This window comes from Trachypithecus francoisi, unplaced genomic scaffold (assembly GCF_009764315.1).
Source record: "Trachypithecus francoisi isolate TF-2019V2 unplaced genomic scaffold, Tfra_2.0 Lachesis_group3, whole genome shotgun sequence".
NCBI lineage: Eukaryota > Metazoa > Chordata > Mammalia > Primates > Cercopithecidae > Trachypithecus > Trachypithecus francoisi.
This window is the reverse complement of record NW_022681468.1, coordinates 66,892,444-67,036,622: the sequence shown is the minus strand read 5'-3', so window position 1 is coordinate 67,036,622 and position 144,179 is coordinate 66,892,444.

Genomic DNA, 144,179 nt, shown 5'->3' with positions numbered 1-144,179 from the left:
ACATAGGTCTTCACCCTCTAAGGCCATCAATACCCCATTTGCAACACATAAACTGTGTCTTTCTCCAAACATACATTTCCCAGTAAGAAGTAATTCTTTAGGTAACTGTTATTTGATAAGGTCATCTTTATTTCAGAGTTTGCTACAATTAAAAATGATGATGCGATGACAACCTCAAATCGGGCATTAGATGCAGATTTAGTTTACTGAATAGAAAGAATGCCTAATCTGGAGGATTCACACCGATTGCCAAGGAAATGTCACTTAAAGCCTTCCATTTTAAGACTATGTACAGTACCTGGTAATTGCTTGTATTAATTTGCATTTCAATCAGTATTGAAAAAATCTCACTAGGCAGTGGCCTTTAGCTAAATCGTCTTATTCTGTTAAAGCTAATATTAATGGATAAAATGTTTAACTTATCACAAACTTGCCAAATGCTAGTATTTAGAAAAGGGAAAGAAGGAGAGATGGAGAGAAGGAGAGAAGGAAGAAAGGGAAGGAAGGAAAGAAGGAAGGAAGGAAGGAAGGAAGGAAGGAAGGAAGGATACCACTAAGCAAAAAGCAAAATCACAAATAAGAAAATCAAAGGCTTCAGAGTCAGTCTCTACACATCAACACATCAGAAATGAAGGCCTCAAGGAAGGTTTTTATACACCTGAGATGCCAGAAATGGTCTTTTCTGAGGAGACTGAGGCACCAGCCCAAGAGAGAAGTGTTTTTCATTGTCTTTCTTTCTTTTAAAACTCATTTACTACTCAGATTAAAGAATAGTGTTGTCCAACCATAATACAAACATACATATCTGGGACAAGGATACAAGAGTCTAAGTCAGACAATCCCTGTCTTAGTCTTGATTGTCATCTATCACTCACTCCAAGTACTCACTTAGTGCCTTATATATCAGAGACTGGCAGTCATTAAAACTCAATTTGTCAAAGCTCCAGCTCTTTTCCCTTGACAGGAAGAGTATCTAATGCAGCTGTGGGAAGTGGTGGGAAAATGGACCAGGTAGTGTTGGTGAAAACACAGGCCAAGACTTAGTATGTCTATTCCTCTTTAGCACAGTACTAGATGATATAAAAGATATTTAGGCTTCCAGTTTGGGGTCCAATATGTAAAATGCTTGCAAATTATCATTTCCATCCTTATGACAAGAAAATGATGGGGAAAAAAAAACAAAACAGAAATTCAGTGACTTTTGTTGGACCCATTGGATAACTGAGGTCACAGGAGATCTAGGCAGATCCAGAGAATTGCAAGTGAGATCTGCTCACCTGGACCAGAAGCCACTGGGGCCATAAACTGGTAGGAAAACTTAAATGGTAATTTTGATGTATTTCTAGAGGATGAGTGTGGACGAGCTTGAGAGTAAGAATATCCTGGGGACTGCAAATCTTAAAAGGTTCTGTCATGGGTTTTATCTCTAGGAATGCTACCAGGTTCTCATGGTCAAGAGCCAAGAAAGATCACCTTTTGGCTATAGCAAGGGGAAGGTAAGAGTAACCATTGCAAAATATGCCTACATGTTCTATATAACAAAGACCTACTCTCCAGAGGAAAAGACTTTGCCAAAGCCTTATCTCACCTAGAATAAGGGCATTTTCTCCCACTACAGCCCCCTCTAGCATTTATCTCACTTAAGGGGGTGGGTAGTGGGTGAGCTAAGAAACCCTTGAGAAGGTCACAGTCCAGAGATAACTGCCCACTAAAAGACTGAGATTTAATGATAAGATAATGGCAAACTTCCTCTCCCCCATAATTTACCACCACAATGATAGGGCTCCAGTAAAGCAGAGGATTTGGCTGAAAGAGCTGCAAGAATCAGACTCTTTTTATGGGGTAATTTTTAGAAAAAACAAAAGACAACAGGGGAGACAAAAACAAGGATGCTAGAAAAGTTGAAGCCTCTGGTACCTACAGCTACAACAAATATTAACACAGTTCAATTACTAGCCAAATTGGCAAAAAACTCGTACTAAAAGTTCATTTCCCTTAGTTCCTATTACCCAATATATCATGGTCAAATTTCAACAACCACATTACAAGGTGTGCTAAAACACATACACACAAAAACATGGTGTGAAGAAACAAAGCAAACATCAGAATCAGATTCAAATGTGAAACAAATGTTGGTATTAACAGGCCAGAAATTTTAAATAATTATGATTAATATGTTTAGATATCTAATAGTAAAAGTAGACAACATGCAAGAACAGGAGGGTTATATAAGCAGAGAGATGAAAATATTAAGACAAATAAAAAGGAAACACTAGGAATTGAAAACACTGGAACAAAAGTTAAAGAATGCCTTTTAATCGACTCATCAGCAAAGTGGACATGGCTGAAACAATCAGTGAGATTAACGACACATCAATAGAAACTTCCAAAACTGCAAAGAGAAAGGAGAATTTAAAAAGAAAATAGAACACAACACTCAAGAACTATTGGATAGTTTTAAAAGGTATAACTTACACATAATTGAAACACCAGAAGGAAAAGAAGGAGAAAACAGAGCAGGAGAAATATTTGGAGTAATAATGGCTGAGAACTGTCCAAAATCAATGACACCAAACCACAGGTCCAGGAAGAGAACACCAAGCAGGGAACACCAAGCAGAATACCAAGAAATATATTATTTGGTATATTAGACATAAACTGTTGAAAACCAAGCACCCAGGGAAAATCGTGAAAGAAGCCATAGGGGTAAAAGAAAAGTACCTTACCTATGGAGGAAGAAGGGTGGACTTCTCAGTGGACACAATGCAAGCTAAGAGAGTGGCATGAAATATTGAAGGCTGAAAGGAAAAATTCCACTAATCTAGAACTTTGCATCCAGCAAAGATATCCTCCATAAGTGAGGGTGAAATAACAACCAAGAAGAATGAGCATAAGGTATTGTTCCTGCTATTGTAGTGGCTTTTAGCTCCACTCACCCTCAAAAGACAAAACCAAGGGACTATAATCTGGTTCCAGTAAGCTGATCATCCTTACTGGAAACATGAGGAAGAGGGAGTGACAGAGATCTGGACTGCATTAGGACAGACAGTCCCTAAAATTGAAATGTCAAAATAATGGGATTGTTGGTGGAGTACGGGGTTAATGCAAGGATAGGCACAAAGTGTGCTGAATAGTGAGTTGTCAATATGCAACTGGTTGCTTTTATTGCTAAACCTCATATCTTTTGTGACCTCATGGTGTTTCTCCCTAAAATAGCCAACCACATGCTAAGCACCAATTGTACCTAACCCCTCTCTCCTCAAGGAATGTAAAATCTATAGACATTCAGAGAAATACATGAATAATAGTAAAATATCATATAGCAGTAGAAACAAAAGCTAAATTGTGAGCTACAGGCAAAAATCTTTCAGTCAAGTCTAATCAAGAAATATTTATTGAGCTTGTTATGGACTTAATGTTGTGTTTCCCAAAAATTCATATGTTGAAGTGCTAACCCCCAATGTGATGATATTTGGAGATGAGAATTATGATTAGAGTGATATAAAGTCATAAGGGTGGGTTCTAATATGAGATCAATGTCCTCATAATAAGAGGAAGAAAAAGATCCCTATCTCTTCCCCCTGAGCACTTGCACTGAGGAAAAGCCTTTTGTGAACAGGTGATAAAGCAGCTTTCTTCAAGTCAAGGAAAGAGGCCTCCTCAGGAACCAAATGGTCCGACAGCTTCATCTTGGACTTCCCAGCCTTAAGAACTGTGAGAAAATAAATTTATGTTAAACCACCCAGTTTGTGCTATTTTATTATGGCAGCTGAAACAGACTAAGACAGAGCTTTCACTCTGTGTCAGACACTCTTGTAATCTCCAGAAATTTGCACTTAAGGAATGGAAACAAAAATATGATAAAGATATAAGAAAGTTTTATATATATACTTGTGCAAGTTGTGCATAGAATTAGAATTGAATAATGTGATTGATGATAGATAATAGACAAATAGATAGACAGATAAGGTTTCCAGGGAAGATCTGTCCTGATAGAAAATATATAAGTTGAGATCTAAATAACAAGAATGAACCAGCTGTGAAAAGATCAGAGATAACATTCCAAAAAAGGAACAATTAGGAAAAGTGCGAAGTAGGCAATTGGGTATATAAGCCTGAATTTTAGGGCAAAGGCCAGGAATGAATGGGTCAATTTGTGTGGCTTATTGATTGTATTTAAAGCCACAGGCTTGGCAAGATTACTTATGAAAAGGATGTAGGCAGGGCACAGGACTGAACCCTTGGACATTTCAAACATTCACAGTTAGGCAGCAGAGGCACCAGCAAAGATGTATGAGAAGGAATAGCTAATGAGACAGGAGGAAAACCCATTTCAATTCTACTCAATAGAAGACTAAAGAAAACATGTTTGCAAAATAACAAAATGGTTAGTGCTCCTGAGAGATGAGGAAGATAAGACCATAGAAGGAGCTCTTGAATTTGGCAATTTGAAGGTCATAAGGGATCTTGACTAGCCTCTGTGGTGTGATGAGGGTAAGAGCCTGAATGGTCTGTTATGGAAGCAAGTGAGGTGAGGAGCAGAGATAGTGACTCAAGAAGTTTTGTCATGAAAAGGAATAGAGGGATGGGCAGTCTCTGAGGGGCATCTAGAGTAGACACAAAACCCCATTTAGGTTTAGGAAACCTAATGGAAATGGTAGTGCCTAAGCCACATCAGGTGAGAAGAACTGTGTGAGGAAAGACAAGACCCAGTTCAATACACCTGGGCTCTCTCCTGCTCCGCCTCCATTGCCTTGGGCTGATGCTTCTTTTCTCTGAGGATCTGCGTGGTTCTACTTATGGAAGAATAAGATGCAGGCCATCACATTTGTTTCTTTATGGAGATAATGACATCCCTCTCCTAAACACTAAGACATCTAGACAAGTGCAATGTAAAATTAGTACTAACAACCAAAGTTCCATTTGATTAAGAAATTACTCAGTACTCACATCAATAAATGGCTCCATCATCTAGTTCCAATTCAATTTGGGGAAATTAAAGGAAATGTGAGATTCCATGAGCAGCAGATTAAGAATCTAGAAGATGCTTCATTCACTCTTCAGTAGAAGCTTCTTTCCTTAGCCAAAGAAACAGCACAGGCCTGCATCTCCAGTGTAATGCCTTGACCAAACACGGAAATAGCAATGATAGGGAATCAGTGCCTACCATGTCTTGAGGTCTCAGACTCAGCAGAAAGTCTATTATGCCTCTATAGGCTGTGTCTCTCATAAAATCTGTATTGGTCAAGGTTCTCCAGGGAAACAGAACCAATAGGATGTAGGCAGAGAGGATGTGTGATTTATTTTAAATAATTGTCGTATAAAATTGTGGTGTCACATGTTCTCACTCATAGGTGGGAATTGAACAGTGAGATCACTTGGACACAGGAAGGGGAATATCACACACTGAGGCCTATTGTGGGGAGTGGGGGAGGGATAGCATTAGGAGATACACCTAATGTAAATGATGAGTTAATGGGTACAGCACACCAATATCGCACATGTATACATATGTAACAAACCTACATGTTGTGCACATGTACCCTAAAACTTAAAGTATGATAATAAAAAAAAATTGTGGTGTCTGGCAAGTTCAAAATCTGCATGACAGACCAGTAGGCTGGACACGCAGGGATGAGTCAATGTTGCAATTCAAGGCTTGAAGGCAATATGCTGGCAGAATTTCCTCTTCCACAGTCTCAGGTCCTTTTTCTTTCTTTTTTTTTTTGATTAAGGTCTTCAAATGATTGGGTGAGGCCTAGTTACATTATGAAAGGTAATCTGCTTTTCTCAAAGTCCATTGATATAAATGTCAATCTCATCTTTTAAAAAAAAAAAAGGCTTTATGGAAACATCTAGAAGAATGTTTGACCAACCATCTGTTTTCCATGCCTAGCCAAGTTGACACAAAAAATTATTAACCATCACAAGTCTACCCCTCGTCAACATGGCACCCTTACATATCTTCTTAAACCATACTAATCTCCAAACAAAGATAATAGCAAGGTAATACCTCCACATGACACGATAAAATTATCCCACGTTTTCCAGAAAGGCACTATCCCTATCTGCAGAGGAGTCTGCGAAGTCCTTGGGTGACATGCTCATTCTGCTAACAGATTCCAGTTCTCAGAATAGTGCCCAGGGAAGATCTTCACTATAAAGAACAATAATGAAATCATGGCTTCCCATGGAATGTCAATTTTATGGCTGCTATTTTAAGAGGTCCTTTAATTACTTGTTTTCTGGGGCAGTAGGTTTGCCACATAAAACCATTTTCTTTTATCTGTTGAATGTTCAGACTTAGCTCTAACTTCTGACTCTGATACAAATACTACATATGTGACAGAAAAAAAGAAAACTTCATGAATTAAATTCAGAATGTCTCTTGCATTTCCTTTCTCTCACCATGTGATTTTTTAGCCCTTTGGGAGAAGGGACAGAAATTTGCATAGAACAGAGTAGTTTGTGCAAATAGCATGAACAGTAAGTATAGACAACTGATTTGAGGCTTAAGGAAAAGCTAAACAGTAAATTGTTACAAATAAATTTTCTACCTTAAAGACTGTGGTTTAACTGATAAATTTAAGAGCCAGATTCTTGGAAGGAACTTACCAATGGAAAAGGTATAGTGTTAGTAACATTGTAAATTATTGACTTCAATCTTTCCTTCTGCACTGGTTCACAAATGCTTTGCTATATAGGATTTTTAATGATATCCAGATCTCCTGCCTGGTAAACATAAGATTGAATCTTGCTTTACAAAGAGTATTTAGATATGCTCTATCCTTGCAGATAATATGTGCTGATCATATTTGTGGAATGAATATAAGAAATAAAGAAATTAAAAATGTCCCTAAGGAGAACATCACACACCAGGGCCTGGTGGGGGGTGGGGGCTTAGGGGAGGGATAGCATTAGGAGAAATACCTAATGTAGATGATGGGTTGATGGGTGCAGCAAACCACCATGGCACGTGTATACCTATGTAACGAACCTGCAAATTCTGCACATGTATCCCATAACTTAAAGTATAACAACAACAACAAAATAGATTAAAAAAAAAAGGTTTCCCTAAACTCTTGTTATTAACAAACAAATCTTATACCAACAGTAAAGCTAGAGACTAGAAGAGAAACTAAAAGCTGCTTAATCTCAAATCTGGGGTAACATAAGTAAAGTGCATTCAAGTCGAAGCCTGGAGGAGAGATGACCTGAAGCTTGGTAAGTTCTTCAAACCTGTAGCAGCAATAATATCATCTCATGCTTTCATCTTGTGCCTGTCCAGTGGGTACAATGAACTGTAATGGTGAAATACTCCTGAGATGGCAGCCTTCAGAAGAGACTTTGACACATAAAGCTCGTTGATTCTGATGCTTCTTTGTAAGTGTTCTTTAGTAAATGTCTGTACTGGGACGAAGAGTGTCCCCTCAAAAATCACATCCACCCAGAAGCTCATAATGTGACCTTTGGAAATAGTGTCTTTGTATATGTAACTAGTTATGTTATAGTAAAGTCATACTGAATTAGGGTAGACCCTAAATCCAATGACTGATGTCTCTTTAAGAAGACTATGTAAAGACACAGAGAGGAAACCATATGAAGACCAAGGCAGAAACTGGATCGATGTATCACAAGCTAAGGAATGCCAAGGATTGCCATCAACCACCAGAGGCTAGAAGAAGCAGAGGAGGATTCTTTCCTAGGGCGTAGGAAAGTAAGGGAGGGAGTAAGGCTCTACTGAATCTTCTTTTCAAACTTTCACCCTCGAGAACTGTGAAAGAATAAATTGCTGTCTTTTTAAACCATTCAGTTTGCAGTAACTTTTTATTTATTTATTTATTTATTTATTTATGTTGAGACAGAGTCTCACTCTGTAGCCCAAGTTGGAGTGAAGTGGTGTGATCTCAGCTCACTGCAAACTCCGCCTCTTGGGTTCAAGCAATTCTCATGCCTCAGCCTCCCAAGTAGCTGGGATTACAGGCATACACTACTACACCTGGCTAAATTTTATATTTTTAGTAGAGACGGGGTTTTGTCATGTTGGCCAGGCTGGTCTTAAACTCCTGACCTCAAGTAATCCACCCACCTCGGCCTCCCAAAGTACTGGGATTACAGGCATGAGCCACCATGCCTGGCCCCAGTTCATAGTAATTTGTTACAGCAGCCATAAGAAACTAATACTGTGTTTTTAAGTTAATAATAATTTGCAACTGAAATCTATAGTCTCATGGCTTAAAAAATTATTTATTGGGTTTTTAAGTTACAACAGCAATACAGATTTAATCTAACAAATTAAAATGTAGAAATTGATAAAGCCAAAAGTAAAAGCCATACCTTTATAACACAGATTTTACCCTGAATATTTATATTTTTGACTTTTTCTATGAATATAAACACTTTTTTTTTTTTTTTTTTTTTTACAAAACTAGAATCATCCTGTGCATAATGTTTTTCATCTTGTTTTTCATTCACTATGTTAAAAAAATACATGGACACCTTTTTATGTCAATATATAGAAATCAATATCCTCCTTTCAATAGGCTGTATAATATTCCATCATAGCCACCATCTCATAATTCACAACATTTTATAAAATGCATATTTATTATCTGCTATGTGCTAGGAATAGAGCTTTTTTTTTTTCAAGGAGGAAGAGAGATAAATAAGTAAAAAGGAAGTTATATGGCAGAGTGAAAAATGCTTCAGTGGCCACCAGTACAGGGAACTATGGGGAGGGTAGGCAGGATATGCCAAGCACAGGAAACAGATTATGCAAATGACCCAAAATAAGAATAATTAGGGTCAAACAAGCAGAATCTCATCATTCTCACAAGTGATTGCAAATAAAAGTAATTCACATGAGAACTCTGGATGCTAAAACCAGATCAATTTTCCCAGATTTAAATAGACTCATTTTCAAGAAGGGTATGTAAAATTATTTAATGATCAATTGGCTCAACACAACGCACTATGTGGCAGGAGTACTTTATCAGTTTAAACAAGTTTGACTTGCTCTACTAGTGCTTTACAAGATGCATACTTCATTATGTTATGGGTCCTGGCCATTGGCACATGGACTCTAATGAATCATAGTTTAGATTTTGAGGATGCTTTTTCAAGGATGCAGCACTGAGATGGGGCTCCTAACAGGTATTACCCCAGCAAATGAGGCCAAAGAGCACAGCTAAAGTGATCTTAACCATGTTGAAGAATTCTGAAGGTAAAATTCCAAGCTCAATCTAAATAAGCCCCATAGAAGGATGATTTATTACCAAAGGACAGAGGAAAATGATTAGCCTTAATGAAGCGCTTTGTAGTTTATGCAAATTGGATCTGATTCACCACTGATATTGGGCTTAAAATTCCTAATAACTTCTAGCTAATCAACTTAATCACAGAAATGCCTAATGGGCTTTTTGTCTGAGGCCTTGATGTACTGTCTGGCTTTATTATGAGGTGATGGGGTGGGAGGGTACATGCCAACCATTTGCAATGGAGTGGGATAGTCTAGACGCCAAGTCGCTTCCCTTTGGGAATACGTGAAACCTTCTCTCCACCTTGTCTTTCTCAGTTCCAGTTATTAGGAGGAGAAACAGGTCTAAGTTCCCACCTCCAATAATGAAAAAGGGCCCAATTATAGCAGAAAAAATTAAGACAGATACCCCCAAATCAGTTCATCTAAAAGTTTTTGATAATCAAGTTATTAAGGAAAATGTTCAATTGTTCATTGTGTGAACAATGAACTTTAGAATAGACCTGATGGATTAGAGGTTTAGGCTGGCATAGCTGCAGTGCAATAAGGAAATGAAAGAGATGAACACAGAAAATCATTTTCAGATAATTTAATTGACTTTTTTTTTAAGTCTGAAATAAATATGTAATGGAAGTTGTACTGTGTTATTAAGGATAAATTATCATTGAATTATTCTCTAATAGCTGATGCCTCAGGAACTATTTGGCAAATTCTTGTACCACGGGTGCATGCACGAGTCCTGGCTGAATGCTATCCGCTCACCCACATGGCTATCTCTCTGAGAGTGTCTGTGGTAATGGAGCCTGACTAAGACCAATATTTTATCCGGTTACAAAGCAGTTTATCAGCTGCCGGCATGGAGAAACTTCCTCAGCTAGTTAAGCCTTGCCTTATAATCATAATTTCTCATTCCTAGTCCTAGAACATTTTCCACTCAGCAGATCTTACTTCCTGGCTTTATTGCTGAATCAGCCAATAATAACTAATTTTATGCCTTCTTTGAATCCTGCCAATCTGGCTTATTTGGGGAGAGAGAAAGTAGGAGAGTCAATCAAAGTAGTCACATTTCACAGTCTCTCTGACAGCTTTTCAGAAAGAACTCATCTAAATTGCATACCATTCACTCACTCTGATGGATGTTTACTCAGAGGGTGCAGCAGCCAGTGGAGGGGCTCTGTTAAGCACATGCCAAGGGCCTCCCACACCACACAGATAATCCTGGCCTTAGCTGTTTCTCCACCTGGATGTCTCAGGCCTCGGTCTTTTGAATTCCAAGAACTAATAACATTTTCAAAGAATGTTGGTAGCCAATCCATATTTACCAGATTTTAGCAAATCTAGTTAGCAAACTGTCATCATTTCAGGAAAAGAACATTTTTAAACAACAACAACAACAACAAAAATAAAACCAGGAAGTTATTAACTAAGAACTTTTTTTTAAAATCTTAGCATAAAAGGAACATTATAAAAAATTCATTGCATTGTCCTTCTTTTTCCATTTTTCTTCAAATTTGTGAAAACTTTCTTGCAGAAATGTGCCCTAGAAGGCATAAACAATTGTTTTCCTCTTTATTTGAGGAAGATGAATAAGGAGAGAAGTGCAACAAATGAGAGTGTGTGTGGCTTTCCCAGCAAATGTACCCAGGCATAATTTGAGGCCTTTTTTATGCTCTATGACCACGAATCCCCTCCACAACTATTACCTCAGGAACCCTCCTGAACCTCCTAGAATCTCACATTGGACACCATCTTTTTAATATGTAACATATGCATGCTATTCAAAATTAAAAGTAAATTTTGAAGAAAAAAATACCCTACTTATGAGCCAATGTAATAGAAGAAAAAAAAATTACATTTTTTCTATTTCAATAAATGTACACTCTATAATAAAATACCAGTATTATCTCACAACATAAAGTTTTTTCTAAGGAAGCTTTATTTTTCTAGTGCTGATGCTCATCACAGACAACTCTGTCATCACAAAACCACCTGATGTGTGTCCTGTACTAGGCACTATGGGATTGGGGAAGCTTATTAGTCAGGGTTCTCTAGAGGGACAGAACAATAAGTTGGTGCAAAAGTAATTGCTGTTTTTGCCATTAAAAGTAATGGCACAATAAAAGGATAGACATATATATGAAGGGTAGTTTATTAAGGAGTAGTGACTCACACAATCACAAGGTGAAGTCCCACAATAGGCCTTCTGCAAGCTGAGGAGCAAGGAAGCCAGTCCAAGTCCCAAAACCTCAAAAGTAGGGAAGCTGACAGTGCAGCCTTCAGTCTGTGGCCAAAGGCCCAAGAGCCCCTGGCAAACCACTGGTGTAAGCCCAAGAGTCCCAAAGCTGAAGAACTTGTAGTCCAACGTTCGAAGGCAGGAAACATCCAGCACAGGAGGAAGATGAGGAATGAAAGATTCAGCAAGTCAAGTCCTTTCACGTTCTTCAGCCTGCTTTTATCCTAGCTGCACTGGCAACTGATTAGACTGTGCCCACCCAGACTGAGGATAGCTCTGCCTCCCCCAGTCCACTGACTCAAATGTTAATCTCCTTTGGCACCACCCTCACAGACACATACCCAGGAACAATACTTTGCATCCTTCAATCCAATCGAGTTGACAATCAATATTAACCATCACAGGAAGTAAACAAGGAGACATGAGCCCTCTGTGTTAGTCCTATGGATAAGTTACTACACCTCTCTGAGACTCTCTTGTAGTGTGGAGATATGAATCTTTTTCAGCTCAGAGCATTATTGCAAAGACCAGCTTTAGCATGTAGAAATACCTTGTAAACTATAAAATTATCTGCATGTATGAGATATCATAGTTATTGATTTTAATAGAAAGTGATAAAAAAGTAATCATTTTTCAAAAATAAAGTCCAGAGTAATAATGGCAATGATGATAATGATGATGATGGCAGCAAAATGTAAAAATAAGAAAAACATTTCTTTAGGGCTTTCTTTGTGCCAAGGCATTTGCACTAAGCACTTCATGTCATTTTTCATGTAATCCCCACAACAATCCCGTGAAGCAGACACTACTATTATCACAGTTTAACAAATAACAAAAATGAATTGTAGAGAAATTGATAGACTTGCCTACTTCGCACAGTAAGCATAAGGCAGAGTTGCGATTCAAGCCCTGGTTCTATCTGATTCACACACCTTGCAAGTGAAGCTTAGCAAAAAAAAATCAGAAAGCCACCAAAAAGACTTTCTTGTTTGTTTAAGCTAAGCTTAGAGCAAAGAGAAAAAATAAGTAGAGCTTGGCCTAAATCTTAAAAAGATATAACACTTAACTGATGACAGAAATAAAATAGAAATATTCAACTATTTTGCTTCCCTTTATAGCATCACAAAGAATAATTGTCACACGGGAAAGAATAGACTAAATACAGTTAAAGGAAAATCAAACACTGAAGTAGAATTTTGATATTGGAAGGAGCCTCAAAAAATCATACAGTTTTATGTTGTTTTTTTTTTATGACAGATAAGGAACCAATATTTTAGGTGCCTTGCTCAAAGTCATAAGTAAGTCCTTGAAAATATTTGGACAGAAGTCTGGCATCCTGATTCCTGGCTTAATGCTCTTTCCACCTATTATGTTTGAGAGATAATAATGAAGCTCAAGTTCCTGGGTTCCAATGAGTCAAATTACACAGGATAGGGAATATCTGACAGTAATTTCTGAAATCACAGAAAATGAGAAATAAAGTGGAAGATAAGAGTTATCCTTACATTGCACAGCAAATGGAATAAGTATTATTAATTTGATTGGAGGTACTGCTTACCTGGTTTGCTTACTCTGCACCAGAATTTCTCTTATGCATCAAGGACAGTTCACAATTTATCTAGCTGTATATCAATAACTGGAGAGTTCCCTTTAAATTTTAGATGCTATAAAAGTTAATGGAACATGGGTAGACTTTTACTAAAAAATAAGAATTGTATGCATCTCATCACATATACACTAGCTATATTACCTGCCATGATTAAAGAATCATAACCACTTTTAAATAAAGTTTAATACAAATAATTAAAAACTAATGTTGGCATTTCAGTAATTTCCTGTAATTGTAATAATTAATGTAGGGTTTAAATATTTCTCAATTTTGTAATAAAGTTTTTTGGTTATTACATTTGTCATTCTATGTCCACAGTGCAAATGCATAAACCCATGTTACTTTATCCTGGACTCACTATATGGAGCTGCCCCTGTAAAAGGTCATTCAGTGTTACTGTCTGCCTTTTTGACTTCCTGATTTTCAGAGTAAAATAAATTTTCTTTAGGACCTGCAAATATTAGGTTGGTACAAAAGTAATTGTGGTTTTTCCCATTTCTTTAATGGCAAAAGCAATTACTTTTGTACCAACCTAATATTTTAAAGAAAAGAGGTTCAGTAGGATTGATATTCTCCAAAGCCAAGCTATTACCAAAACTCATTGAAAGGTAAAGGGCTAGAATGTTGAGTTTTTTTAATTGTCTGAGTTCAAGCTGTTACATCCTTAATAATGATTTATTTGATCTGTTATTGTCTCAATGTAATTTTACCATTAAAAGTATATACATTTAGGTCTAGCTTTACATTTTGAACCTCATTGATAGGGGAAAATGTCCAGAAACAGAACCACATAATCAATAGAGGGCTCACTGTTTGTTTTATTTGTCAATAACTTTAGTGGATGCAGTGTGTCTGTCTCAAGTGGCAGCAAAACATCCCTTTAGATAGACTGTATTATACCTGTCTGTGAAAAAGAAAATAATAATGTCTCTTCTCCTTGTTAGTTACAGCCTCTGAAACCCCTCAACTCTCTATATCTTCCACCCTGCCCCTGCCAATTTTTCCAAAAGTTAATTCTGGCACACCGTTCAGTCTCTCATTTAAGTCAAACAATTGCAATTTTTTTAATGTTTATTGTATGGTTTTCCTTCATATTTGGCAAAAACTCATCCAGCTTTTTTTTTTTTTTTTTTTCTTTTTGTTGAGACAGAGTCTCACTCTGTCACCCAGGCTGGAGTGCAGTGATACAATCTTGGTTCACTGCAACCTTTGCCTCCTGGGTTCAAGCAATTCTCCTGCCTCAGCCTCCCGAGTAGCTAGGATTACAGGCACATGTACCACACCCAGCTAATGTTTTTGTATTTTTAGTTGAACAGGGTTTCACCATGTTGGCCAGGCTGCTCTTGAGCTCCTGGCCTCAAGTGATCCTCCCTCCTCGTCCTCGCAAAGTGCTGGGATTACAGAGGTGAGCCACCATCCCCGGCCGCTCTTTTGGTATTATGTGGAGACAACAAACAAGTAGTGATAACTTTAGGAATCTGACTTTTCTGGACTCATCTGGATTCTTTTTTATTGAACACATTCTAGAGATTTTCTTCCATGTGTCCTATGCTGCTCTTTTTAAAGCCATCTGTCCTGGGATATTACTTTTTTAGTTTAGCGTAACTATTGATTTTCAGAGAAACTTAGCGATTTCAGTTTATAAACTTGTCTAAGTCACTGTTTTACCAACTAATTTCTATCAACTGATTTCAGAATATTTCTGCAACATAAGGAAAACCCTTTAATGTGAAACATGTTTTGGATCTAGGAAATCTCTGCTCATAGGAGGGAAATAATTGAAAATACCTAAACCATACATTCTGCTTGTTCTGTGTTTCTTTTTTGTGTTTTTAAAAATTTATAAGGTATATGTGCAATTTTGTTATATGCATATAACAAAACTGTATAGTGGCCAAGTCAGAGCTTCTAGGGTATCCAAAATAATGTATACTACACCTGCATTTAGATTCAGCAAAATCAATTCATAGGTATAAGAGGAAGTCCCTTTGTCATAATTTACATTAAAAAATCAGGCTGTTTTACTTGACTAAAAGCTCAATATCAGTCAATAAGTTACGCTTCCTATTAAAAAATTTACTTTGTATGTGTATCCAGACCAAGGAAAACAGCACTGCACTTTTCAGTGGTCACACCATCTCTAGTGGGTTGAGTTATATTCTGACACTTCATTTTAGGACAGACCTTGGCCATTTGGAATGTGTTCAGAGAAGCATGGTAAGACAATAAAGAAATTTCACTATAGGTGTGATGGTTACATAAAGTATATCATGTGTGGTTGCATTAATCTGTTTTCATACTACTATAAAGAACTGCCCAAGACTGAGTAATTTATAAAGAAAGAGGTTTATTTGACTCACAGTTCCTCATGGTTGGGGAGGCCTCAGGAAACTTAAATTACGGCCAAGGCAAAGGGGAAGCAAGGCACCTTCTTCACAAGGTGGCAGGAAGGAGAAGGGCCGAGTGAAGGAGGAAGAGGACTTTATAAAACCATCAGATCTTGTGAGAACTCACCACTATCACAAGAACAGCATGGGGCAAACGAACCCCATGATTCAGTTACCTCCACCTGGTCTCTTCCTTGACACGTGGGGATTCTGGGATTACGATTCAAGATGAGATTTGTGTGGGAACACAAAGCCTAACTGCATCAGTGGTGACCAAGTGTTTTGGGATGGGTAAATAGGAAAGCTAGCTATCATAAACAGAATTTAAGTATTTGTTGACTGCAAGGTAGTCTTATGAAAGAGAGGTTATCATGCATTGTTCCAAAGACAAACAAGGATCAATAAGCCAAATTTACAGAAAGCAAACTTTCAGCATAATATCCAGAGAAGAAATTTCTCATCAGTACACTTATCTAAAAATTAAATGGATTATAAGTAAAGGGTAAAATAATTCTATATACATTAGATACACACACTGGAATATATATTAGTTAAATGAGCTGTTGTGTAGGATTTGCTTTAAAATAATACAGCAAAGAAAATTTGCATGGGAGTTCACAAATACAACAATAGCAAAACATTGATACCTGCTTAAGTTAGATGGTGAGTACTCAAGATTCCATATACAATACTGTCTATGTTTGTATGCACCTGAAAGCTTTACTTTTTAAACAAAAAGAATACTTTGCTTCTGGGGGTAGTGAGGTCCCTGCTTTAGATATATTCACACAAAGACTGGATGTCCACCTGAAAAGAATATTATTGCATAGTATACACAATGTTGGATCTTTCTACGATTCTGACTCTGGAAAGCAAGTTAGAAAAGCAATGTAAAGTAATTCAGAGGAGATGACCTTTACCCAGCCTTTCATTCCTGACAGCATTTTGCTGCCTGCTCCTCATGTCTCCTGCTTGCCACCCTCTTTTGCTTTGCGGATCACCTGTCACTTCCCTGGTGATTTGGCTGCTTTCAAGGTCAATTATTGCACAACAGAAACTTACATAGTAATCCCTGTAGCTAAGAAACTAAAGCTGTCAAACAGCCTTCAACTGACAACTCTCTCAAACTGGAAACATTCACACATAAAAAATAGATCATTCTTTGAACACAGAATCAAAATATTTCACTTTCCTTAAACATACTTTATGAAATCTACCACCAGTTAATCATGAGATGTCTCAAATGGAGTACAAGTACTATCAAATGTGAATACTTGAGAGAATTTTCCTGAGGAAGCTGGGTTGAGTACCACGTTAGCCCATCTGTGAGTGACAATCTGAATGTATAAATAGATGAAAGTGATGGTGATTCACCAGGCCAGGCATCACGGCTCATGTTTGTAATCCCAGCAGTTTGGGGGGTCAAGTTGGGGGATCACTTGAGGCCAGGAGTTCAAGACCAGCCTGGCCAACATGGCAAAACCTCGTCTCTACTAAAAATACAAAAATTAGCTGGGTGTGGTGGCACACATATGTAGTCCCAGCTACTCAGGAGGCTGAGGCACAAGAATGGTTTGAACCCGGGAGGCAGAGGTGCAGCGAGCTGAGATTGTGCCACTGCACTCCAGCCTAGGCACTCACCAGATATTTCAGTTTATTAGGCACATGGTAATATTGTACTTCCTGGTCCTCATGTGGTTGGGTATGGTCACATAATTCTGGCTAATGGATTGTGAGTAAAGCATTTAATTGACAAGGCAAAACCCTCTCTCTAGATGTCTCTTTTCCTCCTGGACTGGCCATTAGGCGTATTGAAAGGGCAAGTGTTCTATCTGTATAGGACCCTGTATGACAACAATAAGCAAAGCCCCTTTTAGAATCCATGATGGATGAGTAGCTAGAGTGAAAAATAAGCATTCATTGTCTTAAAACACTGACATTTTGTAGGAGGCACTTGTCACTACGTGTGGTAGGCAGAGTTTCCAAATGGACTCCAGGACCCCTTTTCTGGAGCATAGGCAAGACCTGGGAACATGGTGGGATAGCAGTCCCATGATATGGCAAAAGAAATTTTGCAGATATGATTAAGATTCTTTATCAGCTGGCTTTGAGTTAAACAAAGGGCAGATTGTCCTAGGTGGGCTTGACCTAATCAAGCGAGCCCTTAAAAGAGACACCAAGCAGAAGCTGACACTCCTGCTGGCCTAAAAGGAGCAAGAAGTCACATGATTAATTATCTGTGGAGAAGAGCAGCTTCTAGGAGCTCAGAGCGGTCCCCCACTGACAACTATCAAGAAAACAGGGACCTCAGTCATAAAGCTGCAAGGCAATAATCTCTTCTAACAACCAGTGAGCTTGGAAGAAAATCTGAAGCCTTAGATGAAATTGCAGGTCATGCTGACACCTTGCTTTTCAGCTTGATGAAACCCTGAGCAGAGGACTCAGTAACCTATACCCAGAATTCTGACCCACAGAAATGGAGAGATAATAAATTTGTTTTGTGTTAAGCTGCTAAGTTTGTGGCAATCTGTCGTCACAATAGAAAACTATTACCACAGTATAACCAACTCTATCCTAACTGACAAAATGGGCAAATTAATTATGATGTTATGATTATTACAATTCTAGAAATTCTCTGGGAGGCAGAAAACTCAGATTAATGAATAACACATCTGTACACTGGAATACCAGATAGCTATTAAAACAAATGAGGCATTCACAAAACTAAAAATAGAATTCCCATATGATCCAGCAATCCCACCTCTGAGTATGTATCCAAAGGAACTGAAATCTGTGTCTCAAAGAAATATCTACACTCTCAGGTTTACTGCAGCACTATTCCCAATAACCAAGATATAGAATCAACCTGAGTGTCTGTCAACAGAAGAAGGAATAAAGAAAATGTGGTTTAATACTGGTACACACACACACACACACACACACACACTAGAATATTATTCATCTTTAAAAAAAGAAAATCCTGCCATTTGCAACAATATGGATGATCCAGAGGACGTTATGTTGTGCTGAGTGAAATAAGCCAGACACAAAAAGACAACTACTTAGACATTTCCACTTACATATGGAATCTAAAGTTGAACTCTTTAGAATCAGCTAAATCTGGGGTAGTGGCTGGGATGAGGAAGGAAATGGGGGAATTTTGGTCTGAGGACACAAAATTTCTTAAGTTTCATACCTTATAAGATAATTAAGTTCTGGAGATCTAATGTACAGCATGGTAACTATATGTAATAATAATGTATCTTATACTTGAAATTTGCTAAAAAAGTAGATCTTAGGTGTTTTCACCAAACATACAAAAAATGTTAACTATATGACATGATAGATATGTTAATTAGCTTAATTGTGGTAATTACTTCACAATGTGTACATATATCAAAACATCAATTGTACACCTTAAATATATATAATTTTTATTTATAAATTATACCTCAAAAAATTGAAGGAAAGTAAAGTAAAATGAATGAGGTAGATATGTATATGCTATTATTAAACAATCTTCAATATACTTGCTCAATGAAAAAGTACAGATCATGTATACACGATCCTATTTACATTTTAATGGATATATAAATATGCTTACATATCCACAGACAACTTCTGGAACAATAAATAACTATTAACAATAAGCCAGGCACAGTGGCTCACACCTGTAGTGCCAGCTACTCAGGAGGCTGAGGTGGGAGGATTGCTCGAGACCAGGAGTTAGTTCAAGGCTGCAGTGAGCTATGGATCAGGCCACTGCACTCCAGCTTGAGTGACAGAGGGAGATTTTTGTCTCCAAAAAAAAAAAAAAAAAAAGGCTATATTAAGAAAGAGAGACTGGAAGTCAAGGTTAAAAAAAATAATAATAACTTTTTTGGCTGGGTGCAGTGGCTCACGCCTATAATCCCAGCATTTTGAGAGGCCAAGATGGGCAGATCACCTGAGGTCAGGAGTTCAAGACAGCCTGACCAACACGGAGAAACCCCATCTATACTAAAAACACAAAGCTAGCCAGGCGTGGTGGCGCATGCCTGTAATCCTATCTACTCAGGAGGCTGAAACAGGAGAATCGCTTGAACCTGGGAGGCAGAGGTTGCAGTGAGCCGAGATCGCTCCACTGCATTCCAGCCTAGGCAATAAGAGCAAAATTTCTACAAAAAAAAAGAAAAAAAAAATCCAAAAAAAAATCTTTTTATTGTATAAACTTTTGTATTGCTTGAATTTTTATCATGTGCACATATTGCTTTTTTAATTAAAAATGGATAGAAATGAAAAACAAAATAATTAACCTACATTTATTGAATATACATCAAATGCAAATCACTTTACTAGGTAAACATTTACACAGAAAATCATGGAATAGCTGCTTGTTTGGTAATTCATTGGATGAGGCAAGTTTGAAAAAACTGATAACAAAACAAAGAATTATAACTTCTGCATTAAACTGAAAAAAAAATGGTCTGGAATTAATGAAGCCTCATGAGGGTTTCATAAGAAAGAGTATACAGCTATTGCAAGTATGGGAAAAGTTAGGCTTTGAAGATGAGCACCAGCTCTGACTTTGTAGAGTCAATGTCACCATATAAAGTGCTTTGTCCTCCTTCTAACCAAGCCTGGAGAGGGTGAGGTCGGTGTTTAGGGAGACAAACTGGGTTTGTAGCAGCTGTTGCCAGTGCCTTGAGCCCCAACTCTTTGACCCACCTCTGATTTTAATGGTCTCTGTGCCAGACAGTTCCATGTACCCACAAAGACATCATCACCCACAAAACCTTTGCTTTTCTGCCTAGGAGTCTTTGTCACATCTGTGGGAAATAAGCCCTTGGAAATGCTTGGAAGTTAACATCTCCAAGGGCAACTCTCATTCAACGGCGATCGGAGCCAGTGGATAAATACTCTAGCCTCTCTCATGCTTAAGAGAGAAAATTCCAGGAGGCATTTGTGAGTTGATCCCCCATTGCCTACAGTAGTAGAGAACTTTCATAATGCAGTCTTTATTAGCCTTTCCTTCTCCCTTACCTCACTCTCCTCCTTCCCTTCCTCCTACTTCCTGAGGTCACTTCCTAAATAAATTATATCCACTCAGATCCTTATTTCCAGCTCTGGTTTTGTGGGTACCCAAACCAAGACAGTGTTTGTTAAAGGAAAAAAAAAAAAAAAGCAAGCAGTTTTATACTGTTGAATATGCAAAACAATAGAGAATTGCTTTTTGCAGCACGATTTCTAGGGGCAGCCTAAATTAATCCTAAATCTCTAATAAATGTGCTCATGGTGCCTCTCCAGAAGAAAGGATTCTATAGTGTAATGGATGGCATTCAATCACAGAGAAAGCCCATTTTGTTAAATGAGGCCTGTTCTAAGAAGGCTAACCTGGAGTTGCTAATGGCAGGAGACATTTCAAATACTCACTAAAATCTCCTTAGTTTCATTTTACCTCGTTATGCTTCATTATGCCCCAAGTAACACAGCAAATAATTCCCTTTGGCCCTTGCTCTTTATTGCCTTCCAAATATGGAACAAAATGCTTAGCATTTTCTTCTTCACTGTCTAGTCAAACTTACTCATCACTCCTCCTAATCTCATCTCATTCAGCCATTCTAATTACCCTTCTGTGAATTCCTCCTGGCTGTCTACATGTACCAAGACTTCCGAGCAGAGCCTCATCCGAGAAGCAGGGTATCTAAGACATGCTTTGTAGAGGCTACAATTTGAATAATAGGAACAAAGAAGAAATAATTCCTTTGTCCACCTTCAAAACTGTTGATACATTGCAAGAGCTAGTAATTTGTAAACCATTGAATCTCATAGAGGAAACCTAGGATTCTCAGATTCCTCTCCATCAGGGCAACTATTTACAGCAGACTTTCTTCAGATATACTTGTTCACTTTGTGCTACTCCCTTTGATGTAGGTATAATTAAGCTGATTGCAGCCCCAGTTGGCCACTATGTTCAAAGAAAAACGCCAGTAGCAATTCAAAATGATTGCTCTAGCCTTGCACTTTTCTCTATTCCTCGGTACCTTGAGGATGGTTGTATGGCCCCAAGGCACTTGCTTTAATATTAGGGAAGGTTTTATTCTTTTGTAAATCTCCATCAGCCCCTTCCTCTCTCTTCATAATGGCTTTGTCTAGGACCCAGTCAGTTTCTTTTGACAGTCATCTTTCTTTCCTGAAGTTGCTTAGGATGCAGAAAAGCCTGCCTGCCATCATTCCCCACATCTGTTCCTGTAACTACATTCTCTTCCACATGTGCTTCTTCTCTGAGGCAGTTGAGTTTCTGAAGCTCAGTGAGCTGAGGTGGATTCTAAATTATGTCCAGACCTATGAGTCAACTAAATAAAGGGAATGTAAGGGGAAAAAAGTAAATATTCGATTCTTCTTAGTAATTTTTAACTTCAGAGAAATAAAAGAACACATTGTGATAAGTTTGACATCCCTAGATGAAAAAAGGACATAAGATATATGTTTTCTGAGTATGTGTGATCAGGCTAGTGCTTCATGTTAAATATTTCAATCTATATTTGGAAATTTTATGACACTCACTGTGATAAATTCTGAGAGCTCATTTGGGGCCAATCTGCACAGCACATGCAAAGGGGTAAGAAATAGAAGTAATATTTGTGAAGTTGCTTCTCCACACCAGATACATGTCAGACATGTTAACTCATTTGATCCTCACAATAATCTCCTCCCTGTAGATGACCAACCTAAGTATAAGTGACCTGCTCAACTTACTAATTACAACAACAGGCGAAAGAAAGTCTACCCACTTTCCACTTCATCACACCACTTCTTGGTAACTGTTCTTTGTGGTCACAACCATTATCACAATCAGCATATGTAATCCAGATAGAAGTAGCTACTTCTTCCTAGTTTGTCAATAATTGGAATATGGATTGTTGAATAAGCAAAAAATAAAAAATAACCAGACCTTAAATACTTACCTTCTTTAGAGGAAGGATGGGATCTCATCTTTTGTTTCTTGTTAACTTCCCTGTCATTTTGGGAAACATTTTTCACAAATTCTACTAGAAAGTTGTGGCAGACACTATTCACTGGTTGGTGACTTCAACTGTGACTTTCAATCCATTATCCCTAACTGTTGTCATGAGTGGGCACAAAAATCCCTTGTGGCCAAGATACATGCCAAAGTTGGCTAACAGATTTCTGAGAAAGCTTTTGCTTTTCTGCTACAAATGCCACACATTTCCTTCCTTTTCCTTCTTACCTTAAATATGGGTATAATGGCTGGCATCAAAGCAGCTATCTTCCACTCTGAGAGAGAGACCAAGAAAATCAGAGACATGGACCCTGACACTGTTCCTGAGCCTACGGTAGGAATAATAAACCCTTTTTTCTTTAAGCCACTATAGTTGGCTTTTTGTTATTTATAGCTAAATACATCACTCACGGATACAAGCGCAAAATGTTTTACAGTACAAGTTTGATTCCTTCAAATGAGATAATGTGTTAGCAATAGGTGTCTGCCTGAAAAATAATCTAGATTAGTGCTGTCCAATAGGGTTTCTGTGATTTTGGAAATGCTCTGTCTCTGCACTGTCTGATACAGTGACCACACATGACCACTGAGCACTTGAAATATGGCTAGTGCAGCTGAGAAACTAGATTCCTATTCTATTTAATTTTAATTAATTCAACTTTAAATTTAAATAGCCATATGTAGCTAATGGCTGTCATATTGGACAGCACAATCTAGGCTTTGGGGGTTTTTTTGTGTCATGACACATATGTCATATCTGTGTTTGGAATGAGACTAAAAACTTGCACAGATCTACTTGAGGCAAATGAATTATCTTTTATTCAACCAGAACACAGAAAACATATACAGCAACTACCCAATAATCCCAGTACTTACAAAAAGTAGCCAAATATTTTAGTAGTTTTTAGACTTCTTTATGCCAGAGACAAATCAGCTAAAAGGTTTCTTGTGATCCTGAACTAAAAGATGGTTAAATCATATTTCTTTTGGATGAAGGAAAATAGTGAATTCTGGGATAAAACAGCATATTGCCTCATTTTACCAAAAGGTCCTCTCTGAAGTATTGACACGGCAATAATTACTCTTGAGATACATCAATAAGATAAGTTCATTACGTTTCATCCAAGTCATCAGCTCTACAAGGACAGTCCTGGACAAGGCCTACTTTCAGCAAAGAGTGTTTTCTGATTGTCCCAAACCACTTAATTAGCAATGCGTCATTCCATATTTAATACTCTTTCTCCCAATTATACCCACTCCCCACTTTGGTGGTCTATTCTGTAACTTTATTCCCTCATTCCCAGAGAATGTTTTAAGGGAGACTTTTTAAAATCAGTATGTTATAGGCTGAATTGTGTACCCCCAAAATTCCTGTGTTGAAGCCCTAAGCACTGGTACCTCAAAATGTATTTGGAGATAGAGTCTCTAAGGAAGTAATTAAGGCCAAAGGAGGTCATATGGGCAGGCCTTAATCCACTATGACTGGTCTCCTTATAAGAAGAGATTAGGACACAAACAACACACAGACTAGAGGGTGGACCATGTGAGGATACAGTGAGAAGTCAGCTTTCTGCAAGCCAAAGAGAGAGTCTTCAGAAGAAACCAAACCTGCCAACACCTTAGTCTTAGATTTCTAGCCTCCAGAGCTGTAAGGAAATAAATTTCTGTTGTTTAAGCCACCCATTCTATGGTATGGCAGCCCTAGAAAACGAATACACAATATCTACCAACTTTCTCTTGAGGCCTAAAAAGAGGCTCTATTTTGGGAAAATCTAGAGAAAGTTAGATAAGAAAGGAGTACAGTAGCAAGTTCATAGGAGAAATGTGTTTGGTAGTTGGGGTTCTGAGGTCTGCACAATCCAAATGTACAAATTTACCTCCTTGGTTAGTGAGTTTGCATATAGTTGCAGAGGTGTAAGTAGAGAGGGGATGGTGGAAGGGAATTAATCACTTAGAAAACTCAAGCACTTAGGTAGTTGAACAGCAATTACTTCATAAAATGTTGGGTCTGAAAGAGGCACTAGGAATTATTTGGTTCAACATTCTCTTTGTATAATGTTCAAAGTGAGACTCTGAAATAGCAAATAGCAACTTGTCTAAAATCAGCCAGTCAGTGGTAAAACTAAGACTGGGACCAGGTCTCTCAGCCAGTGTTCTATTCTTTACTCCATCCTATTTTGAGGAAACTACATATTCTGTTTTTCTTATTTTTTATTAGAAATACATTGCAAAATGTTTATAAATCATAAATTCTATTCAAAAACTTAGCTCCGTGTCTCAGTTCTCAGTTTTAAATCCACCATATATCATGTTACGTCCTCAGGCAATCTCTTACCCTGCTGGAGACTCATTTTGTTCATCTATAAAATAACAGTGATAACGACTGCCCTTTCTATTCTATTGTCTCCATAATCAAAAAAAGACAATCCATGAAAATGTGCTTTGAATATCACAATGCTTTAACACTTTAAGGTAATAGTATTATAGTTTATTGTAGCTGAAGGTAAAAGTCCATTTTTTTATTACCCATGATAACTTTACTCTTGAACCAAGTTCACTATATGGAGAGAAATTTACAAAAAAAGAAAAAAAAAAAAAACCTTCTTTTAAATCAAACTGAATATCAGAACTAGTCATCTCGTGGAAAATATCCATGAACTTCTGAAGAGGTTTAGATGGAATGGTTCACTGCATCTGTGTTTATGTTGCTAGCATAAGGTTACTGCCTCTGGCAAAAGAAATCAAAATCTGTAGCTCTTTACCCCCTTTGATTACAAGACAACAGATAAAAGTTTTTCTGTCATCTGTCTTTTGGGGCTTCAAATAAACACATATTGTAAATTCAAGCAAAACCCCGAGAAGGCACTTACAAAGTCTAAGAAATCGCCTCCTGGACCCAGTGAAGCCTCAGTAAACCTGTTCTTTCTCACTGAGGAATCTGCCACAGGAGTAAAATGATTTTGGTTCTTCACTAATTTGTAGAAGAATTTTAGTGGAATGTATACCCGGCAATTAACAGATAAGTCACATGGATGTGCTCTATAGAGCATCCATCTGCTGTATTAATATTTTACTACTACATTTATTCATAGATATACATTATGCCCTTTACTTATTAAAATCACTAAGAACAGTGAAACCTTTTTGTTAGTCACAAATAGTAGAAATCAGGATAGCAGTAACAGTATTTTAACAGCTTCGGCTTCCAGTTTATTGGTGCATTTTGTTTAACTTCATGATTTTTTTAAAAAATCACAATTAACACATAGTGTGAATTCACACACATAAATAGTATAGACTATATGAGTTTGAATTACAATATCATGATAGTCAAATGCTTCCCGAGTATATTTTACTGGGCAGGGTCCTTTTCTAGCTAATGGGGTGCTAAACTCATAGGGTAGGGTCTAACACATAAATCTCAAAAAGCAAGAATTTATTTATTTATTAAACTAATCCATTGGTTGAAAGAATATTAGTAGGAAATTATCTTTTTGAAATTGATGTTCTACTGATATCTGAAAATTTATGTTCTTTCTTGTAAATAAATTAGACAGAAAGCAGCAACAATTAACTGTGTCAGTTATTAAGTTATTGTCTCAGTTTCAAACCCATCCTTCTAAATTCTGTTTTGTTATCCTGGGCTGGGACTCTGCAAACCACATTTCTGCATTGCAGGTTGAATGAACATTAGGCTCTTCTAATTATGAGCACTAGAGAAAGAATGCAAGTCTAGGGGAGGAGAAAGAGACCTGTTGGCTTGTGGTTCCTGTGAGCATCACCCCCACCATGCTTCTTCAACCCAGCAGTGGGAGTTCCTTCCTATAGCAGCAGCTGAATCACCTGGAAGTTTTTCCAACACTTACAGAACCAGTCTCATTATTTCTTCCCCCCTCCAGAGAGATCAGCACCATCCAGAGAATGCTCCCTCTTCAGAGATCTGGATCCCAGGCCCACAGAGAATCTCCCTGAATTCAGATCCCAACACCACCAAAGAGCAAAATCTCCTCCTCTGAATTTCTATATTTTGTCCATTCCAAAATCTTCCCTTTGCTTAGGCAGATTTAGGGGTAGTCCCTGTTCCTCAAGCTTTATTATGCCCTCAGAGTCACCCAGAGAGGTTATGAGTTGCAAATCCTTGGACCCCACTCTAACAGATTCTGATTTAGTGTGTCTTGGGCAGGGCTTGATTTTTACTCCCTATCAAGTTCCCAAACAATGTGGAGACTGCTGGTCTTGGATTTGGTTTGAATCATGTGTTTAGACTTGAGTGTAGTAGTACTGAGTTCCCAGGCAAGAGGAAATAGGATGTAAATCATCCATGGCATGCATTTAATCAGGGGATCACTTCTGGATGGTTGTGATGAAGTTCCTTGAAGCCCCAGGTGGCTGCTGCACTTGACCATCATAGCAATAGAGATAACTGTAAGGAACAGTAGTGTGGGGTGAATTCTTCTGAGTGCACTAACTTGCTCAAGGAAAATTAGAATCTTAACTCTGTATACTCATTTCAAGTCATGACAGAGAACTAAAAGGCTTCTGTGGCGGTCCTAAAGGAATCTCACTCCTTCTAGCCATAAGACCAATACCACTATAAGGCAAATGTTAAGTGCAATTTTGTGATTTGAAGGATTCATGGCCACTAGAAGTGTCCTTAAAAGTTATGATGCTGGAGGAATGAGGACATCTAGTTGGACTAGGATGAATCTGAGAATTTTGAATACCCATCACTCTGAGTCTCTTTTGTCAGTGGAAGAAGATGACTTTCCTATGTCGATGGAGAGTAGCCTTCCTTTGCTTAAAAACAATGTAATAGTCTCACCTAGGTGAGTTTGCCAAGGCAGGATGTCCATTATTCCCATAATCCTTTATTGCCACTATACCCATAACTACAGTTAGATATCTACAAATATATTACCTTACATTTCAAAATAAATTTTGCAGATGTGAATAAGTTAAAGATACTGAGATTCGGAGATTATCCTGGATTATCTAAATGGGCTCAATGTAATCACAAGAATCCTTATAAGAGGGAGGTAGGAGGGTCAGAGTCACAGAGACAGAGAAGGAGATGTGATGATGGAATCAGAAGTCAGGGTGAAAGGCTGAAAGAGAGGGAGAGAAAGAGACTTGAAGACACTATTCTATTGGCTTCGAAGGTGGAGGAAAAAGGCCACCAGTTCACGAATGCAAGTAGCCTAGAAAAGCTGGAAAAAACCAAGAAAGTATGTTTCCCTCTGAGGCTTCCAGAAAAACCATACTCCTGTCAACATCTTTGACTTTAGGACTTCTGACCTCTAAAACTAAGAGAATCGATTTGTATTGTTTTAAGGCACTAAATTTGTGGTAATTTGTTACAGCAGTAATAGAAAAGGAATATACTAGTTCATTACATTGATGATATTATGCTGAATGGGTCCTATGAGAAAAAAGTAACAAGTATACTACATACCTTAATGAAACATATGTGAATCAAAGGTTGGGAGATAAATCCCATAAAAGTTCAGGACCCATCACCTGGGTAAAGTTTCACCTAATCCTAAATCCTGAGGGATACCAGCTACCTCCATAGTAATTGTTGTACTTATTTGTTATCTATTGGGTATAGAACAATATATTCTATGATTTTGAACTGTTTTGAAGTAATTTCCTTTCTATAGTCTCCTTAATAAAAAAATGTATTTACCCTCTTGTTAAACACAAGTTGACATTTTATTGTCAGCAGAATTTTATTATTAAGATTATCAGGTTTGAACACAGATTCAAGATGTCTTTAAATTTTGAGCTTGGAAACTGCTACCCAAAACATCAATTAATTGGGGTTTTTATAATGCTATAGTTTATTTAAAACATAAATTAACTTTGGGAGGCCAAGGTGGGCGGATCACGAGGTCAGGAGATCAAGACCATCCTGGCTAACACGGTGAAACCCCGTCTCTTCTAAAAATACAAAAAATTAGCCAGCCGTGGTGGCAGGCACCTGTAGTCCCAGCTACTCGGGAGGCTGAGGCAGGAGAATGGTGTGAACCCAGGAGGTGGAGCTTGCAGTGAGCTGAGATCGTACCACAGCACTCCAGCCTGGGTGACAGAGCGAGACTCCCTCTCAAAAAAAAAAAAAAAAAAAAACATAATTAATACTGTAGACATTATTTCTATAGATGTTATATTGTTGACATATTTTCAAACTAAGAAATAAAAGACATGGACATAATGATGGCAACAATAGAAACTGGTATAAACTAGAAACTATTTCTATAAACTGCTTATTTTGCCATGGGCATCTGCTTCTTATGTTTCTTGAGCTAAACTTTTAACCACTGTAATATACATTTTATAAAGAAAGAAAGTACAAATAGTGAGAAATACTGACTCAAACTCAGGACTGTAGGTCTAGATCCAGCTGGACTATATGATTTCTAAGCTCCTTCAGCTCTAAAATTCTATGGCAATGTAAAAGCTTTACTAGTCCAGGATAAAAACAGTTAAGCAGAACAATATTCTTCCAGCCCTACTCCCGATGCTGTATGTAGGTTAACTTCTTTCTCAAAATTAAAATCACTGGCTCTTTTATGACAACTTGATCTACATATCTGACTCATTTTCTTGTACAGGAAGAAATGGGAAGAAACACAAAGAACTTAGTTCTGAGTCCATATGGCCCCATCTGTATGCAAATCACCAAACAGAATGCAAAACACTTAACAACAATAATGGCAGAGTTATTAAAGCAAGTAATTTCCTTTTCCTGACATCATTTTCATAAACCTTGTCAAAACACCCTCTTGCAAGTTACTTAAGGTCTAAGAGGCTTTAACAAAGAAAGAGCTTCCTATGTTAATACAAATCCCTTCAAATTTTGAGCCTAGAAGACCTCAGCAGGAGAATCTCTGGGTGGAAATTATGACCATACAAGTGATCTTTACTCACTTCTGAAACTTCACCACCTCCTGAGAACTTTCTCACTATTGTATCTACAACAATTACCATGCCAAGAACCCAAGGATGCTTCACTCCCCTTCTTAAATTCTAGCCCACATTTCGATTCAAACAAAATTTCTTTTGTATTTTTTGGGACACAATAAATGCTATTTTGGGGTTTTTGTTTTGTTTTGTTTTTTGAGACAGAGTCTAGCTCTGTCGCCCAGGCTGGAGTGCAGTGGCATGATCTCGGCTCACTGCAACCTCCACCTCCTGGATTCAAGCAATTCTCCTGCTTCAGTCTCCTGAGTAGCTGGGTGGCACCTGCCACCACGCCCGGCTAACTTTTGTATTTTTAGTAGAGATGTGGCTTCACTCTGTTGGCCAGGCTGGTCTCTAACTTCTGACCTCAAGTAATCTGCCTGCCTCAGCCTCCCAAAGTGCTGGGATTGCAGGCGTGAGCCACCGTGCCCAGCCCTAACCGCTAGCTTGAAAAGAACTTTTTGTAACAATTAAAAGAATTTAAAAAGAAAAAAAAAAGGCACTGTCTACTTTACCAAGTGTACATTTTCTCTTCCAAAAAAGCTAATTCATTCATGTAGTCATCCTGTGCCTCCTATTCTATTCTATACCTGTTTGAAGCACAAAATTACACTTTTAACTCAATTTCAGCTCTTCTCTCTATTCCCCTCTTTGTCACCTTTCCTCCTAAATCACAGTGTAGGGTAGAAGTGTTAGCCACCTAGAATTTGTGAGGGAATAAGTGATTAACACATATAATATGCAGTGCAATCTTCATATTCTACTAAGAGCTCATCACCATGAATGAAGAAACAGGCACTTAAGTTTCTTCTCCTATTTTTTCCCAAGATGGCAAATGTATTAGGTCATTCTCACATTGCTATAAAGAAATACTTGACATCTTCTCCAGCATCCGTTGTTTCCTGACTTTTAAATGATTGCCATTCTAACTGGCGTGAGATGGTGTCTCATTGTGGTTTTGATTTGCATTTCTTTGATGACCAGTTATGATGAGCATTTTTTCATGTGTCTGTTGGCTGCATAGATGTCTTCTTTTGAGAAGTGTCTGTTCATATCCTTTGCCCACTTTTTGATGGGTTGTTTTTTCCTGTAAATGTATTTGAGTTCTTTGTTGATTCTGGATGTGCAGAAATAGAAACACTTTTACACTGTTGATGGGAGTGTAAATTAGTTCAACCATTGTGGAAGACAGTGTGGTAAACTCTCAAGGATCTAGAACTAGAAATACCATTTGACCCAGCAATCCCATACTGAGTATATACCCAAAGGATTATAAATCATGCTAGTATAAAGACACATGCACACATACGTTTATTGCAGCACTATTCACAATAGCAAAGACTTGCAACCAACCCAAATGTCCATCAGTGACAGACTGGATTAAGAAAATGTGGCACATATACACCATGGAATACTATGCAGCCGTAAAAAAGGATGTCCTTTGCAGGGACATGGATGAAGCTGGAAACCATCATTCTCAGCAAACTATCACAAGGACAGAAAACCAAACACCGCATGTTCTCACTCACAGGTAGGAATTGAACAATGAGATCACTTGGACACAGGGCGGGGAACATCACACACCGGGGCCTGCCAGGGTGTGGGGAGCTGGGGGAGAGATAGCATCAGGAGAAATACCTAATGTAAATGATGAGTTGATGGGTGCAGCAAACCAACATGGCACATGTGTACCTATATATCGAACCTGCACGTTGTGCACATGTACCCTAGGACTTAAAGTATAAAAAATAGAAATACTTGAGACTAGGTAGTTTATAAAGAAAAGAGGTTTAACTGGCTCACAGTTCTGCAGGCTGTACAGAAAATATGATGGTGGCATCTGCTCGGCTTCTGGGGAGGCCTCAGGAAACTTACAATCATGGTAGAAGGCAAAAGGAGAACAGGCATATCACATGACCAGAACAGGAGCAAGAAAGTGAAGAAGAGGTGATACACACTTTTAAATGATCAGACCTCACAAGAACTCACTATTGTGAGTACAGTACTATCAAGGATAGAGTTGGGCCATTCATGAGAAATCCACCCCCATGATCCAATCAGCTCCCAACAGGTCCTACCTCCAACACTGAAGATTAGATTTCACTATGAGATTTGGGCAGGGACACACATCCAAACTATATCATTCTACCCCTAGCCCCACCCAAATCTCATGTCTTTCTCACATTGCAACATACAATCCTGCCTTCCCAACAGTCTTCCAAAGTCTTAACTCATTACAGCATTAACTCAAAAGTCCAAAGTCTCATCTGAGACAAGGCAAGTCCCTTCCACCTATAAGCCTGTGAAAACAAAAACAAGTTAGTTACTCCTAAGATACAATGGGATTATAGGCATTGGGTAAATACTTCCATTTTTACAATTAAAAATAAAAAAAAAAAATCAACCAAAAGTAAAAAGCTACAGGCCCCATGAAAGTTTAAAACCTAGCAGGGCAATCATTAAAACTTAAAGCTCCAAGATTATCTTTTTGACTCAAGGTCCCAAATCCAGGCACATTGATGCAAGGGAGTGGGCTCCCAAGGCCTTGAGTGGCTCCACACCTGTGGTTTTGCAGGGTTCAGCCCTCAAGGCTACTCTCATGGGATGGTCTTGTGTACCTGTGGCTTTTCCAGGCACAGAGTACAAGCTGTCAGTGGATCTACTATTCTGAGGTCTGGAGGATGGTGGCTATTTTCTCACAGCTCCACTAGGCATTGCAGCATTGCCCCAGTGGGGACTCTGTGTGGGGTTCCAACTCCACATATCCCCATCCACACTGCCCTAGTAGAGGTTCTCCATGAGGACTCCACCCCTGCAGCAGGCTTCTGCCTGGACACCCAAGCTTTTCCATACATTCTCTAAAGTGGAGGCTCCCAAGCCTCAACTCTTGCATTCCATGCACTTAAAGGCTGAACACCACATTGCAAGCTGCCAAGGCTTACAGCTTGCATCCTCTGAAGCAGCAGCTTGAGCTGTACCTTGACCTGCTTGAGCCACAGTTGAAGCTGGAATGGCCAGGATACAGTGAGCAATGTCTGAGGCTGTGTAGGGCAGTGGGACCCTGGACCTGGCTCACATAACCGTTCTGTCCTCCTAGGCCTCTGGGTCTGTGATGGGAGGGGCTGCCTCTTAGAACTCTGAAATTCCTTTGGGGCCTTTTCCCCATTGTCTTGGGTATCAGCACTTGCCTTCTTTTTAGTTATGCAGATTTCTCTAGCAAGTGGTTTAGAAACAGCAAGGGCTGGTTTTCAGCAGTCCACTTGAATTCTTCTACTAAAAATAAGCTTTTTTCCTACCACATGGCCAGGCTGCAAACTTCCCAACCTTTAAATATAAATTTCAACTTTAAGTCATTTCTTCCTCTTGCACCTGAGGTAGGATGTTAAAGCAGGCACACCACTTGCTGAACACTTTCCTTCTAAGACATAACATGTGTGAACTTTGCTCCAGTTCTTAATAAGTTCCTCATTTCCATAAGAGACTCCAGAAGCCTGAACTTTATTGTCCATATGACTATCAGCATATCACTATCAGCATTTTGGTCACAACTATTTAACCAGTCTCTAGGAAGTTTCAAACCTTTTCCATCATCATGTCTTCCGAGGTCTCCAAACTCTTCCAACTGCTGCCCATCCCCCAGTTCCAAAGTCGCTTTCACATTTTCGGGTATTTATAGCAATGTCCCACTCCTCAATACCAATTTTCTATATTAGGTCATTTTTGCATTGCTACAAAGAAATACCTGAGACTGGGTAATTTCTAAAGAAAAGAGGTTTAATTAGCTCACACTTCTGCAGGCTGTACAGGAAACATGATGCTGACATCTATGTGGCTTCTGGGGATGCCTCAGGAAATTTACAATCATGGTTGAAGGCAAAGGAGGAGCAGACATGTCACATGGCCAGAGCAGGAGCAAAAGAGTGAGGGGGAAATGCTACACACTTTTAAACAACCAGATCTCATGAGAATTCACCATCACAAGGACAGTGTCACAAGGGGTGGTGCTAAACCATTCATGAGAAATTTATCCCCATCATCCAATCACCTCCCACCAGGCCCCACTTTCAACACTGGGGACTACATTTCAATATAAGATTTGAGGAGGAATACACATTCAAACTATATTAGCCAACTAAAGTTTATTCCAGCATGCATCATCCACTTAGAAGAAGCAAATAGTGTGTAGAGATTCACATTTTGAACTTTTATCCAAGAAGGAACATGGGAGTTCAATGGAAAAGCCTAAGAAAATGTCAGGTCCTGAGAAAGAGAAGGTCAGTGGTCAGACTGTATGGCCAGGTCTGGCTGAAAACCATGAGTGAATCTCCAGTACAAGAAAGGGTGAGTGAGTGTCTTTGAAGTCCACTTCCCCACTTGGGAATCATGCAATCCAGCCTATAGGAGAGCACCTTGATTCTTCCAAACCCTGGATCTAACTTGAGAAGAGGCCAGGAACAATAGGAGGAGTGGCTCAAGGAAGTATCCTACACACACTCCAAGACCTGGGCACCTATAGAAGGATGTCATTCTTGATCCTATTTTAGAGCAAACTGTCTGCAATCCTGGGAGCTAAAAGCAGTGGCAGCCATTGGCATCAGAGAGACATAGGCTATAGATTGGAGATCTGGGACTAGAGAAGAAAAGGGTCTCCTGCAGCCAGACCTGAGACACAAAAGTGGTGTGAGCTCCAGCTGCTGGTGTAGGAATTGGGCATCCCCCCATCACAGTGTTAGAGCAGAGAGAGAGTTGCTGGGGATGCATGGTTTTGACCCAGGCAGCAAGGTTTACAGCTTGGGACAGTTTTGTGGACTGGAAGCAAACTGCAGCAATAAACTAACTGTCCTGACTGGCTGCCACAGTCAAAACAAGGGAATGAACTCTGCCAGTTATGGGAGTCAGAGGAAAGCAGTACCCACTCCTGCTTGCTAGGCTGTGGTGCTAGGACTGCCCCTCCTTCCCCATGCTAACAGCTTGGTACAGCAGCAGTTGCTCTGCTCCTTGCCCAGGCATTTCTCTAGCAGTCTGAGGAGTGCTCGCTATCTCTGTCAGGGCCAGCATTTATGCCTGCCACTGGGGGACCCAAGTGCAGACTTGACCAGCCTGGCTCTTCCTAGCTTCACCCCCCACTCCAAGACAGAACATGGAGAAAGACCACTGAGCATTTCATGGCCCATCCATCAAGAAAGACCACTGAGCATTTCATGGCCCATTCCATCACCAGGGACACCTGAACACTTCTACAGGTTAACAGAGGTCAGACATAAATCCTACTGCTACCATCACAGCTGACTCTTACCTGCAAGTGTCATCTACTGATCTGTAGGTCAGCCTGCACAGTCTATTAAAACATCTGCTGACACAGTATGCAGTGCTTGGGAAAAAGATAAGCTTCTTGTGGCCTCTGCTACCACCATCACCCAGGCCAGGAGATCATGAGCTCTCTTATTTGCTTGGTACACCATACTATAACCAGCACTTGAGAAAGCCACCACACTAAAGCTATGTAGAACCAAGAAAATCATACAGGATCTTTGCCACTGAATGCAACAAGAAGCAAAGCCAATGGCCCTGCTCAAAATACATCATAGTCCCATCCTCAAGAAAAAAGGTCCTTCCCCAGTGAAAGTAAATTTAAAATAAGAAGCAGCAACAGTTTTTCCAGATGCACAGAAATCTAAATAAAGATACACAAAGCATGGCATGTATTATGACAGCCACAAAGGAACAAAGTAATTCTCTAGCAATGAATCCTAACCAAAAAGAAATCCTCAAAATGCCATATAAGGAATTCAGAATATTGATTTTAGGGCAGGGTGTAGTGGCTCACACCTGTAATCCTAGCATTTTGGGAGGCCAAGGCAGGAGGATGAGGCCAAAAGTTCAAGACCAGGCACAGTAACAGAGAGAGACCGTGTCTTTACAAAAAGAAAAAAAATTAATTAGCCAGTCATGATGGTGCATGATGGTAGGCCTAGCTCCTCAGGAGGCTGAAGTGGGAATATTGCTTGAGCCCAGGTATTTCATATTGCAGTGAGCTATAATCATGCCAATGCACTCTAGCCTTGGCAACAGAGTGAGACTCTGTCTCCAAAAACCAATACAGAGAAACTTTTTTAAAAAATGAATTCAGACCTCGTGATCTGCCCGTCTCGGCCTGCCAAAGTGCTGGAATTACAGGCTTGAGCCACCCCGTCTCTACTAAAAATACAAAAACTAGCCGGGCGAGGTGGTGGGCGCCTGTAGTCCCAGCTACTGGGGAGGCTGAGGCAGGAGAATGGCGTAAACCCGGGAGGCGGAGCTTGCAGTGAGCTGAGATCCGGCCACTGCACTCCAGTCCGGGCGACAGAGCGAGACTCCGCCTCAAAAAAAAAAAAAAAAAAAAAAAAAAAAAAAATGAATTCAGAATATGAATGAGAAATTTACAAAGGAGATAGATATCTTTCCATGTAAAGACAGAACATATAAAAATGAAAAATCAATTGAAGGAATTACAAAATGTATTGAAAGCTTCAACAAAAGATTAGACCAAGCAAAAGAAAAAAATCTTATAACTTGGAAATAGGTCATTTGAGTTAATCCTGTCAGACAAAAATAAAGAAAATATAATTTTAAAAGAATAAACAAGGCTTTCAAGATGTATAGGAATACATAAAGGGACCAACTTTAGTAACCTAAACAGTATTCCTGAGGAGGAGGAAAAAGAAAAAAGTTCAGAAAACATATTTAAAAAAATAATCGGCTGGGTACAGTGGCTCATGCCTGTAATCCCAGCACTTTGGAAGGCTGAGACGGGTGAATCACGAGGTCAAGAAATCAAAACCATCCTGGCTAACACGGTGAAATCTCATCTCTTCTAAAAATACAAAAAAGTAGCCGGGTGTAGTGGCGGGTGCCTATAGTCCCAGCTACTCAGGAGGCTGAAGGAGGAGAATGGCATGAACCCAGGAGGCGGAGTTTGCAGTGAGCCGAGATGGCACCACTGCACTCCAGCCTAAGCAACAGAGCAAGACTCCATCTCAAAAAAAAAAAAAAAAAAAAAAAAAAAAAAGAATAAAAGAAAATAATCAACAAAAACTTTCCTAGCCTAGGAAGAAATTTAGATATTCAAATAGAGGAGGCTCAGCAATCCCCAGAAAATAATTGACTTCACCATGCCATATGGTCCTTAGACTATCTAAAGACAATATGAATGAAATCATTCTAAAGTCAGTAGGAGAAAAGCATTCAGCTGCCTATAAAGGAAACCCCAACAGAAGACTTCTCAGCAGAAACTTCATAAGTCAGAAAAGAATGGGGTGGGATTTTCAAAGTGCTGAAAAAAACAAACAACAACAAAAATACCTGTAAATCAAGAATTTTATGTTCATCTAGATTAAGCTTTACAAATGAAGGATAAATAAAATCTTTCCCAGACAAGCAAACATTGAGATAATTCATCACCAGTAGTCCAGTCCTATAAGAAATGCTCAAAGGAGTCCTAAACATGGAAAAGAAAGGTTGACATTTGCTATAATAAAAACACACAAAAATATAAAGCTCACAGGTCATGCAAAACAATCATACAAAGGAGGAAGACAGAGGAATCAACTGGCAACATGAAAAAATTTTACCAAGCCACAAAGAGAAACAGAGAAAGAATTTATAAAACAATTAGATCACAAGAATATAACAGCAAAATAACCTCACATATCAATATTAAATTTGAATGTAAATGGATTACATGCTCCATTTAAAAGATATATATTGACAGAATGAATTTTAAAAACATAAGCCAATGACATGCCACTTACAAGAAACTCACCTTATCTCTACAGAGACATTTAGACTAAAAATAAAAAGACATTCTATGCAAACAGAAACCACAAGCAAGCAGCAGAGGTATACTTATGTCAGATAAAACAGATTTTAGGTCACAAACAGTAAAAAAAAAATGATAAAGAAGGTTATTATATACTGATAAATGGATCAATTCAACAAGTAGATATAATAATACTAAATATATATGCACCCAACAACTGGAGCACCCAGATTCATAAAACAAATATTACTAGACCTAATGAAAGTTATAGCTAGCAATACAATAATAGTAAGGAACATCAACACCCCACTCACTGCACTAGACACATTACTGAGACAGAAAATCAACAAAGAAACACTGGACTTAAGTTGGACTTTTGACCAAATAGACCTGATAGTAACTTACAGAACATGCTACCCAACAACTGCAGAATATACATTATTTTCATCAGCCCATAGAATATTCTCCAAGATAGAGAATACCTTAGGCCACAAAATAAGTCTCAAGAAATTTCTAAATATCGAAATCATATCAAGTCTCAAGAAATATCTAAATATTGAAATCATATTCTAAATATCGAATCATATCAGTCTATAGTGGAATAGAAATATCAATACCAACAGGAACTCCAGAAACTATACACATATATAGAAACAAACCAGTATGCTCTTAAATAATCATTAGGTCAATAAATACATTAAGATGAAAATTTAAAAATTTTTTGAAATAAATGAAAACAGAAACACAATATACCAAAACCTTTGAGATGCAGCAGAAGTAATGCTAAGGGCAAGTTTATAGTGTTAAATGTCTACATAAAAAAATAGAAGGTAGAATCTTCATTCTGAAGGCTACAGTGTATACACATTATATAAATTTGTATGCCTTTTATTCTATTAAATAATCTGCCTCATGTCAGTGATTTTCAGTGAACCTTCAGAAGACCAAAAGGAACACTCTCTGTTGGCTCCCACAGTTATGGCACAGCAAGCAGGGTACCTCCAGAGCCATTCTGATCTTCCAAAGGCCACCGTGAAGAGATCCCAGGAGCTTAACAAGCCAGCAAAAGTTAAGAACTTATAAATCAGGCTCCCAGACTTTCTCTGTGAAATCTGGTTGAATGGATGGTAAAAAACAAAACAAAACAAAAAACACTGTTTTGTCTCAAGGTTTTGATTAATGGGAAAAAAGGATTTTTGTGACCAGTTTTGGGGTGCAGTGACTCTAGTGTGTTTTTGGTACTTTGTGGCATAAATATTCATATTGTTTGATTCTTTTCACCTGAGACATAGCCTTTTTGTTGCTGTTTTCCTTTGTCTTTCTGTGGTGTTCTGCATAAAGAGGGGTACCGCAGGGTATCACCCAGTCCTGGAGTTCCTATAAGCCACTGTTTGAGCTAGCCCTGTAGACTATTCAGTTTTGGTATTCTGACTACACCAGTGTCTGTTAACACAAACATTACTGTGGATCCCTAAAATAAAAAGCAGGCAGAGGTCTCCTCTCATCATATTTTATGTCCTTGAGAGCTTGACTTGTGACTAAGTGTGGATATTCTTTTTCTTTGTCTCTGCCATCCAGAGGGCACAACATTTCTGGTAAAATCATGCAGCTAGTCTGAAAAGATTGGGAGTCCAAAACATGCTTGTCATTCTGAACATGTCAAGCTCTTAGGAGAGTTATATTCTATAAAGACCCATCCTAATAGGTCTAATATTCTATAAAGACCTATCCTAATAGGACTTTTGTTTTCTTTGGCTATCTTAAATCTATCTCTAAGGGTGAATTTTGGGGACATCATGGGGTCTGCCTCCTCTATGCCCCTCCAAAAACACCTTTTGCTTATGTGGTGAAAACTTATTCTAAATCTGAAAAATTACCACCTGTGCTTTCTATGAAGAGGCTTATCAGATTGAGTCACTATTGGAAGTAAGTACATTGAAAATTCTAATTACAATGGCTAAATGATAGATCCTTTGAGTTAGAATAAAATTCCTAAATTTATTTTAAAAAATATTTTGGACAGCTCTTATTCCAAACAATTGATGGGAGGATCAAATTAAAAGAAGGACACATATTAGTGCTATAGCTGGTCTTAAAATTCTCTTGACTAAATTAAAGAGCAAAAATCTGACCTAAAATGGTTATCCTCAAACTGTCCCCTTTAGATTCCATGCAGGATTAAGAAGGGAGACTGCTCCATTTTGTAGTCTGGTAGTTAAAATTTCTACTGTGGCATGGATTCCCTTTCTAAACAGGAATAAACCCCTTTTGGTTTGCTATTTGTTGGACTTTTGAAATATCAGCTGCTTGTCCCTGCTAAAATATGGTAATAAGAGACTAGAAGGGATTTTTTAAGAGCTCTTTTGTTAGAAGCCAGCTTAATTAAAAGCTGATATCTATGCGCTATATATATATATATACACACACACACACACATATATATATATAAAGGCCTCTCTGCTTTTTCTCTTTGGATACTATTTTTGAATTTTTTTAGTAAAATAAATTTTTCCAAAAATCAGCACACTTTCTTGGGACTTCTGTTCACTTTCTTCTTAAATAATGTTATCCTATTTACTTTTACTCCTGTTTTTTCCTCCTTCCATGTAAAAAGATCCTGATATCCAATAACTCAGATCTCTTAAGGGACTTGGGAAAAAAAGGTATCTGTCACCGTTTTTGGAAGCAGGGAATGTTTCTTTCGCTTTCCTGTGGAGTTTCAAGAGTTGTGGGCAGATTCTTCTCAGGCCTAAAGCTGTGCTCTGATTAGCATTGTTACCTAATCTTTTCAGCTTCCAGGATTACCAAAAATTACTTTGCACTATGAGAAAATTTGACTTTGGTATGTGTAATAGTTAGGTAGGAGGTACAGTTTTAGAGGGACTGAGGTCAATTGTTTACAGCAAATCATTATTACTACAGGTGACTAGTCATTTCTTTACATGTTTGAATGAGAAAAGTATGGTTCGCAGCAACTAGAGACAATGGAAATGCTCACCACTGAAGGATAAAATTCTCATGAGAGATGGGCTGATCAAAGAGTGGGCTGATTGATGTCAGACTGCCCATCAGCCTTAGCAGAACATCTTTGTAGTGAAGTGCACTGTGAAAGCACTGCACAACCAGTCCCCCTGGTATTTCTTTCTTTTGGGAGAACCAGGTTTCAGTGTGAGCTCCACCCTGAGCTCAGTGGTCCATTTGAAAAGAGACTAGATTAAAAGCTAACTATCTAACCCACAGCAGTGTTTGTCTTAACAGACACTGGTGTAGTCAGAACTTGGTCTCCTTGTAAAATTCTGTAGTAGAATCTTATGATTTTATGTTACCTTGGCATCTATTTTAATCTTCCTGTAACACACCCAAACTTCAAAAAAGCTTAAATTTTCTCTTTCTTCTTCAAGATGCAAATTCACTACCCATTTTCTCTAATAACTCAGTTAAAGCTTCTCCAGATTAACCTTTTCTATTTACAAAGGCATAGTTTAAATCCAACTGTACTTTTAAACTAGTGAGTTTTATTTGTCTTGTGGCTAAAATTCTTCAAAACATTAAAGTCTTTGTGTGTACATGTATATGTTATATGTCATGTATATATGCACACATATGTCTATCCATGTGTTTATATATTATCTACACATTGTACCAAATTAACTTAAAAATAAATGAGTATTCACTGAGGACAAAACTCTGACCTTTTTTCTCTCTTGACCAAATTCCTACCTAAGGGACCTGGGGAATCATGCCCTACAAACCATAAAATTTCATCAGAAGAATTTTATTTAACCCTACATAATGTAGCTTACTTTCCAATTTCACTCTGGTATAACATTACATGACAGAAAAAAAAAGGAAATTAAAATATTTTACCCTTAAAATATGTTTCTTTGCTATATCTTGAAATGGCCCTGGTTTTGTGAGGGAAAATTTGCACCTGTAAAAACTCTGTATTTGCCAGGCACAGTGGCTCATGCCTGTAATCCCAGCACATTGGGAGGCCGAGGCAGGTGGATCACATGAGGTCAGGAGTTCAAGACCAGCCTGGCCAACATGGCGAAACCCCGTCTCTACTAAAAAATACAAAAATCAGCTGGGCGTAATGGCAGGCGCCAATAATCCCAGCTACTAGGGAGGCTGAGGCAGGAGAATTGATTGAATTTGGGAGGCAGAGGTTTCAGTGGGCTGAGATCGCACTACTGCAATCCACCCTGGGCAACAGAGTGAGATACCATCTCAAAAAAAAAAAAAAAAAAGAATCTGTACTAACATAACTAGAGATTTCCTATTCCAGTCCCTCCCAATCCTGAATATGTTAACAGAGAGTGTAGCACATTATAACGGTCTGAATAAAAATCAATTGCCATCTATTGTCTCTAAAATGATGGCCACATAATAGACTTCATGTACATAATAAAAACCTTGGTTTCTATAACCCATTATCTTAACCTAGACAATCCTTTCTGTTGATTCCAGGTTTTTAGATAACTTAATTCTTTCAACCAATTTCCAACTGTAAAATCTTTGAATAAAGCTATGACCTGTAAGCTGCTGCTTCAAGTTGTCCTACCTTTCCATACTGAACCAGCATATATCTCATATGCATTGATTGATGTCTTATGTCTTCCTAAAACATATAAAACCAAGCTGTAACCCAACTATCTTAGGTACATGTTCTCAGGACGTTTTGAGACTGTGCCTCAGGCCATGGGCACTTAAATATGGCTCAGAATAAATCTCTCCAAAAATTTTACAGAGTTTGGCTTCTTCATCCACATTGTAAATTAAATAACTAGCCCCAATACTTTTCAAGTTCATGAGACTTTAATAATCTTGGTAAATAAAACTAGTTTCAAAATTCTCTCTAGTAATTTAAAATATTAAGATCATGTTATGTTAAACTAAGTAATCCTAGGTTTTTCTCTGAAAATTAGGCATTATTAAGAGTTATAATAGTTGTATATATAATTAAAACTACTAAATATAAGAGAATCAATTGATATACAATATATATAAGTAATATGTGTTTTTTGTCAAAAAGCAAAATTATAAAAAGTATTGGAATATGTGTTTGGTGAAAAGGAAACTCACCGCTCCTATTCAACATAGTACTAGAAGTCCTAGCCAGAGCAATCAAGCAAGAGAAAGAAACGTAAGGCATCCAAATAGGAAAAGAGGAAAAATTATCTTTGTTTGCTGATGACATGGTCATACACTTAAAAAACCCTAAAGATTCCTTCAAAAGACTTCTAGACCTGAAAAATGACTTCAGTAAAGTTTCAGGATACAAAATTAATGCACAAAAATTAGTTGCATTTCTAAACAATGCTCAAACTGAGAACCAAATCAAGAATTCAATCCCATTTATAATTGCCACACACACAAAATATCTAGCAGTAAATTTAACCAAGGCAGTGAAAGACCTCTAAAAGGAGCACTATAAAACACCAGTGAAAGAAATTATAGATGATACAAACAAATTTAAAAAATCCCATTCTCCTGGATTGGAAGAATTAATATCATTCAAATAACTATACTGCCCAAAACAAGCTACATATTCAATGTAATTCTTATCAAATTACCAATAATAGTTTTCAAAGAATTAGAAAAAACAATTCTAAAATTCATATGGAACCAAAAAAAAAAAAAAAAGCCTGAATAGCCAAAGAAATCTAAAACAAAGAAGAAAAAAGCTGGAAGTGTCACAGTATCAAACTTCAAACTATACCATACAGTTATAGTAGCCAAAGCAGCAATATACTGGTACAGAAATAGACCCATAAACCAATGGAACAGAATAGAGGACCCAGAAATACAGCCACACACCTACAACCAACTGATCTTCAACAAAGTCAACAAAAATAAACAATGAGGAAAGGATATCCTATTCAATAAATGGTGCTAGGAAAACTAGCTAGCCATATGCAGAAAAATGGAATTGGACCTACCTCTCACCATATATAAAAATTAACTCAAGATGGATTAAAGACTCAATCCATGCATGACCTCAAACTATAAAAATCCTAGAAGAAAACCTACGAAAATCTCTTCTGGACATTGGCCTAGGCAAAGAATTTATGACTAAGACCTCAAAAGCAAATGCAACAAAAACAAAAATAGACAAATGGGACTTAATTAAACTAAAGAGTTTCTACACAACAAAAGAAATGATTAATGGAGTAAACAGACAACCTATGCAATGGGAGAAAATATTTGCAAACTATGCATCTGACAAAGGACTAATATCCAGAATCTATAAACACTTAAATAAATCAACAAGATAAAAACAAATAATCCCATTAAAAAGTGAGCAAAGGACATGAACAGACACTTTTCAAAAGAAGGCATATAAGCAGCCAAGGAACATTTTTAAAAATGCTAAATATCACTATCAACAGAGAGATGCAAATTAAAACTATAATGAGATACCATCTTCCACCAGTCAGAACGGCTTCCTGCTTTCTGGGTCCTCCCTGTTACACTGCACAGATGTAGCCAAAGGTGCCAGTTTCTCTCAAATTTGGACTAAAACACTCATCATAGTTACAAATCTTTCCTCCAATTTGGTGCTGGGAATGACATACACCATCAATCTCTCCTCTTCTTTCTAGGACTTGCCAAAGATTAAAAAAAAAAAAAAAAAAACTTTTAACTGTAAATTACTCTTAGTGTTGATACATTCTGAAACTGTCTGTGTGCATCAGGAAAGAAGGAAAGCTCAGTTGCTTCTAAGAAAAAAAAAAAAAATGTGGGTTTTTCATGCTCGGGGCCTTACTCCTAAAAATCAAATTGGAAAACACCATATCAAAAGGCACATTCAAAGACAGGAACAATCTGTGAAAGGAAAAATAGCTACTAGAAGCAAGTAAACAATTCTATGCTTTGGATCTTTGAAAACAAGATAAAAGCACTTTTCAAAGCAACAAAATCTGAGGAACTCAGAAATGATGAAAGTCAGTTATGATTCTGATTTGTCAACACTCTTCTTATAAGAGGAAGCTGGAGTTAATTTTTTAAATATTGCCTTTGCCCATTATATAAGAAGAAGGGTTTGAGTTTTTTCTTCCATAATATACCTATAGAAGCTATATTGCAAGCAAGAACCCATTGCCTATAAAGACCAAAATCCTTGGTACAGTGTACAAAGCTCTTCGTGATCTGGCCATTGCCCAGCTTTCTGGCCATATCTACCTCCATGACCCCATATGCATCTTTTGCTCCAGCTATATTGAATATTAGCAGTTTTTCACATTTTCCATATTCAGGTCTCTGCACATGTTTCTTGCTGTTTTTGGAATGCTCACCTCTCCCACTCCACTGTCTAGCTAACATCATTTTTCCTCCAAAACTCACTGTAAGTGTCATCTACTAGAAATCTTCCCTGAATCCTATAGGATGAAGCAAGTCCACCTCTCTTCTTAATGTTTTCTCTACTGTCTATGTTAATGCATACACTCAGTGAACTTAAAGCCAGAAAGTCACCTAATGGCACAGTGATTTTAATCTGTTATACCTGAATGTACTGAATAGGCTGAATTTACACAAGGATTTTTTTAAAACTAACTACAGTAGGTGTTTGGCAAATATGAATATCCAAGAATGGTTTTATAAAGAACATATAACACCAAGAACATTAAAAATTAATTATTATATATTTTAAATTATACTAAGGTTTATATTCTTCCATATGTCTTTGAAGCAATTCATTTTATTTATTTATAATCATTGACTTATAAGTGCACAGCAACTTCATACCCTTGAAAACACTATTTTCTACTTTAAACTTTTATAGCTTACAGAAAATATAACCCAACATTTAAATGCACCTAGTAGTGAATCAAATTTATTAAAGCAATCATAATCTTATATATGCTTGTATACTGTACTTCCTTAAATAAGGCATCTCTTGAACAATCAATTACATGTGGATAGATATAATCACAAAAAGCTGCTGGAATGGTGGGAATTCATTAAAATGAACAAAATTCCTCTCTGAAATGTGTTTTAAGCAGGGGTTTAGAAGATAGAGGGAATATGCTTTTCTTATGGACAGGAGTGATAAACACTGCAAAATAGTGTATCAGTATGATTATTTGCAAGTAAACATTGGTGAATTGCATATGGCAGTGAATTCTGCTTTGCTGAAGAAATATCAATTTTGTTTTTAAATATCTAGAAATATAAATAATTTCTACTATATCATTTCCATTACATAGTAGAAATTATAAACCAGTAGGCAGTAGGAGAGGAATACAAATTTAGGATTGGAGGGAATAGAATGTGAGCTTGGAGTAGAAGTTGGGGATGAGACAGAGATCCTAGGTGACAATTGAAGAAGGTTTGGGAATCCGAGTAAAACTCTATTTGATTGAATTAAGCAATTGGAAGTCACCTCAGCTTCTAAGAAAAAAAATGATACTATCAAAAGAAAGATAATTATTAAAACTATGAGAAGCATGAAGGATAAGGAGGTAGGTTGGCAAGAGATCCTTTGGGGACAAAGTTTTAATGGAGGCGGAGGGGAAGAAGAAAGAGAAGATCTGTGAAATATTTCCACAAGAAATATTCCATGGAATAATCTTTGATTATTCCAGGAGACTCATGATATTCAGGAGGCTCAGAATTCTTATGACCAGCAACAATAAAAATAGGTTAAAGGTTCAGAGAGGACCCAAGATGTAGTGCAGATTCAATGTTGAAACATGTCGATCTTTCTTAGAATATAATATAAATTTATTTTAGATCAAATAAAATCCCAAAGGAAATTCGGAAAGAGGGTGTGGGGGAGCAGAGTTGATAGGACAAAGTGGTTCTAATGGTCAGCTGGAATAATAAATTGACAAAAAATTATCAACAACACAACTTTAAGGAATAATGAGAGGAAAGTTTCTTTTCTAACTATTAGAGGTTTTTATAATGTTAAAACAATAAGTTAAAAAAGTAGCGTGATATCTGTTACAAGAATTGGTATATATAATTATATAAAAGAATAGAAAGCCTAGAAGAATCCACTGTATATGTAAAAATACAGTGTTCTATTAAGTGGCATTTCAAATAAATAGAGCGAAATAAAGTATTCAGTAACTAGGGCTAGAATAATTGGTTAACTATTTTAAAATAAAAAGATTTCTCCCTCATATCATATGCCAAAATAAATATGTTAGATTAAAAGGCTAAATGTAAAACACACACACGCACACGAACAAAAGAAAATATAGGTAAAATTATTTTTGTTTTAAAAAGAGAGACAATAAAACTGACAAACTTCTAGCTAGACTGACCAAAAAGATAGGATTCAAATTACAAAAATTAGAACAGAAAGAGGGAACATTATTACCAACCTATAAAAATAGAAAGGATTATAAAGGATTGTATGAACAATTGCATGCCAATAAATTAGATTAAATGCTCAGTTTTCTAGAAAGACACAAATTAAACTGACTCAAGAAAAAAATAGACAATCAGAATAGACCTATAATAAATAAAAAGATGGAATTCATAATCAAATTGTCACCTACAAATAAAAACCCAGACCCAGATTGCTTTACTGATGAATTCTAAGAAGCATTTAAAGAAGAATAAATACAAATTCTCACAAACTCTCCCACCCAAAAATAAAAAAGGGAGACTACTTCCTAACACATTCTATAAGGCCAGTCATCCTGATGTCAAAGCCAGACAAACACATCACAAGACAGGAAAACTACAGACTAATATTTTTGTGAATATGAATTCAAGAATTCTTAATAAAACACTAGAAAACTGAATCAAGGAAAATAGAAAAAGAATTATATGTCAAAACCAAGTAGAACTTATCCCAAGTATGCAAAGTTACTTTAACACCCCAAAATCAATTCATGTAATACCTCCTCCTATCAACAGAACAAAAATTTAAAAGTGATATGGTCATCTAATAGAAGTAGAAAAAGCATTTGATAAAATCCAACACTCTTCTAATGATAGAAACATTTAACAAGCTATAAATAGAAGGAAACTTCTGCAACCTGATAAAGGGTATATTAGAAAAATCCAAAATTAACATGATACTTAAAGGCTGATTGCATTCCCCTTAAGATTAAGAACAAAATAAGGATGCTCGTTCTCACTACTTCTATTTAACATTATGCTAGGGGTTCCAGACATGGCAATTAGGCAAGAAAAAGAAATAGATGTTATCCAGGTTGGAAAGGAAGAAGTAAAACTGTCTGTATTCATAGGTGATTTAATCTGGCATGTAGAAAATCCTAAGGCATCTACAAAAAAAAAAAAAAAAGAAAGATAAAAACTGTGTGTTAGAACTAATGAGTTCAGCAAGGTGGCAAGATATAAGATCAATATGCAAAAATCAATCATATTTCTATATACTTGGAATGAGTAACCTAACAATTAAGAAAATAACACCATGACACAAAAAGAATAAAATTCTTAGAAATAAATTTAACAAAAGAAGTGCCAAATTTATACTATGAAATCTCCAAAATACTGTTGAAAGAAATTAATGAAGATCTAAGTTAATAGAAAATCATCTCATGTTCATAAATCAGAAATTTAATACTTTTAAGATGGCAGTGCTCCCCAAATTGATCTACAGATTCAATGAATCCCTATTAAATTGATTCAACTGACTTCTTTGTAGAAATTGACAAGTTGATTCTAATATTCATATGGAATTTTAAGGGATCCAAAATAGCCAGAACAATCTTGGAAAAGAAAAACAAAGTAGGAGGACTCACATTTCCCAATTTCAAAACTTAGTAAAAAGCTACAATAATCATAAATAAGAGTGTGGTACTGACATAAGGATAGACATATAGATCAATTGAATCAAATTCAAAGTCCAAAAATAAACTCAAGTGTCTATGGTCAATCGATTTTCCGCTAGGGTGCCATGATCATTCAACGGGGAAAAAATGGTCTTTTAAACTAATGGTGCTGGGACAAATGGACAGATATCTACATGCAAAAGAATGAAGCTGAATCCTCATCTCACACCTCTTACACCAATTAACTAAAAATGCATCAAAGAAACAAAATGTAAGACTTAAAACTATAAAACATTTTTAATCGTTTTATTATTTTTAAGAACTTTGATTAGTTTACATTAAGTACAATGTTTGCATTAAGCTTTTTGGAAAATATTCTTTTTTGGTTTTTAAATTTTTTATTTTTTATTTCAATAGGTTTTGGGGGAACAGGTGGTGTTTGGCTACATGAATAAGTTCCTTAGTGGTGGTTTCTGAGATTTGGGTGCACCCATCACCCAGGCAGTGTTCGCTGTACCCAATGTGTAGTCTTTTATCCCTTGCCACCCTCCACCCTTTCCCCTGAGTCCCCAAAGTTTAATGTATCATTCTTATGCCTTTGTGTCTCATAGCTTGGCTCCCACATATGAGTGGAAACATACAATGTTTGGTTTTCCATTCCTGAGTTACTTCACTTAAAATAATTGTCTCCAATTCCATCCAGGTTGCTGCAAATACCATTATTTCATTCCTTTTTATGGCTGAGTAGTTTCCATGGTATACATATATATACACCACATTTTCTTTACTCGTTGATTGATGGACATTTGGGCTGGTTCCATATTTTACAATTACAAATTGTGCTGTTATAAACATACATGTGCAAGTATGTTTTTACTATAATAACTTATTTTCCTCTGGGTAAATACCTAGTAGTGAAATTGATGGATCGAACAGTAGATCTCCTTTTAGTTATTTAACATAGTGGTTGTACTAGTTTATATTCCCACCAACAGTGTAGAAGTGTTCCCTTTTTACTGCATCCATGCCAACATCTATTATTTTCTGATTTCTTTATTACGGCCATTTTGTAAGAGTGAGGTGGTATCATTGCATTGTAGTTTTGATTTGCATTTCCCTGATAGTGATGTTGAGCATTTTTTCATATGCTTGTTGGCCATTTGTATATCTTCTTTTGAGAATTGTCTACTTATGTCCTTAGCCTACTTTTTGACTGGATTTTTTTTTCTTGATTTGTTTGAGTTATTTGTAGATTCTGGATGTTAGTCCTTTGTCAGATATATAAATTGTGAAGATTTTCTCCCACTTTGTGGATTGTCTGTTAACTCTGCCGATTATTTCTTTTGCTGTAGAGAAGGTTTTTAGTTTAATTAAGACCGACCTATTTATCTTTGTTTTTGTTGCCTTTACTTTTGGGTTCTTGGTCATGAAGTCTTTGCCTACGTTAACGTCTAGAAGGGTTTTCCAATGTTATCTTCTATAATCTTTACGGTTTCAGGTCTTAGATTTAAGTCTTTGATCCATCCTGAGTTAATTTTTATGTAAAATGAAAGATGAGAATCCAGTTTCATTCCTCTACATGTGGCTAGCCAATTATCCCAGCACCATTTGTTGAATGGGGTGCCCTTTCTCCACTTTATGTTTTTGTTTGTTTTGTCAAAGATCAGTTGGCTGTAAGTATTTGGCTTTATTTCTGGGTTCTCTATTCTGTTCCATTGGTCTATGTTTCTATTTTTAAACTAGCACCATGCTGTTTTGGTGACTATAGCCTTATAGTTTAGTTTGAAGCCTGGTAATGTAATGGCTTCAGGTTTGTTCTTTTTGCTTAGTCTTGCTTTGGCTATGTGGGCTTTTTTATGGTTCCATATGTTTTTTCTAGTTCTGTGAAGAATGGTGGTGGCATTTTTATGGGAATTGCATTGAATTTGTAGATTGCTTTTGGCAGTATGGTCATTTTAACAATATTAATTCTACCTATCCATGAGCATGGGATATGTTTCCATTTGTTGGTGTCATCTATAATTTCTTTCAGCAGTGTTCTATAGTTTTCCATGTAGAGGTCTTTCACAGTCTTGGTTTTTTGTTTTTTTTTGTTTTGTTTTGTTTTACCAGCTACTATGAAAGGGGTTGAGTTATTGATTTTATTCTCAGCTTGGTCAGTATTGGTGTATAACAGAGCTACCGATTTGTGTACATTTATTTTGTATCCTGAAACTTTGCTGAATTCATTTACTAGTTCTAGGAGCTTTCTGGGGGAGTCTTTAGGGTTTTTTAGGTATACTATCATATCATCAGGAAACAGTAACAGTTGGACCTTTTTGGCTGCCCTTTATTTCTTACTCTTGTCTGATTGTTCTGGCTAGGACTTCCAGTACTATGTTGAATAGAAGTCGTGAAAGTGGGATGTCTTGTTCCAGTTCTCAGAGGGAATGCTTTCAACCTTTCCTCATTCAGTTGGCTGTGGGTTTGTCATAGATGGCTATAATTACCTTAAGGTATGCTCCTTCTATGCCAGTTTTGCTAAGGGTTTTAATCATAAAGGAATGCTGGGTTTTACCAAATGCTTTTTCTGCATCTATGGAGATGATTATGTGATTTTTGTTTTTGATTCTCTCTATGTGGTGTATCACATTTATTGACTTACATAGGTTAAACCATCCCTGCATCCCTGATATGAAACCCACTTGATCATGGTGTATTGCCTTTTTGAAATGTTGTTGGATTTGGTTCACTAGTATTTTGTTGAGGACTGTCACATCTATTGGTCTGTAATTTTCTTTTTTTGTTATGTCTTTCCCTGGTTTTGGTATTAAAGTGATACTGGCTTCATGGAATAATTTAAAGAGTCCCTCTTTCTCTATCTTTGGAATAGTGTCAGTAGAATTAGTACCAATTCTTCTTTGAATGTCTGATAGAATTTAGCTGTGAATCCATCTGGTCCTGGATTTTTTGTTGTTGTTGGCATTTTTTAAATTACCATTTCAATCTTACTGCTTGGTATTGGTCAGTTCAGACATTATACCTTCCTGGGAGGGTTGTATATCTCCGGGAATTTATTCATCTCCTCTAGGTTTTCTAGTTTGTGCACGTAAAGGTGTTCATAGTAGCCTTGAATAACTTCTTATATTTCTGGGGCATCAGTTGTAATATCTCCCATTTTGTTTCTAATTAAGCTTATTTGGAACTTTTCCTTTCTTGGTTTATCTCACTAAAGGTCTATCAATTTTATTTATCTTTTCAAATAATCAGCTTTTTGTTTCATTTATCCTTTGAATTTTTTTGTTGTTTCAATTTCATTTAGGTCTACTCTGATCTTCGATATTTCTTCTCTTCTGTTGGGATTGGGTTTGGATTGTGTAGTTTCTCCAGTTCCATGGACTGTGACATTAGAATGTCTACTTGTTCTCTTTCAAACTTTTTGATGTAGGCATTTAATGCTATGAACTTTCCTCTTAGCACCACTTTTGCTGTATCCTAGAGGTTTTGATAGGTTATGTCACTGTTATCTTTCAGTTCAAAGAATTTTCTAATTTCCATCTTGATTTCATTGTTGACTCACAAGTGATTCAGGAGCAAGTTATTTAATTTCCATGTATTTGCATGGCTTTGAGGGCTCCTTCTGGAGTTGATTTCCAATTTTATTCCACTGTGGTACTTGATATAACTTTGATTTTCTTTAATTTACTGAGACTTGTTTTGTGACCTATCATATGGTCTAGCTTGGAGAATGCTCCATGTGCTGTTGAATAAAATGTATATTCTGAAGTTATTGGGGAGAATGTTCTGTAAATATCTGTTAAGTACATTTGTTGTAGGGTATATTTTAAGCCCATTGTTTCTTTGTTTAATTTCTGTCTTAGTTACCTGTCTAGTGCTGTCAGTAGAGTATTGAAGTTCCCCACTATTGTTGCATTGCTGTCTATCTCATTTCTTAGGACTAACTAGTAGTAATTGGTTTATAAATTTGGGAGCTCCAGTGTTAGCTACATATATATATTTAGAATTTTGATATATTCCTGTTGGACTAGTACTTTTATCATTATATAAGGCCATTTTTTGTCTTTTTTAACTGCTGTTGCTTTAAAGTTTGTTTTGTCTGATAGAAGAATAGCTACTTCTGCTCACTTTTGGTGTCTATTTGCATGGAATATCCTTTCCCACACCTTTAACTTAAGTTCATGTGAGTCGCTATGTGTTACGTGTGAGGTGAGTCTCCTGAAGACAGCAGAAACTTGATTGGTGAATTCTGTTTACTTTTTTTTTTTTTTTTGAGATGGAGTTTTGCTCTTGTTGCCCAGGCTTGAGTGTGATGGTGTGATTTTGGCTCACTGCAACCTCCACTTCCCAGGTTCAAGCAATTCTCCTGCTTCAGCCTCCCAAGTTGCTGTGATTACAGGCATGATCCACCATGCTCGGACAATTTTGTATTTTTAGTAAAGATAGGGTTTCATCATGTTGGCCAGGCTGCTTTCAAACCCCTGACCTTAGGTGATCCACCAGCCTCAGCCTCCGAAAGTGTTGGGATTACAGGCGTGAGCCACCACGCCCCGCCAATTAGTGAATTCTTATCCATTCTGCCATTCTGTATCTTTTAAGGGGAGCATTTAGGCCATTTACATTCGAGGTTAGTATTGAGATGTTAAGTACTCTTCTATTCATCATGTTATTTGTTGCCTGAATACCTTGTTGTTGTTGTTTTTATTGTATTATTGTTATACAGGTCCTGTGAGATTTCTGCTTTAAGGAGGTTCTATTTTGGTGTATTTTGGGGATTTGTTTCAAGATTCAGAGCTCCTTTTAGCAGTTCTTGTAGTGCTGGCTTAGTAGTGGTGAATTTTGCCCGCATTTATTTGTCTGGAAATGACTGTATCTTTCCTATATTTATGAAGTTTTGTTTCACTGGATACAAAATTCTAGGCTGAAAATTGTTTTGTTTAAGGAGGCTAAAAATAGGATCCCAATCCCCTCTAGCTTATAGAGTTTCTGCTGAAAAATCTGCTGTTGATCTGATAGGTTTTCATTTGTAAGTTAACTAGTGCTTTTGCCTCTTAAGATTCTTTCCTTCAGATTGACTTTAGATAACCTAATGACTATGCACCTAGGCAATGATCTTTTTGCGATGAATTTTCCAGGTGTTCTTTGAGCTTCTTGTATTTGAATGTCTAGATCTCTATCAAAGCCAGGGAAGTTTTCCTCAATTATTCTCTAAAATATGTTTTCCAAACTTTTTGATTTCTTTTTTCCTCAGGAACACCTATCATTCTTAGGTTTGAATGTTTAACATAATCTCAAACTTCTTGGAGGCTTTGTTCATTTTTTAAACTTCTCTTTGTCTTTGATGGATTGAGTTAATTCAAAAGCCTTGCTTTGAACTCTGAGACTCTTTCTTCTACATGTTCAATTCTATTGCTGAGACTTTCCATTGCATTTTCATTTCTGCATTTCTCTAAGTGTGTTCTTGATTCCCAAAAGTTGTGATTTTTTTATTAATGCTGTATATTTCACTGAAGAATTTTCCTTTCATATCCTGTATCATGTTTTTTATTTCTTTAAGCTGGACTTTACCTTTCTCTGATGCCTCCTTGATTAGCTTAATAATCTACCTTCTGAATTCTTTTTCTGGCAATTCAGAGATTTTTGTCTTGGTTTAGATTCATTACTGGTGAGCTGATATGATATCTTGGGGGTGTTAAATAACTTTGCCTTGTCATGTAATCAAAATTGATTTTCTGGTTCACTCTCATTTGGGTAGACTATGTCAGAGGAAAGATCTCAAGGGCTGCTGTTCAGATTCTTTTGTCCCAAGGGGTGGTCCCTTGATTTGGTGTTCTCTCCATTCCCCTATGAATGGGGCTTCCTGGGAGCCAAATTGTAGTAACTATTTTTGCTCTTCTGGGTCTAGCGACCCAGCAGAGCTACCAGGCTCCAGGCTGGTCCTGGGGAGTGTCTACAAAGTGTCCTATGATATTATCTATCTTCAGGTATTGCAGCCAGCTGGTATACCAGCACCTGCTCCAGTGAAGGTAGCAGGGGAGTGAAGTAAACTCTGAGGATCTTTGATTTTGTTTTTGTTTAGGATGCTGGTTTTGTGTTGGTTGGCCTCCAGCCAGGAGGTGGCACTTTCAAGAGTGCTTCAGCTGTGGCCCTATAGGGAGGATACAAACTTGACCTAGGGAGGCTGGCTAATTTTTGTATTTCTAGTAGAGATGGGGTTTCACTATGTTGGCCAGGATGGTAACAAACTCCTGGCCTCAAGTGATCCACCCTTCTCAGCCTCACAATATTCTGGGATTACAGGCGTGAGCCACCACACCCAGTCTTATCAAATGTTTTCACCACATCTGTTGATACATATGCTTTTAAGATTATTACACTACCTCTAAGAACAGCACTAATCTACAAATTTGACATGTCCTATTCTCTTTACTTTTTTTTGTGATCTCCAACTTTAAGTTCAGCAGCACATGTGCATATAAAACTATTACAAGAAAATACATGAGTAAATCTTCATGGCTTTGGATTTGGCAATGCTTTCTTCAATGTGACACCAAAAGCACAAGCAACAAAAGAAAAATAAATTGAACTTTATCAAAATTAAAATAATTAATGCATCTATCTCTATATAAAAAGTGAAAAACCCCAAAGAATGGAAGAAAATTTTTGCAAATCACATATCTAACAAGGGTTTAGTACACAAAAAGTATAACAAGTTCTTTAACTCAACAACAAAATATCCTGTTAAAAATGGGCAAAGAACTTGAGTAGGCATTTTTCCAAAGAAGCTATACAAATGACCAACAAGCACATGAAAAAATTCTCAATATTACTTGTCAATAGGGAAAAAACAAACAAAACCACAGTGAGTTATCACTTCACACCCACTAGGGTCACTATAATTTTTTTAAAGCCATTGAACTGTATACTTTAAATGGGTGAATTGTATGGTATATTAATTATATTTTAATAAAATTATTTTTAAAAAAGACAGGAAGTAGTGGGAGAGATCACTTGAAATTCTGATATAATAAAGTTCATATTTCCTATTTCATACCACATTTTTTTTGTTTTTTTCCTAAATGAGAAATAATTATTTTCTGCAGGACTCTTTTTATACTCCATGATTCTTTCAATGTTTCCAACCTTATGAACAAAATGTTCTCAGTGAATACATGGACTATATATTTTATTACAGCTCTTCCTGCAGCTCATTCTAAGTTTTCATTTGTTTTGTAAGTACATCAAAATGTTTTTTTAATATGTTTTTTTTTATTATACTTTAAGTTCTAGGGTACATGTGCATAACGTTTATATCATGTATAACTCCTCAATGCAATCCCTCCCTCCTCCCCCCTCCCCATGATAGGTCCCAGTGTGTGATGTTCCCCTTCCCGAGTCCAAGTGATCTCATTGTTCAGTTCCCACCTATGAGTGAGAACATGCAGTGTTTGGTTTTCTCTTCTTGTGATAGTTTGCTAAGAATGATGGTTTCCAGCTGCATCCATGTCCCTACAAAGGATGCAAACTCATCCTTTTTTATGGCTGCATAGTATTCCATGGTGTATATGTGCCACATTTTCTTAATCCAGTCTGTCACAGATGGACATTTGGGTTGATTCCAGGTCTTTGCTATTGTGAATAGTGCCGCAATAAACATACGTGTGCATGTGTCTTTGTAGTAGAGTAATTTATAATCCTTTGGGTATATACCCAGTAGTGGGGTGGCTGGGTCATATGGTACATCTAGTTCTAGATCCTTGAGGAATTGCCATACTGATTTCCATAATGGTTGAACTAGTTTACAATCCCACCAACAGTGTAAAAGTGTTCCTATTTCTCCACATCCTCTCCAACAAAATGTTTAACAACAGTGAGATTGTGAGTGAGAAAATTTAGTTTCCAACTGGCCAGTGGTTCACATTAAGATGTCATGTGAACCGAAAGAAAAAAGCATTAAAAATAACTCCAGTTCTGGTCAAAACAGGAGTAAAGGAGACCAAATTTACCCTCCTTCCTGCAGTTACAAAAAAAAAAAAAAGATAAAAGAATAAAAAAAAAAGTTTTCAAGATACTGGACATCAGACAGCAAAGGACAATGATCTTTGAGAGACAGAAACCCAACAAGGTAAGTGAAAATGTGCCTCAGCTTACTATTTTAAATTTCCAAGCCATGCTGCAGGGCGAAGAAAAGCAGGAAGTGCCCAGCAGATTTCCTGAGCTGAGGAAATCAAGGTTGCTAGAATTCTCAGTACAGCATACCAGAGAGGAGACAACTGTGTAGACAGAATAGGAGTGCCTGAGACCTGCAGAGTTCTCCTCAGGTTTTCAGTTGATTACTGATCAACACATATTCTTTAAGAAGTTACCTAAGTCTGAAGAAAGATCCACTCAAAAGAATTAAAGCTAGTGATACTTGGTTTTCCCAGGAGTCCAGGGATAGTGCCTGTTTCCACCAGCCAGACTGGGAAACCTTATGATTCATAGGGCTTGGATAGAGAACACATAAGGGTCTTGCTTCAGTACTGGGGGATAATTAGCCCTAAACTGAGCACTGCCCTGGTCTCACCCACCAAAACTTAAAAGTAAGAATATCCACAATAAACAAACAACTCAGAACTCAGTAAGAAACAAACAACTCAATTAAAAATGGGGAAAAAAATGAACACATTTCAACAAAAATTATGCAAACGACAAATCAAACATAGGAAAAGATATTCAACATCATATGTCATTAAAAAATAAATAATTAAAACTCTAATGAGATACTACTTTACACCCACTAGGATGACCAAAATTTAAAAGACTGGCCATACCAACTGTCGCTAAGGATGTGGAAGAACTGGAATTTTCATGCACTACTGGTTGGAATGTAAAACAGTATGATGACTTTGGAAAACAACGCTATTTTTGCTTAAAAGTTAAACAGACATCTACCATATAATCCAGATATCTACCAATTTCCTGTAGAGTATTTCCTCGAGTATTTACCTAAGATAAAGAACATGCCCAAAGACTTCTGTAGGAATATTTACAGCAGCTTTGTATATACAAAAACTGGAAGCATGCAAATGTCTAAGTGGTATATTCTATAATGGAATAATGAAAATATAAACAAGTAACTATTGATACATGCAAAAACACAGATGAATCTCATATTAATATGCCTAGTAACAGCAGCCAGATGCCTCCCCTCAAAAGTTCACATACTGTATGATCACATTTATATAAAATTATATAGAATGCTAACTAGGCCGGGCGCGGTGGCTCAAGCCTGTAATCCTAGCACTTTGGGAGGCCGAGACGGGCGGATCACGAGGTCAGGAGATCGAGACCATTCTGACTAACACGGTGAAACCCCGTCTCTACTAAAAACTACAAAAAACTAGCCGGGCGAGGTGGCGGCGCCTGTAGTCCCAGCTACTCGGGAGGCTGAGGCAGGAGAATGGCGTGAACCCGGGAGGCGGAGCTTGCAGTGAGCTGAGATCCGGCCACAGCACTCCAGCCTGGGTGACAGCGCGAGACTCCGTCTCAAAAAAAAAAAAAAAAAAAAAAAAAAGAATGCTAACTAAACTATAGCAACAGAAAGTAATCAGTTGTTACCTGGGCATGGGACAGAAGGAAGACAAGGAGAAGAAGAGAGAGTTTATATGAAGGGCATGAGGAAATGTTAAATAAATGGTTATGTTCATTATTGTAATTTTGGTGATAATTTCATAGATGTATACAAAAGTCAAAACTTTTTCAGTTGTATACATTAAATACATATAGTCTATACACATCATTTATACATTAAGCTATTTGAAAAAGGGGTTACTCCAAGGAAAAGTTCATAATTTTCTGTGATATAATAAAGTTCATATTTCCTATTTCATACCACACATTTTTTTCTGTTTTTTTCCTAAATGAGAAATAATTTTTTTCTGCAGGACTCTTTTTATACTCCATGATTCTTTCAATGTTTCCAACCTTATGAACAAAATGTTCTCAGTGAATACACGGACTATATATGTTATTACAGCTCTTCCTGCAGCTCATTCTAAGTTTTCTTTTTTTTTTGTAAGTATATTTGTAAACATATAAATTTTATCTGAATTATATGCACACTGTAACAGTATTATCATAGTGACCTTAAGTTTTGAAATGAAATATCTTTTCTTATATGAATGAGCTTGACATACCTGACTAGTAATAGCATGAAAAATCATAGACCACATCTTTGCATTGGCTACATAATTAGATGTCTACATAGTATGTATATTCAAAATAGAATCTAGGTTTATTCCCAGCTTTGGCCAGGTAAACCAAAAATAATTTGGTGCTAATGATATAAAAGTTTAACAAAATTGCAAGTAGTCTTAAAAAGCAAATTGAGGTCTATTGAAATAATCCTTCACTATAGAAATCCAATAGCCAGGATTTTATTTGGAATGCTAATGCAGCTGTTATTCATTGTAGGACTGTAGGACACACATTCAGGGCTGTATTTTTAAATAATAAGCAAGAGGATTTATGTTTCCTGCTGTAATCAGTAAATACTTCAAATCGACATTGTATATTGAACTTTTTACTCCTCATTTCCATCTTCTTTTGTCTCCCCTTTCCCCCAAAAAGCAAAACATAGAAACAAACAAAAGCAAAACAGCATATAATAATCTCTTCATATTTTCTCAATACTCTTGTGGGGGCCAAGGGTCTTGCTAAAGTTGCTGAAAAATCAGACATGAGGACAACTGATTAATAGGAGAAAAGGCATACAAAGTTATTTAACTTGTATCCTCAGGAGTCTTCAGAATGAAGACCCAAATCCCAGTGAACACCATCTTGAGGCTATAGAAAGAATGGGGGCTCAGCGGGGCATGGGGGCTCACGCCTATAATCCTAGTGCTTTGGGAGGCCAAAGCAGGGGGATCACCTGAGTTAAGGAGTTTGAGACCAGCCTGGTCAACATAGTGAAACTCTATCTCTACTAAAAATACAAAAATTATCCAGGCATGGTGGTTGGCACCTGTAATCCCAGCTACTCAGAAGGCTGAGACAGGAGACTCGCTTGAACCCAGGAGGCAGAGGTTGCAGTGAGCTGAGATCATGCCACTGCACTCCAGTCTGGGCAACAGAGCGAGACTCCATCTCAAAAAAAGAAGAGGAGAGGGGAGACGGGCGAAAACAGAGCGGAGAGAGGACAAGCTGTTCACGTTAGGTAGATGAAGCCTCCTAGGCAGTAGCCATCAGAAAGAATAGATGGGAAATGTTTCTTTTCAGACTTTTTAAGGTGTCAGATTCTTAATTAATTTAAACTAGATCCAGGAAAAGCCTAAAAAGGGAAGCCATGGCTGCATTTACGGAGATTCTCTAAGATATAAATTTCCCCCACAGAAGGCAGCTTTTGGGGGCCATTTCAGTGGGCTAGCCCTGTGGCAGCTATTTCATAATATGTCAAAAAATATATTTTGAGGTAAAATATTTTGATTTCCTTCACACTGGTGACAAATATTCTAGCAGGGCAGTAGGAAAGACTCTGACTTGAATAACTGAGAGGCTCTATATTTATGGGCCAGTTTATGGTTTTGTAAACCAAAAATAAAATTCTAAGCCCCACAACTGATTGAATAGATCCCCCTCTTGGCCAATGAGACCCCAAAGAAACCTAAAAAAACTGAATTCCTGGTCTTGATGGACAGATGAGCTATGCCTCACTATACCCCCTCCCTTTTGGAGTTTAGGCACAACTGACTGGCATTAAGGTTAAAACAGGTATCCCAAGACTGAAAAAACAGACTCTTTGTGGCAATAAGATACCAGATTATAAACAAAACCTAAGGCTATGCAGGCAAAGAGTTAAGTCACATCCTACAAACCATAAAATCTCATTAAACAGAGTTTGCTTTTTAATTAAATGTGTATCATATGGTTTATTTTATGACCTGACTCTGGTATCACATCACATGACAGCAGACTCTGAAGGAAATAAAAATATTTTACTGCAAAGTATATTTTTGACATATTTTGAAATAGCCCTGCAAAGCCATGTTTTGTGGTGGACACTTGCACCTGTAGAGACTCTTCACTAATGCAGCCAGCCTTCCCTTTCTAGGCCTTTCCTGGATCTAGGAGAGATTAACTGAGGGTCTGACACCTTTAAGGTCTGAAAATAGACATTTTCCAATCTAGTCTCTCTGAAGGCAGCTACATAGGAGGCTTCATCTACACAACAAATGCTTTCGCCCTTACAACCCTCTTATCTTAACCCAAGCATTTCCTTCTACTGACTTCAAGTCTTTAAACAACAGCTTAACTCCATCAACCTATTGTCAACTAAAGAATCCCTAAAGCCCACATATGACTTGTAAGGACCCTCTTTAAAATGTCTTGCCTTTTGGGGATAAACCAATATATACCTTCCATGTATAATTCATGTTTTATCCTGTTATTTCTGTCTCCTTAAAATGCATAAAACCAAACAGTTAACTAATCTCTTTGAGGGTACTTTCTCAGGACCTCTTGAGACTATGTTCTCTGGGCTATCGTCAGTTATTGCCCAGAATAAACCTCTTCAAAATATTTTACAGAGTTTGGTTTTTCTGTTAACCATGAATTGAAGAGAAAAAAATGCTTGATAAACATCTATAAATAGACTATTGACAATGACTAGGCACTTCAGAATTCTTTCATAAGGATTTCTGAAACATTTCCCAAATGTGCTTTACTAAGTAAACTTTAACAATAAGCCTTTTGCTCTCCCATAAGGTGGAAATTTTCACACATTAAAAGAATTGAGGTTAATGGCATTAAAGCTGTTCAAGTCTGACCTACCAGAGTGCCTTTGCAGCAGTTAGAATTTACAAAATGCACGATAGATTCTTCTCCCTCACCTCAGTTCCTACCAACATCTGACTCTATGTAGTTTAATTAGCTTTTATCTATTTTTTAAGTCCAAAGGTACATGTGCAGGTTTCTTATACAGATAAACTTGTGTCATGGGGTTTGTTGTGTGGATTAGTCACCCAGTTATTAAGCCTAGTACCCATTAGTTATTTTTCCTGATCCTCTCCCTCTTGCCACCCTCCACCCTCTGATAGGCCCCAGTGTTTGTGGTTCCCCTCTATGTGTCCATGTGTTCTCATCATTTAGCTCCCACTCCTAAGTGAGAACATGTGGTATTTGGTTTTCTGTTCCTGGGTTAGTTGGCTAAAAATAATGGCCTCCAGCTCTATCTATGTCCCTGCAAAGCACATGATCTCATTCTTTTTTATGTCTGCATAGTATTCACTTGTATATCCGTACAACATTTTCTTTGTCCGGCCTATCATTGAGGGGAATTTGGGTTGATTCCATCACTTCACTATTGTGAATAGTGCTGCAATGAAGATACATATTCACGTGTCTTTATAATATAATAATTTATATTCTTTTGAGTATATACCTAGTAATGGGATTACTGGATAAAATAGTATTTCTGTCTTTAGGTCTTTGAGGAATTGCCACACTGTCTTCCACAATGGCTGAACTAACTTACTCTCCCACCAACAGTGTATAAGCCTTCCTTTTTCTCTGCAACCTCGCCAACATGTGTTATTTTTTGAGTTTCTAACAATACTCATTCTGACCCATGTGAGATGATTTCACATTGTGGTTTTAATTTACATTGCTCTAATGATCAGTGATGTTGATCTTTTTTTCATATGACTGTTGCTGCATGTATGTCTTCTTTTGAGAATTGTTTATTCATGTCCTTTGCCCACTTTTTTTTTTTTAATAGGGCTGTTTGTTTTCTTATAAATTTAAGTTCCTTATAGATGCTGGATATTAGACCTTTGTCAGATGCATAGTTTGCAAAAATTTTCTCCCATTCTGTAGGTTGTCTATTCACTCTGTTGATAGTATCTTTTGATGTGCAGAAGCTCTTTAGTTTAGATCCCATTTGTCAATTTTTGCTTTTGTTGCAATTGTTTTCAGCATCTTGGTCATGAAATATTTGCATGTGCCTATGTCCAGAATGGTATTACCTAGGTTGTCTTCCAAGGTTTTTATAGTTTTGGGTTTTACATTTAAGTCTTTAATTCATCTTGAGTTGATCTTTGTATATGGTGTAAGGAAGGGGTCCAATTCTAATTTTCTGCATATGGCTAGCCAGTTGTCCCAGCACCATTTATTGAATAGGAAATCCTTTCCCCATTACTTGTTTTTCTCAGGTTTTGCAAAGATTGGATGGATGTAGGTGTGTGTGGCCTTATTTATGGGTTCTCCATTCTCTTTCATTGGTCTATGTGTTTGTTTTTGTAACAGTACCACGTTGTTTTGTTTACTATAACCCTGTACTATAGTTTGAAGTTAGGTAGTGTGATGCTTCCAGCTTTGTTCTTTTTGCTTAGGATTGCCCTGGCTATTTAGGCTTTTTATTACATATGAATTTTATTATAGTTTTTTTTCCAATTCTGTGAAGAATCTCAATAGTAGTTTAATAGAAATAGCACTGAATCTATAAATTGCTTTCAGCAGTATGGCCATTTTTATGAAATTAATTCTTCCTATTCATGAGCATGGACTGTTTTCCCATTTGTTTGTGTCATCTCTAATTTCTCTGAGCAGTGTTCTGTAGTTCTGTTGTAGAGATCTTTCACCTCCCTAGTTAGCTGTATTCCTAGGTGTTTTATTCTTTTTGTGGCAATTGTGAATGGAATTGCATTTCTGGTTTGGCTCCCAGCTTCACTATTACTGGTGTATACCAATGTCAGTGATTTTTGCATGTTGATTTTGTATGATGAGACTTTGCTGAAGTTGTTTATCAACTTAAGGAGTTTTAGGGCTGAGACTCTGGGGTTTTCCATATATAGGATCGTGTTTTTGGTAAACAAGGATAGTTGGACTTCCTCTCTTCCTATTTGAATGACCTTTCTTTTCTTGCCCGATTGCCTCAGTCAGAACATTCAATACTATGTTGAACAGAAGTGGTGAGAGATGGCATCCTTGTCTTGTGCCAGTTTTCCACAATTTGCTTCCAGCTTTTGCCCATTCAGCATGATGTTGGCTTTGAGTTTGTCATAGATGGCTCTTATTTTGAGGTGTGTTCCTTCAACACCTAGTTTATCGAGAGTTTTTTTACCATGAGGGAGCATTGGATTTTATTGAAAGCCTTTTCTGCATCTATTGAGGTAATCATGTGGTTTTTATCTTTCATTCTGTTAATGTGAGAAATTACATTTATTGATTTGCATATGTTGAACTAACAACCTTGCATCCCAGGAATAAAGAATACTTGATCATGGTGCATAAGCTTTTTGATGTGCTGCTGAAGTGTGTTTGCCAGTATTTTGTTGAGAATTTTTACATTGATGTTCATTAAGGGTATTGGCCTGAGGTTTTCTTTTATGGTGGTGTTGCATCTCTGTCAATCTATGAGGCCAGCATCATCCCAATACCAAAATCACTACAGGTTTTGGTATCAGGATGATGCTGGCCTCATAGAAAGTGTTAGGGAGGTGTCTATCCTCCCCAATATTTTGGAATAGTTTCAGTAGGAATGGTACCAGCTGTTCTTTGTACATCTGGTAAAATTCAGCTATGAATCCATCTGGTCCAGGGCTTAGTTAGTAGGCTATTTATTACTGACAATTTCAGAGCTCATTATTCATCTTTGCAGGGATTCAATTTCTTCTTGGTTCAGTCTTAGGAGAGTGTATGTGTCCAGGAATTTACCTATTTCTTCTAGATTTTCTACTTTATGTGTATAGTGGAGTTCATAATATTCTCTGACGGTTCTGTGTATTATTGTGAGGTCCGTGGTAATATCTTCCTTGTCACACGTGATTGTTTAAATTTTCCCTCTTCTTTTATTATTCTACCTAGCACTCTATTTTATTTATTTTTTCAAAAAACTAGCTCCTGGACTTATTGATCTTTTGAATGGTTTTCCATGTCTCAATCTCCCTCAGTTCAGCTCTGGTTTTGATTATTTCTTGTCATCTGTTTGCTTTGGTGTTGGTTTGCTCTTGGCTTTCCAGTTCTTTTGTTGTCATGTTAGGTTGTTAACTCGAGATCTTTCTAACTTTTTGATGTGGGCATTTAGTGCTATATATTTCTCTCTTAACATGGCCTAAGCTGTGTCCCAGAGATTCTGGTATGTTGCACTTTTCTCATTGGTTTGAAAGAACGTCTTGATTTCTGCCTTAATTTCATCATTTACCCAAAAGTCATTCAGGAGTAAGATATTCAATTTCCATGTAATTTTGTGGTTTTGTGAGTCAATTCTTTAGTCTTGATATTTGATTGCATTGCTGTCCAAGAGAGAGTTTATTATTTCTGTTCTTTTGCATCTGCTGAAGAGTGTTTTACTTTCAATTATGTGGTGAATTTTATAGTATGTGCCATGCTGTGATGAGAAGAATGTGTATTCTGTTGTTTTTGGGTGGTAGTTCTATACAAGTCTATTAGATCCATTTGATCCAGTGCTGAGTTCAGGTCCTGAATATCTTTGTTAATTCTCTGCCTATTGAAGGCAGTCTAATATTAGCGGGGTGTTAAAGTCTCTATTATTGTATGGGAGTCTAAGTCTCTTTGACAGTTTCTAAGAACTTGCTTTATGAATCTGGGTGCTTCTGTGTTGGGTACATTTATATTTAGGATAGTTAGGTCTTCTTATTGAATTGAATCATTTGCTATTATGTAATGTCTTTGTCTTTTTTGATTTTTGTTGGTTTAAGGAGTTTTGTTAGAAACCAGGATTGCAACCCCTGCTTTTTTTCTGTTTTCCATTTGCTTGGTAATTTTTCTTCATTCTTTTATTTTGAGCATCTGAGTGTCATCACATGTGAGATGGGCCTCTTGAAGACAGCGTACCAGTGGGTCTTGGTTCTTTGTCCAGCTTTCACTGTGTCTTTTAATTAGGTCATTTAGCCCATTTATATTCAAGGTTAGTATTGATATGTGTGGATTTGATCCTGTCTTCATGGTGTTAGCTATTTTGCAGACTCGTTTATGTGATTGCATTTGTGTACTTCAGTGTGTTTTTGCAGTGGCTGGTCCTTCGTTCCATATTTATTGGTTTCTTCAGGAGCTCTTGTAAGGCAGGTCTCATAGCAATGAATTCCCTCAGCATTTGCTTGTCTGAAAAGGATCTTATTTCTCCTTCACTTACAAAGGTTAGTTTGACCAGATATTAATGGGTTGAAATTACTTTTCTTAAGAATGTTGAATACTGGCCCCCAATCTCTTCTGGCTGGTAAGGTTTTTGGTTGGGAGGTCTGCTGTTAGTCTGATGGGCTTCTCTTTGTAGATGACTTGACCTTTCTCTCTAGCTGACTTTAACATTTTTTCTTTTATTTTGTCCTTGGAAAACCTGATGCATCAGGTATGCATCTTGGGGATGATCTTCTCATGAAATATCCTACTGAGGTGTTCTGTATTTCCTGAATTTGAACATTGGCCTCTCTAGCTATATTAGGGAAGATCTCGTGGATGATATCCTGAAATATGTTTTGCAAGCTGGTTCCATTCTCCCCATCTCTTTCAGTTACATCAATGAGTCAGACTCAGTCTCTCTACATATTCCTATATTTCTCAGATGTTTTGTTCATTTCTTTTTGTTCTTTTTTCTCTATTCTTGTCTGATCATTTTATTTCAAAAAAACAGGCTTCAAGCTCTGAGATTCTTTCCTCTGCTTGGTCTACTCTGCTATTAATCTGATAATTGCATTATGGAATTCTTGTAGTGTGTTTTTCAGCTCTATCAGGTTGGTTACTTTCTTTTCTAAACTGGTTATTTTGTCTGTCAGCTCCTGCATTGTTTTATCATTTTTAGCTTCCTTGAGTTGGGTTTCAGTGTATTTCTGTAGCTCAGTGATCTTCATTGCTATCCATATTCTGAATTCTATTTCTGTCATTTCAACTTTCGCAGTCCAGTTCAGAACCCTTGCTGGAGAGGTGATCTGGTCATCTGGAGGAAAGATAGCACTCTGGGTTTTTGAGGTTTCAGCATTCTTGCACTGATTCTTACCTTTGTGGAGGTATCTACCTTCAATCTTTGAAGTTGCTGACTTTTTGGATTTTTTTTCCCCTGTTATCCTATTTGATGACCTTGAGGGATTGTGGTATAAGGTAAATTCAGCCAACTGGCTTCTTTTCTGGGAGATTTTAGGATTCTCAGTTGAGAGCCAATGCTTGGTTCTCAACTCCTGGACTGCATGCTCTAACTCTGAGGACTTGTATTAGGCACCAACTTTGTTCTCTGGTTTCTCAAAGTCTGAAATCTTCTGCACTTGGGGAGCCAAGGTGTGGCAGCTGTGGCAGAGTGCTAACGGTGCTGGTGTACCTGCCTCCCTGCACGTGCTCACCACAGTGATGGAGGAAACACAGCAGGGGGAAGGGGTGAGGCTGGGAAAGTAGGGAGAGGGAGCAGGGGTCCCTGCTGCAAATTGTATGCATGGTGGCACTGGAGGTGGTATTGGTGCAGGGGTGGAGCACTGGTGGGCACAGAACTGTGTGCCTTCTGTGTACCCCACAAGCAGGAGTTATTGCTCAGGCTGTGGGAGGATCCCCTGCTCTCTGCACAGTGTGAGCACGAGGGCAAGGTGCTGGTGGGGGTGGGGCTTGCTGACTCTGTGCCCACCAAGGCTGTATTTGTAATTGTAGTCAGCAGGGAAAGGGGAGGCAGACTACACTCTCTAATGCTGGGGGTGGGAAAGGAAAGCAAAAACTGCCTATGCAGACACACACGAGCAAAGCAATGTGGGAGTTTCTGTGAGTCCTGAGGAAAGCTGCGGTATGAGGAGGAAGCAGGCAGGCTGGTACACGGCCATAGGGGCTGCCTCATTGGAGCTCTCCACCAGTCAGGCATAGTTGGATAGCATAGAAGCTACTGTGTGGGCTCCAATTGCACCTGAGACTGCCCTGCAAGCTGGTGTGGCCAGTCTGGGACCCCAAAGAGGGCTCAGGTCAGACCAGCCCTGTCTGCTGGGCAAAGTCACCCTGCAGAGATCAGGTCTGACAGTTCTCCTAGGGCTGAAGTCTCCTATGGGAGCAAGTCAAGCCTAGGGGGATGGCCATTCCCAGCCATGCTTCACTCCAGACATCCCCACACCAAACCTTCTGGACTCCAGTGCTGATTTTTGATTTTTTTTTTCCCTCCATTATCCTGTTTGATGACCTTGAGGGATTGATTGTGGTATGAGGTAAATTCAGCCAACTGGCTTCTTATAGATTTTCTTCTAAAATCTTGCGATTTTAGGGTTCTCAACTCCTGGACTGCACGCTGTAACTCTGAAGGACTTGTATTAGGCCCCTACAGCTGGCTTGCTGCCCCTACTACTTCTTTAAGCAGCTCTCCCTGTCAACTCAAGTGTCCATGGTAGTTGTAAGGTCAGCTGAGAGAAAGGAAAAATAGACCCAAAGTCAGGCAAATAAGTTTATTGAACCTGCCGGCTGCTCCACTACAGACAGAGGAGGCAGCCCTGAGCTTACAAAATGAAGGGTTTATATGGGGGAGAGAGACCCTGAGGCTGTTTATTGGTTAACTTTGCCATATATCACCTTGTGACATTTACAGTAGCAGCTAGATAAAGGAACTTACAGGAGGGTGTAGGTAGTTTGTTTATGCTTCCCACAACCTTCCCCTGTGTAGTCTGGATGACTTGTAGTTGGGGTTTACTGCAGCAAGGCCTGACAAGTGAAGTCTGCTGGCTCTACCCCAGCACCTGGGTAAGGGCTTAGAAATGTAAAGAGTCTAGGGGGAAGGGTGAATGGCACAGAGAAGAGTTGCAGTGCATTAAGGGGAGGGGTGGGCAGTACGGAGGGGTTTTGGGGGAGTGTTGGCAGTACCAAGAACCTTGCTGGGGCAGTTTGTCCCTAACAGTGGTCAAGGAGGTTGGCCTGCTGGGATTCCAGAATTCAGTGGTAAGAGCAGGTTGCTCCATGCCAGTTCAACTCACCTGTTACCCTGGAGCTACTGTGGTCTAAAAATGAGTACCAGTGCATGGTAGCCTCATGCAAGGTTCTCAGTTTTCTCCCGCTTCAGCCCAGCTTCTGTGTCTTCCCTCCATCCATTTTTGGTGCCTTTCCTATGAAGATTCATTAAAAGCATGCCCATTATCTCAGTCCCTTGGTGAGAGCTGTTCTTAGGTTTTAAATTGGTATCTTGACTCAGTTGTGAGGCCCTGGCTAAAGGATAGTCAGTTACCCTTCCTGAATAGGTGATTAAGTCCGCACCTCCAACCACTTCCCCAGGAGCCAGGCCATTACATACAAAGCCTAATTTCCCCAGGGTCAGCCCTTAGGCCCCACAGCTCATTGAAATTATTAATGCTAGCCAACCCTAACCATGCTAACCCTAACCCTGCTTGCCCTGCCTGCAGAAACCACAATAAAGGCACTTGCCCTCAGTTGCCCTCTCTCGCTCTGCCTCGTGACTGCAGTGCTTCTGCTGAGTGTTCCTGTGTTTCTCCCCAGGCAACTGTGAGGCACAAAACTGTGAAACTCGTTCCGGTTTCTCCTAATCTGTTCTGAACTCACCATACCTTGCTCAAGGTAATATGGTTAAAGCAGAAGGAAGGGAAAGAAGAAAGGGAAGGAGGGAGGGAAGGAACTACTTTAATTGGTTCCTAAAAGTAGCATGTTTCTTTTGAGTAAAACTCAGCTTAAGCTGACAATATTTGAATGGAGTGTAAGCTCTTTATAAAAGGGTAAAATGTAGCAACAGTTTATAAACATAAGTTGTGACTCCTACAAATTGATCACTACATGAGTCAGGCCATGTGCTTATATCCAGTTACCTTATCTTATGTACTCCCGCAAAAGCTCCGTAAACTACTATTATATATACGTAAAAGACAAGACTCTAAAGCACAAAGACACTTAAAAATTGTCTAAAATCACAGAGCAAGCAAATGGTGGAGTTAGGATTTGAACCCAGGTTTATCTATTTTTATTTATTATTTTTTAATTTATTTATTTTATTTATGTATTTTATTTTATTTATTTTATTTATTTTATTTTATTTTTGAGACAAAGAGTCTCGCTTTGTCACCCAGGCTAGAGTGCAGTGATGCGATCTTGGCTCACTGCAACTTCCACCTCCCAGGTTCAAGCAATTCTCCCTGCCTCATCCTCCTGAGTAGCTGGGATTACAGGTGTGCCCCACCACACCCAGCTAATTTTTTTGTATTTTTAGCAGAGATGGGATTTCACCATATTGGCCAGGCTGGTCTCAAACTCCTGACCTCAGGTGATCCACCCGCCTCAGCCTCCATATATGCAGGGATTACAGGCGTGAGCCACCATGCCTGACCGAACCCAGGTTTATCTAAATGCAGAACCTAAGCTCTTAAGCCATACTATCTATCTCCACTACCTCCAAGTAGCTGCTAATCCAATAAATATTTATTGGGCATATGGCAGGCATACTATTATGGGTTAGAGAACAAGATACCAAACAGATACTCAAGATATTCAGTTTCTAATGAAAGATTATTTATCTATAAGTACTAGATTACCTGATAGGCATTAGATGAAATTTTCTCCAGGCACTACAAATATATAGCTATTTATTTGATTAAGCAACATGTTATAGGATACCAATGAAAAATGTTCTACTACTACTATCTGTTGCCACTTCCCTCAATGTGCACACACACACAGACATACAGACACACACACCACACACACACATTCTACTAAACTCATTTTTTTTTTTTTTTTTTTTTTTTTGGCTAGTTCTGCCTTTGTCCAAGGTTAGAATCTCAAGAAAATCCCATAAATTTTATATGGTTACTCTCAAATAATAACAAGTTCTCAGGTCACTCTTAGCTGAAGGAAGTTGTTCTTTCAATAATTAAAATGTGTGGTTCAGTGTAATCATCAAACCCTACATATCTTTCACAGTTAAGACTTCTCCCAGGTCAAGCCCCCTCTAGCCTAGGAAGCCTGAAGTAAGAAAGGCAAAAGTGGTCACCAGCACCTGCTTCAATTCCCTGCCTTGCTCCTCTGCTCCTCTGTTTCCACTTTGTTTTCTGACCCCTTCAGGGAATAGGTCTTAAGCTGTGCTCTGGGCTTGGTGGATGTTTCTAATCACAAGATACCTCTGTATGTTTCTCAGAGATTCAATATCTTCCACTGGAAATCTCCCATTGCATGTCCCAGAACAGAGGTCATATCTTGCTGGCCTCTTTTAAGCCCTAATTTCAGCCCCAACATTCTGGGGGCCCACGCCATATAGACTATCATGTTGGAATCCAGTCAATAGCCCACCACCACTGCCCATCACTTTCAGCTCCTTTGAAGGATTGTTCTAAGGATGTTTCTCTCTTCTGCCTGGCCCTCAGAGGAAACGTCATTACCCAGCCATTGGTGCTAAACTACATTGGTGCAGTTTTTCCCCACAACAGCCCAATGGCTTTTCACCCTTAGAGCCCTTAAGTCTAAGGAAGATGTCAATCCAGTAGGTCCCTTAATTTTTTATGTCAAATTCTGTCTCCCACAGGCTTGAGGTAAAGACAAAACGTTGGGCTGTCCTCCTCCATGAAAACACTGCAATAGAAGACCAGTTGCTGGGGTTCTGAGCCATTCCAGAACTCTAGCAACTGGTCTTCTCCTATCCCAGTGCTTTCACACACCAGATGACCACATCCTTGGCATGTCTAGCACCTCACTTTGGAATAGGGAGATGCTTGGCAAATTTTGTTTTGTTCTCAACCTTTGAGGCCTTAGCCAAAACCAAGATAGAGTCTCATTTAACATTGTTTCAAAAACATAAAGAAAAATGCTCAGGAGAATAAATGACACATCACAGTAAAACTTGTCTATATAATCATTTTCTAATATTTTCCATTAGGGAATAGAGATTGGCCTTCTAATTTTGACTGTCCCCCTAGAAATGTCCTGTCAATATGAGTAAATTGTTAGCCCTCAGAGGCTTCACCTAAAATTATATATATATATACATATAATTATTTAAAGATTGTTGCATAGTCTTTCCAGGAAAATATGGCTCTGTCATTTGAGGCTCACATGATGGAGTGGTTATTTCAACATCAGTCGTTTTAGTCAATAACATAAGCAGAAGACATTGTAGCCCTCCAAATTTAAGCCAGGCATACAGACCCCGGTACCTGTTGGCAGACTTCTCCAAAGTGAGCACCTCTTGATTTATGAATAATCTGTACTTCCAGAATCACTATTTTCTCCTGTCTGTAGGGACATACCACCATCTCAGGAGTCCAATAAAGTTCAAAATGTTCTGACAACATCAGAAATTGTATGAAAAGAATAGTGGCATCTCAAAATTTAAATATTTTGTTCTCTTCAAGTACTGACCAAGAACGGAAGAGCCTTCATGGAAGAGCTACTTGAGGAGTTCTGGAAAACAAATCTTTAGTGCTCAGTCCTTTTTTCTGTGTTGATGCGTCATTTGAGGCACTGCTATTTATGAGCCTACAGCTGAGGACTCTGTAGTGCCAGACAACTTAATCTTCCCTGATGTTGTGGACTGAATGTTCATGTACCCCCTTTCCACCAAAATTCATGTGTTGAAGCCCTAACCCTCGGTGTGGCTGTAACTGGACTATGAAACTAACTAAGGTTAAATGAGGATAGGGCTCTGATATGATTAGTGTCCTTACAGGAAAAGACACAGAGAGCTCACTCTCTTTCCTTCTCCATGTGCACACACTGAGGAAAGGCCATGTGAGGACACAGCAAAAACATGGCCATCTGCAAGACAGGAAGAGCATCCTCACCAGAAACTGAATTGGCTGGAAACTTGATCTTGGACTTCTGGCATCCAGAACTGTGAGAAAATAAATTTCTGTTTTTTAAACCGCCCAGTCTATGGTATCTTGTTATGGCGGCCCAAGCTGACTAATATACCCAATAACCTAGCAACGGAGGAGAGGACAAAAAGACATTTCCTTCCTCTTTTTCAAAATGAGATCCCATAAAATTCCAAGGATGTGTAAAAATATTAATATCTTGCTTTTACATACTATGTTTATACGCATAGTTCTATTTATTCTTCACAATCTTTCAGTTAGTCAGATATAACATTAATAATCCAATTTTACAGATGAGATAGAATGAAGCTAAGCCAAGAGCTTTTGACTCCTAACCGGATGCAGATGCCTTAGAGTATTCCTACAGATCTTTCCATTCCTGAGTGTGCTTGCAATTAGAGCATTTGGGGGAAGTCCTTTACTGGTTCAAGAATAAAACAGTAGACTCCAAAAGTTAGTTCTTAACAGATAAGCATAATTGCAAAGAGAATGGTAGCCATAAATAATGTTGAAGAGAAAAAAATGTTTAAAGTTGGAATTGTGCTTATTTTCAATAATTTTCATTATTAATTTAGAGTTATAGTAATTTCCACCTTTCAATGAAAGCTTTTTTATATACACTTTGACTTTGGACATCTGTGACACAAAGGAATAAATCTTGGTCATTTCTTGTCCTTGAACACATTATGTACAGCTCCTACTAGGAGAAAAAGCTCAGCTACAATGTTCAGAACATCCACACTTCTGATTAATTTGAAGCAGCGGAACATTTAAAGAAATAGGTACTTTCTGGAGGACCAATGCTCTACCTTCCATTGAGAGGTCCTTCTATAGGCCTTGGTGCTATATTTCAAAAATCTAGGCTCTGAATGGCACACCATTAATAAAGATTTAGCAGCCAACTAATTGCACTAACATGACTTTAGTATAGAACAACATATACTTTTAGGCTCATCCTTCTGTTGTATAAATCAATGATGAAAAACTTCAAAAACTGGACCAATGTTAGACTGCTTAGGATAATTGATTTGGAACACGTTTAAAACATTTTTTATCCATCTATGAATTCTTAAAAATTTCTTACGCCTAAGAGACAGCCAAAAAGGCCTTTCACTGACCTTTGGTATTGACTCTTCCTAATAGAAAATGTCTCTCTTTGTTCCCATTTCAATGGCTCTTGAGGATGACTACCTAATGCTGGGGAAAATGTTGGTTGCTTCTAGCAGGCATGCCTGTCCATATCAACAGTTATACCATTCTACTCGTTCAGTTCAGTTTCCATTGTACTGGAAAATGAAGACCAGACCTATCTCTGAGTATTTATTTCTCTCCAGATTGGCTGTCAAAAGCTCTTTATGTTGAATTTCCTTCTTATTTGGCCCTCAAAAGAGTCAGTCTCTCCTAATTGATCTTCAAATGATTATCACATTCAGAAAAAAAACGGAATATTTTTCTAATATACAATTAGAAAAAATACAAATTTGAGTTATAGTAGTATTTTGTTTGTAGATTTTTTGTGTGTATCTAGAGAAAAGAGATTTTAAAATTGGAAACATAAAAAATTAATGAAAAAATTAAAAATGATTTAAGGAACCATAAGTAACCTAAATATCCACTAATAGAGGGTTGGCATAGATCAGATGTAATACGATAAATATGTAGCTATATAGAGATTTATGATGATATTTCCGTTCAGTAAAGTGTTCTGCTTCTAATGTAAATGATACTATGGCACCGAAGCTTCTGCTTCTACATAGCAGACTATGCACATAGGTGTTTATATCTCCTTCCTCAAAAATGTCTATACAAATAACAGCAAAGAAAGATGGAGGGCAGTTATCTCAGCCCTAGGAAAGGAAGATAAAGCCATCAGCAGACCAGAAATTTGTTAAAATCTCTAAAAGATAGTAGGTAGATGGAATTAGATAAGAATGAAGAGGTAAATGTCCCAGCACCAAGGACACATAGTTCCAAATTAAAATAAGTAAATGCTGAGCATAATGAACGACAAAGACCAATATTTAGAAATACCTCCACAAAATTTTGTAACACACCAAAGATAAAAAGAATATCCTAGAGGCTTCCAGGAAGAGGCTTTGGAAACCAGTTACATGAGGCCCTTACTGTGAGGTTTATTATCTGCCTTTTTTTTTTTTTTTTTTAATACTTTAAGTTCTGGGATATATGTGCAGAACATGCAGGTTTGTTACATAGGTATACACGTGTCATGGTGGTTTGCTGCACCCATCAACCTGTCACCTACATTAGATATTTCTCCTAATGCTCTCCATTCCCTAGTTCCCCACTCCCCAACAGGCCCTGCTGTACGATGTTCCCCTCCCTGTGTCCATGGTATTCTCATTGTTCCGCTCTCACTTATGAGAACATGTGGTGTTTGGTTTTCTATTCCTGTGTTATTTGCTGAGAATGATAGTTTCCAGCTTCATCCTTGTCTCTGGAAAGGACATGAACTCATCCTTTTTTATGACTGCATAGTATTCCATGGTGTATAGGTGCCATATTTTCTTTATTGAATCTAACATTGATGGGCATTTGGGTTGGTTCAAAGTCTTTGCTATTGTGAATAGTGCTGCAATAAACATATGTGTACATATGTCTTTATAGTAGAATGATTTATAATCCATTGGAAATATACCTAGTAATGGAATTGTTGGGTCAAATATATTTCTGGTTCCAGATCCTTGAGGAATCTCCACACTGTCTTCCACAATAGTTGAACTAATTTAAAATTCCAACAGCATAAAACTGTTCCTATTTCTCCACATCCTTTCAAGCATCTGTTGTTTCCTGACTTTTCAATGATCACCATTCTAACTGGCATAAGATGGTATCTCATTGTGGTTTTGATTTGCATTTCTCTAATGACCAGTGATGATGAGCTTTTTTTCATGTTTGTTGGCCACATAAATGTCTTATTTTGAGAAGTGCTTGTTCATATCCTCTGCCTACTTTTTGATGGGTTTTTTTTTTCTTGTAAATTTGTTTAAGTTCCTTATAGATTCTGGATATTAGCCTTTTGTCAGATGGATAGATTGCAAAAATTTTTTCCCATTCTGTAGGTTGCCTGTTCACTCTGATAATATTTTCTTTTGCTGTGCAGAAACTCTTTAGCGTAATTAGATCTCATTTGTCACTTTTGGCTTTTGTTGCCATTGCTTTTGGTGTTTTAGTCATGAAGTCTTTGCCCATGCCTATGACCTGAATGGTATTGCCTAGGTTTTCTTCTAGGGATTTTATAGTTTTAGGTCATACGTATAAGTCTTTAATCCACTTTGAGTTAACTTTTGTATAAGGTGTAAGGAAGGGCTCCAGTTTCAGTGTTCTGCATATGGCTAGCCAGGTTTCCCAACACCATTTATGAAATAGAAAATCCTGGACAGATGTGGTGGCTCACGTCTGTAATCCCAGCACTTTGGGAGGCTGAGGCTGGAGGATCATGAGGTCAGAAGATCAGGACCATCCTGGCTAACATGGTAAAACCCCGTCTCTACTAAAAATACAAAAATTTAGCCAGGCATGGTGACCCACACCTGTAATCTCAGCTATTTAGGAGGCTGAGGTAAGAGAATCACCTGAATCCCAGAGGCAGAGGTTACAGTGAGCTGAGATCATGCCACTGCACTCCAGCCTGGGCAACACAGCAAGATTCCATCTCAAAAAAAATTATATATATACATACACACATACACACACACACACACACACACATATACACATATGTACACATGTGTACATGTGTGTGTGTGTGTGTATGTATATATATATGGAATCCTTTCCCCATTGCTTGTTTTTGTCAGGTTTGTCACAGATCAGATGGTTGTAGACATGTGGCATTATTTCTGAGACCTCTATCCCCTTTCATTGGTCTATATATCTGCTTTGGTACAAGTACAATGCCGTTTTGGTTACTGCAGCCTTGTAGTACAGTTTGAAGTCAGGTAGCGTGATGCCTCCAGCTTTGTTCTTTTTGCTTAGGATTGTCGTGGCTATATGGGCTCTTTTGGGGTTCCATATGAAATTTAAAGTATTTTTTTCTAACTCTGTGAAGAAAGTCAATGATAGCTTGCTGGTGATAGCATTGAATCTATAAATTACTTTGGGCAATATGGCCGTTTTCAGGATATTGATTCTTCCTATCCATGAGCATGAAATGTTTCTCCATTTGTTTGTGTCCTCTCTGATTTCCTTGAGCGGCGGTTTGTAGTTCTCCTTGAAGGGGTCCTTCACATCCCTTGTAAGTTGGATGCCCAGGTGCTTCATTCTCTTTGCAGCAGTTGTGAATGGGAGTTCACTCATGATTTTGCTCTCTGTTTGTCTATCATTGGTGTATAGGAATGACTGTGATTTTTGCGCATTGATTTTTATCCTGAGACTTTGCTGAAGTTGCTTATCAGCTTAAGGAGATTTTGGGCTGAGACAATGGGGTTTTCTAAATATACAATTATGTCATCTGCAAAGAGAGACAATTTGACTTCCTCTTTTCCTAATTGGATACACTTTATTTCTTTCTCTTTCCTGATTGTCCTGGCCAGAACTTCCAATACTACGTTAAATGGTAGTGGTGAGAGAGGACACCCTTGTCTTGTGCCAGTTTTCAAAGGGAATGTTTCTATCTTTTGCCCACTCAGTATATTGGCTATGGGTTTGTCACAAATAGCTCTTATTATTTTGAGATATGTTCTAGCAATACTTAGTTTATTGAGAGATTTTAGCATGAAGGGGTGTTGAATTTTGTCAAAGGCCTTTTCTGCATCTGTTGAGATAATCATGTGGCTTTTGTCATTGGTTCTGTTTATGTGATGGATTATGTTTATTGATTTGTGTATGTTGAACCAGCATCCCGGGGATGAAGCTGACTTGATTGTGGTGGATAAGTTTTTTGATGTGCTGCTGAATTCGGTTTGCCAGTATTTTACTGAGGATTTTGGCATTGATGTTCATCAAGGATACTGGCCTGGAATTTTCTTTTTTTGTTTTGTCTCTGCCAGGTCTTGGTATGAGGATGATGCTGACCTCATAAAATTAGTTAGGGAGAAGTTCCTTTTTTTATTGTTTAGAATCATTTCCGAAGGAATGGTACCAGCTCCTCTTTGCACAACTTGTAGAATGTGGCTATGACTCTGTCCGGTCCCGGGCTTTTTCTGGTTGGTAGGTTATAAATTACTGCCTCAATTTCAGAACTTGTTATTGGTCTATTCACGTATTTGACTTCTTTCTGTTTTAGTCTTGGGATGGTGTATATTTCCAGGAATGTATCCATTTCTTCTAGATGTTCTAGTTTATTTGTGTAGAGGTCTTTCTACTATTCTTTGATGGTAGTTTTTATTTCTGTGGGATCAGTGGTGATATCCACTTTATCGTGTTCTATTGTGTCTTTTTTATTCTTCTCTCTTTTCTTCTTTATTTGTCTGGCTAGCAGTCTATTTTGTTAATCTTTTCAAAAAACCAGCTCCTAAATTCACTGATTTTTTAGAAGGGTTTTTCACGTCTCTATCTCCGTCAGTTCTGTTATGGTCTTAGTTATTTCTTGTCTTCTACTAGCTTTTGAATTGGTTTGCTCTTGCTTTTCTAGTTCTTTTCATTGTGATGTTAGGGTGTCAATTTGAGATCATTCCCACTTTCTCCTGTGGGCATTTCGTGCTATAAATTTCCCACTAAACACTGCTTTAGCTTTGTCCCAGAGATTCTGGTAAGTTGTGTCTTTGTTCTCAATGGTTTCAAAGAACTTATTTATTTCTCCCTTACTCACCCAGTAGTCATTCAGGAGCAGGTTGTTCAGTTTCCATGTACTTGTGCAGTTTTGAGTGAGTTTCTTAATCCTGAGTTCTAATTTGATTATACCATGATCTGAGAAACTTTTGTAATTTCTGTTTTTTGTTTTTTTTTTTTGCATTTGCTGAGGAGTGTTTTACTTCCAATTATGTGGTCAATTTTAGAATAAGTGCTATCTGGTGCTGAGAAGCGTGTGTATTCTGTTGATTTGGGGTTGAGAGTTCTGTAGATGACTATTAGGTCCGCTTGGTCCAGAGCTGAGTTCAAGTCCTGAATATCCTTGTTAATTTTCCATCTCATTGATCTAATATTAACAGTGGGGTGTTAAAATCTCCCACTATTATTGTGTGGCAGTCTAAGTCTCTCTGTAGGTCTCTAAGTACTTGCTTTATGAATCTGGGTGCTCCTGTATGGGTGCATATACATTGAGGATAGTTAGCTCTGCTTGTTGCATTGATCCCTTCACCATTATGTAATGCCCTTCTTTGTCTTTTTTGATCTTTGTTAAAGTCTGTTATATCAGACACTAGGATTGCAATCCCTGTTTTTTGTTTGTTTTTGTTGTTGTTGTTTGTTTTGCTTTCCATGTGCTTGGTAAATAAATCTTCCTCCATCCCTTTATTTTGAACCTATGTGTGTCTTTGCACATGAGATGGGTCTCTGAATACAGCACACCAATGGGTTTTTACTCTATCCAATTTGCCATTCTGTATCTTTTAATCAGTGGCATTTAGCCCATTTACATTTAAGATTAATATTGTTATTTGTGAATCTGATCTTGTTTCTATGATGCTAACTGGTTATTTTGCCTGTTAGTTGATGCAGTTTCTTCATAGTATCAATGGTTTTTACAATTTGCTTTGTTTTTGCCTTGGCTGATACTCGTTTTCCTTCCATATTTAGTGATTCCTTCAGGAGCTCTTGTAACGCAGGCCTGGTGATGACAAAATCTCTCAGCATTTGTTTGTCTGCAAAGGATTTTATTTCTCCTTCACTTATGAAGCTTAGTTTGGCTGGATATGAAATTCTGCGTTGAAAATTATTTTCTTTAACAATGTTGAATATTTGTCCCCACTGTCTTCTGGCTTGTAGGGTTTCTGCAAAGAAATCTGCTATTAGTCTGATGGGCTTCCCTTTGTGGGTAACCCAAGCTTTCTCTCTGGCTGCCCTTAACATATTTTTTCTTCATTTCGACCTTAGTGAATCTGATAATTATGTGACTTGGAGTTGCTGTTCTCAAGGAGTATCTTTGTGGTATTCACTGTATTTCCTGAATTTGCATGCTGGCCTGTCTTCCTAGGTTGGGGAAGTTCTCCTGGATAATATCCTGAAGAGTATTTTCCAACTTGGTTCCATTCTCCCCGTCACTTTCAGGTACACCAGTCAAACATAGATTTGGTCTTTTCATATAGTCCCATATTTCTTGGAGGCTTTGTTCATTCCTTTTCTCTAATTTTGTCTGCATACTTTATTTCATTAAGTTGAACCTCAATCTCTGATATCTTTTCTTCCACTTGATTGACTCAGCTATTGATACTTCTGTATGCTTCAAGAAGTTCTCATGCTGTGTTTTTCAGCTCCATCAGGTGATTTATGTTTTTCTCTAAACTGGTTATTCTAGTTAGCAATTTGTCTAACCTTTATTCAAGGTTCTTAGCTTCCTTGCCTTGGGTTAGAACACGCTCCTTTAGCTCCTCCTTTAGGAGAAGTTTGTTATTACCCACCTTCTGAAGCCTACTTCTGTCAATTCATCAATCTCATTCTCCATCCAGTTTTTGCTGGCAAGGAGTTGTGATCCTTGTGATACTTTGGAGGATAAAAGGCATTCTGAATTTTGGAATTTTCAGCCTTTTTGTGCTGTTTTTTCCTCATGTTCGTGGATTTATCTACCTTTGGTCTTTGATGTTGATGAGTTTTAGATGAGGTTTCTGTGTGGACATCCTTTTTGTTGATGTTGATGCTATTCCTTTCTGTTTGTTAGTTTTCCTTCTAACAATCAGGCCCCTCTTCTGCAGGTCTGCTGCTATTTGCTGGAGGTTCACTCCAGACCCTGTTTGCCTGGGTATCACCAGTGGAGACTGCAGAACAGCAAAGATTGCTGCCTGTTCCTTCCTCTGGAAGCTTCATCCCTGAGGTGCACCTGCCAGGTGCTAGCTGGAGCTCTCCTGTATGCAGTGTCTGTCAACCCCTGCTGGGAGGTGTCTCCCAGTCAGTAGGCACGGGGGTCAGGGAACCACTTGAGGAGGCAGTCTTTCCTTTAGCAGAGCTCGAATGCTGTGCTGGGAGATTCACTGCTCTCTTCAGAGCTGGAAGGCAGGAACGTTTAAGTCTGCTGAATCTGTGCCCACAGCTGCCTCTTCCCTCAGGTGTTCAGTCTCAGGGAGATGGGAGTTTTATCTATAAGTCCCTCACAGGAGCTGCTGCCTTTCTTTCAGAGATGCCCTGCCCAGAGAGGAGGAATCTAGACAGGCAGTCTGGCTAAAGCGGCTCTGTCGAGCTGGGTGGGCTCCGCCCACTTTGAACTTCCTGGTGGCTTTTTTTAAACTGTGAGGGGAAAACCACCTACTCAGGCCTCAGTAATGGCAGATGACCCTCCCCGCACTAAGCTGGAGCACCCCAGGTCGACTTCAGACTGCTGTGCTGGCAGCAAGAATTTCAAGGCAGTGGATCTTAGCTTGCTGGGCTCCGTGGGGTTGGGATCCACCGAACTAGACAACTTGGCTCCCTGGCCTCAGCCCTCTTTCCAGGGGAGTGAATGGTTCTGTCTTGCTGGCATTCCAGGCACCACTGGGGTATGCAAAAAAACAAAAACAAAAACAACAATTCCTGCAGCAAGCTTGGTGTCTGCCCAAAAGGTTGCCTTGTTTTGTGCTTGAAACCCAGGGTACTGGTGGCATAGGCACCTCAGGGAATCTCCTGTTCTGCAGGTTATGAAGACCATGAGGAAAGCGTAGCATCTGGGCCAGAGTGCACTGTTCCTCACAGCACAGGGGAGGGAGTCCCCCGACCCCTTGTGCTTCCTGGGTTAGGGAATGCCCCACCCTGCTTCAGCTCACCCTCCATGGGCTGCACCCACTGCTTAACCAGTCCTAATGAGATGAGCCTGGTACCTCAGATGGAAATGCAGAAATCACCCACTTCTGCATTGACCTCACTGGGAGGTGCAGACTGCAGCTGTTCCTATTCAGCAATTTTGCCAGCCATGCCCTATTATCTGAATTTTTATAGCTACGAAATTGTGTAGGGAAGCAGTCATGCCTCAAAAGTATTCACTAATGAACTTGTAAAATTAGTCCTGACTCACTCAAATACCCCATCCCTATTTTAATAAATGTGTGATAAATACATAGCACAACTTTATTTCAAAGTAAAATTGCAAATCTTGAAAAGATGTAAGATTTCATAGAGTAGAAAAGTGTTGGTAACTTTTTAAGTCACCAACAAAGTTAGCTAAATGAGGATTAGCAGAGGTAGGTCAATTAAGGATGAAGGAGAAGAAAATCAACCAGAAAAAAAAAAAAAAAATGACAAGAATGGATCTTCAAAGCAGCATCATTTAACAATCAAAGGATTTAAGATAGGCCTTTGGTGAAAGTCTTGTAATATTATTATAAAAGTTACTATCTGTATGATTGTGTTAGAAAGTGAAACATAAACTTGGAAGATGTCATAACATGGTATCATCTCTTCTTATCAGAAAACAGCATCCCAATAATCCATTTTAAATGAATTATAATATGGACTGATCTGGTGCTAATTTTCCTAGAAAACAGAAGGAAGATTTCCTGTATATACAACCAAACCAAAGACATAATGTTAGTCTTCTCATGAGCAACAATAAGTGCTAAAAACAGTGGGAAAATGCCTTAAAAATTCTGAGATAAAGTGACTTTAAATCAAGAATTTTATACATAAGCAAACTATCAATCAAGTGTTTACCTTCCATATATTCTTCTGAACAAAAAAAAAAAGGCACTCCAGAAGTATTTTGAGAGAGAGTGAGAGCAAAAGCTAGACACACACACACACACACACACACACACACACATACACAGAGACAGAGAGCAAGAGTGAGAGCGAGAGCGAGAAGAGAAGAGAAAAGAGAAAAGAGAAGAGAAGAGAAGAGAAGAGAAGAGAAGAGAGAAGCAAAGCCAAGAAAACAGAACGGAAGACATAAAGAGATGAAGAGATTTCTGCTTTAGGTATGAGGGGACAAAGTAGTTCAAACCAAATCAGACTACCCTCTGGGAAAAAAATACACAAAACTTGATATAAATATGTTATTTTAAAAGCTTCTTAAAAGCATCAAAAGCATGTCAGTATAATAAGGAATTACAGGACAGAAATCTAAAACTTGGGGAAAGGGATATCTTGGGGCATTTGCTGATCTGATAGAGAGAGCCCGTAGGTGCTTCTGAAAGCCTTTTTGAGCTAAGGGAGAGAGTCAGATTTCAGGCCCCACCCAGTACAGAGTATTGAGCCCCCAAATGGCTATGCCCTCATAGTAGTGGTGAAACAAAAATAAACCAATCCTTGCCCAGTCTGCAGTCTTCCTCTTTTTAACTTTTAAGTTCAGGGGTACATGTGCAGGTTTGTTACATAGGTAAATTTGTGTCATGGAGTTTGGTTGTACAGATTATTTCATCACCCAAGTATTAAGTCTAGTACCCATTAGTTATTTTTTCAGATCATCTCCCTCCTTCCACTCTCCACCCTGCAATAAACCCCAGTATTTGCTGTTCCTTTCTATGTGTCCATGTGTTTTCATCATTTAGCTGCCACTTATAAGTGAGAATATGTGGTATTTAACCACGTTTTGATAAACTAATTATGTATTTTGTAATTTCTCAAATGAATACTAAAAGAACAAGGAAAGCCCAACACTTTCAACGAAAAGGAAAGGAAATTAATGATTTTTAAAAAATCAATCAGAACTCATGTTTTGTTCCTGTGTTAGTTTGCTAAGGATAATGGCCTCCAGCTCCATCCCTCTCCAAATTTCAGTGGCCCCTAAAATCTCAAGCTGTGAAGCTTAGAGTAAGGATATCTAGATTGTTAGCACCTCTCTTCAGAGGCAAATAATATCCTAAGTTTTAAATTATTTCAACAAATACTTTTTCAAACACAATGTCCAGCACACACTGAAAAATGGCAACATACCATGGGCAAGAACAAGGCATAATAAAAATAACCAGTATAGCCGCAGGCATTGTTAGACACAGTAAAACTATACTTAACATTTTTAAGGAGAAGAAAAGTAAGCTGTAAAATTTCAGTAGGAAACTGACAGCTACAAAAAGTGACAGCAGATTTGAAAAAGAAACAAATTGAAATCCTAGAACTGAATAATTCATAAATAAAATTAAGAAGTCAATGGGCAGAATTAACAATATATTGCACAGGTGAAGAGATAGAAAACAGGTCAGAAGCAACTCTCCAGAATGCAGCATACCTTCAGACAAAAGGTAAAAAATACAGAAAAGAATGTAAAAGATAATTCCATGAGAGATTCTAAGTTTCAACATCTAGAAGAAGAGGAGATAAAGAATGGATAACAGGCAATGGTTGTGGAGATTTTGGCTTCAAATTTTCTAAAACTAATGAAAAATATCAATTATCACATTTAGTAATACCAATAATTTGGAACCAGCAAAAATAAAGGCAAAATGAAGACATTTTTAGGTACATGACTAATGGAAAGTTTTCACCACTAAGAGTTCTGCACCCAAAAGACTTTGTAAAGGATGTTTTTAGAGAATAGGAAAATAATTGTTGAGGACTATATAGAGGCCAAAAAATACAAATAATAAGAAAAGAAATTTGGAAACCTGTGAGTAAATCTCAATAAACATTGACAGGACAAAAAATAATAACACATAGGTTGGGAAGAATGTAAATGAAGCTAAGTGTTTTAAGCTCCTTGCTTCACCCAGGAAGGGAGCAAAATTATTCACTAATAATTTTGATAAATCAATGTTATATTTTGTAATTTCTCAGAAAAACACTAAAAGCATAAAGAAAAAGCCTAATACTTTCAACCAAAAGATAAGAAATGAAAGTAATAATTTTTTAAAAAAATCAGTCAGACGTCAACATGGCCAGATGTTGTAAGTCCACAGGTCTTGGAGATACTTGCCTACCACAGGAACTCTCTTGGGGATCTGTGGCTGTGGTGGTCTCAGCTGTCACAGTTGATATCAAATCCACTTGCTGGTAAAAGCAAGCATTCAATGAATCTCTGCTTGTTTCTTTAAAATGCATCAGTGATATGATATTGAGGAGGTCCCAATTATTCATTAATCATTTCAACAAATTTGCTATGATAAGCATATTAAACTCAGAATAGTCATTTCTTATATCCTAAAAAAGAATGGAAGACATGAGATGAGTTCTTAGGAGACTCTGGCAGTATTTCTCCTAATTTTAATGTTAGAAAATATAAGCTAGTAACAGCAGAAAGTTGGACTATTCTTGACAAATTAAAGATTTAATGACAAAGACTGACACAAGGAGGCAACAAAGTCTGACGGCAGGATCCTTTACCAAAGTGCCTTTCTATGCACATAGGAAAATCAACCAAGTTAAAGATAACCAGCAAATAAAATCAAGGACATTGGTTATTAAGGTTACAGAAGACTGTACATTGCACAAACCACAAACTTTATAGATGTGACTACTTGATACTTTGATTTATGCCTCTATTTCAGCATCTCCCAACAGGTTATGATATGCAAAAGAATGAACTCCAGAATGGTATCTTGAATGCTTTCTATTCTGCTATATTTATTCTAGGGTTTGTTTGGTGTTTTTTCATGATCAAGGATCAAAGATCTCAATCTTTTACCATCAATTTATGTTGACTGTAGAGCTACTTTCTTCTGTCATCAAAATGTCTTTGAAATTTGCTGTTTGGTTTTTATATGTCGACATTCTACAATTTTAGCTCTATTTGCCTCTATGTGAAATGGCCTTTTAAAACTTTGCTGCCTCTTATTCTGCAAGTGAAGTAGAAGGGACTAAAAGTGACTGAGAAATGATACAATTCTTTTCATCTTCCAAATTATTAGTTGAAATTGCACGGAGAAATTATATAGGAAAAGTCTGACAAGAAACAATATAAAATATATAATCATTTATTAATATTTATTATGTATTATAATAGACATATTTATTTATTAATAAATTAGCTATAACTAATTTTTTGAAGAAATATTCCAAAACAACATTTCATTGTGAAATTTGGTTATAATTTTAGCACATGTTCGTCAAATCAAAGTCCCTTTTATTAAGAAATACAAGTGAAATTTAGAAACAATTTTGGGAAAAATCAATGTATACATTGTTAACTATTAAATTTGAAAAGTTATATAAATGAAATACTAATTCACTAGTTTAAAACTATTCCGATAAAAGCTTGTGTCCACTTCTTTTCCTGGAGTCTACATATGTTTAAAAAATATGATACAGATAAAAAGTTTCATCACTGAGTGACCACAAAATCTCACTTTAAATGAGCAAGGAAAGTGAATACACTAAGTCTAACAGTTTAAGTTTTTCTTCAGAACAATGGTCTTAACAGCTTATTTGTAAAAGTTTAAGTTTGAGTTCTGTTGGGAATTTTCAAGAACATATTAACTGTCTTTTAACAGCTAATAGTAGTCCCCAGGTATAACTATTTACATTTAAATTTTTAAAAAAGGTATTAGTATTAAAGACTCTTCTTTAGAAGCTTTGGAATGTAAATTTCTGTAAATTCAAAAAAGATAACTCTTTGTAATTTTAACATTAAAAGAAGTATCTTTCCCTTGAAGTTGTAAAAAGTCCTTTTAAGTGCTGACATTAAGAAAAATCAGAGTTGGATGCAGAAAAAGCATTTGACAAAATTCAACATCTCTTCACAAAAAAACTCTCAACAAATTAGGTGTAGAAGAGATGTATCTCAACATAATAAAGGCCATATATGACAAAATTACAGCTAACATCATACTCAACAAATATTGAAAGCTTTTTCTCTAAGATCAAGAAGTAGACAAGGATGCCCACTCTCACCATTTCTACTCAATATAGTACTGGAAGTACTAGAGAGGGCAATCAGACAGGTGAAAGAAATATAAGGCATCCAAATTGAAAAGGAACAAGTTAAATTGAATTTGTTTGCAAATGACATGATCATATATATAGAAAGCCCTAAAGACTCCACCAAAAAAAAAATACTTGAATTCAGTAAAGTTGCAGAACACAAAGTCAACACACAAAAGTATGTAGCATTTCTATACACTAACCATAAACTACCAGAAAAAGAAAATAATAAAGCAATTTATAATAGCATTAAAAAATAAAATACTTAGGAGTAAATTAACCAAGAAAGTGAAAGATCTGTATACTGAAAACTATAAAACATTGATGAAATAAATTGAAGAACACACAAATAAATGGAAAGATATCCTGTGTTAAAGGATTGAAAGAATAAATATTGCTCAAATGTCCATACTACATTTCTTGGTTCCTTTTGTGCTGTTATTGCAGAATACAGACTGAGCAATTTATAATGAACAAAAATGCATTTTTGTTCTGGGATCTGGGAAGGCCAAGATCAAGGTGCTGGCAATATGGAACAAGGGCCTTCTTGGTATGTCAAAAATGGCATAAGAGCAGAGAAAGGGAGGGAAAGAGAGGGGAGAGAGACAGTGAAGGGAGCCAAACTCACCCTTGTGTAACAAACCCACTCTCACACACACACACAAAAAAAACCGTCAATCCATCTATTCATAAAGGTGTAGACTTCATGGCCTAATCATCTCTTAAAGGTCCCACTTTAAGACAAATATTCCAACCATAGCATTCCACCCCTGACTCTCCAAAACTAATGTCCCTATTACATACAAAATGCATTGACTCTATCTCAATAGCCCTAAAACTCTTAATGTGTTCTAGCGCAAATTCAAAAGTCCTAAGGCAACTTGCTCTTCAGCCATGAGCCTGTGTAATCAAACAAGCTGTCTACCTCTAAAACACAATGGTCAGATAGACACAAGACAGACATTCTCCTTCCAGAAGGGAGAAAAAGGCAAGGAAAAAAGGGATAACCAGTCCTAAGTAAGTCCAAAACCAAATAGGGTGAACAACATCAAATCCTAAGACTCCAGAATAATCTTCCTTGCCTCTATGTCCCACCTTCTATGCACACTGGAATGGAAGCTGGGGTCCCATGGCCTTGGACAGCCCTGCCCTATGGCTTTGTTGGGCTCAGCCCACACAGTAACTCCCACAGGTTAGAGTCGCATACCTGCAAGTCTCCCAGGCTGGCATTGCACACTGGCTGTGCTATTGTTCTGGAGTGGGCTGCCCCCACCCCCAGGGCCCCAGTAAGCATAGTTCTAGTGGAGACTCTATTTGACAGCTATTTCCCTGTGGCAGGGTTTCATCTGGGTCCCAACACTGTTCAATACATCCTTTGAAACCTAGGCTGAGACCTCCACAGTCCCACAACTCATGTACTCTGCACCTCTCCAGGGTTAGCACCATGTGGACGCTGCCTACATTCACAGCTGTTCCATCCCCAGTGGTGGTCATACCAGCACCTGGGCCTTCTTGAGCCACAGTTGGGGCAGTGGAGAAGTGTTGTTCTGGAATGTGAGGAGCAGATACTTGAGGAGGGACAGGGCAGTAAAAGCTGAAGCCCCATGGGTGCCCTGGGCCCCTCTCCAGAAATCTTGCCCTCAAGACCCTGGCTTCGTCCGAAGATTTCTGAAATGCCATTGGAGTCATTCTCCCATTGTCTTAGTGAATAGCACCTGACTTTTTTCTAGCCATATCAATCCCTTCAGCAGTCACTTGGCAACATCCTTAGGATTCTCTCCCAAACATGCTTTTAAAATTTTTTACATTGCCAGGCTGACAATTTTCCACATCTTTTCATTCTGCTTCCATTTTAATTATTAATTCTACCTTTAAATCATTTCTCTTTCCTTGAATTTTACTATATGCAGTTAAGAGAAGGCACATAGATCCTTCAATGCTTTTCTGCCTAGATATTCCTCCAGCCAGATATCCTAGTTCACTACTTTGACTGGGCATGGACACAATGCAGCCAAGTTCTTTGCCACTTTATAACAAAGACGATGACTATCCCTCCAGAGTCCAGTACCCCAGTACCTTGGTCTTTATTTCTGAGATCTCACCAGAATTACCTTCACTGCCCACATTTCTACCAACATTAGGATGACAACCACTTAAGTAACTGCTAAGAGGTTTCAGGCTTTCGCTACAGCTCTTCTTGCCTGAGCCCTCACCAGAATTATTCTTAATATCTCATTTACAGCAACCTAGGTTTTTTCCTAACCTCCTCTTCTAAATTTTTTCAGCTTCTATCCCTTACTCAATTTCAAAGCTGTCTCTACATTTTCAGGTATTTTTTATAGCAACAGTCCCTCTTCTTGATACCAATTTTATATCTTTGCATTCTGCTACTATAACAGAATATCACAGACTGGATAATTTACAAGAAACAGAAACTTATTTCTCACAGTTCTGGAGGTTGGGAAGTGTAAGACTACAGTACCAGCATCTAACAAGGGCCTTCTTGAGATGTCATAACATAGCATAAGGGCAAAGAGAGGGTGACAGAGAGAGAGAAGGAACTGAACTCATCCTTTTATAACAAACTCACTCCCAAAATAATAGCATTTATTTATTCATGAAGGGAGAGCATTCATGGCCTAATCAACTCTTAAAGGTCCTACTTCCTAATATTATTACAATAGCAATTAAATTTCAATGTGAGTTTTGGCGGGAACAAATATTCAAACTATAGAATTACCCAAAGCCAGGCAGGGGCATGGTGGCTCAGGCCTGTAATCCCAGCACTTTTGGAGGCCAAGGCGGGTGGATAACAAGGTCAGGAGTTCAAGACCAGCCTGACCAACATGGTGAAACCCCATCTCTACTAAAAATACAAAAATTATCTGGGCACAGTGGCAGGCATCTGTAACCCCAGCTACTTGGGAGGCTGAAGCAGGAGAATTGCTTGAACCTGAGAGGTGGAGGTTGCAGTGAGCCGATATCATGCCACTGCACTCTAGCCTGGGCAACAGAACAAGACTTGGTCTCAAAAAAAAAAAAAAAAAGAATTACCCAAAGCCATGTTACAGATCCAATGCAATCTCCAACAAAATTTCAATGGTATTTTCCACAGAAATCACAGTCCCTGATTTCAAAGTACATTACAAAGCTACAGGAATTAAAACAGCATGGTACTGGCATATAAACAGACACATCAACACATAGTAGATAAGGAGCTCCAAAGTAAACCTACATATTTACAGTCAAATGATTTTCAATAAAAATACCAAAAATACAAAACAAGGAAACAATTGTCTTTTAAATAAATAGTATTGTGAAAACTGGCTAGTCACATAGAGAAGAAGAATATTGGGCTCTTCTCTCAAATCATATACAAAAATCAACTCAAAATGTTAGATTAAAGACTTAAATATAAGACTTGAAACTGTGAAACTATTAAGAAAAACACATGGGGAAAAAGCTCCATGATATTGGTCTGGGCAATAATGTTTTGAATATTACCTCAAAAGTATAGGCAACAAAAGTGAAAATAGACAAATGAGGTTATGTCAAACTAAAAAGCTTCTTTCATAGGAAAAAAAAATTAACAGAGTAGAGACACAACCCATGGATTAAGAGAAATTATTTGCAAACCATACATCTGATAAGGGACTAATATTTAATATATATAAGGAACTTAAAGCAACTCAATAGCAAGAAAACAAGCCAATTTAAAAATGAACAAGTATCTTAAATGTCATTTTTGCAGAGAATTCATATAAATGGCCAACAGATATATGAAAAGGTGCTAAACATCACTAATCATCAGAGAAACGCAAATTAAAACCATGGTGAGATATCACCTCACACCTGTTAAAATGGCTTTTATAAGAAAGATGAAAAATAGGCTGGATGCGGTGGCTCATGCCTATAATCCCAGCACTTAGGAAGGCTGAGGAGGGCATATCACTTGAGGTCAGGAGTTCGAGGCCAGCCTGGCCAACATGGTGAAACCCCATCTCTACTAAAAATACAAAAATTAGGTGGATGTGGTGGCACTCACCTGTAATCCCAGCTACTTGAAAAGTTGAGGTAGGAGAATTGCTTGAACTAAGGAGGCAGAGGTTGCAGTGAGCTGAGGTTGGGCCACTGCACTCCAGCCTGGGTGACAGAACAAGACACTGTCTCAAAAAAAAAAAAAAAAAAGAAAAGAAAAATAAGTTTTGGCAAGGATGTGGGAAAAGATGAGCTATGAAAACAAAAAGTTATATTAAAACCAGTGAAAATAGGCATTAAGACAAAAAACATTACCAGTAATAAAAATGGTCACTTGCGTTTCAAAAGATTCAATTCACTAAGAAAATAAAGCAATAGTACATTTAATATCAACCAATAACAAAACACGAATAGTTCTAATAGCATAAATTCTAAGTACAAAAAGCAAAATGTTGAAAGATAAGGAGAAACAGACAAATTTACAATAATACTGTGAATCCTAATACATCTTTTCAGTAATTCATATCACAAAGGCAAATACCATAAAGGCCCCAAAATAAGCCTCAACAATTGCAAAAGACTAGGATGAGAGAGTATATTTTCTAATCAGCACAACTTACTAGAAAATATGTTTTTAAAAACCACAGTAGAGATTTTGCTAGTCAAGATGAAATAACAGGGACAAGATTTACCTTTTTATTATAGCCACTAGAAAATCAGACAAAGTATATGGAACAACAATCTTTGGACATTGGAAGAAAAGCAATTCAGTGCTGTAATCCATGAAGAAAGGGGAAACAAGTAAAATGAGCCCTACTATTCCACAGGCTTAGGTCCCAAGAGGCAGTTTCCAGGCTACAAGGAGGGAAGAAGGGCTGTGGGGGGAAGAGAAAATTCAGAGTTGGGCATCTTGCTATGAGGAGAAGGAAGCTTGGGAAAACCAAGACAGATAGAATTACATAAGAAAGAGCCCAGGAGAGGAGGGAGCTATAAGAAAAAAAAAAAAAAACAGAGTTCCACAAATCTGCAGAGACGTACTTTTGAGTCTGTGGCTAAGGAAACTACACAGTAAAGAAAAGCCTCTGGAATAGAGCAATCAATTTCCTAAGCACACAGAATTGAGAATAGGTTGTGCGCACACCTGCCAGAGTGAATAGATCTTATAATAGCCAAGGCATTGAGTAAAATCTTCAGAAGTGTATTGCCTAAGTAGCAGGGCTATATCAGCCATAGATTAAAGGCGTAACAAAATTAAAAGAAAACCTTGTAACATTCCAATTGCTACAAAGTAACATTGCAAACCAAAACAAAATCTAATAGTATTAAAAGGAAAACAAAATCTGTCACCAGCAATGTACAATTCACAATGTCTAGCATCCAATCAAAAATTGCCAATTGGAAAAAGTAGAAAACTATAGTTTACAATAAGGGAAAATATCAATCAATAGGAACAGTCTCAGAAACAGAGATGATGAAACTAATGAACGAGGATGCTAAAAATGTCTCATATTTCAAGAAGGGAAAGAAAGACATGAGCATGTGAGAAAAGAAATGGAAAATATTTTAAAGGACCCAAATCAAACTTTTAGGCATGAAGAAACATAATATCTAAAATGTAAAATACACTAAATGGAATTAATATCATAATAGGCACTATAAAAGAAGAGATAAGTGATTTAAAGACATGGCCAGAGAAACTGTCCAAAATAAAGAACACAGAAAAGAAGACTAAATAACAAAGAAAAGAAATTGAACATCAGTGATCTGTGGAGAATATCAGGTATTCTAACAAATACGTAATTGGAGTACAAGAAGAGGGTCAGCGAACAGAAAAAATCTTTTGAATAAACAATGGCCCTCATATCCTTTAAATTTTATGGAAAAAATACAAACCACAGATCCAAGCTTAATGAATGCCAATCAAAGGAAACATTAAAAATGCTAAGGAATATAACCAAATTGCTAACACTATCAATAAAAATCTTAAAAACAGAGAAAAAAGACACATTATATACAGGATAAAGAAATGAACTGGGAAGAGTAGTTTGAAGATATAGAACAAAAACCTGGCATTATCAGAACATGTAGACAATGGACAACGTTAAGGGGCACAATATTTAGCATTGTTATTTTTCTAATGTGTTGTTGTAATGTACATAACTTTCTTTGGTGTCACATGCACACGCACACACACATATACATATATTTTTTAAACTTTTTAAGAAAACACATTGGGCCTGAATAGTTTTTTATGCATTACTTTTTCATCCTTCCTCCTCTACTTAGATTATAAATTACTAGAAGACAGACTTTCTCTTAGACTTGATCATTTCCCTGAAAGAATGTTCCACAGACATTCATTTGATATGTGTTGATTTTTTCTTCCCAAACTATTTGCTGTTATATATAGACAAAAGATAGCTGAAGGCTCCAGGAAGTATTACAGAAAAAGTAGAACCATGAGGATTTCTTTTCACTATGATTCCAAATTTCCTACTAAATGTCTCATGATAATTATTTTAGATAAGGCATTTAAGAGGTAGGTAAAGCTTTTTGAGAAAAGCTACGAGTAATACCCTAGGCCTTGACATCTCTGTGTGCCCTGTAGAAAGAGTGCTCTAAGCACCTCCCCAGTCCCTACGCAACCTGATTGAAATTGTCCCTTTTTTTAACATTCTCTGCCAGTATTCCTCCCCACCAAATATAAATGAGGGGAATAATGCACGCAAATTGATCAAACAGCCATCCCAGCACACAGCAATCCTCAGCACACATGGCCTAACCCACATATAGTTGGCCATCAAAACTCTCCAACCAGTGTGCACCCTCACTTTGTCTCATCAGCATGCTAGTAGAACCACAATGATGATTTATTCAAGCTAAGTCCAAATCTTCCATAAAGAAAAATAAGCAAGGGTGGCTTGGTTAAAAGAGAAGAAGAAAGGATAGAGTCAGAGTTCCCATAAGAACCTAATTTAAATTCTGATCTGGATCTTTATTGATCTCGCGAAAGGAACATAAAAAGAACTAGACAGGGGAGGGGAAAAGGCAGTCTCAGACAGAGCATGGCAAATTGGAAAAGAAACCTGCATACATTCCCTAAAGACAATTAGCTTAATTATTTCTGTAGTCTTCCACTGCATTCAGTGCATATTGATTGACTTCACTGCTAATTAGACTAAACGACCTTGAATATTTCTATACAATCATTCATTCTATAGAAAACGTACTTTCAGTGGTATTTTGATACACGCTAGAAGAGATTCTGTAGATATTTAAAACTAAGAAAGGGGAATACAATATTTAACATCTGTGAAGAAGAAGTTAAGGAAAATACTATGTAAACTGTTATATAATTTTCTCAAATTATGAAATTCCATAAACCTATATTCTACCTCCATATATTTACGGCTATATATGAACTTCAATTTCAGCTTTGATAAATATGTTTTAAAGAGATCAAAGCTCTTGCCATTTCAGAAAAAGTAATTTGAATTGAATAATGATATTACAAGGAAATTAATAATGAACTTATAATTAACTAATAATGTGTTAAATAAAAAATTAAGAAAAACAAATATATGAAGAATATTTCTAGTAATTAGATCTGGGGTTCTGGGGTCCTGAAATGGACTGAAATGAAATGGACTGCTGAAAATGCAGCTTATTACTGGAAACACTCAAAGAGATGATAGGTGATTAAAGACGATGGAAAGGGTATTACTGCATTGGAAAGGCTATTGGACCAGATGATTCCACAGGTCCCTTCCAAACAAGCCACATGTGTTGTGCACATGCACTTCTAGTTAAGGTAACATGGAAATCAAGGCTGAGTGTAGCACAAATATTGAGGGAATGTGGCCTTTAGGCAAGGAAGAAATCCCTGTCCGATCTCCTTTGTTTTGAGCACCGTGGTGGTAAATCTGCTGTTATGACTGGATGAATCTATGGAGCGTGAGACATAGGCCCCAGTCTGCTAACTACAAGATGGCTGATAAATGCAATGACCGTCATGCAAAGACCTTCATGCATTCCCCTCTTTCTGCTTAAGAGGTGACCTACAAGCTCCATGGACAGAGGACCTACACACATCAGCTTCTCCTCCAAGAGGTATCCATATAGAAACCTGCATAGAACTGATCCCTTCTGCGTGTGGTAACTGCACTAAACTTCAAGTGTCATCGTTCTCTACAATTGACTTCGTGCGGTTAATTTGGAGAGTAGAGATCAATCCAGTACAACTGTAATCTCAATATGGGATACCATGAGAAAACAGCCTTGGGATGAGACAAGCACAGGGAAGCAACCAGGGCTGCCATGTAGGATTATTCATTTACATACTACATAACTCCATATTCAAAGGGCAGCATACACATCACAGACAGCTTTACTATTTTGAACTATTGTCAGACTATTGTTTTAATATTATTGATTCAGAAAACGGGCAACTTGTTTATTTATACTGATAAGTGTTTAGCAGATAGCAACACTGTATCTTCTAACAAAAATCAGTATATTGAAACTTTTTCCTGACAAAGGACCAACGAGTCTGATAATCAAAGATCTTGTTAACGAAACATCTAAATAACCTGTGTTTTTACATGAGGAACTGCATTTCTGACTAGTATACTGACAGATAAGCCTCTGACAATGTGAGCAAAAAGTCTTCTGTTGGTATTACTGCAAAGGTTAAATCTGATGCTATACAGTACAGTTCATATCATCTATTTGTTTACTATATTAGAATAGTATTGTTTACTATATTAGAACAGTATTCAGTATTGCTCAATTCTTAACTTAAATCTATGAATACTTTCATGATGATGTAAGTAATGAATATTCATTTTCCATTAGTAATATACAAGGTGTTACTTAGACATAAATTAGAGATTACTGTGCAATCATCCACTTAATATGGCAATTGATTGTTTTTGTTATGGAAATTCTGACAGTACAAACATTAACTGCCATTAAAATGTTGCTGTCTCCTACCATATAGAGATTATTAATGCTAAATATAAAAAGTGCAGGAACCAAAATTCAATCAATAGTGCCTTTAAAAGAATTAAATGGAATAAGAAATTCTTTGACAAAACATGAAGCAATGCTGTTTGATAAAATTATATTATTGATATAAAACCAATTGCAGTTTCTTGACTCTGAAATCAACTTCTCCAACATTAAATTACCATAAAAAGAGGAAATAAGATTTAATTCACCTATAAATCTCACTAGCAGTGCGGCTATGATCCAAAACAAAATTTCAAAATCAATTTTTTTCTTACCTTGGATATAACATTCTCCTTAAAAGAAAGGTTTATGATAATGAAAGAATATCATGCCTTTTTCAGTGGATTAGATATTTGCTACTCAAAGTGTAGTCCATGACAGGCAATAAAAGCAAAAATAAAGTAGAACTACATCAAATTAAAGTTTCTTCACCACAGAGAAAATAATCAACAAAACAAGGTTCCCACCCCTGCCAAAAAGATGGCAGATTAGAGGCTTTCAGTATGCTAAAGCCACTTGGAAATAGAAAAATAGTGTGTAAAGATTAACTCTGAGCTTTAATGCAAGAAGAAAAATAGGAATTCACCAGAATAGCAAAGTACATTTCAGATCCTGGAGAAGAGAATGTGCACAAACAGCCCCCATGATGACATCTGCCTGAAAAATGTGAGTGAAGCCCCAGTACCTGAGAAGGGCAGAGAGTCTTCCTCTGTAACTCACCTTTCCACTAGGAATCTGTGCATTCTAGGTTAAGGAAGAACATGTTTTTTCTCCCAAGCCCTGGGACTACCTTGGGGAGATACTGTGAAACACAGAAAGGGAATGACGCTGGTAAAAGCTGCAGGCATCTTCCCAGACCCAGGACTGAGAGGAGGATGCCATTTTTAATCTGGACTCACACAAAGTCAGTCATTGTTTGGCAACCTGACAGCAGCAGCTGCTGCAGGCATTTTAGCCTCAGGCCAGAAATTGGAGCACTTGTTCTGGAGCAGGTGAAGGGCCCTCATAGCCAGAATTAAACAGCAAGTGTGGACTGCATGCCAGCAGCAGTAGATGCTGGATCGGGCTCTCTCCCATTGCAGGACTGGAACAGAAGAAAAGTTGCTGAAGCCAAGGTTTCTCCTGCACGGTGAGACTTGCAGCCAGGGACAGTTTTGCAACCTGAAATTGCTCTGCATGTGTCATTGCTGGATGCCCCAGCCTACACCCTTGGTCATTCAGGAAAGAGTACCCTACCATTTGCAAGGAGTGGGAGAGAGGCAGACCCCATTCATGTTCATCTGAATTGGGAGCATAAGCCAAGCCTTCCTTCCCTTGCAAAGCTCTGGATGCAGTGGTACCCCATCCACGGCACATTCCCAGGCATTTGGAGTACCCATTTGCCTAGATTAGCAGCCTAAGCTGCCCCCTCCCTTCCCATGCAGGGATCCTGATGCAATGGTAGTTTCTCCACTCCATGCACAAGCATGTTTCCAGGCACTTGGAGTACCTGCCCACCTGGATTAGCAGGGTAAGCCGCCACTCTCTTCCTGTGCGGAGATATTGGTGCAGTGGTGCTTCCTCCACTCCACATCCAGGCATATTTCCATGCATTCAGAGCAGCTGCTCACCTGGATTATTAGCTTGGAACACCTCTCTCTTCCCATGCAGAGATCTTGTTGCAGTGGCACACTCTCTGCTCCACACCCAGACATATCTTCAGGTTTTTGGTGCACCTGCCCCCTTGGAATAGGAGCTTGAGCTGCCACTCCCTTCCCACATGAAGAACTTGGTGCAGGAGCACTCCCTCTTTGCCACACCCAGATGTAACTGGAGGTATTTGGCACACCTACTCCTACAGATTAGAAATTTAAGTCACCTGACCATTCCCATGGAACTACCTTGTTGTGGCAATGGCTCTCTTCTTCCCCAGGCATATCTGAAGGGCATCTGCTACCCCAAATTAGAAGCTTGAGCTGGCCCTATCCTCCCCTGCAAAGACCTTGTTGCAATGACGATATCTTTGCTCTTTGCCAGGGCATATTTCCAGGTATGTGACACATTCATTCTTTTGGGTTACAAGGCTGAGCTGTCCCTCCCTTCTGGTGCAGAGAACTTGGTGCAGCTGTACTCTTTCCACTTGATGTCCAGATATATCTGCAGGCATTTGGAGCATCCACTCTTATAGGTTAGGAATTTAGGCCATCCTCCCCCATTCTTATGCAGAGAACATAGGGTAGCAGAGGCACACCTATGGTACACTTGGCAGCTGCCCACTGGACCACCTCAGAGCTGAGGCTTACACCTGCCACTGGGGGACCTGCACATGGGCCCACCTGGTCTGGCCCCACCTATCTTGGTTCCCCCACTCTGCGGCTGAGCAGAGAGCTCAGACCACTGAACATTCCACAGATCGGCTCGTTGTGTGAAGAAACAGAGAGCTTCTCCCAGTACACAAAGATCAAGTGTGTACCCATCTGCATTGCCTGCATCCAGCTTTTGCCCATAAGCACCACCTATTGAACTGGAAGTTGAACTGTACAACACCAAAGAAAATTTGACGCAAGTGCACAGCACTGGGGAATGAGATACACCTCTTGAGACTCACTACCCCTGTCCCACAGGAGGCAGTGAGCCTGTTCACACACCAAGTACATCACTACCCAACCAGCATTTGGAAAAGTAACCACAAAAAAGCTATCTATAACAAATGAACTTATACAGACCTTTTGCCACTGAAAGCACCCAGAACCAAAGCCAAAAGACCCAACACAACATACACTATATCATCCAAGCCTCTGAGTTTATAGGTATTTGAGAGGGAAAAGAAAAAGTTTAAAGTGTGGAAAACTTATTTGAGGAAATAATTCAAAATACTTCCCTGGTTTTCGGAGACATTTAGGCATATATACACAAGAAACTCAGAAAATTTCTGGAAGGTACATTGCAAGAAGAACCTCACCAAGGCATATAGTCATCACACTATCCAAAGTCAATAGGAAGGAAAAATTCCCAAGAGTGGCAAGCAAAGTATCTAATTACCTGTAAAGAAAATCCCAACAGACTAACAGTGGACTTCTCAGCAGAAATCCCACAAGCCTGAAGAGACTGGGAGCATATTTTTAGTCTCCTTAGAAAAGAAGAGTCAGTCAAGATTTCTTTTTCCAATTTTTTTCTTTTCTTTTTCTTTTTCTTTTTTTTGGCAGAGGCAGGGTTTCACTTTGTTGCCCAGGCTGGTCTTGAACTCCTTGCTCCAAGTGATGGTCCTGCCTTGGCCACCCAAAGTGCTGGGATTACAGGCATGAGACAACATGTCTAGCTAAGAATTTTGTATCCTACCAAATTAAGCTTCATAAGTTAAGGAAAATAAATTATTTCTCAGACAAACAAATGCTAAGGAAATTCACTGATACTAGAATGACCCAACAAGAAAAGCCCAAAGAAGTTCTAAACATGGAAACTGAAGGATGATATTTGCCATCATAAAAGGACACGTAAGTACAAAGCTCACAATCCTAGGAAACAATTACACAATTGAAACTCCAACACAACAGGCTAAAAACTTCATGACAGGTACAAAACCTCACATGTCAATATTAACCTTGAATGTAAATAGCCTAAATATTCCACACAAAAGCTACAAAGTGGCAGACTGAATTTAAAGACAAAGACTCAAAACAAAGGGGTGTGTGATGATTAATACTAAGTGTCAACTTGATTGGATCGAAGGATGCAAAGTATTGATCCTGGGTGTGTCTGTGAGGGTGTTGCCAAAGGAGATTAACATTTGAGTCAGTCGAGTCAGAAGGGCAGACCCATTCTTAATTTGGGTGGGTACAATCTAATCAGCTGCCAGTATGGCTAGAATAAAAATTGCGGGAGGAGGGGAAAGGAGCTTATGCAGGGAATCTCCCATTTTTAAATCCATCAGATCTTGTGAGACTCATTCCTATTACAAGAACAATGCAGGAAAGACATGCCCCCATAATTCAATCACCTCCCATAACACGTGAGAATCGTGGGAGTTACAATTCAAGATGAGATTTGGCTGGGGACAAGCCAAACCTTATCAGGGTGGAGAAAGATATATGATGTAAAAGGAAAACAAAGGGAGCAGGAATAACCATTCTTACATCAGATAAAATCGACTTGAAACCAATAATGTTAAAAAGACAAAAAAAAAAGGTAGTATATAATAATAAAGGTTTCAATAAAACAAGATTTAACTATCCTTAATATATATGTACTCAATACTAGAGCACCCAGATTCATAAAACAAATACTACTAGATCTAAGAAAACAGATTGATAGCAATACAATAATAGTGGGGAACTTCAATAACCCACTGACATCACTAGGCGGATCACTGAGTGTGAAAATCAACAAAGAAACTCTGGACTTAAGCCAGACTGTAGACCGAATGGGCCTAATAGACATTTCTAGAACATTTCATCCAACAACCACAAAATATGCAAGCTTCTCATCTACACATGGAACATTCTCCAAAATCAACCATATGCCTGGCCATAAAGCAAATCTCAATAAGTTCCAAAAAAAATCAAAATTATATCAAGTATCATCTCAGACAACAGTGGAATAAAATTAGAAATCAATGCCCAGAGGAACTCTCAAAACTACACAAGTACACGAAAACTAAACAACTTGCTCCTGAATAACCTTTGAGTAAACAATGAAATCAAGGCAGAAACCAAAAAATTTTCTGAAACAAATCAAAACAGAGACACAATATAATAAAACCTCTGGGACATAGCAAAAAAAAAAAATGCTAAAAGTAAAGTTTATAGTATTAAATGCCTACAGCAAACAACAGAAATATCTCAAATTAACTACCTAATCTTGTTGATATGGTTTGGCTCTGTATCCCTACTTAAATCTCATCTTGCAGCTCCCATAATTCCCATGTGTTGTGGGAGGGATCTGATGGAAGATAACTGAATCATGGGGGCTGGCCTTTCCAGTGCTGTTCTTACAATAATGGATAAGTCTCAGGACACTCCATGGCTTAAAAAAATGGAAGTTTGCCTGCACAAGTTCTTTCTCTTTGCCTGCTGTCATCCATGTAAGATGTCATTTGCTTCTCCTTGTCTTCCACCATGATTATGAGGCCTTCCCAGCCACATGGAACTGAGTTCTCCATTAAAACTCATTCATTTGTAAATTGGCCAGTTTTGGGTATGTCTTTATAGGCAGCATAAAAATGGACTAATACAGTAAATAGGTACCAGTAGAGTGGAGTGCTGCTGAAAAGATATCAACAATGTGGAAGCAACTTTGGAGCTGGGTAACAGACAGGGGTTGGAACAGTTTGGAGGGCTCAGAAGAAGACAGGAAAATATGGGAAAGTTTGGAACTTCCTAGAGACTTGTTGAATGGCTTTGACCTAAATGCTGATAATGATATGGACAATGGAATCCAGGCTGAGGTAGTATCAGATGAAGATGATGAACTTCTTGGGAACTGGAGCAAAGGTAACTCTTGTTATGTTTTAGCAAAGAGACTGGTGGCATTTTGCCCTTGCCCTAGAGATTTGTGGAACTTTGAACATGAAAGAGATGATTTAGGGTATCTGGTGGAAGAAATTTCTAAGCAGCATTCAAGATGTGACTTGGGTGCTGTTAAAGGTATTCAGTTGTATAAGGGAAGCACAACACAAAAGTTCAGAAAATTTGCAGCCTGATAATGTGATAGAAAAGAAAAACCCATTTTCTGAGGAGAAATTCAAGCCAGTTGCAGAAATTTGCACAAGTAATGTTAATCCCCAGGACAATGGGGAAAATGTCTCCAGAGCATGTCAGAGGTCTTCATGGCTGCCCCTCCCATCATAGGCCCAGAGTCCTAGGACAAAATGATTTTGTGGACCAGGCCCAGGGTCCTCATGCTGTGTGCAGCCTGGGGATTTGGTATCCTGCATCCCAGCTGCTCCAGCCATGGCTGAAAGGGACCAACCTAGAGCTCAGGTCATGGCTTCAGCAAATTCAAGCCCCTAGCTTTGGTAGCTTCCATGGGGTGTTGAGCCTGCAAGTGCACAAAATTCAAGAACTGAGGCTTGGGAACCTCTACCTCGATTTCAGAAGATGTATGGAAATACCTGGATACCCAGGCAGAAGTTTGCTGTGGGGTGGGGTTCTCATGAAGAACCTCTGCTAAGGCAGTGAGGAAGTGAAATGTGGGGTTGGAACCTCCACACAGAGTCCCTACTGGGGCACCACCTAGTGGAGCTGTGAGAAGAAGGCCATCGTCCTCCAGACCCCAGAATGGTAGATTCGCCAACAGCTTGCACCATTTGCCTGGAAAAACCACAGACATGCAATGCCAACCCATGAAAGTATCCAGGAGGGAGGCTGTAACTGGCAAAGTCACAGGAGAGGAGCTGTCTAAGACCCACCTTTTGCATCAGCATGACCTGTATATGAGACATGGAGTCAAAGGAGATCATTTTGGAGCTTTAAGACTTGACTGCCTCACTGGATTGTGGACTTGCATGAGACCTGTAGCCCCTTTCTTTTGGCCAATTTCTCCCATTTGGAATGGCTGGATTTACCCAATGCCTGTACTCCCGTTGTATCTAGGAACTAACTTGCTTTTGATTTTGCAGGCTCATAGGTGGAAGGGACTTGCCTTATCTCAGATGAGACTTTGAACTGTGGACTTTTGAGTTAATGCTGAAATGAGTTAAGACTTTGGGGAACTGTTGGGAAGGCATGTTTGGTTTTGAAATGTGAAGCCATGAGATTTGCCGGGGGGGAGGGAATGATATAGTTTGGCTCTGTGTCCCCATTCAAATCTCAACTCATAGCTCCCATAATTCCCACATGTTGTGGGAGGGACCCAGTGGGAGATAATTGAATCATGGGAGCAGGTCTTTCCTGTGCTGTTCTCATGATAGTGAATAAGTCTCATGACACCTGATGGCTTAAAAAAAAAATGGAAGTTTGCCTGCACAAGTTCTCTCTCTCTGCCTGCTGCCATCCACATAAGATGTGACTTGTTTATCCTTGCCATTAAACCTCTTTCTTTTGTAAATTGCCTGGTCTTGGGTATGTCTTTATCAGCAGTCTGAAATGGACTAACATACTTGTACATCAAGGAACTAGAAAAACAAGAACAAACCAAACCCAAAGCTGGAAAAAGAAAAGAAATAACAAAGATCAGAGCAGAGCTAAATGAGATTGAGAGCCAAAAAATGACACAAAGGATCAATGAAACAAAAAGATGTTTCTTTGAAAGGATAAAAAAATTGACAGACTGCTAGCTAGATTAACCAAGAATAAAAAGAGAGAATTAAGTAAGTACAATCATAAATGATAATGGTAGCGTTGCAACTGATACCAGAAAAACACAAAAGATCATCAGAGACCACTACAAACACCTCTAAGAACACAAATTAGAAAACTTACAGGAAATGGGAGAATTCCTGGAAACATACAATCTCCCAAGATTGAGCCATAAAGAAATAGAATTCCTGAACAGCCCAATAATGAGTAATAAAATTGAATCAGTAATAAGAAATTTTCTAACAATAAAAAAATCCCAGGGCCAAATGGATTCATAGCTGAATTTTACTACACATACAAAAAAGAGCTGGTACTAGTCTTACTGAAATTATTCCAAAACATCGAAGAGGAGGAATTCCTTGCTGACTCATTCTGTGAAGCCAGTATCACACTGACACCAAAGCCAGGCAAGGACAAAACAGAAAAAAAAAAAAAAAACTATAGACCAAATCCCTGACGAACATAGATACAAAAATCCTCTGAAAAATACTAGCAAACTGAATCTAGCAGCATATCAAAAAGATAATATATTATGATCAAGTGGTATGCCAGGGATGCAAGGATAGTTCAACATATGCAAATCAACAAATGTGATGTGACTGAACTAAAACCAAAAACCATTCAGTCACCTCGATAGATGGCAGAAAACCCATTTGATAAAATTCAACATCCCTTCATGATAAAAAAAAAACAAAAAAAAAACTCCTTATGAAACTAGGCATCAAAGGAACACAGGTCAAAATAATAACCACATATGACAAATCCATACTGAACATCACACTAAATAAGGGAATATTGAAAATATTTGTCTGAAGAACTGGAACAAGACAAGGATGTCCATTCTCATCACTTTTATTCAACATTGTAATGGAAGTCCTAGCCAGAGCAATTAGGGAAGGGAAAGAAACAAAAGGCATCCAACTTGGAAAGGAGAAAGTCAAATTATCTCTGTTTACTGGTGACATGATTATATACCAAGAAAAACCTAAAGACTCCTTTAAAATACTCCTAGATTTGATAAATAACTTCAGCAGTTTCAGGATACAAAACCAACATACAAGAATCAATAGCATTACTGTACACCAACAATGTTCAAGCTGAACATCATATAAAGAACTCAATCTCATTTATAGTAGCCACAAAAAAAAAAAAAAAAACTTAGGAATAACTTTAACCGAGGAGGTGAAAGATCTCTACAATGGAAACCACAAACAATGATGAAAGAAACTGTAGATGACATAAACGGGAAAACATGCCATGCTGATGGATAAGATGAATTAATATTGCTAAAATATTCATACCACCCAAAGCAATCTAGGGATTCAATGAAATCCTTATCAAATTACCAATGTCATTTTTCAAAGAATTAGAAAAAATTATTCTAAAATTTATGTGGAAACAAAAAAAGAGCCCAATTAGTCAATGCAATCCTAAGAAAACACATTGCTTTTCTTATACTACAAGTCTATAGTAACCAAAACAGCATAATACTAGTACAAAAATAGACATGTAGATCAATGAAATACAATGGAGAACCCAGAAATAAAGTCACATACCTACAACCAACTGATCTTTTACAAAGTCAATAAAAATAAACAATGGGGTGTCCGGAGCCATGAGGCCCGGAGTTAGCCGACCTCTGTTGCTTGATCTCCGCAAAGCAGAGACAAAATGACACATTTCCGGGTTCCTCATTACAAACCTTTCCCGCGCGAGCCTAAAGCTTTTCCCGGGCGCGCCCAAACTGTTCCCGCGCGCGCCTAGACTTTTCCGGCGGGCGCCAACCTTTCCCGCGCCCGCGCAAACATTTTTCCCGCCCAGGAAGATATGCAGCCTACGGCGCAAGCGCGATCCCGCGCCCGGGACCATTACAAACCCATGGCGCATGCGCAATTGTAATTTGAGAAGACCCGGCCCCCCGTCACCGCCCTGGCCCAACCTCTTCCTCTGCCAGCCTATATAAGGCATGACCCTGCATTCAATAAACGAGACTTGATCAGGCTATTTGTCTTGTCTCCATTTCTTGTGTTTTCTTGTCTCCTCCATTCCCACTCCCCCCTCCAGGGCCCGTTCGACTGTCCTGTGGGTCGAGACAATGGGGAAGGTATATCCTATTAAATAAATGGTACTGAAAAAGTTAGCTAGCCATACACAGAAAATTGAAACTGGACCATCTCAAGATGAATTAATCCATCTTGAGATGGATTAAAGACTTAAATATAAGACCTCAAACTATAAACATACTAGAAAAAATTTTCGTGACACTGGCCTAGGCAAATAATTTATAATGAATTTATGATGAAGACCCTTCAAATCATATACAAAATTATATTAACCAAAATAGTATGGTATTGGCATAAAAACACATAGACCAATGGAACAGAATAGAGAGGCCAGAAATAAATTAACAGACCTACAGCTAGTTGATTTTTGACAAAAAGCCAAGAACATGCACTGGAGAAAAGACAGTATCTTCAATAAATGGTGCTGGGAAAACTGGGTATCCACATGTAGAAGGAGACTAAACTCCTTGCTCTCACCATATACAAAAACCAATTCAAAATGCATTAAAGACTTAAATGTAAGTCTTTTATAAAACTACTAGAAGCAAACATGGGGAAAATGCTTTATGACATTGAGCTGGGAAATTTTTTTTTTTTTTTTTTTTGAGCCGGAGTCTCGCTCTGTTGCCCCGGCTGGAGTGCAGTGGCCGGATCTCAGCTCACTGCAAACTCCGCCTCCCGGGTTTACGCCATTCTCCTGCCTCAGCCTCCTGAGTAGCTGGGACTACAGGCGCCCACCACCTCGCCCGGCTAGTTTTTTGTATTTTTTAGTAGAGACGGGGTTTCACCCTGTTAGCCAGGATGGTCTCAATCTCCTGACCTCGTGATCCACCCGTCTCGGCCTCCCAAAGTGCTGGGATTACAGGCTTGAGCCACCGCGCCCGGCCGAAATGATTTTTTAAATAAGACTTTGAAAGCACAGGCAACAAAAGCAAAAATAGACAAATGGGATTATATCAAATGAAAAAGCTTTTGCACAGTGACGGAAACAACAGAGTAAAAAGACAATCTATAGAATTAGATAAAATACTTGCAAAAAATATATCTCACAAGGGGTTAATATCCTAAATATAAAAATAACTAAATAGCAAAAGAAGATTAAAAATGGGTAAAACACCTTAATAGCTTTTCAAAAGAAGACCTACAAATGGCCAATGGGTGTATGGAAAATGCTCCACATCACTAATCATCAGGGAAATGCAAATCAAAACCATAATGAGATATTACCTTACTTCAGTCAGAATGGCTACTATCAAAAAGACGAAAGAAAATAAGTGTTGGAGAGGATGTGGAGAACAAAGAACACTGACACATCATTGGCAAAAATGTAAATTAGTACAGCCATTATAAAAAACTGTATGGAAGTTTCTCAAAAAATTAAAAATAGAACTACCATGTGATTCAGCAATCTCACTCCTGGGTAAAAATCCAAAGGAAATCAAATCAGTATGTTAAAGTTATTGAAAGACCAAATTGTACCTTATAAATATGCACAACTACAATGTGTTAATTTTAATTTTTTTAATTAAAAAAGAATACAATATATTTTAGCCTTAATTTACCATACATATTTCTAAGTACTTTTGTAGCCCTAATGATGTATTTAACTTTGCCAATATTGATCATCAGTGGAGAAAGTATCTTCTTAAAATAATCATTTATTAATTGATAATGGCCTACAATTTCACAAAAAAGACTGTCAAATCTAGAAACCATTTCTACAGGAAAGGATATAAAGTAAGCACTCAACCTGTCATAAATTAATTTTCATAGAAACAAGATGTGTGTTTTGTAACAAATTATATTATCTCAGTGGCTAGCTTTCCAAAGTTTGACTTAAAATTCTAAATCTCTTACAAGGGTTAACTTTATGTGGCAACTTGATTGAGCCATGAGGTGCCCAGATATTTTGTAAAACATTAGTCTGATTAAGGGTCTTTTTGGTTGAGGTTAACATTCAAGGAAAAGAGCAAGTTGACTGACTGATGCAGCCAGGTGAAACAGCTGCCACCAAGGGACCAAGACAACTAGCCCACTTCAAACAGACCTTCAGAGAAAAAGGCACTGAGTGTGGATGAAGGGAAGACACAGAAGCTGAGCTGAAGGGGGAGAAAACTGGGAACCCTACATAGAGATACTGTGCATCTGGACTCATTCCTGGCCCCCAGTGGCTGTGGGGGAACATGTGAGTTGAACTGGCAAAGAACACCCTGCTTTCACCATGGGCCTCTGAAACCCCAGCAGAAAGAGATCCTTTGACCACCGTGAACACTCAAGTTGGCAAGGAGAGCTGCTTATATAAGTGATAGGGGCAGTAAGTCAACTGATGTAGAGCCCAGAGTGTTTGGTGAAAGTGCGTCTGTAGCAGTGCATGGCCAGGGATAGCCATCCCCCTAGGCTCAACTTGCTCCCATAGGAGACAGTCCTGGGGAATTGTCAGACTTGAGCTCTGCAGGATGGTCTTGCCCATAAGATAAGGCCAGTCTAACATGAGCATTCCTGATCTGCTGGCCTTTCCTGGGGCCCCAGCCTGGCTAATCCTGCTTACAGAGTAGCCTCAGGTGACCTGGGGTTGTGTGTCATAGTTTCTGCACTGGCACACCCTGCCTGACTGGCAGGGAGCTCCAGTGGGGTGGCTCCCACAGCTATGCACCAGCCCTCTTGCTCCCTCCCCATTCTGCAGCTTCGCCCAGACCCACAAGCAACTCCCCACATTGCTTTGCTGGTGCATATCTGCACAGGTAGGTTTTGCTTTCCCTGCCCTGCCAACAGGTGAGTATGTGTGTACCCCAACCTGCTACTGCTGCAGCAAGACTGCAGTCTTCCACCCTTCTCCCTGCAAACTGCCATTGCAGATGGAGAATTGCAGGCACAGAGCCAGCCAGCCCAATCCCTGCTAGTGCCCCACTCTTGCACCAACACTGCCATGGGAGTGAAACTAGGAACAGGGAAGAGCAGGTCCTCCCCTTCCCTGGGCAATCACTCCTGTTTGTAGTGCACAGAGAAATATTTCAAACCTGCATCTGCCAGCTCCTCACCACTGAGCCAACACCACCACAAGAGGGACCAAGTTGTGGAGGGACCACCACAAGAGGCACAAAGTTGCCAGCAGAGGCCGCCCACCCCCTTCCCAGCTGCATTGCCTCTGCCACTGTGGTAAACACCCACAGGGAGGCAGGCATCTTGACACCCACTAGCACTCTGCCACATCCAACAAGTGTGTACCCCAACATGCTGCAACTAACACTGCTACTGGCATGTGCAAATGAGGATAGATCCTGCTGTCACTGCAGTATGAAATGCTTTGGCTGACATCACCCATTGGAGTGTAGTGACCACTTGTCCAGGAGCACCTCAGTCCCACCAACCACAGTGAAATACTAAACTTAAGAGACAGAAAACAAAGTTGGGGCCCAATACAAGTCCCTCAGAGTTAGAGTATGCAGTCCAGGAGTTGGTAGTTGAGCATTGACCTCATAAAATCTTCCAGAAATGAAGCCAGTCAACTGAATCCACCTTGTACCACAATCAACCCCTGAAGGTGATCAAGTATGGTAAAAGAAAAAGAAAAAAACCAAGTCAATGTATTAGTCCGTTTTCACACTGTTAATAAAGACATACCCAAAACTAGGTAATTTATAAAGAAGAAAAGGTTTAATTGGCTCACAGTTCAGCAAGGCTGGGGAGGCCTCAGGAAACTTACAAATACAGTGGAAGGGGAAGCAAATATGTCCTTCTTCACATGGCAGCAGCAAGGAGAAGTGCTGAGCAAAAGGGGAAAGCTCCTTATAAAACCATCGGATCTCATGAGAACTTACTATTATGAGAACAACATGAGGGTAACCACTCCCATGATTAAATTACCTCCCACTGGTTCCCTCCTATGACACAAGCGGATTATGGGAACTCTAATTCAAGATGATATTTTGGTGGGGACACATCCATACCATATTATCCTACCCCCGGTCCCTCCCAAATCTTATGTCCTCACATTTCAAAACACAATCATGCCTTTCCAACAGTCCCCCAAAGTTTTAGCTCATTCCAGCATTAACCCAAAAGTCCAAGTTCAAAGTCTCATCTGAGACAAGGCAAGTCCTTCCACCTGTGAGCCTGTAAAATCAAAAGCAAGTTAGTTACTTCCTAGATACAGTGGGGGTACAGGCACTGGATAAACATACCATTACCAAATGAGGCTGCACACAGCAGATGGGCACTGGACCCTGCCCAGGAAACCATCTTTCCCTCCTAGGCCCCCAGGCCAGTGATGGGAGGGGCTGCCGTGAAGGTCCCTGACATGTCCTGGAGACATTTTCCCTGTCTTGGTGATTAGTATTTAGCTCCTTTTTACTTATGCAAACTTCTGCAGCCAGCTTGAGACTTGAATTTCTCCCTCAAAAATTGGTTTTTCTTTTCTGCTGCATCATCAGGCTGCAAATTTTCCAAACTTTTATGCTCTGTTGCCTCTTGAATGCTTTGCTGCTTAGAAAATTTATTCCACTAAATACCCTAAATTATCTCTCCCAAGTTCAAAGTTCCAAAGATCTCTAGGATAGGAGCAAAATGCCACCAGTCCCTTTGCTAAAGCATAAGATTTTAAAGAGTCACCTTGGCCGGGCGCGGTGGCTTAAGCCTGTAATCCCAGCACTTTGGGAGGCCGAGACGGGCGGATCACGAGGTCAGGAGATCGAGACCATCCTGGCTAACACGGTGAAACCCCGTCTCTACTAAAAAAATTTTTTAAAAAACCTAGCCGGGCGAGGTGGTGGGCGCCTGTAGTCCCAGCTACTCGGGAGGCTGAGGCAGGAGAATGGCGTAAACCCGGGAGGCGGAGCTTGCAGTGAGCCGAGATCCGGCCACTGCACTCCAGCCTGGACGACAAAGCGAGACTCCATCTCAAAAAAAAAAGAAAAAAAAAAAAAAAAAGAGTCACCTTTGTCCCAGTTCCCTAGAAGTTCCTATTCTCCATCTGAGACCACCTCAGCCTGGACTTTGTTGTCCATATCACTAACAGCATTTTGGTCAAACCCATTCAACAAGTCTGCAGGAAGTTTCAAACTTTACCACATTTTCTTGTCTTCTTCTAAGCCCTTCAAACTGTTCCAACCTCTGCCTGTTACCCTATTCCAAAGTTGCTTACCCATTTTTGGATACCTTTGCAGCAACACCCTACTCTCTGCAGTACCAATTTACACTATTCGTTTGTTATCTTGCTGCTAATAAAGACATACCCAAGACTGCGTAATTTATAAAAGAAAGAGGTTTAACTGACTCACAGTTCAGCATGACTCAAGAGGCCTCAGGAAACTTACAATCATGGAAAAGAGGAAGCAAACGTGTCCTTCTTTACATGGCAGCAACAAAGAGAAGTACCAAGTAAAAAGAGGAAAAGCTCTTTATAAAACCATCAGACTTTGTAAGAACTCACTATTATGAGAACAGCATGAGGGTAACCACTGCCATGATTAAATTACCTCTCAACAGGTCCTTCCTACAACTCATGGGAATTATGGGAACTATCATTCCAGATGAGATTTGGGTGGAGACACAGCCAAACCATATCAGTCAGCAACCTCAAAGATTGAAGGAACATAAGTCCACGAAGATGAGAAAGAACCAGCACAAGAACTCTGACCACTAAAGAGCCAGAGTGCCTTCTTTCCTCCAGATGACTATATCACCACTCCAGCAAGGGTTCAGAACCAGGCTGAGATGGTTGAAGTGAGAGAAATATAATTCAGAACATAAACAGAAATGAAGATCATTGAGCTATGGAAGTACATTGAAACCCAATCCAAGAAAGTGAAGAATCACAATAAAACAATGCAGGAGCTGATAGACAAAATAGTATAAAAAATAATGTATCCAACCCAATAGAGCTGAATAACACACTATAAGAATTTTCATAACACAATCACAAGTATTAATAGAAGAGTAGACCAAGCAGAGGAAAGAAACTCAGAGACTGAAGACTGGCTTTCCGAAATAAGACAGACAACAGTAGAGAAAAAAGAAATGGAAAAGATAAACAAAACCTCTGAGAAATATGTGATTATGTATTGAAACCAAATCTACAACTCATAGGTGTCTCTGAAAGAGATGGGAAGAATAAAATCAAACAGGAAAACATGTTTCAGGATATCATCCGTGAGACTTCCCCAAACTAGCTAGAGAGGACAATATTCAAATTCAAGAAATGCAGAGAAGCCCAGTAAAATACCTCAAAGGAAGATCACCACCAAAATACATTAATTATTCTCTACCAGATTCTCCAAGGACAAAATGCAAGAAAAAATGGTAAAGGCAACTTCAGAGAAAGGCCAGGTCACTTACAAAGGGAAGCCCATCAGACTAACAGTGGACCTCTCAGCTGAAACCTAAAAAGACAGAAAAGATTGGGAGCCAATATTCAACATTCTTAAAGAAAATAAATTCCAACCCATATTTTTTTATCTGGCCAAACCAGGAATCATAAGTATAAAAGAAATAATATCCTTTTCAGACAAGCAAAAGCCAAGGGAATTTCCTACCACCAGATCTGACTTATAAGAGTTCCTGAAGGAAGTAAGAAATATGGAAAGGAAAGGCCATTACCAGCCACTACAAAAACACACTGAAGTACACAGACTAGTGACATTACAAAGCAACCACATAAACATGTTGCAAAATAACCAACTAGTGTCATGATGACAAAATCTAATCCACACATATCAACACTAACCTTGAATGTAAATGGGATAAATGTCCCAATTATAAGACACGGAGTGGCAAGCCAAAAAAAAAAAAAAAAAAACAAGACCCATCGGTATGCAGTCTTCAAGAGACCCATCTCACATGCAATGACACACAGAGGTTCAAAATAAAAGGATGGAAAAAATCTACCAAGCAAACGGAAAACAGAAAAAAGCAAGGGTTACAATCCTAGTTCCAGATAAAACAGTCTTTAAACCAACAAAGATTTAAAAAGGCAAACAGCATTAGATAACAGTAAAGGTTCAACTCAACAAGACCTAACTATTTTAAATATATATGCACCCAACACAGGAGCACCCAGATTCACAAAGCAAGTTCTTAGAGACATGCAAAGAGACTTAGACTCCCACATAATAATAGTGGGAAACTTTAACACCCCACTGACAACATTAGACAGATCATCAAGACAGAAAATTAACAAAGATATTCAGGACCTGAGCTTAGCACTGGATCAAATGGACCAATAGACATCTACAGAACTTGTCACCTAAAACAACAAAATATAAATTTTTCTTTTCTTTTCTTTCTTTTTATCTTATTTATTTTTTTGAGATGACATCTCTTTGTTGTCGGCCTGAGCTGGAGAGTGCAATGGTGCAATCTCAGCTCACTGCAATCTCTGCCTCTTGGGTTCCAGCAATTCTCCTGCCCCAGCATCCTGAGTAGCTGAGATTACAGGCACCTGCCACCGTGCCTGGTTAACTTTTGTATTTTCAGTAGAGATGGGGTTTTGCCATGTTGGCCAGGATGGTCTTGAACTCCTGACCTCAGATGATCCACAGACTTTGGCCTCCCAAAGTGCTGGAATTACAGGCGTGAGCCACCACACCTAGCCCAGAATATACATTTGTCTTATCACTACATGTTACATAGTCATAGTTTATTTACATAACTGGAAATAAAACATCCTTCAGCAAATGCAGAAAATATGAAAGTATAACAACCAATATCTCAAAGCCCAGCACAATCAAATCAGAAATCAAGACTGAGAAATTCACTCAAAACCATACATTACATGGCAATTGAATAACCTGCACTGAATGACTTTCAGTTAAATAATGAAATAAAGGCAGAAATCAAGAAGTTATTTGAAACTAATGAGAATAAAGATACAACATTCCAGAATCTCTGAGGCACACCTAAGGCAGTGTTAAGAAAGAAATTTATAGCACTAAATGCCCACATCAAAAAGTTGGAAAGATCTCAGGTTAACATCCTAACATTACAACAAAAAGAACTAGAGAACCAGGAGAAAACCAACCCCAAAACCAGCAGAAGACAAGGAATAACCAAAATCAGAGCTGAACTGAGGGAGATTGAAACGTGAAAAACCATTCAAAGGATCAACAAAACCAGGAGTTGTTTTTGTGAAAAAATTAATAGACTCCTAGCTAGACTAATACGAAAAGAAAGAAGATTAAAAAAAACACAATCAGAAATGACAAGGGGGATATTACCACTGACCTCATAGAAATATAAATAACCATCAGAGAACATTATAAATACCTCTATGCAAATAAACTAGAAAATCTAGAAGAAATGGATAAATTCCTGGACACATAAACACTCTCCCAAGATGAAATCATGAAGAAATTGAACTCCCGAACATAACAATAATGAGCTCCCTGAAACTAAAGAGATTGTACCATTCCTGCTGAAACTATTCCTAAAAATTGAGGAGGAGGAACCCCTTCCTAACTCATTCTATGAGGCCAGCATCATCCTGATACCAGTACCTGGCAGAGACACAACAATAAAAGAAAACTTTAGGCCAGTATCCTTAATGAACATTGATGCAAAAATCCTCAACAAAACACTGGCAAATCAAATCCAGTAGTACATTAAAAACTTTATCCACAATGATCAAGTAGGCTTTATCCCTGGGATGCAAAGTTTGGTGCATTTATAACATAAACAGAACTATGAAAATGAACCAGTACAAGAACCCTGACCACTCAAAAAGCCAGCATGCCTTCTTTCCTCAAATGACCATGTCACCTCTCCAACAAAGGTTCAGAACCATGATTACCTCAACAGACACAGAAAAGGCTTTTAATAAAATTCAATACCCCTTCAAAGTAAAATTTCTTAATAAACTAGATATTGATGGAATATCTCAGAATAGTAAGAGCCATCAGTGATAAACCCACAGCCAACATCATACTGAACAGGAAAAAGCTGGAAGCATTCCCCTTGAAAACTGGCACAAGAAAAGAATGCTGTCTCTCATCACTCCTCTTCAACATAGTAATGGAAGTTCTGGCCAGGGCAATCAGGCAAGAGAAAGAAATAAAGGGCATCCAAATAGGAAGAGAAGAAGTCAAACTACTGTTTGCAGATGACGTCATCCTATATCTAGAAAATCCCACTGTCTCAGCCCCAAAGCTCCTTAAGCTGATAAACAGCTTCAGCAATGTCTCAGGATAAAAAATCAATGTGCAAAAATCCTAGCACTCCTATACACCAACAAGAGCCAAGACGAGAGCCAAATTAGGAATGATCTCCCTTTCACAGTTGCCACAAAAAGAATAAAATAGTTAGTAAAACAGCTAACTAGCAATGTAAAAGATCTCTTCAAGGAGAACTACGAAACATTGCTCAAAAAAATCAGAGATGACACAAATGGAAACATATTCCATGCTCATGGATAGAAAGAATCAATATCACTAAAATGGCCATATTGCCCAAAGCAATTTATAGATTCAATGCCATTCCTATTAAACTACCATTGAGATTCTTCACAGAACTAGAAAAAAGTTAACTATTTTAAAATTCATGTGAAACCAAGCCAGGGCAATCCCAAGCGAAAAAAAAAAAAAAAAAAAAAAAAAAAAAAGAAAAAAGCTGGAAGCAACATGCTACCTGACTTCAAACTATACTACAGTGCTACAGTAGCCAAAACAGCATGGTATGGGTACAAAAACAGACACATAGACCAAGGGAACAGAATAGAGAACCCCAAAATAAGGCTACACACCTATATGTATCTGATCTTTACAAACCTCACAAATACAAGCAATGGGGGAAAGAATTCCCTATTCAATAAATGCTGCTGGGATAACTGGCTAGCTGTATGCAGAAGATTGAAATTAAACAAAAATTAACTCAAGATGGATTGAAGACTTTAATGTAGAGCCCAAATCTATAAAAATCCTGGAAGACAACCTAGGCAATACCATTCTGGACATAGAAATGAGCAAAAATTTTGTAACAAAGATGCCAAAAGCAATTGCAACAAAAACAAAAATTGACAAATGAAATCTAATTAAAGAGCTTCTGCAAAGCAAAAGAAACTGACAACGGAGTAAATAGACAACTTACAGAATGGGAGGAAAATTTTGCAGACTATGCATCTGACAAAAGTCTAATATTCAACATCTATAAGAAACTTAAATTTACAAGAAAAAATCAAGCAACCTTATTAAAAAGTGGGCAAAGGACATGAACAGATACTTTTCAAAAGAAGACACACAAACATTCAAAATAAGTCAACAATCATATAAAAGAAAGCTCAGCATCACTGATCATTAGAGAAATGCAAACCAAAACCATAGTGAGACATCATCTCACACCAGTCAGAATGGCTATCATTAAAAAGTCAAAAAAATAACATGCTGGCTAGGTTGTGGAGAAAAAGAAATGCTTATACACTATTGTGGGAATGTAAATTAGTTCAACCATTGTGGAAGACAGTATGGTAATTCCTCAAAGACCTAAAAACAGAACTACCATTTGACCCAGCAATTCCATTACTGGTTATATGCCCAAAGGAGTATAAATCATTCTATCATAAAGACACATGCACACATATGTTCACTGTAGCACTATTAACAAAAGCAAAGACATAGAATCAACCTAAATGTCCATCAGTGGTAGACTGGATAAAGAAAATGTAGTACCTATATACCATGGAATATTGTGCAGACAAAAAATAATGAGATCATGTCCTTTGCAGGAAAATGGATGGAGCTGGAGGCCATTATCCTTAGCAAACTAACACAGGAACAGAAAACCTAATACTTATAAGTGGGAGCTAAATGATGAGAACACAGGAACATATAGAGGGGAAGAATGCACACTGGGGCCTATTGGAGGCTGGAGGCTGGGAGGAGAGAGAGGATTAGGAAAATTAATGGGTACTAGCAAGCTTAACAGGCTTATTAACAGGCTTAATACCTGGGTGATGAAATAATCTATACAACCCCTATGACAAAAGTTTACCTATATAACAAACTGCACATGTACTCCTGAACTTAAAAGTTAAATTAAATTGTTTTTTAAAAAACAAAGAAAACATTTAAGTTGGTAGGACTGGGTAAAGTAGTTTGTCTCCCAGAAGTAAGCTGACCTGACCAAATCAAGTAAAAGCCTCAATAGTACAAAAAGTTTTATTCTCCCTAAAGTAATAAAAAAATTCCTCCTGCCTAACTACCTTCAAACTGGAACACCGTGTTTTTGCCTGACTTCAGACTCATATTGAAAGATCAGTTCTTTCTGGGTCTTGAGCCCACAAGCCTTCAGATTGAAAATTATTGACTGTCCTGGGTCTTTGCTTGCCAACTCACCCTGCAGATTTTGGGACTTGTCAGTCCCTCATAATCACATGAGCCAGTTCCTTGTTCACACCGATATGATTTGGTTCTGTGTCTCTACTGAAATCTCATCTCCAGTTTTAATCCCCACATGTAAGGGGAGGGACCTGGTGGAAGGTGATTGCATCACAGGGGTGGTTTCTCCCTTGCTTTCCTAATGATAGAAAGTAAATTCTCATGAGACATGATGGTTTAAAAATGTGGCACTTCCTCCTTTTCTCCCTCTCTCTCCTGCCACCATGTAAGACGTGCCTTGCTTCCCCTTCACCTTCCACTGTGATTGTAAGTTTCCTGAGGTCTCCACAGCCATGTGGAACTGTGAGTCAATTAAAACTCTTTTCTTTATAAATTACCTAGTCTCAGTTAGTTCTTTATAGCAGTGTGAAAATGGACTAATACAAAGAGTTGGTATCAGGAGTTTGGGGTACAGCTATAATAATACCTGAAAATATGAAAGCAACTTTGGAACTGGGTAACAGGCAGAGGTTGGAAGAGTCTGGAGGGCTCAGAAGAAGACAGGAAGTTGTAGGAAAGTTTGGAACTTCCTACAGACTTGTTGAATGGTTTTAACCAAAATGCTGATAGCAATATGGACAATGAAGTCCAGGCTGAAGTGGTCTCAGATGGAGATGAAGAACTTATTGGAAACTGGAGCAAAGGTCACTCTTGCTATGCTTTAGCTAAGAGATTGGTGGCATTTTGCCCCTTTACTAGAGATCTGTGGAACTTTGAACTTGAGAGAGATGATTTACGGTATCTGACAGAAGCAATTTTGAAGCAGCAAAGCATTCAAGATGTGACCTGGCTTTTTCTGAAATCATACAGTCATATGCATTTACAAAGAGATGATCTGAAATTGGAACTTATGTTTAAGAGAAAAGCAGAACATAAAGGTTTGGAAAATTTGCAGCCTGACCATGCAGTAGAAAAGAAAAACCCATTTTCTGGGAAAAATTCAAGCTGGCTGAAGAAATTTTCGTAAGTAACAAGGAGCCAGATGTTAAAAGCTGAGACAATGGGGAAAATGTCTCCAGGGTATTTCAGAGATCTGCATGGCAGCCCCTCCCATCACAGGCCCAGAGGCCTAGGAGGGAAATATGGTTTCATAGGGTGGGCCCAGGGTCCTGTGCTGTTCTATACAACTTTGGGACATGGAGCCCTGAGTCCCAGACACTCCAGCTCCAACCATGGCTAAAAGAAGCCAAGCCACAGTTTAGACCATTGCTTCAGAGGGTGCAAGCCCCAAGCCTTGGTGACTTCCACATGGTGTTGGACCTCTGGGTACACAAAAGACAAGGACTGAGCTTTGGGAGCCTCCACCTAGATTTCAGAGGATGTATGAAAATGCCTGGATGCCCAAGCGGAAGTCTGCTGCAGGGGTGGAATCCTCATGAAGAACCTCTACTAGGGCAATGCAGATGGGAAATGTGGAGTTGGAGCCCACAGAGTCCCTACTAGGGCACTGCCTAGTGGAGCTGTGAGAAAAGGGCCACCGTCCTCCAGACCCCAGAATGGTAGATCCACCAAAAGCTTGTACTCTGTGCCTGGAGAAGCCACAGGCACTCAATGACAGCCTGTGAAAGCAGCTGCAGGGACTGAACCCTGCAGAGCCAAAGGTGTAGACTTGTCCAAGGCCACGGGAGCCCACCATTTGCATCACCCTAGATGTGAGACAGGGAATCAAAGAAAATTATTTTGGAGGTACAAGATTTAATGACTGCCCTGCTGGGTTTCAGAGTTGTGTGGGACCCTTTGTAGCCCCTTTGTCTGTAGCCCCTTTGTTTTGGCCAATTTCTCTTTTGGAATGGCAACATTTACCCAATTCCTGTACCCTCATTGTATCTTGGAAGTAACTAACTTTTTTTTATTTTACAGGCTCCTAGGCGGAAGGGACTTTGCCTTGTCTCAGATGAGACTTTGGACTTTGACTTTTGAGTTAATGCTCCAATGAGTTAAGACTTTGGAGGACTGTTGAGAAGCCATGACTGAATTTGCAATGGAAGACGGACATGAGATTTGAGAGGAGTCAGGGGCAGAATTATATGGTTTGGCTCTGTGTCCCCACCCAAATCTCATCTTGAATTGTAATCCCCACATGTTAGGGGAGGGACCTGGTGGGAGGTGATTAGATCAAGAGAGTTGTTTCCTCCATGCTGTTCTCATGATAATGAGTGAATTCTCATGATATCTGATGGTTTAAAGGTGTAGCACTTTCCCCTTTCTCTCTCTCTCACTCCTGCTGCCATGTAAGACATGCCTTGCTTCCCCTTTGCCTTCCACCATGATTGTAAGTTTCCTGAGGCCTCCCCACCATGCAGAACTGTGAGTCAATTAAACCTCTTTTCTTTATAAATTACCCAGTCTCTGGTAGTTCTTTACAGTAGTGTGAAAATGGACTAATACACACACACACACACATGCACACACCTTATTGGACATATATATATGATTTTAGATATATCATATATTTGCAATAAGTTGTCTCCCTGAAGAACTCCAACTAATACATGTTATTTTCTGTTTAATGATTCAACTTGCCCAATTTCTACAGAATGGCTTTATGTTTTTAATATTTGTTATTCTTGAGTATTCTTTTCAACTGAGGAAGATGCAACTCTTTTTGTGATTTGCACAAAGGTATCAAAGGCCAGTGGCAGCTTTGGAGGTAGTATAGAACAGAGAAGTCAGCATTGTGAAGGGATTTAGAGCCAGAACTTAAGCCTGTTTAATATCTGACTCCACATCCACCAGGTGAGTGGTCTTGGGTGCATGCCCTCCCCTCTGTGCTTTAGTTTTTTATCTACAATATGGAGCTGACATGATTTAAGCAATAATACTATAAAAAGCATGTAGAACATTGCCTAACAAGTAGCTATAAGTACTAGCTATTGCTATTATTATCTTTAGTATATTTAAAGTGCATGTTATAATTTCTTAAATTCTATTGAGCATGAAACATATGGTATCCTTTCTTATTAGAATCACTCCATTCTGGAAAACTAAAGGGAAATTAGAAGGGAAAAATTATCTTCTCATTGAACCTTTGACATGAACATGGCCTGTCATTGATGCCAATTTTGAAAGGGTGGGGTTTTTTTCATATATCTCAGAGTTGGGAATACGTTATGTATCCTCTGACTTTTCTTCTTAATATCAACCTTGCCTCTGTTTTTAGAAAAATGTAGTTCACTTATAATTATTCCATTCATTAAAATGTTAAGTGCTAAAGATACACTGGTGAATATGTAATTCCTGACCTTAAAAAGTTCCCATTAACAAAGGTAATTATCAGTGTGGATAATACCACAGTAGCTAAATTACTAGTTAGCTTTTCTAACCATGACTGTAGGCTTTAAATTCTAGAAACAAAGTAATCAAATAGAAAAAGACTCTAAGAATTTGAAGGTAGTTCAAGGAAGAATCCCCAAAGCACAAACAGCTAACTTAATGATTTAATCTTTGTCCCATCATTGGCCTTTCTCTGGTACCATACCTTGCACAAATGATATTTTTGGAAAGAAAATTCAGACTATGTTAGAAAATGGTATTCAGGTTTCATATTAGGTCTGAAGGGACTATTGAGACTGACAAAGATAATCAGAATTTTTATCTAGTGGAAAAGTTACAGCACTAACTCTATTACCGTTTTAAAGCAATGTGTACTAATTTCCCACTGAATGAAGCTGCACATCCTTGTAGCCACACTCCAGGATCACAATAGTCATGTCATCACTACAGAGCCAGGATAAAAATCTTAGCTAATGAGCTGTCTTCCCACCCCGGACAGAATGGCCCAAGGAGTTTAAGAGAAAGCTACCCAGCCTTCATCTGCTTGAAATAAACAGAGCAGCTGCTGAGAAACTGTTACCTTAACAAGTGAATAACCTCACAAAGACATTGATTTGGAATCCTTCAGGAGTCAATAACCCCTGGGTATAGGGGCAGACACCTTCTAGCACCAGACCCCACAAGATTCTAATATATTCTCAGGAAAGCATTCTGTGTATCCATGATGTCCATCTCTGAAGCTGCTGTTTGCCCTAGTGGCTTCAGCCAGGCTGCTCCAGGAGTCCCTTGGCAAGCATCCAAATCCACTTCAGGACAGTGATTGACATCTTTGTCGGACTAAATCTCACATGATTTTGGATTTTACTTCAATTGTTTTCAGTTGTTAAAATAACAACATTCTGACTGCTTCATTGGTTATATTCCCAACAGTGATCTAACTTAAAATCATTTCACCACTGTGATTTTATTTCATTCTCCTCACTCCAATTATTTTCTTTCCTTCTCTGAGCTCACCTTTTGGGTCAGCAGCAATGTCAGAAACAAAAGAAGCTGACTTAGCAGAGTTGGGATAGTGGCTACAGATAAGCAACGATGAACAAGAAATTAGTTATGTGTGTTTCATAGACTCTTTGTGTCCCCTCCCCCTCAAATTTGTATGTTGAAGCCTGAACCCACAATGTGATGATATCTGGAGACAGACTTTGGCAATTAGGATTAAATAAGTTCATGAAGATGAAGCCCTCATGATAGAATGTATTCTTTTTAAAAACAAAACAAAACAAAACAAAACAAAAAAGGCACCAGAGAGGACTCTCTCTCTCTCTCTGCATGCATGGATCAGGGAAGACCATGTGAGTACACACCAGAGAAGGCCATGTGAGCACACAGCAAGCAAGTGACCATGTGAAAGCCAGGAAGAAAGCCCTCAACAAGAACCAAATTCACTGGTGCCTTGCTCTTGAACTGTCCAGCCTCCAATTTTTATTGTTTAAGTCACACAGTCTATGATATTATGTTGTGGTAGTCTGAACTAACTTACATACTGTGCAATAGATCTGATCCTATTGATCTGAATATCCTTGTAAATCTTGAATATTCTGGATCCTCTATTAGCACTGGAACATGTCAGGAATTATTTTACTTGCTTATTTATTTCTATTAAAAGTCTTAGAAATGCTTCTAAGCAACACTTTTATCAAAGCCCATTTTATATCAAAGTAGAATTCCTTAAAAATGTTAAGCTTTGCAGTCATTGTAAATGTAAGTATAAGCATATTTCAAGATGCACTAAGAGACTAATGCACCAAAAGTTCAAATGTAAAATCAATTTAACTGAAACAAATTATTTTCAGTCATTCAACAAAATTAATGAAATTTCTTCTAGATGGATATGGTGCTAGATGGCAGGAACTGTGCAAGGTTGAGGCAGTAGTAAGAAATTAAGAAATTAATAAGACATGGGCTCTGCCCTTCCTGGGCTTGATCCCTGACATCCAAAAACCTGTCATATCCACCTGAATAAGCTTCTGCAATAATTAATTTGTCTGTGTCTATTATAGACATATTCATTATTGACTCCAGTTTTCAAATTCTTATTCATATGCTATTTATTGTGACTTTAGTCCACACTGTGAAATATATGTTCTTATTCCCAAAGTGATCATTTTTCTAAGTATATAGATAGGAATCAATTTGATTTTCAGAGTTAGTACAACCTAGTAACACATCACTGCAAAAAAAAAACAAAAAACAAAAAAAAAAGGAGGAAAAAAAAGCCAAGCTCAAAAGTTATTCACTTAGATACAAAAACAGACTCTTCAAAGGCTTACAGGCTGCATTTAAGTCTCTCCACTGGACATAATGAGACACCATCTGCTTGCCACTCATTTACAGAGTTTTATGTAGCCAAAGAAGAATGATTAAATATCCATCCAGAGCCAGTTGTACTATCTATTTTTCTACAGTACATAATAAAAATGCATATAATTATTTCAGAAACTAAATTATTTTTATTAAAATAAATATACACTTGTATATATTTAATCTTTTAATAACATCTTGTGGCAGGAAAAAATGTATTTTCTCTTTCAAAGAATATGTGAGTTAAGTGCTTATCCACACCACTTTCATCATATTTGTTTAAAAAAATAATAAACTTTAGTGTCACCTTCACCCATGTTTAGAGGAGAATAAAATGAAAGTCCAACAGCAGCAGCAAAATGAGTTAGGATTGAAACATTTTCCCTACCGGAAAAGAAGTGAAGAACTAACTTTTATGGGATCAAAAGCGGATTTTAGAAACATAATATTGGACTGGGTGCAGTGGCTCACATCTGTAATCCCAGCTCTTTAGCAGGATCAAGAGGTCAGGAGTTTGAGAGACCAGCCTGGCCAATATGGTGACACCCTGTCTCTACTAAAAATATGAAAATTACCTGGGCGTGGTGACGCATGCCTGTAATCCCAGCTACTCGGGAGGCTGAGGCAGGAGAATCGCTTGAACCCAGGAGGGGGAGGCTGCAGTGAGCCGAGATAGCGGCACCGCACTCCAGCCTGGGCAACAGAGCGAGACTCTGTCTCAAAAAAAAAAAAAAAAAAAGAAAGAAACATAATATTGACCGGGCATTGCGGGTCACGCCTGTAATCCTAGCACTTTGGGAGACCGAGGTGAGCGGATCACCTGAGGTCAAGAGTTTGCACCAGCCTGGCCAACACGGTGAAACCCTGTCTCTACTTAAAAAAAAAAAAAAAAAAAAAAAATTAGCCGGGGTGGTGGCAGGTGCCTGTAATTCCAGCTGCTCAGGAGGCTGAGGCAAAAGAATCGCTTGAACCCAGGAGTCGGAGGTTGCAGCGAGCCCAGATTGTGCCACTGCACACCAGCCTGGGCGACAGTGAAACTCCGTCTCAGAAAAAAAAAAAAAAAAAAAAGAAACATAATATAAGTCACAGATAATCTCCCATTGTGAAATGACTTTTTGTTTAAAAAAGTCCCCTATACCCTAAAAGCATACAGGGGAATATTACATCTAAATAATAATAATAATAATAATAAACTGTTCACAGAGCAACTGCTTTCAGAACAATTCTATACTGAAGTGTATGACATAAACTTTGTTTGCCTCTAAAACGTAGAAAGTAGGGTTGTAAATGGCTTTACTCTTCTAAAACTATTTTCTTATATATAAAATGGTGTCCTGTAGTAGCTCTCAGATACTATTTAGCTAAAGCAGTTTGTCCTCACATGGGACAACATCAAAAAAACATGTAACGGGCAGGTGTAAAGTTCACACATTGTTAATGAAAACAAAAACTGAGAATCACATCTAAGAGGCTTATAAATAAACTAAGTTAATATTACCTAGATATTATTAATAAATATTTAAAACTTTTTGAACCTTTTTTTTTAGATTCAAGGGGTACATGAGCTTGTTTGTTACATGAGTATATTGTATCATGGTGGGAATTGGGCTTCTAGTGTGCTCATCACCCAGATATTGAACGTTGTACCCAAAAAGTCATTTTTCAGCCCTCAGCAGCCTCTGGTCCTCCCGTTTTGGAGTCCCCAGTGTTTAGTATTACCATCTTTGTGTCCATGTAGACCCATTATTTAGCTCCCACATAAGTGAGAACATGTGGCATTTTCTGTTTCTGAGTTCATTCTGTTTGGATAACAGCTTCCAGCTCCATCCATGTTGCTGAAAAGAACATGATTTCATTCTTTTTATGGCTGCATAGTATTTCACAGTAATCTATGCCACATTTTCTTTATCCAATCAACCCTTGATGGACACTTAGATTGGTTCCACAACTTTGCTATTGTGAATAGTGTTGTAATAAACACACAGGTGCAGGTGTCTTTTTTATACAATGTTTTTCTTTCCTTTGGGTAGATACCCAGTGGTGAGACTGCTGGCTCGAATAGTAGTTCTATTTTTGGTTCTTGAAGAAATCTTCAAAGTCAAAAGACAACAGATGCCAAGAGGCTGCAGAGAAAAGGGAATGCTTATATACTGTTGAAGGAAATGTAAATCAATTCAGCCACTGTGGAAATCAGTTTGAAGAGTTCTCAAAGAACTTAAAATAGAGCTAACATTCAACCCTGCAGTTCCATCACTGGGTAAATACCCAAAGGAAAATAAATTATTCTACCAAAAACATACTCATACTCCTATGTTCATTGCTACGATACTCACAGTAGCAAAAACATGGACTCAATCTAGATACTATTTAATGCAGATTGGATGACAAAAATGTGGTACATATACGCCATGGAATACTATATAGCCATAAAAAAGAATTATGTCTTTTGCAGCAACTTGGATACATGCAGCTGGAGGCCATGATCCTAAGCTAATTAATGTAGAAACAGAAAACCACATACCTCATGTCCTCATTTGTACATGGAAACAAAACACTGACCACACAGGGACATAAACATGGCAACAACAGACACTGCAAACTACTAGAGGAAGTAAGAATGGAGAGAGTGGGCAGGGATTGAAAAACTATCTATTGGGTAATATGGTATATCCTGGATAAAAGGACACATACCCCAAACCTCAGCATCATGCAATATGCCCATGTAACAAACTTGTACATATACCTCAATATCTAAAATAAAAGTTGAAATTAAAAAAAAAGAAATCTCCATACTGTTTTTCATAGAGATTGAACTAATTTACATTCCCATCAACAGGGTATAAGCATCCGCTTTTCTCCACATCCACACCAACATCTGTTGTTTGGCATTTTAATAACAGCCATTCTCCCTGATATAAGATGATACTTAAAAGTGGTTTTAATTTGCATTTATTTGATGATTAGTGATGTCGAGCATTTTTTAATGTGTTTCTTGGCCACCTGTATTTCTTGTTTTGGGAATTGTCTGTTAATGTCCTTTTCCAAGAAAAACTATTTTTTTTTTTTAGAGGCCAAAACTTGCATTCAAAAGAACTCAAGTCATCACAAGGTGATCAACAGGTCCTTAGGAAGATGAGAGTAATGAATTACAGATACCAGGAGATGAGATTACTTTAGATAGAAGTCCATCATCAGTCACACCAAGAGAAGGCAGAAGAACAGGCTCCTCTCCACTGTAATATCTCACTCTTACCCATAACTTTAATTAGCCTCCGTTCAAATCACATTGAAACCTTCCCTGATGTCCCAATCAAATTCACCTGCTTCTCTTGACATAGTCTCATTTAATAATGACGACTTTGAGAGAGCTTTCCCTCTCTGTATATCAGAGCCTGGCAGAATCTCTGATACGTAATAAGTGCTTAGTAACTATTTTCGGAATGAATGGAAAAATTTCTCAAAATATTGCTTTGATATTTCTAGAGTTTTCCTCCTCAACATTTCTACAAGACAGTTTCAGGAACAACAACAACAACAACAACAACAAAAACAAAAAAAACAAAAACAAAAACAAAACAAAACAAAAAACAGGAAAGGAGGGAGGAAAGGGAAAGAAGCCCACCCAAGGATCACTTAGAATGAGAATTCCCTTAGTAGGAACTTAGATTTCCTTATAGCTTAATACTCACCACAGAGCCTAGCACAGTATCTGTGTCTAGGAACACTAAACAGGGAGGATTTGTGAATTTGGGTTATATTAGCTCTGTTTAGATGAAGGATAATTTTTATCCCATTTCCTATGCTTCTATGAGTCCTAATATATTTGAGGTCGTTGAGATCAACCACAGTCTTTGTTTCTGGATCTTTGTTCTTCCTCCTTTGCCCTCAGGCCCTGACTCTGGTTACTTCTTTCTCTATACTACCCTTTTATCTTATATATACTATATCACCTCACTGGTTATGCCAGCTTACAATTCTATGTGCCTTGGTGCTTATTTCTGTGCCAGTACCAGCAAAGTGCTCAGTTAGCCAAAGTAGGCATTCAATAGTAGTTTGTCGATGACAACCGCCCCAGAACCAACAATCCGTTGGTCTCCCATGTCTCTTCCTACTTTCATATTCTCACTTCCCAACATATCCAGCTTAGATTTCAAGGCCCAGCTCTGTAATCACTCTGGTGTATCCACTTTCGGCTCTCCTGATCTTCTGTTGTTTAGTTGTACCTATTTGGCAAACTCCAGTCCTGCTTAGATCTAATATTCCATCTACTGCTCATCTGTACCTAAGGAATTAAATGTATATAAAGATAAACTGCATTAAATGTTTGAAATGTTGGTCTCATTTTAAATTCATAATTGATAACCTCAAATGAGTTCATAGTTTCACCCAGGAAATCTACTGTATTTCTTCAGAATATTCACACTCTCTATTAGTCCGTTCTCACACTGCTATAAAGAACTACCTGTTAGTTAGAACTACCAGTTTAGACTGGGTAATTTATTAAAAAAAAAAAAAAAGGTTTAATTGACTCACAGTTTGGCAGGCTGTACAGAAGGCATGGCTGGAAAGCCTCAGAAAGCTTATAATCATGAAAGAAGGCAAACAGGAAGCCAACACATCTTACACGGCAGGAGTAGTAGGAAGAGAGCAAAGGGGGAGGTGCTACAACCAGATCTCGTGAGAACCCTATCAGGAGACAGCGCTAGGGGGATGGTGCTAAACTGCTAGAAACCACCACTATGATCCAATCACCTCCCACAAGTGCCCACCTCCAACACTGGGAATTACAATTCAACATGAGATTTGGGTGGGGATGCAGAGCCAAACCATATTAACTCTCCAACCCTTCTAAATAATTATATGTTCTTTCCATTCTTCTCAAACTTCCAACAGCTCCTCTCCTTCTTCTATCAGATAATCTCAGTTCCTACTGAGAAAGCAGAAGTGATCAGAGGAGGACTTGTTCTACCCCATCTACCAAACTATTACTTCTAGCCCTGTCTTTCCTTCTGTTCCCTTTATGGACGGACTGTCTCTATTCCTATCAAAGCCAAATCTGCTGTTGTGTACTCGATCCCTTCCCTCTTACCTACTCCATCAATTCTTTCCACTATGTCATTTCTGTCTGTAGACAAACAGGCCATCATTTCTTTATCTTAAATAGGCACTCCGTCTTTCTTCCTCCATGTCTTATACCACTTTCTCCTCTATCTACCATTCCATTGCTCTTCTACCCTTTACAGAAAAGTCCCTCAAATGAGTTGTCTATACTTGCTCTTTCTATTCCTCTCCTATTCTCTCTTGAACTCTCTCCAAATCATACTTTTCATGCTTTTGTTTTCACCACCTATTCACCCATGACCTCCATGTTGCTAAATCCAATCATCCATTTTCAGTTCTCATGTTAGCTGAACTATCAGAAGAGTTTGACATTTCTGAGTAGCATTTTTTTCATGTGGCTCCAGGGCTCATGTACCTGACTTTCTCCCTACATGGACACTTCTTCTCAATCTCTTTTCCTGTTTCTTCTAAATCTTCCTAACTACTGAATAATCAGTTGCCTTAGACTTCTCTTTTTTTCTACCTACACTCACTCTGTTAATGATCTCATGCAGGTTCATAGCTTCAAGTACCATCCACAGAAGCAATGACCCCAAATGTATATCTCCAGCCAGACCTCTCACCTGAACTTCATAGTCATATGCCCTACTCTACCTCAACATCTCCTTTGAATGTCTAACAGGATCTCAATCTTAGCCTTTTCAAAGCAAACTCCAGGCTTCCCCCAGATATCTGTTTCCAAAATTTTTCATTTCAATAAATGCAACTATATCCTTTCACTTCCTCGGTATAAATCTTAAAGTCATCCTTCACTCCTCATACCCTACATCCAATCTATCAACAAACCCTGTTGATTTTACAATGTTTCTCTCTCGCCCTTTTTCCTTCTCGATAGCTAAAGATCTACATACCTATAAATATGTGACATATAATCACTTTTCACCACCCTCTCCTGTCACCATCTTCCCAAACCACCACCACCACTTGCCTAAATTACTGCAATAGCTTTAACTAGTCTCCCAGTTTTCGCTTTTCCCCCTTCATCTATTCTTAACGTAACCACCAAAGAGATGTTTTTAAAACATAAATTTAAATCATGTCACCACTTTTGTCAAAGCCCACCTATGGCTTCCCATCTCAGAGTTAAAATCAAGGTCTTTATAATGGCTACAAGGCTCTCTACCATCTGGCTCTTATTACTTCTCCAAACTCATATGTTATTGTTCTCCCCTTGGCTCATTTCATTGCAACTTTACTAGTCTTGTTGCTATTACTTGAAAGTAGCAGACAAACTCCTGCCTCAGCATCATTTGTACTTGCTTTTCTCTCTGCCTGGAATGCTCTTCCCCCTATATCCACACGGTTTACTGCCTCACCTTCTGTGAGTCTTCGCTCAAATATTGCCTCAGTGAGACTTTCCTTGTCCACCTAGTTTTAAATGGCAACTCTTTCCTTACACATTCCCAGTTCTCCTTGTCTTCCTTCCCTGCTTCATTTTCCTCCATAGCATCTATCATCATCTGTTGAGTTCCCCAGAAATAGAGTTGCCATATAAAATACAAGATAACCAGTAACATTTGAACTTCAACTTACTTATAGGCTGCAGGACCTTACCTGCAATGGAGAATGGCCTTTGCCTTCCAGCTTGATACAGAAAGGAACAAATTCCATCTCAATGGATTGTCTGGGAATTCAGTTATCTGTAGCCCCAGCACGAAGAACAAGATAGAAAAATCCAAATGCTATGATTTCTTATTTAATCCAGCTCTAAATCATGATGTGGCCTACATCTGCTCGTATTAAACATCTTGACTTTGTAAAGAAGATTCTCAGTATAAAGCATTCCCAGGGCTTTATAAGAAAGTCTCTTTAGAATTTCTATTCTGTTACACCAGAATGGTTAATTCTGCTCTGTTGATGTCCCTAGGTAGACTAAGAACTATTCAGGGTAGAGGCCATGTATGATGATTCTTTAAATATCCCTCGTTCCTAATACAATATCCAATACATATTCAATGAATGTTTAATAAATAGCATGTGATGTTTTAGACTTAGACTAATTTTTGTCACATTTTAGATGGCTATTTTAATAAAGCTGGCCTCTGAAATGCATCAAATAGGCAATTTCTACAGACAGCAACATTTATAGGTAGCAAGCTTCATGGGGTGCTTCCGGCTTCCTCTAATATACCACATTTCTGAAAGTTTTTAAGTAATTTTCTACACCTTACCTTAATTTGTCATGATTGTTTTGCTTCTTAAACTGTCAGCATGGAATACAAATACATAAGAATTTTCTAAAAATTAAACATTATATACAGAGTTCCAAACAGCATATTTCTATTTAAATTACACTCTCAAATTATGTAAAGAATATTTGAATGTCAATCAAGACAAAAAGACTGAATATCAGGTATAAATCATAGACTTTAAAATGTACAAGGATCATTGTTCTGCTGTGTTTAGGAAGTGGAAGAGGAAAGCATGCCCAAGGATGTGTGGGTGTTTATTCCAAGAGAATGGAAGAGGGATGACAGAATGGAGTAAAGGACCACACTTTATACTTCCAGTAAGCTACAAAGTGCTAGAGGTTGACTGAGCAACTGTAGGAGAAAGAAGTCCTTTCCCTATATGATCTGGGAGTTCTGAAAGGTTGTAATAGATGCTCTCACAGTGCAAGGGAGAGCTATGGCATAAATACACGTGGACAGAGGACGTGGTGTGATTAATCCAAAGTCACAATCAATTCAGAGCTGGATTCGATTGAGGTGTCATTGTAGGAAAATAATGCTGCTAAAAATAATAATGCTGCTACGATAGGACTTTCAAAGGTATATAGAGTAAGTTTTATATATTGTAACATATAAATCACCATATAATCTGTTCTAAATAGTTTAATGTGAAATTTCCATCAAAAGTAGAAAGAGGAAACAAAGTAAAACCCTACCACTGTAAACTCATGTATTCTTTGTCCCTCCCCCACTAAATTTTTACTCTCAAAGTTTTGCTACCCCCAAATCTTATATTGTGTAGGTCTTTGGGAAAAGGCAAAATGGCACAGTCTGGGGAGAAAGTGTCCATACTGCCTCCACCCCATGGTGGCAATTACATCCCCTGGGCCAAACCTTCTCTCCCAGCCTGGCTCCTGGGAACATGGTGAGCCTCAGTTCTCCCCTCTATTCCAAGTCAGAATGTTAAACCTACCCATGTGGGGTAAATGTTTTTAACAAAGGACCTCAGATACTCTTGGACTTCATTAAATTTCATTTAAAAATGAGACAAATAGCCACAGCAGAGTTTCCAGCCACAGCATGAATAGGCAGTTCAGCAGCCCATCTTTACCCTGGCCAGCAGGGCAAAAGACCTTCCCTCACTAAGCAGGCTCTGTGAGCAACCAAAGTCCATGCAGAGTGGCCCAGATGCTGATTACATTTCAGTTCTGGTCCTGCAAGAGGCTTTCTCCCAACTGCAATGATTTGCCTAGCACTTACATTAATTGTTTAAAATCAAGCCTCAGATTCAAGAATATTTAGGTAGAAATTAAACACTGACCTATAATAACCAGATAATTAGGAAACATCACCAGATTTTGTGAAAGAAATAAGGTTTTAAGAGAAATAAGAGTAAACTATGTTTTACATCTAAAACTCTAAAATCTTAGTGTTCTGAGGATTTTAAAAAATAAATCTTATAAAAAAGGATCCTTTAAAAAAAGTAAATAGCCATTTTTATTGGTGAATGAACTCATTCTTATACACTGAAAATCCTAGCACTTTGCCAACAGCAGAATATTTTTTAGTTGAAAGAAAATAGGATAAACAGCACAAGTATAATTACGATGCATGAGCCAATGTGTTCAAATGTTTTCTTATTGGCTTTGCTTTAAAAAAAGATGTTTAGACTGAGATACTTGAACTTTGGTAAATATTAGCAATTGCTTGGTCAATATAGTGACATTCCTTATTTTCAATCACCAATTATTATTATTATTCCTTATTTTCAAACACCAATAAGCCAGATAGATAAATTTCTTTAAGTTGGGTTCTTAAATTTCCTTACTGTAAAAGTTTTATGATTTGCTTAACCACAAATATTTCCTGACCATCTATGATGCCCATGTCACAGAAATGAACACAGTAGAATACAAAGATGTAAGTTTTCTTCTCTAAGATTGTATCTTCTTGATGGGGAGATAAATCACACACAAGAATGACAAGCACAGAAAAATAAAGTGACAGTACTTGGCATGGTCCAGTTAAAAAAGGATTTTGGAAAGCCAAAAGCAAAAGGAACATTCATTTTTAGAAATCAGAAGAAAAACATCATAGAAGAAATGGACTTAGAGTTGTACAAGGGGAAACATGAAGGGTTCAATCTAAGAAACAGGATGTGTTTTCTGGGATGTAAAGGTGACACTAGAGAGAAGAGAGACTGGTATCCACCCTTTCCGCTAAAGGTTAGCTTTTCAATTGCTCATATGTACACATCATATTATGTTAACTCCAGAATGCACTGACTTTGGTTAATCAGATTTTAATTCAATTTCTTATATAAAGACTTTCCATTCTAATCTCAGCTTCTTAAATATTCTATATCCTTGTTCTTTGCCAATATTCATATTTCTGTAATTCCTATGGCTAGAATTAATCATTCTCAAGGGTTGTCTAACTCTGCAGGATCCTATAATCACATGCTCTTCATACAGAGTCCCGTGAGTGATATTTTGGTCCTCATCTTTTTTATCTTTCATAGCTTATTTCACTCTCAGATCCATACTGAGCAAGCCCCATTGTATCTCTATTAAATATACACAAGAAGTGACAGAAGACTGGTGATATCACCAAAATATCCAAAGGAAGATGACTTGCAGAATTTATGGTTTTGAAAATATAATGATACTACAGATGAAGATTCCATTTGAGATATAAAATTCCTAAACCCCCAGGCTATCACTATGGGTTCCAGAAATGATCCCCTACCAAAATTTTCACAATTAAGACAGTACCATCCACTCTTCTGCTGAACAGAACTCTGAAATACAGGGCACATGTGTTTTCATGACTCTTTCTTTCCTTTAGCCTCCCCACTCACCTCCACTTTCCCTTTTCTCTTTCAGGACCAAACAGCCTTCTCTGTACAGATTTAAGGTTCTCCCTCTGTCACCTGTCATATAGAAAAGAGATTTAGATATATTTTATAATGAGATCTTAAGGGCTTAATATGCTGCCCTCAGTGAATATTTTCATTCCGAAAGAGGACCATGGCAAAAGGGCCATGCTTTGCTCAAGGGAAAGCATCGCCATAAAGTGAATTAAAGTCATGTGAGAGGAAAGATTTTTTTATTTTTTATTTTATTTTTTTTAGTGGGAGAGTTGTTTGAGGAGTTTTTGATGATCATAAAGTAGCAAATATCTTCTCAACACTTTATTCATTTTACACTTATGCAATTAGCTAGCATCTCTCTTCTAATGACTGGGTGGTAGTATTAACAGTATTAAAAAAATAACAGCTAATGTTTGAATGCTTATTGCTATTAATAGCTAATATTCATTGCACACTTATCTAAGCAGTTTACATGTATTGACATTTAATCTTCATCATTATTCCTAACTTAAAGGTGAAGATGCTGAGGCACAAAGACATTAAGAATGCACCCCAAAAGCTGGAATCAAATCCAGGAAGTAGAAACAACTAGATCACGACTGCTAAAAATTAGTGACCACAGACTCACAGGGAAGAGTAGCCCATATACACCTAGACACATAGTGGTAGGTTTTTCTAATGGTGACCTGGCTAAAGCCATGGGAGGTGTCCTTCTCTTCCTTCCAATCTCCTCCCACACCATGCCCAGGGGCTGCCTTCATCCTTTTTAGTTTCTCCATCTGTTCAACATGACACAAACACATTTTACCTGTTCTTTTTCCTACCTTCCTTTATTCCTCCCCTCCACCATCTCTGCGCTTCAAGAGAAAACAAATGAAGGTACTGATGTTCCCTTCCCGTGAGATTCCAGGTAAAAACTGGTTAATCTGATTAATCATTATTGCTGCTTTTATTGCAGCAACCACTTTAAACTGTTGTGCTAAACCATAACTGTTTTTCGTCTCATAAATGTCTGTGAAAAGTGTAAACAGTGCTTTCAGAGAGCAATTTATTTTGTAATCCAGTTTCACAGAATTTTAAAGCTAGGAAAGACCTTAGTGGTCACCTTGAACAGCCTCCTCACCACAGAGGTGATAAAACTAAGACCCAGGGAGTTCTTGTGACCTGGCTAAGGTTGTGCAACTAGCTTGCTCCAGGTACAGAACTCTAGGTATAGACTTTTCTGACTTCCCTCCAACTAATTCAAGTAAAAATGTAACAGGCATTTTTTTAATGTGTCAGGTACTGAGAATACAAAAGGAATCTAATGACTTTTCCACTCCATGTTTCTTGATTAGAGTCAAGTTGTAAACATTTTTATGGTGAGAGTATCCTCAGCTACTAAAAGAAACAGTGATGTCTTCACATTCACAGAAAGAAAACTCTGAGAAGAGCTGCCTTTCTCTTTCTTTTAAGATAAAGTGGAGTTAGATTGTAACATGAACTATTGGAGCCAGCAAGAACCTCATGAAATATTTATCCATATAGTCATAATATAACCCAAACCTCCTTGTTTTACCAGTGAAATAAAGAGGAATCATGGAGGTTACCTGGTGTTTTGCTTTTTTTTTTACCACCAACTGCACCACCTACCTTCTTCTGGTTAGAAGTAAAACAAAATTTTCAAAAGGAGAGTATGAGATTCCAAAATGTTACGCTTCCAAATCACTGAGACTTTTTTACAATGTGCATCAGGGGAAGAAAGATGAATCAGAAGAGAGATAGGCATGAGACACACTACATATCTTTCTTCTCTAGCAAGAAAGTTTTTATGCTGGCAGAGAAGGGAAAGAAATGAAAAGATAGTACCAGTATCAGTGAACCACTGGCCAAGCAAAAGGTAGGCATGACACTCCCCAGATGGATTTTGCTGGCAATTTTAAGAAGTTATGTGATCTTTTGACCCAAAACTAGACATTATCTTTGAGCTAGGAAAAATCTTAAGACAGCTGTGACTCCAAGATGAAGATTCAAGATGAAAACAAGATTTTCAGCACCCCTGGTCGATGCTGACACCCAAGGATAATAATGTTACAACGACGATTTTCTTAAAGAACAAAAACCTGCAATGTGTCCAGTTATTTTTGCCTTTTTTCTAGTCAGGCAACTAGTCATAAATTTTGACATTGTTTCCTATATAACATGATCACTGCTTGCTTCTTCCTTGAAAACCATTTTTCATTATTCGCTGGCATTTGGAGATAAAATTTCAGTGTGTGGAATGTATGCCACTTAAATAGATTTGACGGTCCTCTGCCTATTAGAGATGCTTCAAAGTGGAAACGTAACTGTTATTGAGGGGTTAAAGCCATTCTAGAGTCATTTATCAGGCTTTGTAATATGCGAGAGAGACTAAACTAAAACATGAATAATGTTTTTTAATATACTAAAGGCTGACTGCCTTAAGTTGTTTTTCTCCCTGCTTAAACCAAAGCACAATAGGAATAAGTGTTATTGCAATTCAAAATCCATTTCAAGCCAAGCACCAACAATAAATTATGAATACTTTAAATAATGAAAATATGCATGTGAAATGTTAATATTTGTATGTCCATAAAGTAGTAAATATAAAGTCAAAGAAAATCCTCAGACCCCTCCTAAATTATGAATACACTGAAAAATAATTCAGTAATCAGGATGGAAAAAATTTCATAGGATGGAAGTAGCTGTTATGGAGAGATTACCAAGGACTGGCCTTATATTTATATAAATAATATGATTGCCTTTTTGATGATTTTATTCAACAATATCTATTGAATGTTATATGTCTAATATTTATTGAGTGCCAACTATGCACCAAGCATTCTACATATTGACTTCTTAAATCCTCATAACAAGTCTTTGAGGTAGATATTAGCTTGAAACATACAAATTCCCATCTTTGTGGGTCAAAAGGGTCAAATATTGGCAAATACATAGAATCTGACTTTAATATTATTGTTTTCATTTTATGAGTGGCTCAGATAAATTAAGTAACACGTCCAGAGTTGGAATTTCAATCCTCACTCTATTACAACCCCATTGTACCCAACTTTATCTGAAGTAATTATAACGAAATTATCCCACAGCCCCTCAAACTACAAGTGTACTGTCCTCCCTCTTACTCAAACCAAAAGACCTGAATGGTTTCAGTGTCTTACCTTTAGGTTAAGGATTTGATTCTACTAGAATCTTTCTTTCTCTACATACCCACTGCCCTTCTTTCATCAGCCTAATTGTACCTTCATTGTCACTGCATTTGCTGAATCAAAATTTGGAACATGTGATTAGAAATAAACATGTATTTATGAGAATAAGGATATAAAATAATTGCAATTGATACTGTCATTCAAATCAGTGGGGGAAAGATTAAACTATTCAATAAATAGTATTGAAGTGGCCAGTTTTTAGAAGGAAAAAGTACAATTAATTCCCTTCTTCATGACATAATTACATAATTTTGACTTTTCAAATTGCTAAATCTGAGCAGCCAGGCTTAAAAGAATATCTTTGGGACTTAGAGTAGAGAAGTGTTTCTTAGATAAGACACAAAATATCACCTAATTTTCAACAGACAATAAAAGATCTAATAAAGTTAAAAGACAAACTACTGTTTGGTAGAAAATATCTGTAACACATACAACTAAAGATTAAACATCAGAATACATAACAGAACTCCAAGAAATAGGTTAAAAGAAAAAAAAAAGACAATCTTAATAGAAATAGGAAATTCACATAAAAGAAAGGCAAATTACCAATAAATATATAAAAACATGCTATCTCATTAGAATTTGGTTAAAATATTAATATTAGGTAAATTATTAAGAAAGAATTATCATCATACATACATGACCTGGGCTGGGTGTGGTGGCTCACGCCTGTAATCCCAGCACTTTGGGAGGCCGAGGCAGGTGGATGGCCTGAGGTCAGGAATTTGAGACCAGTCTGACCAACATGATGAAACCCTGATTCTACTAAAAAATACAGTACAGCACAGTGGCACACACCTGTAATCCCAGCAACCTGGGAGGCTGAGGCAGGAGAATCGCTTGAACCTGGGAAGCAGATGTTGCAGGTGAGCTGAGATTGCACCATTGTACTTCAGCCTGGGTGACAAGCATGAAACTCCGTCTCAAAAACAAACAAACATATGACCTGAACATCACCATGTAATTTTCTTTATGTGGCCACAACAATCTACTTGCAGCTCTCTGAGAGTAGTTTCTATGTTTTGTTGCTATTATGGAACACCTGTGATTTTGTGTGATTCAAAATACTGTAGCACTTCTAGTGGTGAGCAGAGGCAATCAGAGGCACCAAGGCTGGGGCAGGGGTTGCCAAAGAGTACAACCAAGACACTCTCCTTTTCCGCAGAAACTGTACAGAAGTGTTTAATATTCGAGTTTTGTTGTATCTTGTGTCCCTGGCAGTTTTTCAGTGAAGCCTCTAGACTCTGGAATCCAGGCCACCCTTCCCAGTATGGATTTGGCCAAAAGTTCAAATGGCTCACTAGAAAGAGAGGCCCAGCGAAAGAGGATTGTTTTGAACCAACATCAAAAAGATACCCTCCAGGCGTGGTTTGAAAAGAATCCCTATCCTGGTATAGCTGCCAGGGATCAACTGGCCAAAGAAATTGGCATTCCAGAGCCTAGAATTCAGGTTTGGTTTCAGAACCACAGATCGAGACAGAGACGACTGGGGTTAAAATGCTGCTTTGAGGAATATCAAACCCAGGGACAGACTAATCCTCAGTTTGGAACTCAAGCAAAAGAAGCTAGACGAATTCGAACATCTATCACAAGATCTCAAGTTAGTATCCTAGTTCAAGCCTTTGAGAAGAATCAGTTCCCTGGAATTGCTACCAGGGAAGAAATGGCTAAACAAACCGGCCTTCCAGAATCTGGAATTCAGATACGGTTTCAGAACGGAAGACCTCGGCACCCTGACTGGGGCAGAGGTGGACCCGTTAATTCCCTGGCAGCAGGCCCAAGCCGGAGACCTCACGTGACTGTGAAGCTGGAGCAAAGCCACCTGTGCGCTGCCCCACCCAGCTCTGCTCCCGTTCCTCCTTCCAACTTTTTCAGCAGCACACAGTCCTTTGTACTGGTTTTTCTCCCATTCTACATGTCCTTGATTCCTTGGGATCCCTCTGGGGGCTGCATGAGCCAGGAACCAGGGGTTATGATGCTTCAGCCTACCCAGGCTGTGCAGGGAGAGAGCTCTCACTCTCCTTTGACACTTAGAAGTCCTGTGTCGGTAGTACCAATTCTATGAGTGGGGCTGTCACATATGCAGATTCCTTTCTGACCCCCATACCAAGGAAGATGCCAAGGTGACAAGGGGAACAAGCACGCTGGCCTGGTAGTGCTGCCCTTTAAGAATCTGGCTCAGCCTCAGCCTGGTGACCCTAAATAGCAATGGCAGGGTCTGGGTCAGCAAGACACAGTTCTCTCTATGCAATGCTGGAATGAGTGTCTCCAGTCTCTTATTGCTGATGGGAACCTTGTAAAAGGACCTGCATATCCTGGACAAACTGAGACACCAGTGGCAGCGCAGGCCCTACCCCTTGAAAAGCCATCACACTACTTGACTGACCATGCCAGCACTATGGATAAACTTGAAGCTTTTTAGGTTAACTCCTGTCTGCCACAGATTCTCAGGAAAAGATATCATTTTTCTAAGCAGATGACAGTCCATGACCTGAATAACCTCTTAGTGAAGATTTTCAGATTCTGCTCCACATGCTGGGAAGCTCACCAACGCTTCAGATTTAGGAGGATTATTGTTTTTTTGTGTGTGTGTGACCTCAATCCAGGCCTCCTTTCCTTGGATGCAAAATTAGTGTCATAGAAAAGAAAATGAACAACAAGCACATTGTGGTATTAGTGAAAGAATCGCCTACCATTTGGAAGCCCAAAGGGGAGTGTTTACGTTTTTATTTTTAATTGTAAAAATAAAATATTAAATTTACGATCTTGACAATTAAAAAAAAAGAAGTGTTTAATATTCATAGAAAAACTATCAAGCACTTCTTATGCACTAGGTATTTGCTAGATGCTGTATAATATATCTGAGAGGCTTCTAAGGAAAATAAAAGACTTATCTAGATCTCGAAAGTAAATTGAGAGAGAGAATAATATAAATCCAGGGTTCCCAAACTCTGGCATGGATCAAAATCACCATGAGTACTTGTTAAAACACAAATTTCTGGGCTCAACTCAGAGCTTCTGATTCAGTAGATCAGAAGTTGGGGCCCAATAATTTGCATTTTTATCAAATTCCCAAAATAGCTCATGCTGGTGATCCAGCAATCGTACGTTGAGATGAACCACTGTAAATTGGAGAAGCAGAATGAGTAGTCTCACAGACTGACAGATGATGAACTCAGTAAAAGGAGTCTGGCCTGTCTGGAATGTAAACATGGCTATTAAGCTACTTGGTCCTCTGAAGGCAATCGGCCTCAGTGCAACCTGTAGCACTCTCTTAGCTCTGATCCCACTGTCACCTACCACAACCCCAGCATCTGGCAGAGCCAGAGACAGCTGCCAACCGTCCATCCAAGTTAGAAGGCTTAAGCAAGTATCCAGCAGGAGTCACTACCTTACTTCCAATTTTCCTACAATCTGTCTCTATGGAGTTGCTTATTAAGGCCAACTGAGTCTATAGGCCTCTCTGCAAAAAGAAATTTTTCTTAAGGCATTCAAATGTTTCATTGCTTTATAAGACCTTGTAAGAACACTTACATTTATAATGCAGATTTAACAGTGTGCACAACTTTTTTGCACAACTGTTTAAAATCTTGTTCCAAAGACTTGTAGAAATTACATTTTCTAACTCATTCCCAGAAAATGCTAGTCTTTAATCTACAATGACATTCCCGGGTTCTCTGGTGATCCTGACTTCAAATGATACAAGGCATTTGTCTTACAATCTGTCACCAACAATAGGCCTTCTTAGCATATCTAGGCCTCATTTTGGGTTGTTGATTCTAAAAAGTGAGAAGTCTGAGGTTTAATCAATGTTTTCCAGATTGATTAATGAACCTTGAGCCACATGCTACAGCTGAGCTCAATGTTTATAAAGCACATTCAATGAGTCGTACTGCATTTTATCTTCTTTGTCTTATCAGGTAAATAAATAGAATCAATAAAGTGAACAGAGTAACTAATGAGCAGCCCTCATAATAGAGACTACATTACCTGATTCAGTTTATTAAAAATATGAAGATTTTAAACCATCAAAAAAGAGCCTTGATCCTTATGCCTCTCTCTCTGTCTCTCTCTCTCTTTCTCATCTACCTATTACCCACTCTATCAACAATAATTTTAACTCACACAGCTCAGCTTCAAATTTAGCAATCCAGTAGGACCAAACTAAAAATGTTGTCATGTGTCAAAAAAAAAAATGGAATACCCAGGGCAATAAAATAAAAAGGAAAACAAGATGACGAAGCTTACGTTACTACAGGAAACAAAGAGGAATTGTCATAATGTATTTTATACGTCACAATAATAGTAAAACCTTCATGAACTCATTTAGACTCTTCCCCTTGCAAAGAGATATTAAAGCTTCTACATAAACATGGGAAAGAGTGCTAGAATTTCTTCTTTCTGTACTTGATGCCTCAAATGAAACCAAAGGACTATTTGAATTTTAGAGATAGCCTCTAAATGCTTATAGCTGTTCACAGAATGCTACAGTGAAATAGAAAGAAGGAGAGTTTCAGTTTTCTGGGAATTTTCTGCTTACTTTTATTCATTTAGGATGTCTGCTTTATAAAAAATGTAATCACTGACAACACAGAAAGCATCTAAAAATAAAATACTCAACATTTTAAAAATTTCCATAAACGATACAGAAGAATTTTAAAATTTCAGATCAGCAAAAATGACTCTTTAGGCTACTCACAAACCACCACTATAGCTAAGCATATAATTATTTGTCCCAAGATATTTTCTCTTAATTTATTCTATTTATATGACCTACAATAAAGTTGAGTGCAAGCATAAAAGCAAATATGCAATTTGCATTGTTTACAATCAAGTGTCAATAATTTAGAAGCAACTAAATTAGACTCCCATAAATTAACCAGGTTGGGACTGAAGTTTGTATTCTCTCTACAAAATAATTTACTAAGTAAATCAATACTGCAAACATGATGATTATAGGATACTTTTTGAGGACTTTATTATACTAACTATTTGAGGCAAATGATATTCCCAATGGCGATTTTTAATTAGTTTTTAGTTTTACAATTAAGCAAGGACCAAACTTGACCAGACCTGGATAGTTCTTATGCCTGTGTTTCCTTCAATTCCTCCACATCTCAAGAAATTTCTGAATTACAGATGAAACCCCCATAACACATCTGTGCCTACCCTACCCCTCCCCATTTCACCCTGTGCTCACCCCCAAGTGCAACTCAACACAAGAGCTCTAGCTCTTGTTCCATGGCAATCAGAAAACTCTGAATTCAAAAATAGAACTGAGAGAAGTAAGAAGTCAGACCCCAAGGCAGCCTGCCCTGTGGGGACGGTCAGTCTACACTGCCTGCTTTCTCTCCTAAAGCCTCTCTTAGCAAAATCTGTACTCATGCCCTCGGACTGCCATCCAAATTACCATAAACCTCTCACAATTCCAGAAGGCAAATGTCTACAATTAAGGTGTTCCAGGGCTACTCTCCCTCCAAAGGAGCTCCGAAGACTCTAAGGGGAAGCTTTGCTTGCCTCTGTCAGCTCCTGGTGCTCCTCGTTCTGTGGCAGTATCACCCTCATCTCTGCTCCCCCTTCACATCCTTTTGCTTTGTGCATTAGCAGAGTGCATTTCTGTTGACAAGGCAGTTCCATGTACATCATCCCCTTTGATGACCGTACTCTTCCATTTAAGCACTAATATTTTCATTTTATCGAAGAAATAACTGAGCTCAGAATGGTCCAAGATTACTTGGCTAGTTAGGAGGCGGTAGGAGGTTCAAGTCTTCCAAGTTCAAATCCAGTGATATTTCCACCACACCAAGCTACTCCTTGCTTCCTTCACAGACCTTCTTAACAAAGAAAAAAAATCAGTACAAAAAAACCTGGGGTGGCTTTTCAACAGGTTTTCTCACTAACCCCAGCAGTCATTCTCAGCCCCAGCTATAAATCTGAATCTCCCGGACCTGGGACCCAGGCCCATATGTGTTTAACAAGCTACCTAGGTGATTCTACCCAAGTGCAGCCAGAGTTGAGAACACTGGGATGAGGAATTTTAGATCCTTATCTTCCAGTTTCTCTCTCTCTCTCTCACACACACACAATGGTTTTTTGTTATTATCCTCTTCTGAAAGCAAAAGTAACAATCACAACCATGTCTCTCATACAAGAAAATAAGATAATATACTATGTTTAACCTATTGTGATGATAGGGGTGCTAATGCAATGCTGGATGTTCTGTCTACTGCTGGTCAGAATTCCTGAACACTCCTCAGGGAATCCTCACTGCTATAAATATGTAGGCTCTAGGGTCCAATTCTGTGATGGAGAGAAAAAGCCTAGTGCTTTGTTAAAGAAATAATAGACAAATGTGTGTGTCTTCCATGATCCCTGCCATTTAGTTACTTTCCCTGACTCAATCACTTTTTTAATATCTGTAGTATTAGGACCTTTTACTCGAAACGGTACCAGTCATTTATGTATTAGCCAGGCTGTGCTTGTGATATAACTATTCCTTCAACCCACAGCAAACCAAGAGGGCTTGATGGAGTTCATTATTGGCTTCAGATGGCAGAGGAGGTCTGGGACTGGCTGCTGCTGAGGTGACCCTCAACGGACATCCTGCCGATAGAACTCTAAAGACACCAGGAAGGGCAGAAATCACATGCCACGCCCACACACAGGAAGTCCAGAGAAACTGTCCATCCCTGTCCTTATCTTCTGTTGGAACACAGGCTCCTTCTCCCTTTGTGCTGATTACGTCAGCCCTGTTGTAGCTGAAAGTTCTCTTTGCAGGGCAAAGAGCAGGGTTAAGAGGTCCAAGCATTCCAGGAGGAAATGCCAAACGTTCATGCATACGCCAGTGTGGGTTCACACTCATGGCAAACCACAATGCCATTTTTGAATCAACTTTGTTTTTTAAAACGAGAGTTTTTATTGTAGGAAAAGTAGGCAAGTAATTTTTCAGTGCTATGTCATGACTGTCTAATTAGTATTTTGCAGGAGTTTTAAACGCAAATATTTGGGTTGTCGTTCCATTGTACACTCTTCACTGAGTTAGTCTTCCAACTCAGATTCGGAAAAGATGGCATATGAAGAATTTTGCAATTAAAACTTCAGCATCAGGGTAGGTGATGGTGTGGTAGAAGGAATGGAGAGATTACATATTCAAGCCCTAATCAACTTATTTCCTTATTGATCAGGTAGGTTTTAGGTAATGTAAGTTACCAGAGAAGTGTTACCTGAACCACATCTGAGAAGGTGGAGAAGTCCAGGTTGTCTTGCCAGGAAAATACAATTTAATCTTAGTTTTTAAGGATCAGTTGAGGATAACTAGTGGCTTGAGGGCCTGGCTGTTTCAGTCAATGAGAGAGCATGGCCTGCTCAGATCTCCAGACACCTATACTGTTCCTTGCCTCCATGACATACTGCTTTCCATTCCAGGAATGCCCTCTCTCCACTGATCTGCTTAGCAAGCTGCTATTCATTCTTCAAGAGCTTGTTTTCCTCTGTGACATCTCCCTAAGTTAACTACTCTTGCAGGAGTATTTTTCTGGACACATCTATTCCTGCCACTCCACCTATCCCATTACATTGTAATTGCTGGTTGACACATTTGGCTTCCTTACTAGAAGGACAGGAATTCTAATTCATTTGAGAGTGGAGATGGTTTGGAAAGGGTACTCTCTAAATTACCAAATAATATGTGCTTATTTTCATAAATTGAATATCAAAGTGACAAAAAGTTAGTAGTCTCTCCATATCCTCCTTCAGTTGTAACCCTCTCCCCTTGATAATCAATGTGTATAATTTATCTCTATCCTCATAATGAAATATATGAAAGGGGTTTTCCCAAAATATGGTATCCTACTCTCTGCATTACTCAATAACTCATTTTTCACCTAACACTATATCACAGACATCTTTCCAAGTCAACAAATTTGATTTAAATTGTTTCTTAAAACTATGAAGTATAAAGTTAGGAGATAAAAATAAAAACAGAACAATTGGTAGAGATACATCACAAATTTGTCTTCATGCTTTCCAGTAAACAATCCAAAAAGGATAACAAATAATTTTACCATGTCCATCATTTAAAAATAAAAGCAATCCAGTTGCACCAAAAGCAAATTTTCTTCAGATTAGTTCTGAAGAAAAATGTATGTTGTGCTCCTCATAAAACAAGTTTAACTACAATGAGCAAATTATTTTAAAATGTCCTTATAGTAAATATTAGCATCAGTTTCCCGGGTGGATTGTCAATGTCCATCAAAACCGTAATATCTCATAACTAGCAAAACACCTTAGAGTAGTTCAGTTCCAATTTCATTGGAAGGAAAAAAGGCCTAAGGGCCAAGTGGTCTGCTCCTAAGTGAATGGAAATGAGAACAGCTATAATAGAGTTTCATGACCTGAAGTCCACAGTCATCCTTCCCTCTGCAGAAAAATATACATATACATATAAATTGAACACGAAATTCAATTATGTTTGTGCAGATCTGAATTTTTCAGGGAACAACACTTATTTAGATTTATCCAATTCTCAGAGGTCTGTGACTAAAAAAAGTTTCTTCAAAAAGATTTGGAGCCACTAATGTGGAAGATCACACGGCCTGTATACCTTCCCATAAATTCTCTATAAGTTTTATTTCTTTCAAAGAAAATTTTGACAGTCATTTGTTCACCTACGTAGCCTTAGTCCCCAGCATAGATCCTGGTACATGTAGGTGTTAGGGACTGAATGTTTGTGTGTTCTCCAAAAATTACATGTTAAAATCCTAACCCCCAATGTGATAGTATTAGGAGGTGGGGTCTTTGGGAGGTAATTAGGTCATGATGGTAGAGCCCTCATTATTAGGCTTATTGGAAAAATACAAGAGGGGTGATTTCTCTCTTGGTCATGTGAGAACACAATGAGAAGACAAATGTCTGCAACCATGAAGCAGGCCCTCACCAGACACCTGATAGACAGGCACCTTGATCTTGGATTTACTAGCCTCTAGAACTGCAAGAAATAAATGTTTGTTGGTTAAGCCTCTCACTCAGTATTCTGTTAAAACAGCCTGAACTGATCAAGACAATAGACTTGCAACAAATTTGTGTTGGATAAGTGAAAGTTGAGCAGGAGGGTGCACACGTTCTCAATAGCTGAGGGGACCTGGATGTTATGGCATTCTCTGTGGCTGTTAACAGTCACCTGACCGGAGGAAAGCTGAGGATGCCACAAGGAAATGGTACAGAATAGAAGATAAATGAGAAAGTGACCAACGGCAAGGCCAAAACTTTCCCCAGGAAGTAATTTGTAAATACCTCCAGCGCTTACATAAGTAAATGATCAGGGTCTCAAAGTTTCTCACCATAGACGGAGATTACCATAATTTTAGTAGCTTTTATATCACTTGCCTATAGAAGTATGTTAGCCTATCAAATTACATATGTGTGTTCAATGGCAGTGGTTGGCAGTATTGATATACATTTTTCTCTGAAATGGATTGATCACTCATTTAGCTGTCATCTTGCATCTGCCACTGAAAGAAAGAAGACAAATTGACTCTATTTTTCAAACTCAGCAGAGTTGTTTATTTTGTTAAGCACAACATATTCATCTCTGTTAGTTTTCATACAGCAGCAAGAGAGTTAAGCCATCCGGATGTAAAACTAATTAATGGGAAAAACCTTTGGATTACTAAACTGGCAGCCTGACACTGCTGATTAGATTATCACGGGAATAGTGAGTTGTGAAAAATATTACTAAAATAAATCCAGATTTTTATTTTATTATAGGAAAGGGATCTCAGCAACTTTCTAATCAAGAATTCTTTGTTGTTATTTGGCATGAGGGTAGTTGCAGTATTTTTCACTT